This window comes from Lactuca sativa, chromosome 5 (assembly GCF_002870075.4).
Source record: "Lactuca sativa cultivar Salinas chromosome 5, Lsat_Salinas_v11, whole genome shotgun sequence".
Lineage (NCBI taxonomy): Eukaryota > Viridiplantae > Streptophyta > Magnoliopsida > Asterales > Asteraceae > Lactuca > Lactuca sativa.
In genome coordinates, this window is record NC_056627.2 from 193,582,173 (window position 1) to 193,726,351 (window position 144,179).

The window sequence follows — 144,179 nt, forward strand, 5'->3', positions numbered from 1 at the left end:
TCTCAAAGCCTTGGAAATCAACCTAGAAGCTACCATTACATGTTTAGACCACAAAACAATTAAGCATCAAAGGCTAGAAGTGAGTTCACGGCCAAGGATTTTCTTGGGACGTGAACTCCATTTTTAGGTGCCAAAACACCCTAAAAGCCTTCCTTAAGCCAAGAGACTAGTTTAGACATGTACCCTAATGAGTTTAGGACTTGCAAACACCCTTAGAACACGAAGAGTAAGGTGTTCATGGCCCAAGAAGTTCCAGGGCCGTGAACTCCAAACAGTAGTGCCAAATGGTCCTATAAACTCTTCTAAAGCCTTGTACACTAGCATAGTTTAGTTCCTTGTTGATTTAGGGACTTGAAAACACCAAGAACACCCATCCAAGGGAGATTATGGCCATAATCTCCATGGGATATGGTCCTAGGGCCATAAACTCCTAAAAGGAGTTATATAATGCCCTAAACTCGTCCATAGACCAAGCCATTAAGTAGAAATGCTTATTAGGGCCTTATAGAGCATCAAACATCAAATGGTAACATAATTATGAGCTTACGGTCGTAAAATCATGAGTTGATGACCGTAAACTCATTTGGTAGTGTCATTAGGGTCGTGAACTTCATGGTGGAGTTTTCCTTGAGCCCTACACAGAATAGCTTCCCCTACAAACACTTAGATACAATCCTAGAGGCTAATAACACTTGATAAAGGTGTTTAGCTTGTCCTAGGGTGTCTTGACTTGTTTATTAGTTGTTTATAGACTAATTTGTTACATATATGTGATATTATATGTTAACTAGGATCATAGAGTGTGTTCAAGACTTCACTTCACACCTAACAGTCCTACCTCTTTAGTGCATCCGTATCACCCACAACAGGTGAGTTCATACCCCCTTAATCAATGTTTTAACTGTTTTTAAATGTTTTATGGGGGGGGATACAAGTAGAATCATGCTAGTTATTATATAAATCATTTGATTAATAAGCAGCATTCAAATGATTGGCTACTCATTATCCGCTTTACCAAACAATTTCCTTCAAATGTTTTTCATAAACACTTTATGTGTTTAAAACTCCTTATTACACTGTACATTTTACTATGTATGTTTCATTTCAAACTTATTTACAATTGTGTTTCAAACAAATGTTTCTTTATACTAAACTTTCTTATCAAACCCATGCCTTCAAACCGTTTTATAGATTGACATCAAGTCGATCTTTTCTTAGATAATAATTATGTTCAAAGGTTTTACAAATCTTATTTTGTGCTTTTATATTATCAATTACATGCCTATATATCTGTAGATATATAAGTAAATGATACATAAACTATACCTATTTTATAGTTTATCCAAAACGTTTGTAATGTATAAGAACTCTTTTATGAAAACGCATTTGTGTTATGAATCCATAAACTATGCTCATTATAGCTTAATATACGTGTTCTAAATGAATGAATAATCTTATCATGAATGACTAAGTTTCAGTTTATGATGATAAACTAACAAGGAAACACATTCAATACTTAGATCTTATTGTTATACACTTTGCTCAACATAATACAAAGTGTTATGAAAGTTATATGCTGTTAACTAAATTTAACCTTTCTGTGCTGTTTTAGAAAAGTCATAGAGAAATATTCATACGAAGTCGAAAACTAAATCCGTAAATTCTGAGGGTTCCCAAAATGTGTCTAGTTTATTCATAATTTTTATCATTATTTTTAATGACCTCCAACTTGGGTGAAATAGTCCATAATCACAGACTGGTCCGGATTGGTGTTTGAAATGATAGGCAGTTTTATAAAAATCACCATAAATTGTAGAAAACTCGCATGGAGATGTGCAAGTAGTCATTTTAAAGCTAAGAACCGGAACTACTTACACCTAAAACAGTTTTGAAAACAAAAATATTTAAGTTGTCCAAAACAGTCCGTGAATAGAGTTGAACTTTTCTGATGAAGGCTGTTAGAAAAGTTTAGTTATGTTCTTGGTGTTTTAACTTGTATTCCCCCCCCCCCCCTAAAAACTTGAGAAAACATGAAAATGTAGGGGTATGAACTCACCTTGAGTGATTTCAGTAGATAAGTGTTGAAGAAGAGAAGTGTTCAACTGAAGAACACTTGATGAATCACTTGAAGATTCGAAGATCTAACAAGAAGGTGATGATGTTTGTGTAAGCAATCTATGATTTTGAGTAGGAGGATGTGTAATAATCATAAGAAAGATGATGATACTTACTAAATGAAGGAGAAAAAGTCTTGGAGTATGCCTTGAAGTTCTCGAATTTGAGAGAGAAAGATGAGAGAGTTTGGAGTGTGGTTCTTGGTGGAAAAATGAGAGAATGAATGAAGTGTGAGGAGAGAGTGTGGATGTTCCTGCTCTAAGAACGTGGGAATGGCTGAAAATAATGAGAAAAGACTTATGAAGTGACTAGGAATGGGCTGATGATGAATAGTGACATGGAGTGGGTATGGGAGTGGTTGCTTGTGTCATAGAATAAAGTAAAGTCAACACTCTACCTTTGTACTTCACCCAGTCTATTGGATAAGGTTTTATTCATAAAAACATGATTAATTAATAATTAAGGGTCCTTATATGTTAAAATAAAGTTTTGGTGAAAATCCTGTGTTAAAACAATTAAAAACGGGCCTAAAACGCAACTTTAGTCGAAAATCGGGAGAAAAAAGGCTTCCCAGCGAGACCTCTCGGTCCTGGCCGAGGTTCCGTCCTCCTGAGGCTGGGTTCGGTCCCTAATGCTGCTAGGCGCGAAGCGAAGGGGGCAAGGAAGCGAGAGGCGAAGGCTCGGTAGTCTCAGAAGCGAAGGTGATCAGACCCGAAATGTACCGAACGTTCGGGTTCGGGTGATGTGCGAGGTTCGGTTCCAGGAGCCTTGGGGTTCGGTTCTTTGAGTGAGGTTCGGTTCAGCAGCCTTCGGCTCAGAAGGGTTCGGGTCCTAAGAGGGGTTTCGGCTCCTTAAGTCCGTTTTTCGCGTAGACATTCGTTTTTGGGCTGTTTTCGCCAAATTCGAGGGTCGGGATGCCCCGAGTAATTATAGAAAGTTGAGAGAGATCTTGAGAGAGATTTGAGAGAGATTCCACATACTTAGAGAGATTTAGGAGACATTTGACATTCTTGGAGAGATTTCTCATACAAAGAGATATTTGGGAGAGATTTCACATACTTACAGATATTTGGGAGAGATTTGACATTCTTAGAGAGATTTCTCATATAAAGAGATATTTGGGAGAGATTTCACATTCTTAGAGAGATTTGGGAGATTTGACATTCTTGGAGAGATTTCTCATACAAAGAGATATTTGGGAGAGATTTCACATACTTAGAGAGATTTGGGAGAGATTTGACATTCTTTGAGAGATTTATCATACAAAGAGATATTTGGGAGAGATTTCACATACTTAGAGAGATTTGGGAGAGATTTGACATTCTTGGAGAGATTTCTCATACAAAGAGATATTTAGGAGAGATTTCACATTCTTAGAGAGATTTGGGAGAGATTTGACATTCTTGGAGAGATTTCTCATACAAAGAGATATTTGGGAGAGATTTCATATTCTTGGAGAGATTTGGGAGAGATTTGACATTCTTGGAGAGATTTCTCATACAAAGAGATATTTGGGAGTGATCTCACATTCTTGGAGAGATTTGGGAGAGATTCTCGATATGAAGGGATAGAGTGAAAACGATTGAGAGCGGTTTCGTGTGTGACGAATGTGAGTGTCTGGCTTCGCAATGCAAGGTCCGTAAACCCCATTAAGCCTTGTTTAAGGATCTTGCATACTCCCGATGAGTATGCAACATTGTTTTATCGGTTTGGCTCGCCACGTACCACAGTTTTAGGTTAAAGAGATCTAGATGTACGCACTTTTCGATTTATGATCTCTCATTAGAATAGCGAGTTGTTTAGAAATTACATAACGTAAACTCTAGTACCCATGGGCAAATTGAGTTGACCGGTTTGACTTGTTGACTTTAGTTGACTTTGACTTGACTGAAAATTGACGGTTGTCACAATGACCCAACAAGCTCCCCTAAAAAGTAGCTGGCTCTTCTTGTCAATCTTCAATGGGAGATTGGCTTCAACATTTATCTTCAAATTCTTCACAACTTCAAGATGAGCTTGATGAATCTTCAATGAATGACTTCATCTTGAGCACTTGGGCTTTTCTTCAAAATTTGGCATTGAACGCACATTGGGTGAGGAGGCTTGACGTACTGATTCTTAAAAGATAGCACTTTCAGCTTGAGAATCTTCAGAGAGAACATCAGAGAGAACATTAGAGAGAACAAATCTTCTGGATCACTTAAGCAGGTTCATAGATAGCAGCAGACTGATTGAGGAGGCTTCAATGCAATCTGTCACATAATCTTCAATTTCTGCTTCACCTTGCTTCTGGGGTTGAAAGATTGAATGTTGAAAGAATAATCTTCATTTCTTGCTCCTTCGAATGAGAATTCTTCGATGCTCACGGACGAAGACTTGGCTCAGAAATCTTCAACACAAACTCCATGAGTTTCATCTTCACCTAAAATTACTTTTCAAGACAAAACAAAACTAAAAGAAAACATAGCACATAAATTTAAACAAAAACAAAAATATTTTTGGATTTTTCATATTTTCTGAAAAAGAAATAAAACATAAATAATACCCTCTTTTTTTTTTAATTTTTAATTTTCTGAATTTTTTTTTTATTTCTCCCCTAATATTTAAATTAGAAGAACACTATGAACAAACTTAACAAAAACTAAAGTAATAGCAAACTTTAAGAGTGATTTGGGATCAAAGTTGTTGGACAACCTTATTCCACTTGTCAATACCCTTATCTTCACATCTTCGTCTGACCGTTCACCAGTATTGTGGTCCACTTAAACACGAAAAATTTGTGACAATTTTGGACAATTTACCAACCACATGATACATGCATATATCTAATTGTAACTTTATTATCATAACTGGCCCTAATTATTAAATAAATTTTTCTTATGACCATTTAACTGACTACAACCAAGGATATCGTTTTCCACCTAAATCGAGTAGCGAGATCTACAGACAATCTGTATGTGTTCAATTTTAAATGTACTAGAACATCTTTCCCGCTTCCTGATATGCCCCATCCATCAAGAACTTCCAGAGTACTCCTTACACCGGGTGAGCAGACAATCATTTAGAGAGAGTATAGATTCAGAATTCTATTACTTATTGTTTCAGAGGGGTTGAGAAGTAGAAGGTTACATATGTTATGTACCAGGTCGGATTAGAAGTCACGCAAAGGAGACAACATATGGCTAACAGATGAGAGGAATTTCATATATATAGCCTGTAGAGAAATAGAGTTGCATATGTTGTGTACCAGGTCGGAATGGAAGTCACGTAAAGGAGAGAACATATGACTAACAGACGAAAAGAAAGAAAATGATATTCTACAGACCTAATTTATCGGAATTTACCAGTCGCCGCATCCAACCGGAATTAAGGACAGAATCCGCACATCAAGGAAAACTGAATCCACAGTTCTTGATATGGGTTATTTAATGTGACCGGTAGATTTCCATGTATATCTCCCTGCTCAACCTATTCGAGCATCGTGAAATCAGGTTAAACGAATCTAAATAGGTCAAAGTTTGTCAAGTCCTTAAATTCATTAGTTTCAACTTTCCCTAGTCAAGTCCATTTAAAATCATTCGTGCCTACCAGCACATCGAACACAGAGCGTAGATGATTCAACTTAGGTACGTTACGCCAATTTAGATTGTCCGTTATCACTTGCTAATTTCATTTCCCAAACCATCTCCTGCAAGCACATTCCATTAACATTATATTTTTGATTTTTTGATTTTCTAATGTTTTTGGATTTTTTTTTTAAAAAATTTTTGTTTTGTTTTTATTTCTCCCCCTAAATTTGTGTATAGGAGAGAAACGAAAGTAAATGCGCAAATTTAAACTATCCTAAAACAAAATTTTGTCTTTAAAGCGAATCAGCTTAAGAAAAACTCAGGAGTATAGAGAAGAAAACACAAACCGTAATTCACCGATTGAATCTACATTCAGAAGGTCTAAGAACATCATGCGCAAACTCAAAACAGATCCGAAAATTCTTCATGTCATTAAGCACAAACCCCGTGAGTGATCACTTCTTTTCTTCCCTTCCCGTAAAGGACACATTCTGCCAAACAATGTTTTGAGTGTTGTACAGTTGAGGATGCCTCCTATCATGTGCTTGGAACAGGCACTACCAACAAACCGAAGTATGATGATATGCCTCCATAGCTACATCGACATAGGTCGAGATTAATTGGTCTTTGGAACCCAGTCCGTTTTGAAACTGGGTCGACCTTTGTCATCCTTGCACGGTACTCTCTCCCATGACATATCCTGCTTATCACAAACATAATATGTAGAAACGTTAGAAGCATTAGGAAATTTGGGAGTTTTCACCTTTGGTACCCATCTATATTCGGGTTTAACCCATTTTTTGTTCGATCCGATGGGTGCCTCGGCACTTGATTTGGAACTTGAAGTCGGCTGCCTAGATGACTTTGACCTAACCGGTCTTGGCTTCACAGGAGCATCTCTTGAACTAGACTTCTGGGCCAACATTCCCTTCATGTTCTTGGGAGTTGGATGCTTGACCTTGGGAGTTGGATGCTTGGCCTTGGGAGTTGAATTCTTGGCCTTCATGGCATTCCAGTCGGCATTGTCTGAACATGACTTTGAGGGGTTTCTTTTGAAAAATCTCCCTCTTGGCGCGTTCTGCCAACCTTGTGCATAGTAGGGAACATATGCGCCATTAGGACAATTTCTGGCAATGTGTCCAGGTGTTCCACAGTGAAAACAAATCTTTTTCTTCACTGTGAAGTTATCTCTTCCTGCCCCTGGTGGCGTATCTTTGCCTCGTTTCTTGTTGTTCCCACATGCATAATTGCAACAGGCACTTTGTTGCGTTGGAATTGGAGGCCTGTATTTCTCAACAGCAGGTTAGTTAGGAGTAACATATTTAGAGTTCAAGGGGTTGTTTGTTTGTTCAGAAGAACTTTCCTTGTTCTCATCCTCTGCTACTTTACCTGCACATCTAACAGAAACATCAATATTTTCAACATTAATAACTCCTCCTGACACAAATCCAGCTCGTTTTCCATGTCGAAGATGTGGCTCCCTGTCAGTTTCGTCCTGTGTCATAGGGATGGATGTGTAGTTATGATTATAAGGAGGAGGTACACTATCATACCCTAGACCCTTGTTTTTATTTTCTTTGAATTTTAATTGGGTTTCATATAAGGACTCGACTGTCTGACTTGACGCAGTATAATTTTTAAAACTGACATTTGTTTTTCCACACTTAATTTTTAGAGCGTCAAGTTCTTCAGTTACAACAGCAAGTTGTCTCTTAAGATAATCATAATTTTCACACTTGTTGCTATACTCTTCCTGAAGTTTCCTAAAGTCCTTGGTTTTTGCTTCTAATTCAGCCTTCAGGGGTTTCTGTCCTTTCCTGAGTTGATATCCTTCATATCTCAGGTCCTCAACTTCTCTCTTAAATAAATCAATTTGTTCCCGAATAAATTTAATAGTGGCTTCACAAGCTGGAGTACATGTAACTTCAGTGACTGGAATGTTTTCAGAACTCATTGTTTCTCTACACTTCAAAGCATCAAGTTCTTGAATTACATCTGCAAGACTAAGATGATTGAGATCTTTTGTTTTCTTGATGATAGCCACGTTCATATCCCACGATTTCGGAAGCGAATTTAGTAGCTTTTTGTTGATCTCGGACTTAGTCAAGAAGATCCCGACTATATTCATCTCAGTAGTGAGTGTAGTAAATCGCTGCAACTGAGTTTCAAGGGTTTCTCCAGGGATAAAATCGAAAAAGTTGAAATTTTGTCTTAACATATCCTGACGACTCTCTTTCATGTTTGAACTCCCTCGTAGACCGTAAAATCAATTAAAAAAGAACAACTAAAACGCAAAATCAAACTTAAAAGTCAAACCCTTTGATTATAAACCTCAAAAGTCAACCTTAAAAGTCAAATTTAAAAGGTTAGATTGAAAAAACAAACTTGAAAAGTCAAACTTAAAAGTCAAATTTAAAAAGTTAAACTTAAAAGTCAAACTTAAAAGTCAAATTTAAAAAATTAAACTCAAAAGTCAAACTTGAAAAGTCAAACTTAAAAGTCAAACCGAAAAGCTAAATTTGAAAGTTTAAAAGTTAAACGAAAAAGTCAAAGTTTAAAATCAAAGATCAAATTTGGAAGTCAAAGTGAAAATATTAAATAAAATGTCAAAAATAATTTTTTTTAATTATTTATTAATATTATTATTTATTTATTTATTTATTTTTTGTTTATATAATATATATATATATATATATATATATATATATATATATATATATATATATTAAAATTTAAAAGGAATTGAATTTTGGGATAAAAGTGTCAAAATAGGAAAACTTGTTGCGAAAAAGACGGGTTATAGCTTAATTTTCGAAGGAATGTAACAAGTGATTAGGTAGCTGAGTTGGATAAGGCGCTGAAGGAATGCGAGCTAGAGGCCACGTGTTCGATCCCGAGCACCTCCAAAGTCCCGTCTGAATTTTTTTAATGCGAAGCGATGGTGGTTCTTGCGAGGCTGCGCTTGCGAGGCCGAGGTGCTAGGCCAAGAACTCAGAAGCCGGAAACGTGCGAGACCGAGCCGCAAACTGCTGAGCCGTATACTCTGAGCCGAGGCTGCAAACTCCGAGCCGCAAACCTCGTGCCGTGAACTCCTCGGAAACCCAAGCTGCTCGCCGCCACCCCCTCGTAGGTTACGACCAAAAACAGTGATTTTTGCCCCTTTTTGCTCCAAAACTCGATCAAAAACAATTTTTTATGAAAACGCGAAGAACAAGCCCCCCTTAATTTTCAGAGATCTATCCAAAAACGTAAGAATATTTTGAAAATAAGATCAAATAATGCCCTAAATCTAACCAAATTAACTGATACAACTTGGCTCTGATACCAATTGTAAGTCCCTAATATGCCCGTGTATCAATCAGATCCGTTTGATAGTGCAGAATCCCAATCAAACGGATGATGCCAGATCACAATAAGAAGAGAAGGAGAAGAAGTAGATGATGAATCTCAATGTATTAATGAATAGAATGACGATCCAGATACAAGAGATTCACACACACACTAACACATAATAGTTCTTCTGTCTCTCTGGCCGTAAACTCTCTAGAGTTTATCAATCTGTTCCTCACACCCAAACACCTATGTGTATACAAGGGGAACATGGTCTTGGTGGACATGGGCCGTAAATGGGTTTACGGCCGTAAACTCAACCGTAAACATGACCGTAAACTCCAATAATATTACAGAAAAATACATTTGCCATGAAAAGTAAAGTATAAACCATATTTTTGACCCAACAAAGGTTAATGTGTCAATGTTAGTGTCAAAATATCTTCTCCCATGACAAATCTCATCGTTCTCAAAAGACTCGTAACTATCCTCAATCTCACAAAACTCCAAAAAATCTCAAACACCCAGGACTAGGCTTGAAAGTTGACTTGAAACCTATCCTTACAACCTCACATCATGCATCGTTTGAAACATCGGATGTAACTAAGGTCTCCAAACTCACTTGGGTGCCCAAATTAACCACTTAACGTCTGCAGGCTTTGTGTAAGAAGGATGAAGAAGAAGAATGGTTGATCGATAGTGCCTGCTCCTTGCACATGACCGAAAGGTTAGAATACCTTCGGGATTTCATGCCTGTATGCAACGGTGGAAATGTTACATTCGGCAACAATGCGAATGGAATCATCCGAGGTTACGGTGTAGTCACTACGGGGAACTTTTCAATTGAGAAGGTTGCTTATGTAGAAAGCCTTAAACACAATCTCATCAGTTTTGGCCAACTATGTAAGGCAGACCATCGAGTTGAGTTTGATGATCAATTCTGTTATGTTATGACGAGTGATAGAAGCACCTGCCTGATCAATTCACGATCCGAGGGTACCATGTATCCTCTAGATGTTTCTCTCATCATTGGAAAACCGCAGCTGTGTTTTCTCTCCAATGTTGTATCCGAAGTTAGCTAGTTATGGAACCACAAGCTCGCTCATCTCAACTTTAAGTATATCAACACCTTGGTTACTGAAGAGCTGGTTAGAGGATTACCTATTCTCAAGTTCAGCAATGAAACTTCATGTCCTGCTTGTTAATGTGGTAAGCAGTCCAAAGCAAGTCACCCCATGGTGATTGGCTCATCAATATCTGAACCACTAGAGCTTCTACATATTGATCTCTGCGGTCCATCATCCGTAACCAATCTTCATCACAAAAAGTAATGGGGTGATTGACTCATTAATATCTGAACCACTAGAGCTTCTACATTTTGATCTCTGCGGTCCATCAACCGTAGCCAATCTTCATCAAAAAAATTACATACTGGTTATAGTTGATGACTTCACTCGTTTCACTTGGGTATTCTTGCTCATAATCGAATCCGAAACACCATAGATTCTAATAAACTTCATCAAAGAAATAGAACTCCAGATCAAGCTGCCTGTAAGACGCATCCGCAGTGATAATGGCACTGAATTCACTAATCATCCTTTCAACAACTTCTTGGTGTCAAAAGGTATATCTCATAATTTTTCAGCTCCTTATACACCTCAACAAAATGGTGTAGTAGAGCGAAGGAACCGTACTTAAGTCGAAGCAGCCAGATCCATGCTCAACTTTGCACATCTTCCTCTTTACTTTTGGGCTGAAGCCGTAGCAACCGCATGCTTTGTTCAAAACCGAAGCATCGTGTGCAAACGCCTCAATAAAACACCATATGAGGGTCTCAACAACCGAAAACCAAATGTTTCTTTCTTTCACATCTTTGGATGTAGATGTTTTGTGATCAATAATAGAGATCAACTTAACAAATTTGTACCAAAGTCTGATGAAGGCATTTTTCTTGGCTACTCTACGAACAAGGTTGCTTATCGGGTCCTTATCAGACGTACGAGGCTTATCATTGAAAGTTTCGATGTGGAGTTTGATGAATCCTACATCCGCAACACCCCTCCATCTACTGAAACCACTGCCATCATGGAAAGTGATACTCCTGCTTCTTCAGGTCCTCTAAACCTGGTTGAAGTCAATTATGATGATCTTTTGGACGCTGTTGAAACTACGAAACTATCCAAAGTTCTTGTGTCACCAATTGCTCAACAACAACACACTGATGTTTCTGGTCCATCTCTATCCGAAGTAGCATCACTCAATACTTTCACCTCTCCGGTTCAGGGGGAAAGCTCTACTCGGGATCAAGCAAAAAGCATCGAGGTTGTAGTATTTGATGATGCTCAAGCTCCTCTCCTCAGAAGATCACTACCATGAAATGCATCTTCGGATTCGGATGATGAAATCTTAGAGACCATTGACACTCGATCCGATTCAAGAACCATTTCTCTCCCATCATCAGTTCAGGGGAACCTTCTCAGGTTCCAGAGGAACTCCCATCAGCAATCCAGGAGGAACCTCTCCAAGCTGCTCAAGAAAATTTCATTCTCGCTCCAACAAGCCAAGATAACTCTGTAGGATGTTATTAAATCCAGGGGGAACTACCATCCCCATCCGAAGAAACCTCTGAAATTTAAAACATTCCTTCTACCGTAGTCGCTGACCATCTGATGCCTCGTCTACACGTATGGACAAAGGACCACCCACCATGTCAAATCATTGGTAATCCATCCGCAGGTATCCATACTCGATCTGCCAAAGACTTATCTGACCATTGTCACTATGCAGCATTCATGTCCGCAGTCGAGCCCCGATCGATCAAAGAAGCATTATTGGAACATGAATGGATTTTTGTAATGCAAGAAGAACTGGAAGAAATCGAAAGAAACAAAGTGTGGCAACTTGTTCCCATACCGCAAGGCCATACTATTGTTGGACCAAGATGGGTGTTCAAAAACAAGTTAGATGAATCTAGTGCGGTTATCAGAAATAAGGCAAAACTAGTTGCAAAAGGGTATAGTCAACTGGAAGGTGTTGACTACGATGAAACAAATGCTCCGGTGGCAAGAATGGAAGCAATTCAAATCTTTTTAGCATATTCTACTCACAAAAACATCAAGGTACACCAAATGGATTTTAAGAGTGTCTTTCTCAATGGGGAATTGAAAGAAGAGGTTTATTTGCACCAACCTCCATGGTTTGAAAATATTGAATTCCCTGACCACTGCTACAAGCTTCAAAAGGCAGTCTACAGTCTGAAGCAAGATCCAAGAGCTTGGTACGAGACTCTTTCTGGATTCCTAGTCTCTTCAGGCTGCAAAACAGGAGTGATTGATCCCACGTACGTTGTTTAGAAAAGCAAACGGTGACCACCTTATTCTTGTACAAATTTACATGGATGATATCATCTTTGGATCAACTGATCAAGGAATGGTGAATGATTTTGCTATGCTCATGACAAACAAATTTCAAATTAGCATGAATAGAGAGATTAACTTCTTTCTAGGTCTTCAAGTCAAACAAATTCAACAAGGGATATTCATTCATCAAGAGAAGTACACCACTGAACTTTTGAAGAAATACTTTATGGACAGCTGCTCCTCGGCTAAGGTCCCTATGACACAACTGTTAGACTACGGATACAGAATGCTGCGGATACCAATCTATTGTGATTCTGAAAGTGCCATAGCGATTTCTCATAATCCTATTCAGCACTCCAAGATGAAACATATTGAACTACGGTATCATTTCATCAAAGACCACATCCTGAAAGGTAACATCGAACTCATCTTTGTCCCTACTTTTGAAGAGAATGCTGATGTCTTTACAAAAGCACTCGACTCTACCAAACTCAATGCGTTCTTACAAATGTTAGGGATCATGAATCCAGACCCCCAATTCTTCTTGAATTGATAGGTACCACAGACCCTCGTGGTCTCCAGTGCAGTTCTAGCTGAAAGACATTTATAACAGATGGTTTTGGTACATCTTGTGTACCGCAGTCAATGTACCGCAACCATATGTTATATCTATCTTTCACGGGTCTATCTTACTTGTTGTTACTAACTTTTTGTACAAGTGCTCTTCTCAGTTTCTCCCACTGCAGTCATCTGCAATGACAAAGAAGCCATCTTCAATGATGAAGTCATCCTCAGCATTAATTCATTTCTAGACGGTTCATTTAAAAAAAACAAAAATAGTGTGCTATTTAACGATCCTTCATTAAATAAAACATTAAATAAAAACATTCCTTTGAGAAACTGTCACATTCTTTTCTTCCAAAAACCTTGTCAGATCTATTGGTATGACGACAAAATAAAAGATTTTCCAAATCAAATCCTCTAATATGTCTTTTCCTCTTACCCTAAACCATTACATCCTCTACAACTTCTACTTTATCCAACGGATTTTTCTCACCCCCCTCCACACGTTCTCAAGACGTGATACACTTCTGACATTTCATTAAATGCACAGAGTCCTTTTTCTGGTTAATCCCAATTTTAATCTTTATCCCTTTTTTTCAATCTGTGGTTAAGATTAAAGATGCCAATTGAGAGAGAAACCCAAACGTTTTATACCCAATTTCACTTAGGTCAAAAAAAAATAATAAACGTTTCCGACTCCAATAAACCACTATAAAACCCTTTTCTTCTCCACAAAGAAATGTTTATGCTCTCAAAACCCTCAATCCTTTTATGCATCCTTCATGCTCTTTCAAACTCAACAATGGTGAAATCTGGTGCATCAAAGAAACAGTCAAAAGCCTCAGGATCAGAAAACCCAACTGGTTCAGACTCTCCCTCAATAGCCTCTAGCAATTTCAGAGCAGTTTTCGAAGATCATCCCACATACAATGCTCCCACAAAACTGATGATCAAGTTCTTGAAGAATCATCCTCTATCTGGTCCCTTTGATGCCTTCACTGATATTGTTCCAATCTCCACTCTCTATAAACGTGCTTTCTCTGCCTATCGCCCAATTGACAACCCCCAAGAAGTTCACTTAAACCTCATTAACGATTCTTTGGTCATTCTATCCAAAGAAAAGTTTCTTACAGCCATTAACCTTCTGATTCATCCCTCCGTTAAGTTCTTCACACCATCAATGGCGAACATCACCTCAGCACTATATCAGATGGGCTATCAGAAGAAGATCAAAGGAATTGGTGAATCAAAAAGAACCAATTGCCTGCGGCCTGGCACTTTGTATGTCATTTTATCATCCGCAATCTTTCTGGCAGAACCGCAGGCACAGATAACATGGGCCTAAAGCTATTGGAACTGTTTTGGAGTATCTACACAGGCCACAATGTGAACTACGGTCAGATCCTTTGGGATGACATTCTGCAATACATTCCGAAGGAGAGACCAAGGCAGAACCCAACCGAGCTTACTTTTGCTAGGTTCTGCTCTCTCTGCACTTCTGATTTGCATGCGGGTGCTGGAATTGACATGGGTGGTGACATCAACTTCTTCATCACCAAAGATCTAAATAGGTACAACCCTTCCTCTGATCAAACAATTTTTGGTCCTATCCGCAGACTCCCTTCACATATTCTTTCTTCCCTTGGTCTCGAGACTGCTAATGTCTCAGACCACATTGAGGCTACGAATGGTCTTGACCCTTACCTTCCTACCCTGCCTCTTCCATCCGCGGCCTTAAACCTAGAAGGTACCGTAGTCCCTTCTGATGGGTTTGAGCCATAAGAACTTTCCTATGTGCACGTGTAAACCCTAATGCTTGGATCTAGGTTTCTCTAATTGAACATGCAATGTATCCAAGGCTTACAATTGTAGATCTAGTGCAAACAATTGAATCATAACATATGAAATCAGATCTAGAAGAACACCTTAAGTTGATTGCTTGAAACTTCTTGTTCTTGGAGCTTAGAATCACAATTGTCACTCCTCTAATGGCTTACAAACACCAAATAGGAAGAAGAAGATCTTGAGAGAGAGAGAGCAGGTGAGGAAATCGGCTCTAGGGTTTCTTTCTTGCAAGAGTGGCCGATTTCCCTCACCCATGGGATCTATTTATACTATGAGCTACTAGGGTTACACCCTCAACCCTAATTGAATAACTTAGGCCCTAAGCAATCCAAAGATCCTTCTAGATGTGAGGCTTGGACGAATTTAAGATATCCTAACCGTAAAATTCGTCCCCCCTAATATCCATAAGGATTCATAGCCCAAAAACACAAATAACATACATTTGACAGTTTATGCCCCTTTATTCAATTAACCTCTTTAAGTCACCAAATTAATTCTTAATTAATTTATGACATATATTAATTAAATAATATTATTATTCCATTAATATATTCCTCTTATAATATATTAATAATAATATCTCTTCTTTCTTTACAAATCACCCTTTCAAGTTGCTATGGTGAAGGCAACCCAAAAAGACCATGCACAACCGGGTCAAGTACTTACCAAATATAGTTAAAGCCTTAGACACTAATCCAACAGTCTCCCACTTGGATAAGTCTAGTAACTATATATACAAACACAATCCGATTAGCAATTGTAACTCTCAAAGACGCTGTCGAACTCTGATCTTATCAGTATCCTGTGCTTTAAATAAGGGATCATACAGTCCTCTGTTTAGTTATTATGCGGACAATCTCATGGTACATAATGATACTTATTGTCCAACAGTTGGTTTCTCGATCTCAGATTCATTTGACGTAGAATTTAATTGAACACATCAATTCAGTCCAGACCGGGCCCGACACATAAGTCAAATTAAATCATCGAGGGGCCCTGATATCGCTTTTACCTTCTTAGGATAAAAGTAGCAAATAAACTTAGACTTATATGCATTTACTATTTACTAATCAACTATACACAACAATGCATTTTATGACATCAATTTACTGATGCGGTTTCGTATTGTCAATGCACAACCAATTAATAAACTATAAACCATATATCTTGGTTTTAAGACCATATGATATTATCGTCTTGCGATCACTTGCGGTACACTCCATAAAGTGATTCCAGCAAGGGTGGGTTTATTCCAATGCTCAAAACTTGTTCATAAGCACTCATGAACGTTGCAACAAACCTTTGCCATGTCTAATACCTTTTAGACAATCTACACACCACTTCATGACAATCTTCATTCATACCTACTTCCAACATATGAACGATTGTGGACCATTCGAATAATTCGATTATTCTTGATAACTCAATTATTCAGAAAGTCAAAACATGCAAAGTGAAACAATAGTTAAACAATTAACATAAGACAATAGCTTTACTTATAAATAATACTCCTTTATTTAATCATCAAATGTCAATTACATTTGTCTATTACATGTTTCTAAACTATCTAATCCAAACTAATATCGTCTTTCAGCCCAATGCTCGTAGCGTGCTGCAAGTGCTTAACCCTACTCAGTCCCTTAGTAACCAGATCTGCTGGGTTATCCTCTGACAATACCCTCTTTACTACAAGGTATCCTTCTTCTACTCGATGTCTAATAAAGTGATATTTTCTATCGATATGTCAAGATCTATCATGATCGCTCGGTTCCTTGGTCAAGGCAATCACTCCTTCATTATCACAGAAAATTTCCATAGGCTCCTTTATGGAAGGCACAACTCCAAGGTCACCAATGAAGTTCTTCAACCACATCGCCTCCTTTGACGCTTCGCTCCCAGCAATGAACTCTGATTCGCACGTTGAATCAGCTACGGTCTCTTGCTTGGAACTTTTCCAAGTCACTGCTCCTCAATTAAGGGTAAAGACCCAGCCCGACTACGAACGGTAGTTGTCCCTGTCGGTCTGGAAGCTAGCGTCACTATACCCTCTCACCTTTAAGTCATCACTCCCTCCGAGGACTAAAAACCATTCCTTGGTCCTCCGAAGGTACTTAAGGATATTCTTGACCACGATCCAATGAGCTCTGCCAGTGTTCCCTTGATATCTACTGACCATGATCAAAGCAAAGACCTCATCCGGGCAAGTACAAGTCATAGCATATATGATTGAGCCAATTGTGGACGCGTAAAGTACTCGGCTCATCTTAGCTATCTCGGCTTCTGTACTCGGACTTTGAGTCTTACTCAATTTGGCATTACTTTATATCGGTAGTTCTCCCTTCTTCGGGTTTTAGTACCTTATCCAAGTAAGTATTTTGACTAAGTCCTATTAGTCAATTTCTTCGTTCTCTCACTATCCTTATTCCCAAAATATAGGAAGCCTCTCCGAGGTCCTTCATAAGGAAGCACTTCCTGAGATAGGACTTAACCTCCTGCAGAGTCGGGATGTGGTTTCCTATGAGCAGTATGTCATCGACATACAAAACGAGGAAGCTAACTATACTCCCACTGGCCATGACATATACACATGATTCATCTTCACTTCGTACAAATCCAAGTTCTTTGACTTTCTCATCGAAGCAAAGATTCCATCTACGAGATGCTTGCTTAAGTCTTTAAATGGACTTCTCAAGCTTGCACACTCTATTGGGATGCTTCGTATCAAAAAAACCCTCTGGCTTAGCCATGTAAACATCCTCAGCCAACTTCCCATTAAGGAAAGCGGTTTTGACATCCATCTGCCATATCTCATAATCATGAAATGCAGCAATGGCAAGCATCACCATAATAGACTTTATTTTAGCAACTGGGGAGAAGGTCTCATCATAGTAAATCCAGGAGTTTGAGTAAAGCCCTTCGCAACCAATCGTGCCTTATACGTGTGCACATTCCCATCCACGTCGGTCTTCTTCTTGAAGATCCATTTGCACCCAACCGTCTTACATCCGGTCACATTGTCAACCAAATCCCAAACTTGGTTGTCATACATGGATTGAATCTTGCTGTCCATTGCCTCTTTCCATTTTGCAGACCCTGGGCCTGCCATGGCTTCCTTATAGATATTAGGTTCATCTAGATTTATTAGTGTACCATCACCAATATATGTCTCCCCTTCGGTAGTAATATGAAAGCCATAAAACTGGGGTTGAACTCTAACTCTCTCGGAACATCTAAGAGATAAGGACTCATCAATTGGTTCAACCGGAGTTTCCTCCTCGGGTTCAGTGTCAGCATTAGAGGTTCCTTCATCGCTCGACTCTTGAATCTCTTCAAGATCAATTTGCCTCCCACTATCCCCTTGGCTTATGATTTCTCGTTCTCGGAAAACTCCTCTCCTCACAACGAAGACAACATTGTCACTCGGTCTATAGAAGAGATATCCAAAGGATTTTTTGCGGGTAGCCGATGAAAATACACTACTCACTACGAGGTTCGAGCATTTCGTGAGTTTCTCATCCTACGAAAACCTTACAACCCCAAACCTTGATATGTGCCAATGAGAGATCTTTACCTGTCCATATCTCGTGAGGTGTTTTGGCAACCTTCTTTGTAGGGACTCGGTTAAAGATATGGGTGGCAGTCTCTATGGCATACCCCCAGAATGAGATAGGTAGTGAAGCACGACTCATCATAGAACAAACCATGTCTAACAAGGTTCAATTATGCCTTTCTGCCACACCATTCAACTGCGGTGTCCTAGGTGGCGTCAATTGCGAAACTATTCTGCATTCCTTGAGATAGTCGTGGAATTCAAGACTTAGGTACTCTCCTCCTCGATCGGATCGAAGCATCTTGATTTTCATGCCCAATTGATTCTCCACTTCATGTTTGAACTCTTTGAACTTTTCAAACGTTTCTGACTTGTGCTTGATTAAGTAAATATACCCATATCTACTATAATCATCGGTGAAAGTCACGTAGAAGCGGTTTCCATCCTTTATGGTGGATCTAAAGGGCCCACACACGTCGGTGTGTATGAGATCCAATAAACCCTAACCCCTCTCACAAGTGCCAGTGAATGGTGACTTGGTCATCTTTCCAAGTAAACAAGATTCGCACGTGTCATCTTCCCTAAGTTCTAATGACTCCAACACTCCATCATTTTGGAGTTGGGCTATGCACTTCTTTTTGACATGTCCAAGACGACAATGCCACAAGCATGCTTTATCCATACTATTGGAAGAATCCATACACAACACATCATTTCCTAGGTTATCTATAACCATAACAGTTTCATAAATTCCATTACAAGGCATTGCTTCAAAAAATAAAACACCATTTAGATAAACATAAATCGAACCATTCTCATTATTAAACGAATATCTAAATCCTTGTCTAAATAAACCATGAAATGAAATGATGTTTCTTGCCATATCTGGCGAGTAACAACAATTATTTAAATCTAAATTCAATCCATTACTAAGCACTAGAGAATACACTCCAATCTTGGTCACAGGCGACGATCTTCTGCTCCCCATGATTAGATTTATTCTTCCATGCTCCACATCCATATTTCTTCTTAGTCCCCGCAAATCAGAACAAATGTGATAACCACATCCTGTATCAAGAACCCAAGAAATAGCATGAGATGAATCATTATATTTAATTGTGTAAATACCTGCAAAAGATGGCTTGATCTTCCCATCCTTGATAGCTTGCTGATATTCCGCGCAGCTTCTCTTCCAATGCCCTATTTTGTGGCAATGGTGGCACTCTGCCTCATTTGGGTTTGGGTTGGGCTTAGCAGGGCCAACCTTGGTCCCACTAGAAGAGGAACCATCTTGGGACTTTCCCTTGTGGTGGCTCTTTGAAGAAGCCTTCCTCTTCTTTCCCCTTCCCTACCCAATAGCCAAAACAGGAGCAACGGATGGATTGGGAGTTAATGCAACACACTTGTCCTTGAGGTTGCTCTCAGCAGTCCTTAGGAGCCCTTGGAGTTTTCTTAGGGTGACTTCTTCCTTGTTCATTAGGTAGGTCATCCTAAATTGGTTATAGCACGAGGGCAAGGAGTGAAGAACAATGTGGATAGCCAAATCTTCCCCAAAGTTGACATTCAACTTGCGAAGATGATCAACATATCTTTGCATCTTTTTCAAGTGCACGATTAGAGAATCTCCACATCTCATCTTAGCAGTGATCATATTCCTTATGATCTCATAGCGCTCTTGCCTCGTGCTTTGGTGGTATCTCTCCATTAAGTCTTGATGCATCTCGTACGGATACATGACCTCATAGGACTTTTGGAATTTGGGGTTCATCGTGGCTAGCATAATGCAATGGACTTTCAATGCATCATGCTCATGGGTCTCAAAGACATCCATTTCTTCGGGAGTAGCGATTTCTGGATTGATCTTTTCGAGCTTCTCGTCAAGGACTTACTCTTTGTCCTCGTAGCGCGCAATCGTGAGAATGTATCTTATCCATTCGCTAAATTTCGATCCGTCAAAAGTCAGTTTTTGACAAACGCTCATTAGCGTGAATGAGCTAGCAGCAGCGTTGTTCGCGTTTGACATATACAAATAGAAAGGAACAAAGTTTGATTAGAGTTAAGTCCCTAATTAACACCCAAAATGAAAAATTAGGGCTAGGACCCAACAACATTATTTACACATTAGAAAAGGGATGCGGTAATCCAACATGCAAATAATTTAGAGGTAAGTGAATGACGATTCACTAATTCTTCACCAAGAAAAGCATAAGCTTAAGTTTTACATGTATTGAGAATTCATAGGTATCTTGGAGATTCATTGAACTTTTCAATGGCATGTTTTAATCTTGATATTCCCTTCTAGTTTGTGACTGGGATGTCGAGGATCACAAAGCGGGTGTGAATAACCATTCAAATATACGTAATGCCCTCATTGTTACAGTCATGTATTCAATGTGCCGGTAAACCACACACGCTCCATCAAACTATGACAAACAATGAGTCACCCTTTTCTACAATTGCTTATAACCAATTAGTGTGCCAGTTAACCACAGGCGCTCCACTAACTTCTCAGCAAGGGTACAAAGTGTAATTTCATGGGATTGCATCAATTCGCTTTTCCTAAAGTAACTAAGATTGGGCATTTAATGAAACACGTTTAGTTACTTTATATAGATTCATTATACATATTAATGAGGAGAGGATTGCCCTATCCTACCCGTTTAGCTAACGACCCTCCACCAGTCAAGCAAGCGGTGGGTGTGAGTGTACACCCATTAAGCGCCATTTTATAGGCAGCAACCTTATACCCACCTTATAGATTGGCTTCGTGAATGAGGCCTACTAACAGTAAGACTAGCATTTTAGATCATATATATATATATATATATATATATATATATATATATATATATATATTAAGCTTGTAATAATATAATAGTATAGTGTTGAATTTTAAACTTGTAAAATTCTAGGGTTTGAAATTTAAATTATTCAAATTAAACATTTAATCATAAAACTTAAATTTCAAAACTTGAGGACAAGTTTTAAAATTTTCAAAACATAAGGATTAAATAGAAAATAATATAAATCAACTAATTAAATTATATAAATTTGATCTAGTCAATATTACTTGCAAGACAGTTCACTAATTCAATTCAAATAATCAATTATTATCATATAAGGAAATTATTATTCAATTAAATGGTAATTATCTTTTGTTTGGTCAAGAATATACTCAAATATATGATAAAATTCGGATTTTAATGACCCAAAACAATTATGGCAAGTATCCTCAAGCAAAACTGCAAGAAATCCCGAAATCAACTCTAACTGGCGCTAGAACTCGCCGACTTGGAGCTACTCTTCGAGTTCACCAGTCAGAATCACATAAATTGAATTTTTTTTCAAGTAAAAGCAATCAACCAAAGCATCAATTCAATAGAAATCAATCAAAGCTCTGATACCACTGATGGGTTTGAGCCATAAGAACTTTCCTATGTGCACATGAAAACCCTAATGCTTGGATCTAGGTTTCTCTAATTCAACATGTAATGTATCCAAGGATTACAATTCTAGATCTAGTGTAAACAATTGAATCATAACATATGAAATCAGATCTAGAAGAATACCTTAAGTTGATTGCTTGAAACTTCTTGTTCTTGGAGCTTAGAGTCACAATTGTCACTCCTCTAATGGCTTACAAACACCAACTAGCAAGAGGATGATCTTGAGAGAGAGAGAGAGAGGAGGTGAGGAAATCGGCTCTAGCGTTTCTTTCTTGCAAGAGTGGCCGATTTCCCTCACCCATGGGGTCTATTTATACTATCAGCTACTACGGTTACACCCTTAACCCTAATTGAATAACTTAGGCCCTAAGCAATCCAAATATCCTTCTAGATATGAGGCTTGGACGAATTTAAGATATCCTAACCCTAAAATTCGTCCCCCCTAATATGCATAAGGATTCATAGCCCAAAAACACAACTATCATACATTTGACAGTTTGTGCCCCTTTATTCAATTAACCTCTTTAAGTCACCAAATTAATTCTTAATTAATTAATGACTTATATTAATTAAATAATATTATTATTCCTTTAATATATTACTCTCATAATATATTAATAATAATATCTCTTCTCTCTTTACAAATCACCCTGTCAAGTTGCTATGGTCAAGGCAACCCAAAAGGACCATGCACAACCGGGTCAAGTACTTACCAAATATAGTTACAGCCTTAGACACTAATCCAACACCTTCTTCTACAACTCTCTCAAACATTTCTCACTTCCAAAGACGAAAAACCAAGGTTCCTGCCCTTCATGGCCCCCGTCATTCAAAGAAATCTTGAACTCCTAAAAAGGATGCTCCCAAAACCTCCAAACCCTCAAAGAAAAGAAAAAATCCAGCGGCAGTCACAACTGTTGAATCAAGTCGCCATGACTCCAGCAGTGATTCTGAAGAGGATAACCAACCTATCTCTATCCTCAAGAAACGAAAACCTAATCCTACTAGCCAAATGCATGACCGGACTGATACCTCAGCCTCTCAACAGGCTTCGGTAGTCCTTGGGATGCCTGCACATCCATTCAATACCACCGTCTTTTTCCTTTCAGACTCAGAAAGTGAGTCTGAATCACAGCAAAGTGGAGACTCACCACCAGTAAATTCCCAAAGGGATGATACTGTTCCTTGCCCTAAAGTCTCCAGGGCTTCCTGACTGCATATCTTTTCACCCGAGGAGTTGAACTCCATCCTGTTGAATGTCACCCAAACACTACAAACATACTCCCATTTGCAGGGCACTTCTTCCGCCCATGCCAGAACTGAGCGGAGGCCAAACTTCACTATGGGTCAAGGAGACCGAGGAAGCTCAGGAAATCCTACTCTGCTTTCATTAGAAACAGGTGGTTTAGGCACGGTGAGCACAAATGTGCAAGGATCCGTGAACCCAAGGAACACCTTGGTGCAATTTACAGGAATTAACGGTGAAGACTCGAGTGATTCTTGGAGCAAATATCAACCCTCTCCTTATCCCGTAGCCACCATCCTCAAGGATCAAGACTGGATGTCCTCAATGGCTGAAACAGTTCAGAAAGCTAAGGAAGCTGTTGCTGCTCAACTTGTCTCTCAAGCTCCGCCTTTTCCCACTGCTGCAGGTTCACAAGATGACGAATCAGAAATCGAAGTGAGCTCTGCTCCCATTTTTAGCTTCAAAGATGACGAAATACAAGAGGTAAACAAACCCTCTCCTTCTGATGACGACCTAATGATGTTTAATGAAGATGAAGAGTCCAGTGGTTCTCATCACTCCACCTCTAAGCCAAAGGAAAAGAAGAAGAAAAAGAAGAAGAAGAAGCAGACAGTGACAAGGAAGGAATTTCTCAGTCTACAGGCTAAGGTTTATCAAATCTTAGCTGTAGTCAAGCCAAATCAACCGCAACCAGAAGACATTCTGGGACAGCAGTCCCTAATGGAAAGAATCGAAAGGCTAGAAACCAGAGAGAGAATGGTTGCAGAGCATCTCTCTCTGAAGGTTGAAATGGGGATCAGATCACTTGACAATAATCGTCAAGCTGATCATAAGGAATTTATGGCTGCTGTGGAATGCCTCATCTTCGAGGTTACCACAATCAAAACCGATCTCCAAGCAGCCATTGCGGATCAAGCATCACACTCTGAGAAGTTGATTGCTGAGACTCATACTACTTATGAGTCTCCAATCTCCGTTCTCCAAACAACAAGCAGCAGAATGCAACAATCTCTATCTGCCAACTTCCATGGGCCAGAAATTCTTCAACTCACCAAGGAGATCCATAAACTACTCTTCAACCCCACCATTCCCAATAATCAACAACTGGCAGAAGCCCTTAAAGAACAATTTCAAATGGTGTTTGACAAGGTAAATGGCCTTCGTCAATGGCTTGAGGAGGCTCCGAGTTTGAACTCCTCAAGAGGGGGAAGTGAAGAAATCCAGCATTCCAACCAATCCCTCTCACACCATCAAACTCCCCCAGTCTCTACTGAAAAAATACCCACAACACAACCCTCACCGTAACCTGAAAAACAAACTTCACCACAACCATCACATCACACTCCACCTCACAACTCCTCTCTTCGTGTTGAAAATTCTCCTGAAAAACCAGAGACTCCCCCGCACTTCAAGAATCTTGAGGAGTATATGTCTTCTCCGAGCTCAAACGACTCTCCTGCCACTGCTCAAAGAAAAAGTGATTAGAGGGCAACCAAGCTTGCTGAACAAGTTGGTGAGACAATGCATGACAGTCATGTAACACCCAAATTTTAAAAATATTTTTTCACATTTTATAAAACACATTGTCATTCATAATTGTTATACAAACACCATTGTATCACATAGTCAAAATAAAACATCACATCCCAAGATCAAAATATAAAAACTCCTCGTGTGTGTACTGATCAAGTCGGCGCCTTCCCGCGATCCTCACTGGCACCTGAAACACATTACACAACTCTGTAAGCATAAATGCTTAGTGAGTTCCCTAAAATACCATACACAACACATATTATCCACTCGAGGCTATAACTCTGTTTGACCCTCTGGTCAATGTGTCTCAGTGGGACCCTCCAGTCCCATAACTCTGTGGGCCCTCTGGCCCTAACTATGTGGACCTTCCGGTTCTAACTCTGTAAACTCGGTAACATACATAGCATAAAGAACATAGAAATCACATTATGCAAAAGCATACAAAGTACTCTCAGAAGGGTAACTCTGTAAAATCTCGAACTCTGTAAAATCGGGTCTAGCCTCCGCCTAATCATATGAAATAAACACTCTAAATCAATACATCTCTCAAGGTTAGACTATTCCTCCACTTAGTACTCTCAGAAGGGTAAAAGACCATTTTACCCCTCTCATGGCTCAAAGACCCTAAAGTTGACCAAAACCCTAGAAGTCAACAAAAGTCAACTCCCCGGGTTACGCTGCATGTACATCACATGTACGCTGGGTGTACCTGGTGCCTTCACAGAAAACGGGGTGCACGACCCTTTATACCGCACGTTTTGGGATTACGCCTAACGTAACTCCTAGTTTCAGACTCTAAGCATTTTGGGGTCTTAATACATTAAGACCCACGTCCAACTTCTAGATCTGACCATTTATAACCCTCTTAATCCATAAAGTTGGCGACTTTAAGCCTTTGCATGGCTGGACAAGTCACTAACACCCATAATACTCCACTTCCTAACACTAGAAAGCTCAATACTGATGCATAACCTAATATCCACCGCCAAGATGGAAACTTTATGTATTTATAACACAAATACCACTGAAATGGGACAGATCTAGGTCCATGGAGCACATTACACTCTTAAAGTCTCCACCTTTGGGACTTTTAACCCTAAAATGGTCCATGAAACATCAAACCAAAATGAAGCGGAAAGTTTTGAACATTATACCTCCAAATGCAGCTCCTTCCTCTGTAGATCTCAGATCCAAACTTGCACTTCAAGCTCTAGGCTCCACAAGCTCCACTCCTTCTTCTTCACTAACACACGAAGCCACTTTTAGCTCCAAAACACTCACTCTCAAGCTAAGGGCGATTGGCAGGCTCTCTTAGGGTTTTACTCACTGATATGGAGGCTGAGAAATGAGCCTTAGCATCCATTATATAGTGCACTACAAATATTAGGGTTTGCATCTAGACCCATTATGCCCAGTGTAACCCTAGGTACGCCCAACGTACCCAAGCGAGTCCGCGTCCAAGTTAAGCGCATGAGTACCCGCGACATACTCCCTAGTATGCCCAGTTTACTTATTTGCTACAAGAACTCTTTCAAGGGACCACTTTTGACAACTCGACAAAATGGAAGGGTATAATAGCTTTACCTGAAATTCGGGATGTTACAATTCTCCCCCACTAGAACCAGACTTCGCCCTCGAAGTCTCCCGCATCTCTGACTCCGGCTCCTAAGTTAGCTCGGACCCCTTCCGGTGCTGCCATTGGACCTGAACGAGTGGCACCTCCTTGTTCCTCAGAAACTTGACCTTCCTAGCCAATATCGCTATCGGTCTCTTAACATAATTCAGACCCGCGTCCACTTGGATATCCGCCAATTATACCACTGCCGACTCGTCGGCTATACACTTCCTTAGCTGAGACACGTGGAAGGTATCATGAATCTGGCTCAACTCCGTAGGTAGCTCCAATCGGTATGTTACCCTACCTACCCTTGCAGTAACCCTGAAAGGTCCAATATACTGGGGCCCCAACTTACCCCTTTTCCTGAATTGGATCACTCTTTTCCAAGGAGACACTTTCAGGAGTACAAAATCTCCAACCTGGAACTTGAGCTCGGATCGACGCCTATCCGTGTAACTCTTCTAGCGACTCTGGGCCGTCAGCAATCTCTATCTAACATGTTGTATCTGCTATGTCATCTGAGGCACTGTCTCAGTTCTGCCTATCATTCGCTGCCCTACCTCTCCCCAACAAATAGGAGTCCGAAACCTCTTCCCATACAATAACTTAAAGGGAGGCATACCAATGCTCGAATGGTGGCTGTTGTTATAAGAAACATCAACTAAACGCAGATACGTGTCCCAACACCCTCCGAAATCTAACACACATGCTCGAAGCATGTCCTCGAGGGTCTGAATCGTCTGCTCACTGTGTCCGTCCGTCTGTGGGTGGTAAGCGGTACTGGAATGCATCCTAGTACCCAACTCCTCATGGAACTTCTTCCAGAACCTGCAAGTTAAACGCACATCTCCATCCGACACAATCGAGATCGGCACACCATACCGCAATACCACTTCTCTCACATACACTTCTGCCAGCCTCTCTGCAGACGAGCTCTCACTGATAGCAAGAAAATGAGCGCTCTTCGTCAGCCGATCAACGATCACCCAAATTGCATCGACGCCTCTCGCAAACCTCGGCAATTTGGTGATAAAATCCATGGAAATTTGTTCCCACTTTCACTGGGGAACCTCAAGAGGCTGCAACATGGCATGCGGACACTGGTGCTCAGCCTTAACCCTTCGACAGGTCAAGCACCTCTCTACAAACCAAGCCACATCCCTCTTCATACAGGGCCACCAATAATCTCTTTTCAGGCCCAAATACATCTTAGTGGCCCCGGGATGGATCGAAAACCTCGACCTGTGTGCCTCCTTCATCAAAATAGGACGTGCCCCACCCTCAAATGTCACCCAAATCCGACCCCAGATGGTCATCAGCCCCTGAGTATCAGCAATGAACTCTGATATCTGCCCAATCACCCGCTCTCACTTGTGATTCTTCGGTCTCATGGCCTCCACCTAGGCCTCCCGAATGGTGTCCAACACCGGAGTCATCCATTTCAACCTCATACATACATCTCGCAAGGGGCACTCTCGGCCCTGCGACTCAAAGCATCGGCTACCATGTTTGCCTTGCCCGGGTGGTACAAGATCTCACTCTCATAATCCTTTACCACATCCAAGCATCTCCTCTGATGCATGTTCAGGTTGGGTTGATCCATTGGATACTTCAAGCTTTCGTGGTCCGTGTATATGGTACAACGAACCCCATACAAATAGTGACGCCGGATCTTGAGGGCGAACAGCATAGCCCCCCAACTCCAGATCGTGCGTAGGATACCTCGTCCCATGAAGCTTCAGCTGCCTCGATGCGTATGCTATCACATGACCCCTCTGCATCAGCACAGCACCCAGTCTCGATATCGATGCGTCATAATATACCACAAAGTCCTCCATTCCCTCCTAAAGGGCCAACACTGGGGCTTCACACAATCTCTGGCGAAGTGTCTCGAATGAGGCCTGCTGCTCTGGGCCCCAACTGAAAGCCACGCCCTTACGGGTCAGCCTGGTGAGGGTAACCACAATCCTGGAGAAATCCTAAATGAATCTTCGATAATATTCAGCCAACCCCAGGAAACTCCTGATCTCCGAAGGGGATCTCGGTACATCCCACCTCATCACCGCCTCAATCTCTCCGATCTCAGAACTCTAAGGATCTCCCTCAAACGCTCCTCAGGCTGCTCTCTGGACCTCAAATACACCAATATATCATCAATGAATACGATCGCCGAATGATCCAACATCGGCCTGCACACCCTGTTCATGAGATCCATGAATGTCGCCGATGCATTGGTGAGCCCGAAAGGCATCACCACGAACACGTAATGCCCATAACGAGTCCTGAACACTGTTTTCTGGATATCCTCATCATACACCCTCATCTGATGATATCTAGACCTGAAATCAATATTGGAAAACCAAGACGCTCCCTACAACCGATCGAACAAATCTTCGATCCTCGGTAAGGGGTAACGGTTCTTGACCGTCAGCTTGTTCAACTCCCGGTAATCAATGCACATCTGGTGTGAACCATCCTTTTTCTTCACAAAAAGACGGTGTCCCCACGGCGAGCTATCCAGCCATATAAACCCATTTCCCAGCAGCTCCTGAAGCTGCGAGAATAACTCCTGAATCTCTGGAGGTGCAAGGCGATAGGGCGCCTTGGCGATAGGCGCTGCCCCCAGAACCAAGTCAATACGGAATTCCACCTGCCTCTCGGGAGGCACACCTGGTAACTCCTCGGGGGAAACATTCGGGAGATCAGGAACTATCGGGACCTCATCGACCGACCTGGGTCTCTCTGCACCTACCCTTGTATCCATCACATAAGCCACATACCCACTACAGCCCTGCTGTAGACTCTGCCTCGCCATCGCGGCTGAACAAAACATTGACCCAGAACAGGTACCCTCTCCATACACCGTAGGAAATCCCCCACTAGGGTCTCGTATGGTCAACAGCTGCCGCTCGCAGTCGATAACCGCTCCAAATCTGCTCAACCAATCCATGCCCACGATGACGCAGACATCTCCCACAGCAATTGGGACCAAATCAATCGGAAACCGATCGCCGAATATCTCGAGTACACATCCTCGAATCACATCAGTGGCATACACTACTCTCTCGTCAGTTATGGAAACTCGCAACGGTCGACTCAACGCCTAACGATAAATACTGATGTGCTGACTAAAGGCTAATGACACAAAAGAACGACTCGAACCCGATTCAAATAACACCAAAGCAGGCATAGAACACACAAGAAATATACCTATGCATTTCACATTATAAGCATAACACCACAAACTCAGGATAAACATATGAAAGAATAGATACCAGCCACAACATCGGGTGCTGCGCGGACCTCCTCCGCTGTCAACTAGAAGGCTCTCCCGCGAGCCTTCGGCGCCTCGGGTTTCACCGGACGACTCTCTATAGCTTGAACAGCAGCAAGGACAGACCCCTGAGAAGCTCCCTAAGTTGACCCTCGTAATTGCGGACACTTCACCTTCCGGTGTGCGGTCTGGTTGCAGTGAAAACAAACTCCAAAACCCTTGGGGCAATCCTTGGCCATATGCCCCTCCTTGCCACACTTGTAGCAAGACCCTACTCTGCACACCCCCTCATGACTCTTGACTCACTTTCCACAAGTTTGGCCCTTCTGGTTCCCTGATCTCAAATCAGCGGGCCTAGCCCGCTTGGCAGCCGGTTGGGGCTGAGCCGGTCGTCGATCCCTCCCCTGAGACTCCGCCTCCTCCCTGGACTGAGTGTCTAGCTCAATCTCCCTATTCCAGGCATTTGCATGATGCTCAGAAAATGTACGGTACGTTGAGTTTGCCACGAACTCGTGGATGTCTCTCCTCAAAATGCTCAAATACCAGCTCATACGTGCCTGCTTAGAAGACACGTGCTCAGGGCAGAATATCACCCTCTCATGAAACATCCTGGTGATCACAGTAACAGACATTGTACCCTGCTTGAGGGTCAAGAACTCCTGGGCCAATCGCTCCCTTTCCACCGGGGGAACGTACTCATCACGACACATAGCGGTGAACCTCTCCCAGGTCACCGCAATAAGTTCTGCAGAAGAATAGTGCATTGTCACAAACTTCCACCAATCCTTCGCCCCCAAGCGAAGCTGGTTCAGCGCGAACCGAACCCTCAGATGCTCCGAACATGAACATGTGTAAAAGCACCCCTCAATGTCAGAGATCCACCTCGTCGCAACTATCGGATCCTGAGTCGCATCAAACTCTGGTGGCTTCAACTTGCTGAACTCCCAGTACGACAACATGTGACCCCTCCTGCGGCATGGCAGCAACAACAGCTGCACTGGCTGCAGCAACAACAGCATCAGTAAGAGCAGCATAACGCTCATCAAAAGTCTCGATCAGGGTGGTCTAGATAGACCTGAACATCTCTGGAATCTAAGCGCGGATGGCAGCAACCACCTCATCATGAATCATCTGGCGGAGCTCCTCATCGCTGACACCCCACTCATTAGTCCCTGGCATGTGGCGTGTCCCTACCATGTTGTCTCTCTGAATTACAACACAAGATATTATAGACTCGCTCAAGTGTGCACACACTCGATATCCCAATCCTACTTGATCCCTGGTACCCTAAGGATTCTTACTTGGGTTGCGCACTGATCCGGTGCCTACGGTAGTATGGGCCCAATACTACCATCCACACCGCATCAATATTCACCCCAAGTCTTCCTCCTAGGATTCCAAATCTCAAGTACTCCACTCTCTCTCTCTCTCTCTCTATGCATTGTCTACTCTCTAGGAGACCTCTCATAAGCTCCCTGCTGCTATCTATTCACTCTCAAGCATCTTCTAGAAGCAAAATCCCTAGACTAAGGCATCACAAATCAGGCCACTCTAGTCCTAATAAGAATACCTATCTTACTCTAGCATGCATATCATATCATAACATATCTCATAACTCGTAATGTAACGGTATTTTGGGAAATCACCTAGCCTAATAAGAATACCTAGCCTACTCTGCTCTTTCAAAAACTTTTTACTCTTGAGAAAATTTTGTAAGTTTTATTTTGGAGATCTCTCAAATCCTCAGTTTGAGTCCATATATGCTCGAAGGTGTACCAGAATCCCTCAAACCAAGGCTCTGATACCAACTTGTAACACCCAAATTTTCAAAAAAAAATAAATCACATTTTATAAAGCACATTTTCATTCATAACTGTTATAAAAACACCATTGTATCACATAGTCAAAACATAGCATCACATCCCAATATCAAAACATAAAAACTCCTCGTGTGTGTACTGATCAAACCGGCGCCTTCCCGCAATCCTCACTGGTACCTGAAACACATTACACAACTCTGTAAGCATAACTGCTTAGTGAGTTCCCCAAAATACCATACACAACACATATTATCCACTCGAGGCTATAACTCTATTTTCCCCCTGGTCAATGTTTCTCAGTGGGACCCTCCAGTCCCATAACTCTGTGGGCCCTCTGGCCCTAACTCTGTGGACCTTCCAGTCCTAAATATGTAAACTCTGTAGCATACATAGCATAAAGCTCATAGAAATCACATTATGCAAAAGCATACAAAATACGCTGATACATAACTCTAATTACCACTCTAGTTAAAGTATAGTGAGAAGACTCACCTCGGGTAACTCGGTAAAATCTCAAACTCTGTAAAATCCGGTCTATCCTCCGCCTAATCATATGAAATAAACCCTCTAAATCAATACATCTCTCAAGGCTAGACTATTGCTCCTCTTAGTATTGTCACAAGGGTAAAAGACCATTTTACCCCTCTCATGGCTCAAAGACCCTAAAGTTGACCAAACCCTAAAATTCAAAAAAAAATCAACTCCCCAGGTTACGCTGCGTACCACACATGTATGCTAGGCGTACCCGGTGCCTTCACAGATAACATGGTGCGTGACCGCTTATGTCGAGCGTACTGGGATGACGCCCAACGTAACTCCCAATTTCAGACTCTAAGCATTTTGGGGTCTTGATCCGTTAAGACCCATGTCTAACTTCTAGATCTAACGATTTATAACCTTCTTAATCCATAAAGTCGACGATTTTAAGCCTTTGCATGGCTGGACAAGTCACTAACACCCATAATACTCCACTTCCTAACACTAGAAAGCTCAATACTCATGCATAACCTCATATGCACGACCAAGATGGAAACTTTATGGATTTATAACACAAATACCACTGAAATGGGACATATCTAGGTCCATGGAGCACATTACACTCATAAAGTCTCCACCTTTGGGACTTTTAACCCTAAAATAGTCCATGAAACATCAAACCAAGATAAAGAGGAAAGTTGTGAACTTTATAGCTCCAAATGCAGCTCCTTCCTCTGTAGATCTCAGATCCAAACTTGCACTTCAATCTCTAGCCTCTACATGCTTCTCTCCTTCTTCTTCACTAACACACCAAGGCACTTTTAGCTCCAAAACACTCACTCTCAAGCTAAGGACGATTGGGAGGCTCTCTTAAGGTTTTACTCACTGATATGGAGGCTGAGAAATGAGCCTTAGCATCCATTATATAGTGCAGAAGTCAAATATTAGGTTTTGCATCTGGACCCATTACGCCCATCGTACCCAAGTGAGTTCGCGTCCAAATTAAGCGCATGAGTAGGTGCACTGTACTCCCCAGTACGCCCAACGTACTCATTTGCTACAAGAACTCTTTCAAGGGACCAGTTTTGACAACTCGAAAAAATGGAAGGGTATAATAGTTTTACCTGTAATTCGGGATGTTACAAGTCATCAGAATCTGCCGGAGGAAGTAAGGAAAATGAAGGCAGTCAAGGACTAGCACCTCTTCACCACCCTTCTGCCACCTCCTTATTTCACCATCAAAATACCAACACCACCTGCAGTAGCTTGAAGGAAATGCTTCTCCACCCTTTCTCAATTTGCCGTACCGTCGTCTTCGCCGGAAACGCCAAGAAAATTCGGCAGTAGGAAGCTGCCAACCATCACGCACCATCACCAAAGTTACCAGCCACAATGAACCACCACCATCATATGTCGATCCTCTTTGTGGAAACTAAATAAATCCCGATGGTTCGTTATCAAAGCGACACTTCTCGATTTCTAGCATCAAATACTCGAAACAAATCATCAACTACCGATTAAGGTGACTGTTACGGCCCAACGTTTTTGTATTTTATAGGGGGAATACATGTAGTACTTGTATATCTAATATATATCTATTTTCTAAATACTTTGTTTAAACAAACAACACCATCGTTTTTTATGCAATATAAGTCACACAAAAATATTATTTATTATGCTACTACTTACGGTACGAGGAATCTGGTTTGAACGGCCATATGCGTTGTTCGAGTTCAGAAGTGCCATAATGCAAAAATGGTACCGCCCACGGTGTTTCATGTCTGGCCCTCATCTGTATATGGTAGTACGTGTACTAAGTAATATCTATCATACAAAATACACAAAAAATATCATTGTTTTGGGTAAATACTTTACCAGTTTTAGAAATAATTGTTTAAACGCTTACATGTTAAGTAAACAAAATTGTTTTAAACCTCAATAGCTTTATATGTTACGTGGTTAAGATAATACAACTAATAAAAATAACATATACGTTCCGAAAAAAATTGTGCTATGACTGTATAGCCGGTTATCAACTTGGTAGTCTAATTATACCTCATACATACACATAAATATATAAGTTTATATATTTATACGAGTTATAGAGCTCATATGTTAGGCTCATTTATGTTCTTGTACTCAAAGTTTTACTAACTATTGAAACAAGTATCGTACTCTTTAGTGTGTACGCTTATCAAATATACTTGTGAACTATCTATTTATCTGTATATGCGGTTGTTAAGTATAACCCTGCATATACCTTTATCCGTATATCTATATGTCTATTTATCTATACCTGTGGTTGTTAAATACAACCTTGATAGATAACCTTATTCGTATGTTTGTTCATATGTTATGCTATCCATACCATTCTGTTACTATAAAGTTAAGTAGATGTTTATTACCTAGAAACCATAGTTTATATGTATATCTGTACAAATTCCTTACTATAAATTGGACTAGACTTTTGCTATCTAGTAATCATGGTTTATATTTCTATCTTTATCAAACATTCTTTCAAACACAGTTTTCTCACAAATGAAATACTTTTTAGACTTTTTAAATGTAATATACTGCGGTTAAGCAGAAAACCTATGACACTCACCAACCTTTATGTTGACCCTCAAACTTACATGTATTCTTAGGGGGTCATCAAACATGATTTTAGGCAGAAGATTTGTCGTGGATTACAGACAACCTAGCTAGCTTGTTCTGTTTCAAAACTCTGTCTACCACCAGTATGTAGTGTACATTCTGTTTGAAAACCCTGATTACCAGATCTATGAATAGTAGTTTTATTACTCAAAATAAAACCAAGAGTTGAATCCCTGGAATACCCTCCAGTAAATAGATAAGTAGCTTTACTAATTAAAAATAAAACTATGGAAGGATGAAATCCCATAAAAAAGGTTAGTTTATACTATTGTGAGTTCGTATAACCAAGCTAATATGACCGATGAACCTCCTTGATGTTTCTTTAGGCGTCGTACGATTACAAAATTTGTCACCCTAGGCGTGCCTGCGTAACTGTAGCTAACAATTCAGGTGTGGGATTGTCAGTCCCAAATAGATCTATTCACAAATTTCACGCTCTCCCTCCAGGAGACTCTGGTTATACTAACGGTGAGGATTTATTGGTACCCCTTGGGGCATAACGAAGATAGGTCTCACGATCCTGTATTAACTACTTTACATGTAGTTCGGCTGTTCTCGAGTTCGATATCGTTAGTAAATGGCATTGAGTATAAACAATTACACATAAACTAATTTTTTTGTAAGATACTCTTGTCTGTATGGATAAACTAAATATGTCATAGTTTATGTGTTTGACTTGATACGTAGTTTGAATTCGTAAAACTGGTAATGAATTTCCCAAACTATACCTATTATAGTTTGACTGGTAAGTTGTGTTCATGTACTATTCTAAAAACTATGCAATTATGCTTAGAAAACATCCCTTACGCTGCGCATATTACAAAAGGGATAACGAATCTAAATGTTTGATGTAAAACTTATTGTAATTGCATCAGTTTTTAAGTTGTCAAAACCTTTATGTTTGGCTTGTATCCCCCCTGAAAACGTTATAAAAACATATAAAAGCGTGGGGGTATGAACTCACTGTTTAACGTAGGATTTGAGTGTACGGTCGTGATGAGTGCTGAGTATCAACTGATGTTTCGTACTCAAGTGGATCCTATTAACATATGGTAACACATATATGTATTAGATTTAGGGTATTTCATACCTAAACATGACGGGAAACCACTCTAAGGACCTACAAATGCTTGAACTAAGTGTCGGAACCATAAATGATCGAACGAGGGAGGTGTATGGCCACCCTAAGGGTGTGCACGACCCGTGAGTGTATGACAATACACTCATGATGGGGAGTGTTTTTGAGGTGTTTCCAAAGTCCTACAAGCACCCAATGAGTGTTCTAGGTCCCATACTGAGTGTAATTGCAAGTTTGAGGTCAAATATGAGCATCAAAGTTGGTGTACGGTTGGGAGGATGTGTGTGCGGCCGTACAAGGGAGTGTTCGGCCGTACACTCTTCATCTACGCCCAAAATGTCGATTTTTAGGTGATTCAAGGTTAACACCAAGTCCAAGCTACTAGATGAGGGCCAAACTCTCACTTTGGAGAGTCTTTTAAGAGTGTACGGCCACCTTATGAAGGTGTGCGGCCGTACACCTTTAAAGGATGAAGAACATGAAGAACAAGAAGTGTTTAGGCTTAGATCAAGGTATCTTACCAGTGTAACAAGTTAAATGATGGAGTACTTCACGTTTTTGAGGCCTTTGGAGTGTTCTTGGATGAAGATTCCAGAGAGAGAAACTAGAGAGAGAAAGTAGAGTGTAGCCAAAGAAAAGAATGAATGAAGGGGTCTCCTTCTATTTATAAAGGGGACTGTGCGGCTGGGGGGGTGGGTGTGTGGCCACACACCGGTGTGTACGGCCGTACATACCTCCCAAGAGAGTGTATGGCCCGGTTTTATCCCTATGCCACTTGTTGACACACCCTAATCTCTTTCCTGGCTATACTCAAGCTTAGAACACTTATACGAACCCTTAAACGGCGTTAAAAGGTAACAGAATTGAGTTTAATATTGATTGAATTGACCAACCTTTACAGAATAAAAGTTTCGGGTTGTAACAACATGTTGATGTTTTAAGAATCAAAGAAACATGAAGAAACTTTAAGGAAGTATACGTTGATTCTGATCGTGAAGATGGTTTTCGATTGCATGGTTTGGTGATCAGAATTTTGAGTTGTTACTTAGGAGTTATGATATATTTCTTAGGAATAGATAACAACAAGTTTTTCATATGCTTTTGCACTGTAAGGATAAGTTTTTCCGCAATGTTTTAAAATAAAGGAAAAATTTTTGATTCTATTTATTCTAAGTATCCTTACAATGACATTAGTGAAAAATTGTTGCTTATATAATTCCATTGATAGCAATATTGGAAAATGGATTTGTTTCTTTCATTTGTGGTAATGTCTAATTTAACAAATAAGGAAAGATTCTCATCACCCATCTTTTAATTGGACCAAAACTTGGAATCAGGCAAGTTGTATAGTATGATGAATGAGAATGTTCATCTTTGTAAAATTAAGACTAATTCCTTGTTCATATTTATATGTGAATCAAGTGAAGGACTAAGGGATCGAGTATACATTCTTGTGCACTGATCAAGTCCACCACAAAAGATCGATAGGACTATTCGTCATGATTTAGTAAAGTTTAGTAAATACGGTTATACGTACCAGTTTAAGTATAATTGTGAAACATTGGAAAAGTTTCGATGTATGGCAGAACGAATGAGAAGAATTGAATTAGACCGAAAGATAAACGTTTCTCAAATCTGAAAAGATGGGAGAGTACTTTAGTATCATGTATTGTGATCATCTTAATGATTAAAGAATCATATCTCAATTGGTCTTCTAAGGACATCTTAGTACATTCTTATGGCTAAGAAGAGGAGTCATGAATTGATGAAATGGTTAAATCAAGAAAATGAGTCATACTTCGTTCCAAAAACAAATTCTTCGAGTCATACTCCAAGATAGTAACTTGAGTGACATATCTTAAAGAAAGGTTTATAACACTTGTCAAATGTAAGAGTAAAAGTGTCCTACTCTTGTGCATTTGTAATTGGTAAGTTGTGATGTTTTGGGTAAAACAAAGCCCAACTAAGGCCAATTGTGTAGAGTGTTTGTCTTGTTAAAGAATCCACACTATCACTTGAATATTTTGCAAGATAGTCTTATATGTCAAGAGGAAAGTGGGAGTCTTAAAGATCCTAAAAGAATTTCAAGATCTAATCAAGAATAAAAACCTGTAGTTTGACACTAGCACACGACATGAGGTTTAATAATCTATCGTGTTGACAAATTTCTATTTCTGTGCCCATTCCAGTTAAAGTTGGCCTTGCATATGAGTTCTGAGAGTTCTCAATTGGTTGCATAAGAACGTGGAAGCGATGGAAGGCCCTTGAGCTGCCAGGTGGCAAGAAGTTAAGACTACACAAGTTCAATCCATAAGAGTTTGGATTTTTCATTAACCTTGTCTTGTGATTATGGTTTTAACAAATTCACATGGATAGGAACATATACACCATAAAATCTAAGTGTCATAAGGTTTATCTCCGATTCATGAAAATGATGGTGAGGAAACTCTTTCACTAAGTAGATTTTAAGTAGATAACTCTTGTGATATTTGCATTCTTAAAGTCTTTAGTGGTGAGTGTGTGGTTAACCGGCACACTAACATGGACTTGTGAGAAATGGCAAAGGTCTAAACCATTGAGACTACGATTACAACATCCCTTTTCATACTTCTAAAAATTGTTTAGACACACATGTGTGATATCTAAGGAAGGGCGTATGATTTTGATTAAGTCTTTATAAATGCATCTCGTACCAGAAGTCTATACTTTGGTAAGAACGTCAATAAATTATTGATTTCTAGAAGTCCAGCTGATTTCTGAGTACATGTCAAAACTAGTGGGGGCATAAGTGTTATGCTAATAATCATCATGTTAGTGGGAGCATGATAGTTATGATAAAAGTTGTGAGTTAGAAATGTTAATTATAGAAAACAGAATGTTTCAATTGGAAAAAGTTCTTTTACTATAATTAAGGGAGAGGAAATTATACTTCATCTCAAATATATAAGCTTCGATCGTGAGATTTTAATCAAATTTAGTCAAGTATATATATATATATATATATATATATATATATATATATATATATATATATATATATATATATATATATATATATATATATATATATATGAATGTTATGTTGGAATGGCTCAACATAAGGAAATTCTATATATGGGTCCATTATTTGCGTTCTAAAATTCGATTATGATTACAACATCCCTTTTCATAATCTGAATTATGAGAACTTGAAAAATAGAAATATTGTAGCAAAAGGACTGGTCTAGTATCATGTCTTTATGTGAGACATCTTGAATCGTGTCCCATATGCTTTAGATATAGGATGGATTACATGTGCTATAATATTCATCCTTTCTAAAAATTTTCCAAATTCCTGGGGCACTAAGAAGGGAAAAGGTCTAGAATTGGATATTACTAAAATAAGTAAGCAATTGTCGAGGAAAATCTAAGGTTTACCAAAGATTGGTTGCTCATGGACAGTTTGAAATATAATGATATTTTTGTAAGGACCATATTGACATATTTTGAAAAAGAAGCAACTCTTGTTCAGGAGTGATAGTCAAAATGGGAATATGGAGCTGTTCCCATTGGTGGAAGTTATTCATTAAATCTGTGTAAGACTAGGAAACTTAATGCAAGAAGAATGTTCAAAGGAAATGAACTTTGAATATGAGACTACGGTTCCATGGAGTTGGTCTCCATTGGAATACTCTGTAATGTCTGTTGACAAGTCTTTGTGACTTTGTGCATAATCATTACAAGAGGACCAATGCATATAAGTTTAGAATCTAACAGATTTAGGTAAATGGCAAGAATTTGGAATTCTTGCATTTGCGGTAAGGATTTGGGATTGTGAAATGAGAATCATTGGAATTATGTTCAGTCGATCTATTTCACAAAGTAAAGATCATAGATAAACATAGTGTTCATACTTTATGTATGGCATGACTAGAGTTTAGAAAAACATAGTGTGGATACTTGGTGTATAGCATGACTAGTGTTTAGAAAAAACATAGTGTGCATACTTGGTGTATGACATGACTAGTGTTCAGAAAACATAGTGTACATGCTTGGAGCATGGGAAAAGTATTGTTTTTATTCATGTATAAAGTTGATAGTTTGAAATAGTATGCAATGAATGATGGGTAATCAATATGGTGATAAATAAAAGGTGTTTTATTTATATTCATAAGTTTTGAGACCATATTGGATTTGATTATTCTTGTGTTTCACATTGCATGTTTTGACTTCCAGAATAAATAGGTTGTTCTCCCTGATGTACTAAGTTATTCAAAACATCCACAGTCAGTTATATGTTGGAAGTAGATATGAATCATGACTTTCATGAAGCTGGATTGTAGATGTCTAAGGTATGGGACATAGCACGTGGTGCTACAACATTCATAAGTGCTCATAAGTTCTAAGTATTGGATTCAACCCACGCTCATTGGAATCACTTCATGGATTTTAGCACGAGTGATCATGAGACGATAATATCTTATATTCTTCAAACCTAGAGATATGAGTTGTTACTATGAGTTGGTTATACATTGATTGCATGAAAATGCATTAGTAACTCGATGTTATAAAATGTGTCTTTGTGTATGATTCAACAAGTAGTAGAACAAGCCATATGAGTTGAAGTTTATCCATTCCTTTTACCTTCAGGATAAAAGCGATATCTGTGGGCCCCTCGATGATTTAGTGATGACACCCTGAAGTGCTTTGCCAAGCCAGGACTAATGTGTTTTGTTCAATTATTCGGTCATCATAAATTGGAAATCGGGAAACAAAAGATGGACAGAGGGAATGATTATAATCCATGTCTCAGTCCATATGATATCCAAAATGGAGGAATATATGATCCCTTATCTGATGGACACGTTAATGATTTGGTCGGAGTTCGACGGCAGCAGCTTTTAAGAGCTACGTTTGCTAGTCGGGTTTTGAAGTCATATGCAATAATAGTTTTAGACTTATCTAAGTGGGAGGCTGTTGGATTAGTGTCTAAGTTCATAACTATATTTGGTATGTACTTGACCCGATTGGCATGGTCCATTTGGGTTGCATGGCATCATCCATTTGGATAGACTAAAATGAGAGAAATAACACTTCAGGTTTATTAATATATTATAAGTTCTAATATATTAATAAGATTATTTAATTAGTATTGATCAAGAATTAATTTGGAATTAATTAAGTGATCAATAGGAGTCTAATTAAATATATGGGTTGATTTTATAAATCATCCATACTTCTTTAGTGGGCTAATGCTCCATGGATTATCAAGGTGGGCTAAACCCATGGGATGCTCCATGGTGTTTTTTAGCCATGGATCATGGAAATGAAATGCCATGACAATTAGGGTTTACAAGGAGTAACCCTAATTGTGACACACTATATAAGCATCTTATTCTTCTAAAAATCGGGCACTATGAAGGAATGGTGAGGGCTAGCCGATTTCATGAAGTGTCTCGTTTCTCTCAAGTTATTCTAAGTGTGTTTGATGTTGTTTGAACCATTTGAGGTGTCACACTTGGGGAACTAGGATCCTGAGCTCCATAGAATCAAGCTACATCAAAAGGTATGTATTTTATCTAGTTTTTATTATACTAGTACTTATGATTGTATGCTAGATAGTGTAATACCTTGGAATATTCATATTTGCATGTATAATAGAGAAAACATAGATCCAATGTATTTAGGGTCGCATGTACACTTAAGAGTGTTAGAATGCTCAAAACCCAACAATTATCTATTATGACTTGATTTATGAATCTATGAATCACATGTTAGTTAGGGCTAAGGATTTGCTACACTCTTTAATGATAAAATGTTAAGAGAGATGCCTTTGTATGTATATTGTATGAGATGGTAGACTTGCATGCTAGTGTTGATTAGTTAGTGGTAGATTGGCCTGATATGTGATGCCCTCTAGCAATTGGTAGTATTGGATGCTATTCAGAGATGGGGATATCTGTTGGAATCATTAATTGGTAAGTGTATGCTTTAAAAAATTTATACAGTTAGGATCTTATAGCCCTAGAATAATTGATTTGGTCTTATTTCCTATTTTTTTTCTGGTTGTGGTTCTAGGGTAGACTGTTTTATTCGACAGTCTATTTGATGTTATTATGTATATAATTTGCATGGATAAGACAACCACCAGTAAGGGTGGGATTTCTAGCAAAAGATATGGTGTGTAGGTTGAGTGTCCAATGATCGTTCTAAGGATTGGAGTTTTACTACACGAAAGCTGCTTGCTTTGTGCCTTGTAGAACTCTTAGATGATAGGCGTCAACCATTAAGTAAATATGATGGTATTCATTAGGTAGGTGACTAGCATTATGGGGAGTTCTTTAGCAGTTGATGGTAGGGTGAGGTCGGGAACCTAAGAGAGCCTAGGAAGTGCTTCAATGGGTTTCGAGATGCGGTTTACTGAATTTTTGGTGCATCAGTTTGAGTAGGTGACATAGAGAATCTAAGAAGTATGTGGGAGGAGGATTCATTGGCATGTTGTATTTCCGTTTGTTGATGAGTACTCAAGGAGGAGGTTCAGGTTCTGGTTCCTGCTAAGGTGTAGGTACTGAGCTGATTAGTGAGGATATGTAGAAATTCATCTCGTCGGATATTAACCACGGCATTCTGGAGTAGGCTCTTGTGATATTTGGTTCAGTTCAGGACGAGATTCTGGAGATGTTGGATGAGAGCTTGTTTGTGATTTGTGCGGACGTTATGGCTATCATTAGAGCTTGCACTTTATCTTATTGTGACAGGGAGATCGATTTGGAGAACCTGGGGAAGAAGGGGCCAGATCAGGTGCAGGAGGGGGAGGGTCCCAGAAAGAGACCCAAGACATCAGATCAAAGATTATGGGACTGCTAGGGTCGGGGTCAGTGCAACACATGCGAGACACTATACAATGGAGTTTGTGGTTCCAAGGGTACGGGTTACTACACGTGTGGCAGGACTGATCATGTCAGGAGGTATTGTCCTCAGGGGGCAAGCCCATTATTTTTTTTTCTCTGCAACCAAGTGGATCACAAGAGTGTCGTATGTCCGAGGAGGAGGGGAGGAGCAGTGAGCGCCCCTACTCCAACTAGTTTGTGGATTTATGATAGTCGTGAGGGTAGGGCAGTGTCACACCCCGAAAACCAAAGGCGGAAACATTTTCGGGGTTGACTCCACGTTGAGTATCAAATCCAATGTACATAGTAATCACAGTAAACAATCATTACATTACATATATTTGAAAGTTTACATTTGTTTCAAAAGTAAATTATACAAGAGTTATACATATATCATATGAACAAAACGAGACGAGTCTTCCACGCACTCCGTCTTCATCAAAAGAGATCACCGGGTACCTGTCTAATGTGGACTTGAGAATACAAGCGGTTTGAAAATCAGCATAAAGCTAGTGAGTTCATAAGAAGTTTTGTTTTATGAAAATGTATCGGTTTCCTTTAGTTTTCCAAAAAGGTTTGTTATCCAAGAAAATCCCATATTTTCTTATGTAAAGTTAGTTTGGTTATCTTTCGTTACAGTTCAGTTACGCGTTATATGTTAACCCCAGGAAAATCCCATATTTTCCTAAATGCAAGATTGATTGAATAACACGGAGTATTGTTTAATACACAAAACTATATATTGAGAATCATGGGATTACTATCCCGAATTAGATATGAAATACTATAATAAACATGAATTGTAGATAGAAAGTAGTTTGAAAACCTTGGGACCATCATCCCGAACTAGTTACAAGATAGTTTGATATACTTGAAATTATAGGTTGAAAACCATGGGACTACTATCCCAAACTAGATATAAGATTGATTGATAAAACCATGGGATCACTATCCCGAACTAGATATAAGATAATTAGATAAGTCATGGAATTATCATCCCGTACTAGATATAGTTTCAAAACCATGGGATTACCATCCCATACAAGATATAGATTGAAATCATGGGACTATCATCCCGTACTAGATATATGACATATACATACTGAAAACCATGGGAATAGCATCCCGCACTAGATACAAGTTCGATAGACTGAAAATCATGGGACTACCATCCCGGACTAGATATAAATTCTAAAACCAAAGCTGTGAATAAACTTATACATATTGTGAGTCGGGTAACCGTGCTGATACGACAACGAGACCTCTTTGACGTTTGTCAGACGTCGGACGATATCCAGAATTTGTCACCCTAGGCGTGCCCGCCTAACTGTAGCTAGCAGTTAAGCTGTGGGATTGTCAGTCCCAAATAGATCTATTCACAAATTCCTCGCTCTCCCTCTAGGAGACGCTGGTTACACTTCCGGGGAGGATTTACTGATCATCCATAAAGGGTAGTGACTAAGTCACAAACTGGTACTAAACTATTCATAGGATTCTCATACGATATCAAACATACAAAGATTATGAAACATAATACAGTGAAAACAGATACATACAAAGAAACTATCTGGCAATACATTCAAATGATACGGAGATAAACTGAATCAGACATAGTTTAACTAATAACTTTATATAAATATCAATACATGATATAAAGAGAACTACAAAACCCCAAATTATTCCCATAATAATTTGATTAGTGTAGTTATTTTCTTAACTAAAATCCATTTTGTTGTAATTGATAAATCATTCCTTATGCTCAGCATAATACATAAGGAGTAAAAGTGTTTATAAGTTTGCCAGATATTATTTGAAACATATCAATGTTATGATTCGAAACAATTATAGTTTGCTTGTATTCCCCCCCTGAAAAACATTGAAAAACATAGAAAAGGCGTAGGGGTATGAACTCACCGGACGAGAAATGTGACGATTTCGGATGGTAAACGTTGGTCCGGGGCTTGCAAATGCACGAGGTTCCTAAGTATAATGTAAAGATACACATTTGTATCTAATTAGGACTTAGATTGGTTATTTGTTAGGGACAAACACTTGTAGTTGCGGAAACACCCCATTACAAGTGTTTCGAGGGACCCAGGTGGCATTTAAGGACGTGTAATGGCACTAGGGACTTGGAACTTGAGTTTACTCCCCATGAATAAACTCATACAAGAGTTTTTGGTCTAAAACACCCATTCCCCATGAGTTTACGGCCGTAAACTCATGGTGGGGTAGTTTATGGTGCAAAATAGCTTCAAACACTTAGGGATAAATGCTAGACATTGGTTTAAGGGCTTGGAATAAATTTTAAACACCAAATGGACCTACTTAAGGGAGTTTATGGCCTAGCATAGGACTCATGGCCGTAAACTCCTATATACCGATGAAAAATTGTGTAAATGATTCCAAACAAATCACATGTGATTGCTAAAATTGTTCCAAGGCCTTACATGAATTTTTATGCATAAAATGACATGTTTTTAGGAGTTTACGGCCATGGAACACATGCTATGGCCGTAAACTCTCAAATGATGAGTTTGGTTGTTTTTAAAGCCCCTAAACTATTTTTGGTTGGTTCTATGATTTATTCCAAGGCTTTTGGTGGTGTGGGATGGCTTTCTAACACCTTGAAAATGAATTTACACCCAAGTTGGAGGAGTTTACGGCCCAAGCACATGCCTTGGCCGTAAAATCATTTAAATCCTCCAAAATTTATGTTACTTTCGAAGGCTAAAGCAATTATTCTAGAAGTCATATCCATGTCTTGTTGAGGTTTAGGAAAGGTTTAAGGGCTTAAAAACCCTATAATTACGATTTTACGGCCTAAACACCATCCTTGGCCATAAACTCATATACAAGTCTCCAAATTCAAGTTTAAGGCATTCTAGGTCCATTCCATAAAGCCATCTAGCCATATCTAAGGTCCAATTGTGTTTTGGAAGGGTTTTATTGCTCCAAAAACCCATTTCATATGAGTTGACGGCCTAGGACTATTACAGGGCCGTAAACTCATGAACGTGGTCCTATTCCATGTTTTGAACTCGAATTTGAAGGCTAGGGAGGTTACATATCAAGTTAGGGAAGGTATCTCAAAGATTTGGAGCCTAAAATTGATGATTTGGACCCTTAAACTTGGATTTAGGAGAGAGGTTAGAGAGAGGGTAGAGAGAGGAAGAAAAAGCTTCAAATGAATGTTTAAACACATTTATATAGGTCCTAAAACTTGGACACGGAGGAATTCTACCCGATACCAGCATTAAACGGGGCTTTAGGTCGCACCCGATTAAGTTTCCGTCACCCGGCGGGGACGTTTCTACTTTTTGAAATAAATGTTTTTGGGCTAGTTTCATGAGTTCCTAAAAGGTTTGGACACTCATTGGATTATAATAAACATATAAATTTATTTAATTCAACCCAAAACGAAAATGAAACAAATTGATTAACGGCGTATTTTACGGGTAGAACGGGTTTTTCGACAATGGAAAACTTCGGGATGTTACATTATCCCCCCATTAGAGGGAATTTCGTCCCGAAATTCAAAGAATAAGATATAGATCATGAATTTGGAATGAAACACGAATAAATTTGTTGCCTCGGATCTTCACTTTCTCAAGTGGAATCAGGTCTCTATTGGGTGTTCTAGTGAATTCTCATTATCGGGACGTGTCTTTGTTTTGCACATTGACTCTCTCTCAATCTACGATATCACTCGGTTCTCTCATGGAAATTCCAACCCTGGATGACTTCGGTTTCCTCAAAGGAATCACTAGGGTTTCGTCGAGTAGGTGCTTCTAAGGATTCGAGATGTGATGTACTGGATAGATGTTATCAAGCTCTAAGGGCATTCGAAATCTGAAGATTGCAGAATCGATTTCTACGAAGATCTCGATAGGTCTGATGTGGAACTAAACTAGACGTTTGAAAGAAATTCTCGGGAATCCTTCGGGAAAGACATTTAGAGGAAAGAGCTGCTAACTTCCCGTTTCTCAATGATCACAGAAATGAGGGATGCGTGGTAATTCATATCGGGAAAAACTTTTGAGTTTTAAGGCATGGAATGATATGAAGGTTTGATGCCGAAGATCACGAGAACCGGGTCGAGGAAAAGATCTAGACGAGTGACCCTTTCGAAACCAAGGATAACAACATGAATGAGACTCGGTCATTTCATGTTAAACATAGCATCAAAGTATTTTCGTGAAAAGTTTCCCTCTTTTAGATCGAATGGAACAGAATAGTCCTTCGGACTGAGGATTTAATCTATAGGTATGAAGTGAGTGTTCTCTATCCCACTGGTTAGTCATCTCGACGGTACACATCTCGATTACATACAAAGGATTGAGTTTAGAAAATGTTCGAATAGATAGATAACAGGTTTCCCTTTTTGTACTATAATCGGAAAGAGTTGCAGGTATAAGAATTATTAAAGAGAAGTATACCTGCGGCGACAGAGGGATCAGTGGTTGTAGCTCCTTTGGGGCAATTCCTTTTGAAGTGCCCTGCTTCGCCACAATTGTAGCAGGCCGGACTGATTCCCGCTCCGGATGATTGGTTCGTTGATTTGGCTGGTTTTCTGCAGGTTCGAGCATGGAGGCCCTTATTGCCACAGTTGTCGCGGATCCTTTCGCGACATGGACCAGGAATGAGGTGGTGGTAGCTGCACTTATCACACCAAGGAAGGGTACCAGTGTATCCACTGGCGGGAGTTTGGGTTGTGGAACCGACAGCTGAAACAGCAATAGGGGCAATAGCAGCATGGATTGCTACTGTTTGCAGTTTCTTAGAAGACCCTTGCGTACTCTGGGCCTTCCGCTTGATCCAGAATTTCTTTTTGCTTTCACTTCCACTTGTGACTGGCTCGGGGGTAGTAGCCTCCTCATTAGAGTTGTTTTCGTGATCGATCAAGATCTTCGCAAGACATTTAGCGCTGTGATAGGTGTCTGGCTTTGCAGCTAAGACATTACCTTTGTTTGGCTGGGTCAACCCCCAGATGAACCTCTCAATCTTTTTACTCTCCGTGGTAACCATTCCCGGACAGAGTAACGCCATATCATCAAATCTTGAAGTATAAGCGGCTATGTTGGAACCCTTCATCTTAAGGTTCCAGAGTTCGTGTTCTAGCTTCTGAATTTCGCCTCGAGGGCAGTACTCTATGAGAAGAAGCTCCTTCATAGCTTCCCATTCCATAGCATTGGCTACAAGTAATGTTAGGGATTTGACTCGGCCATTCCAACAAGTCATAGCCTTATCGGTGAGCGTACAGGCGGCAAATTTCACTTTATCAGATTCCGAACAGGCGCAAATCTAGAATATAGATTCGATTTTCTCTAACCACCGAGTTAAAGCAATGACACCCCCTGTGCCATCGAAGAATGTCGGTTTTGAGTTCATGAAGTTTTTATCGGAACACTCCTTCTGGTGTCCTTGATTGCCTTCTGGGTTCTGGGTACCACCCCCTGAACCACTAGGGTTCAGTTGAGGTAGAAGAGCTGATATGGTGGCAGAAATGGTTGCCTGAAGTGTTTCCAAATCGATTTGAATAGGAGGTGGTGGCGGAGGAGGATTGCTGTTGTTCTTTGAGTTGGGTCTCTTTCTTGGAGGCATGTTGATCTAAAAAGATCAGGAAATAAAGGATCATAAGTCCTCTGAATTGAATCAAGAGATAAGAAACAGAGGATATCTCTTCAAGATAGATATAGCATCATACAAAGCGATAAAGCAGGAAAGAGTTATCAAGACAGAATATTTTATCGCCAGAGAATGGATCAAGGAACAACACGTATACGAGGATTTTCTACAAAGAATCGGCTCGAGAAATACTCCCATAGTATTTCATGGTTCGTTGCAGCGACGACTTGTTTTTTGGGATATTGGGTAAGTTTTAGGCGTGCTGCGTACCACAGTCACTCCCAAGCACATGTTGGCCGTGTCTCGAATGAATATAGTTGGCCAGGCTATATTGATCCTAGACACGACTACATAACTGCCCAGGTTTAACCGCAGCGTACAACACCCATTTACTTATGTTTTGTTCTACTTGTAGTTACGGATTTCGACGGTTCGGTATACATGTATACTTTTGAAAATACTTATAGTTTCAAGATACTTTTAATTCAGAGCACTGAGGCCCTTTAGTGTTTATAGTTTTATACCATGTAAGGTTTGGTATACTCTGTTCACTATAAACAAGGGCTCTGATACCAATCTGTCACACCCCAAAAACCAAAGGCGTAAACATTTTCGGGGTTGACTCCACATTGAGTATCAAATCCAATGTACATAGTAATCACAGTAAACAACCATTACATTACATATATTTGAAAGTTTACATTTGTTTCAAAAGTAAATTGTACAAGAGTTATACATATATCATATGAACAAAACGAGACGAGTCTTCCACGCACTCCGTCTTCATCAAAAGAGATCACCGGGTACCTGTCTAATGTGGACCTGAGAATACAAGCGGTTTGAAGATCAGCATAAAGTTGGTGAGTTCATAAGCGGTTTTGTTTTATGAAAATGTATCGGTTTCCTTTAGTTTTCCGAAAAGGTTTGTTATCCAAGAAAATCCCATATTTTCTTATGTAAAGTTAGTTTGGTTATCTTTCGTTACAGTTCAGTTACGCGTTATATGTTAACCCTAGGAAAATCCGATATTTTCCTAAATGCAAGATTGATTGAATAACACAGAGTATAGTTTAATACAAAAAACTATATATTGAGAACCATGGGATTACTATCCCGAATTAGATATGAAATACTATAATAAACACAAATTGTACATAGAAAGTAGTTTGAAAACCTTGGGACTATCATCCCGAACTAGTTACAAGATAGTTTGATATACTTGAATTATAGATTGAAAACCATGGGACTACTATCCTGAACTAGATATAAGATTGTTTGATAAAACCATGGGATCACTATCCCGAACTAGATATAAGATAATTGTATAAGTCATGGAATTATCATCCCGTACTAGATATAGTTTCAAAACCATGGGATTACCATCCCGTACAAGATATAGATTGAAATCATGGGACTATCATCCCGTACTAGATATAAGATAGATACATACTAAAAACCATGGGAATAACATCCGCACTAGATACAAGTTCGATAGACTGAAAATCATGGGACTACCATCCCGGACTAGATATAAATTCTAAAACCAAAGTTGTGAATAAACTTATATTAATACATATTGTGAGTCGGGTAACCATGCTGATACGACAACGAGACCTCCTTGACGTTTGTCAGACGTCGGACGATATCCAGAATTTGTCACCCCAGGCATGCCCGCCTAACTGTTGCTAGCAGTTAAGGTGTGGGATTGTCAGTCCCGAATAGATCTATTCACAAATTCCTCGCTCTCCCTCTAGGAGACTCTGGTTACACTTCCGGGGAGGATTTACTGATCATCCATAAAGGGTAGTGACTAACTCACAAACTAGTACTAAACTATTCACAGGATTCTCATATGTTATCAAACATACAAAGATTATGAAACATAATACAGTGAAAATAGATACATACAAAGAAACTATCTGGCGATACATTAAAATGATATGGAGATAAACTGAATCAGACATAGTTTATATAATAACTTTATATAAATATCAGTACATGATATAAAGAGAACTACAGAACCCCAAATTATTCCCATAATAATTTGATTAGTTTAGTTATTTTCTTAACTAAAATCCGTTTAGTTGTAATTGATAAATCATTCCTTATGCTCAGCATAATACATAAGGAGTAAAAGTGTTTATAAGTTTGCCAGATATTATTTGAAACATATCAATGTTATGATTCGAAAACAGTTATAGTTTGCTTGTATTCCCCCCTGAAAACATTGAAAAACACAGAAAACGCGTAGGGGTATGACTCACCGGACGAGAAATGTGACGATTTCGGATGCTAAACGTTGGTCCGGGGCTTGCAAATGCACGAGGTTCCTAAGTATAATGTAAAGATACACATTTGTATCTAATTAGGACTTAGATTGATTATTTGTTAGGGACAAACACTTGTAGTCGCGGAAACACCCCATTACGAGTGTTTCGAGGGACCCGGGTGGCGTTTAAGGACATGTAATGGCACTAGGGACTTGGAACTTGAGTTTACTCCCCATGAATAAACTCATACAAGAGATTTTGGTCTAAAACACCCATTCCCCATGAGTTTACGGCCGTAAACTCATGGTGGGGTAGTTTATGGTGCAAAATAGCTTCAAACACTTAGGGATAAATGCTAGACCTTGGTTTAAGGGCTTGGAATAAATTTTAAACACCAAATGGACCTACTTAATGGTGTTTACGGCCTAGCATAGGACTCTTGGCCGTAAACTCCTTTATACCCATGAAAAATTGTGAAAATCATTCCAAACAAATCACATGTGATTGCTAATATTGTTCCAAGGCCTTACATGAATTTTTAGGCATAAAATGACATGTTTTTAGGAGTTTACAGCCATGGAACACATGCTATGGCCGTAAACTCTCAACTGATGAGTTTGGTTGTTTTTAAAGCCCCTAAACTATTTTTGGTTGGTTCTATGATTTATTCCAAGGCTTTTGGTGGTGTTAGATGGCTTTCTAACACCTTGAAAATGAATTTACACCCAAGTTGGAGGAGTTTATGGCCCAAGCACATGCCTTGGCCGTAAACTCATATAAATCCTCCAAAATTTATGTTTAAAGTGTTCCAAGGCTAAATCAATTATTCTAGAAGTCATATCCATGTCTTGTTGAGGTTTAGGAAGGGTTTAAGGGCTTAAAAGCCCTATAATTATGAGTTTATGGCCTAAACATCATCCTTGGCCATAAACTCATATACAAGTCTCCAAATTATAGTTTAAGGCATTCTAGGTCCATTAGATAAAGCCATCTAGCCATATCTAAGGTCCAATTGTGTTTTGGAAGGGTTTTATTGCTCCGAAAATCCATTTCATATGAGTTCATGGCCTAGGACTATTCCAGGGCTGTAAACTCATGAATGTGGTCCTATTCCATATTTTGAACTCAAATTTGAAGGCTAGGGAGGTTACATATCAAGTTAGGGAAGGTACCTCAAAGATTTGGAGCCTAAAATTGATGATTTGGACCCTTAAACTTGGATTTAGGAGAGAGGTTAGAGAGAGAGTAGAGAGAGGAAGAAAAAGCTTCAAATGAATGTTTAAACACGTTTATATAGGTCCTAAAACTTGGACACGGAGGAATTCTACCCGATACCAGCATTAAACGGGGCTTTAGGTCGCACCGGATTAAGTTTTCGTCACCCGGCGAGGACGTTTCTACTTTTTGAAATAAATGTTTTTGGGCTAGTTTCATGAGTTCCTAAAAGTTTTGGACACTCATTGGATTATAATAAACATATAAATTTATTTAATTCAACCCAAAACGAAAACGAAACAAATTGATAAACGGCGTATTTTACGGGTAGAACGGGTTTTTCGACAATGGAAAACTTCGGGTTGTTACAGGCAGGAGTCCCAGCAGAGAGGAGTTGGTCATTGCTGTGTCAGATGGGGGGAGAACAGTGTTCCAATATGTGATATTGCGGGTATGTTGTTTTTTTTTCTTCGGTTGCTATCAGTATTCATGTTGCTTGGAATTTTATATTGGTTTGGGTAAGTGTTATCTTTGGTTTAGTTCTTTGTTATTGTTGGGATATATCTTTGAGAATTGTTATATATCTTTTGCGTGACTTGAATCATTAGTGGGTTACTGAGGGGTTGTATCAAGCATAGTAGTTTCTAATGTATTCGATTATTATTTTGGTTTTTTGTCTAGATCGGCACGGGAATATTGTAACAGCCCGGAATTTCCAGGTATCGTTATATTTATGATTTTGGGTGTTTTAAGAGGGGACTCGGCGAGTTGGAGCTCAGACTCGCCGAGTAGGATCGCGGATCTGGTCGCGGGTTCGCGACTGGACTCGGCGAGTCCGGATATGGACTCGGCGAGTCCGCGCTGTTTAGCGAAACCCTAACTTTCCAGGTTTGGGACATATATAAAGGGGCCTTATGGCCGTCATTGTTCACCCCAGTCCTTTAAGCAAAACCCTAATTCGAGTGTGAACATCTGGAGCAAGGTAGAAGACCATTATTGATCTTGGAAGTGTTATTTTGCAAGGAGGAGGAGACTTGGTTAAGGGAACAACAGGAGAAGCTATATTCTGAGAGTTGGGGACACAGAGCAACGTTATTCAGGTAATATTTTCGAGTTGTTCCCTTCTATGTTGATGTGTATATGGATTTAGGGTTTATTGAACCCTTTTGTGGCTAAATCGAGTGCCTCCTTAGTCCCCCAAGCGATTGGAACCCTATATCGGGACCCTTCGAAGTCCAGAGTGTCCCATGCCTGAGCTTTTCGGGAATCAATGGTGGTTTTGGATTGGAATCCTTATGCCTTAGGTCAAAACGTCAGTTATGAGTCATGGGGTGTATTATGAGCACCGAAATAAGGACCTTACGTGATGAACCGGTCTAGGAAGGCCATACCTATGAATTGTCGGAGCAGATCTGACCTTAGAAAACAGTTTGAGCGGTTGCATGGCATGGACTCACCGAGTCCGATGAACAGACTCGGCGAGTAGCTTGAAGATTTCCTTAGAATGGTCCTGTCCGGGTTATGGGTTGGATCGGTGGGTCAGGGCGAGTTAGAGAGGGTTAACAGGTGGTCTGAGTCGAACTGGGACTCGCCGAGTTCTTCCTTAGACTCGGCGAGTTGAGTCGGGGTGGTCCCGCGATTCTTCCAGGAGGAACTCGTCGAGTCAGGGGGGATACTCGACGTGTAGAAAAGGGAATCTTAGAGAGTTGGTGAGAACGTCTAGACTCGCCGAGTCGCCCTAGCGCTCGCCGAGTCTGGTCAAAGTTGACCGTTGACCGTTGACCAGAGTGGACCTGTGTTGACTTCTTAGGGATAGTCAACATTAGAGATATAAAGTGTTAACTAGGGACATATGATGTTATTGGAGGATTAGAGCTCGGAGAATCGGGCACGAGGGATTCCCAAGGTTGTGAGATATCGAGACACACGAGGTGAGTCTTCTCACTATACTTTACCTTGAGTATGTAACCAGAGTTATGTGACAAAGTATTTGTATGCTATGTATGATATGTGTTGTACTGCATTATTTCTATGTGATTTATGCTGTGCCTGTTTGCAGAGTTGGAATCGAAGGGTTCCTAGAGTTAGAACCTGAGGGTTCACAGAGTTGAGTGCACGGACCCATAGAGTTATAGCCTCGAGTGGCTTATATGTGTTACATGTGTGGTATTTTGGGGAACTCACTAAGCTTCGTGCTTACAGTGTTTGTGTTATGTTGTTTCAGGTTTCTTTCAGTATCACGGGACGGCACCGTCTTGATTGTACACACCCGAGAAGGAGTCATGATTTGGAGGATCCTGGTTTTCTATATAAGTGAAAATGGAATTCCGTTTTGTAATTCGATTATGAATGAGATTTTTAAACAAGTATATTTAAGAATAAAATGATTATCTTAAACGAAAATTTGTTTTGAAATTTACGGTGTTACAAGTTGGTATCGGAGCCTTGGTTTAAGGGATTCAGATGCGCCTTCGGGTAAATCTGGACTCAAACTGAGGAAGTAAGAAAAGTTTTCAAATAAATAGTTTTCTAAAAGTGAATAAGAGTTCAAAGAGAAAGCAAGAAAGAGCAGTGTGTACAATCAGCCAGAGCCCGAACGGTGATTTCCCAGAATACCCTTACTTTTGTGTTATGAGATATTTATGATGCACTTTATGAGATATTATTGCATGCTATAGACAGGCTAGGTATTTCATATCTTAGGACTAGAGTGGCCTGATTTGTGATGCCTTAGCCTAGGACTTGTTGTTATATGTGTTATGCTTTTGAGTATGTGATGAGTGAGAGTATCCAGTTAGAACCCATGAGGGGTAGAGTTACAGAGTTCAGTGGTACTTCCAAGGATGAGCCGAGAAGGTGGAGTTATCACAGAGAGGGAGTCCTATGTATTCTTCGATGCTCGAATGCTGCTTGCTTTGTGCTTTGTGGAACTCTCGATGATGGGAGTCAGCTACCAAGTGAATATGACGATATTCAGGAGGTAGATGGCTGGCATCATTAGGAGCTCTTCAGCAGCTGATAGCAAAGAAGTGGGAGGACAACGGAAGAGCCTAGGGAGTAAACCTAGCCAGATGAGTGCGCTGGTAGAGTAGAGAATTTCGCTGGGGAGCGAGCACGCGCGATGGGATTGGTGAAAGAGCAGGTCGAGCAGCTACTTAGGAGCTCTGGGATGGTCCGTGTGGAAAGTATGGGTAGATGTGGCAGGTAGTATGGGCCCGTACTACTGAAAGCAGAGGACCCATACTTGATACAGGGAGTATTCTGAAGGTCGTAAGGAGCGGATTGAGGAGTGATGTTATGGTTTGAGTACCATACATCGGAGCGGACTGAGGAGTGATGTTATGGTTCGAGTACCATACATCGGAGTGGGTTGAGGAGTGATTCTATGGTTCGAGTACCATACATCGGAGCGGATTGAGGAGTGACGTTATGGTTCGAGTACCATACATCGGAGCGGATTGAGGAGTGATGTTGTGGTTCGAGTACCATACATCGGAGCAGATTGAGGAGTGATGTTATGGTTCGAGTACCATACATCAGAGCGGATTGAGGAGTGATGTTGTCGTTGGAGTACCATACATCGGAGCGGATTGAGGAGTGATGTTATGGTTCGAGTACCATACATCGGAGCGGATTGAGGAGTGATGTTATGGTCCGGGTACCATACATCGGAGCGGATTGGGGAGTGATGTTATGGTTAGGGTACCATACACCGGAGCATATTGAGAAGAGAGGTCATGGAATGAGTACCATGGTTTGTAGTGAATGAGGCTTGTGGTTCTCCGGTTATCCGGTCATGATTAAGTTCGAAGAGGCGTCCCTTGAGAGGGAGATCGAGAGGCCCTCAGAGTATTTTAGTAAGGAGTCAGCGGGAAGGGAGAATTTCAATCTGGGTTGAGCGATCAGTCGATAAAGGAGATGTCACCTTCTATGATCTGGGAGGTACTGATTATGTTCGTGTGTAAAATATGAGAAGCATGATGTTTTAGTTTTGGGTTTAGGGGTAAACCCTGCAGGTCGTCATTGACGATGATTTCCCACCAGAGTATCAGGTAGCATGTGTGCCGCGAAGCAGTGGTTTATCATGAGCAGATAGTCAGTTGGGACTGAGATAGTCGAGGACCACACTACACCTATTCGAGTATAGTAGGATGGATTGTAGTGGTATCAGTGGGGAGTTCAGTTGAGTCTAGCAGTGCAGAAAGTTTTTTTTCTATCTATGTTGGGTGTTGAATATGGGAGTGGGTCCCTGTTCTTGGGATGATCCCGGTGTTGGAGCATTGGTTGATGAGTTGAGGCGAGGGGTACGATGATTTTGTGGTTCGGTCTATGAGCCAGGGATGTTATTGAGGAGTTGAGTTGTTTGGTACTAGATTGGTACGAGATTTGGAACGACTAGAGGCAGTCGTGACGAGAAGTTCTTGAGGAGTTCATCAGAGGTTCAGAGTATATGAGGTTGATTGATTTCCTTAAGGGGGGATTATCGGGCGTTGTGTAGCACTTTCCGGGGGCAGGTGCGATTTTGTTGGTGAAAATAGTTATGGGTTGGTTGTGTGTTTTTTGGTGATGGTTCGAACCCTAAGTGGGAGAGAACCGGGTGCCGTATGTAAGAAAGCAGATATTTGTCAAGAGCAGTTATAAGTGGAGTATAGAGATCTGCGGTAAGAAATCATGAGACCAGAGATGTCGGTGATCGAGGAAAGGGGTCAGAATGAGTTAATGCGGGAAGTACTTGTTTGAGAAGGGTGAATGTGTCCACGGCAGATGTTTATTGGTCGGGAACCTGGTATTGGTCAATGTTGGGGCAAGTAGATAGAGAATGATTGGGCAGCCAACTCCCGGGGTCGGTATGCGTATCCTTGTTTGGATTTTGAGCGGCGGGAAAAAGGGTTTCGGAGAATTATCAGCATATTTCGTAGCGTCAGCGTTTTCTCGTATTCCAATCGAGAAATTAGATGCACCGAAGTTGCAATGTGGGAAAAATGTAGATCTAATTATGTGGTTCAGAGGAAATGTATTATTGTGTCTATATGATGCTTGGGGCAGGAGATCAGTGGTTGTGGTAGGATCTTGTGATGTTCTGTTGGGGTATTCCGAGGTATCCAGGTACGATATCTTTATTTCGGAGTTACTCATGAATCTTGAATTGAGACGACTTGTGGTATATCACGTATCTATGGATCTAGTGGGAGCCCTTCGAGTATTGACATCCATGGAGATTATTTGAGATAGTGGATCTTTGCACGGGTGGGCATTGTTATGTCGATTGCCTCCAGAGTCTGTGATGAATATTCGAGTCAAGTATGGGTAGCCGCCTATGATAGTCTGCGGAGCACGAGCTAGTGGAGTCAGAGGGTGTTGTGATACTGCGGGGAGCCGTAAGTACTCACTAGTCAGAGGGTGTTGCAATACTGCGGGGAGCCGTAGTACTCACTAGTCAGAGGGTGTTGTGATACTGCAGGGAGCCGTAGTACTCACTAGTCAGAGGTAGTTGTGATACTGCGGGGAGCCGTGGTACTCACTAGTCAGAGGGTGTTGTGATACTGCGAGGAGCCGTAGTACTCACTAGATGGCAAGAGCATGTGATGATGGAATGTTTTCCGAACAGTGTATTATGTGGAAGAGTTTTGGGCTTGAGTAGCCCTAGTATTGAGTTTTTGGAGCATGAATGTTGAACCGGGGGCGTGACTGGGGTCTCCGTCTCTATCGGGAAATGTGGTGAGATACGCAAGGAATATGCGCAGCAGAAACCAAAGATTAGAGTTGAGACGATCCTCGGTTGGATTGTATTTTTCTCGCATGAGGAAAAGAGGATTTCGTGACTTGCGTGTCACTGGGCCGGGATAGTGGTCACGGGGAGGAAGTTAGTGGGATATTTGGATCATGATATGGGTGACCTTTGGGGGCTCAACTGTGGAGCCAAAAGCTGACCTGGTGCTCAGTCTCGAAGAAGGATATGAGAAATGAGCTAGAGCTTATCAGGATGATGTCTGAGGACACTTTAGAGAGAGTGAACGATTCAGACGCTCGAAGACATGCTTCGGGCATGTGTATTAGATTTCGGAGGAAGCTGCGGCACGTATTTATCCTTGGTTGAGTTATCCTATATCAACAGCCATCATTAGTGCATTGGTATGCCACCAGTTTAACTGTTGTATGGGAGGAGGTGTCGGACCCTCATTTGTTGGGGAAAGTGTTGGTTCACGGAAGTGAAAGTAGTGGTGAGAATGGATGATTTGGAGTACGGTGATTGAACACTGTATTTGTGACAGTGGTATGGAATGACATCATGTTGGGATGTCTGCTGAGGACGCGGTAGGGATTCCGTGGGTGTAGAGCCAAGAGTCTCAGGAGGGATGCAGGAAGGGAGTCTGGGACTCCCAGCTTGATTCAGACGATAGAGCAGATTCAGCAGGTCAGACAGAGGTTATTGACCGCCCAGAGCCGACAGAAAAGTTATGCAGATAGATGCCGGTCCGAGCTTGAGTTTCAGGTCGGCGACTTCGTATTCCTAAAGGTCTCTCCTTGAAAAGGAGTGATTCGATTCAGGAAGAGGGGCAAGATGGGGCCCCGGTATATTGGGCCTTTTCATTAGATTGCAAGGGTAGGCCAGGTGGCCTACCGTTTGGAGTTGCCAATGGAATTGAGACAGATCCACGACACTTTTCATGTGTCGCAATTGAGAAAGTGTATAGCCGATGAGTCGGCAGTGGTCCCATTAGAAGACATTCAGGTGGATGTGAGCCTGAATTATGTCGAGAGACCAATGGCCATCAGAGATCGGAAGATCGAGGTTCTGAGGAATAAGGAGATACCTCTGGTGTTAGTTCAGTGGCAGCACCGGAGGGGATCGGAAATGACCTGGGAGCCGGAGCGTGAGATGCGAGAGCAGCATCCAGAGCTATTTTCAGAGTGAGACTTCGAGGGCGAAGTCTAGTCGTAGTGGGGGAGAGTTGTAACAGCCCGGAATTTCCAGGTATCGTTATATTTATGATTTTGGGTGTTTTAAGAGGGGACTCGGCGAGTTGGAGCTCAGACTCGCCGAGTAGGATCGCGGATCTGGTCGCTGGTTCGCGACTGGACTCGGCGAGTCCGGATATGGACTCGGCGAGTCCGCGCTGTTTAGCGAAACCCTAACTTTCCAGGTTTGGGACATATATAAAGGGGCCTTATGGCCGTCATTGTTCACCCCAGTCCTTTAAGCAAAACCCTAATTCGAGTGTGAGCATCTGGAGCAAGGTAGAAGACCATTATTGATCTTGGAAGTGTTATTTTGCTAGGAGGAGGAGACTTGGTTAAGGGAACAACATGAGAAGCTATATTCTGAGAGTTAGGGACACAGAGCAACGTTATTCAGGTAATATTTTCGAGTTGTTCCCTTCTATGTTGATGTGTATATGGATTTAGGGTTTATTGAACCCTTTTGTGGCTAAATCGAGTGCCTCCTTAGTCCCCCAAACGATTGGAACCCTATATCGGGACCCTTCGAAGTCCAAAGTGTCCCATGCCTGAGCTTTTCGGGAATCAATGGAGGTTTTGGATTGGAATCCTTATGCCTTAGGTCAAAACGTCAGTTATGAGTCATGGGGTGTATTATGAGCACCGAAATAAGGACCTTACGTGATGAACCGGTCTAGGAAGGCCAGACCTATGAATTGTCGGAGCAGATCTGACCTTAGAAAACAGTTTGAGCGGTTGCATGGCATGGACTCGCCGAGTCCGATGAACAGACTCGGCGAGTAGCTTGAAGATTTCCTTAGAATAGTCCTGTCCGGGTTATGGGTTGGATCGGTGGGTCAGGGCGAGTTAGAGATGGTTAACAGGTGGTCTGAGTCGAACTGGGACTCGCCGAGTTGTTCCTTAGACTCGGCGAGTTGAGTCGGGGTGGCCCCGCGATTCTTCCAGGAGGAACTCGTCGAGTCAGGGGGGATACTCGACATGTAGAAAGGAAATCTTAGAGAGTTGGTGAGAACGTCTAGACTCGCAGAGTCGCCCTAGCACTCGCCGAGTCCGGTCAAAGTTGACCGTTGACCGTTGACCAGAGTGGACCTGTGTTGACTTCTTCGGGATAGTCAACATTAGAGATATAAAGTGTTAACTAGGGACATATGATGTTATAGGAGGATTAGAGCTCGGAGAATCGGGCACGAGTGATTCCCAGGGTTGTGAGATATCGAGACACGCGAGGTGAGTCTTCTCACTATACTTTACCTTGAGTATGTAACCAAAGTTATGTGACAAAGTATTTGTATGCTATGTATGATATGTGTTGTACTGCATTATTTCTATGTGATTTATGCTGTGCCTGTTTGCAGAGTTGGAATCGAAGGGTTCCTAGAGTTAGAACCTGAGGGTTCACAGAGTTGGGTGCACGGACCCATAGAGTTATAGCCTCGAGTGGCTTATATGTGTTACATGTGTGGTATTTTGGGGAACTCACTAAGCTTCGTGCTTACAGTGTTTGTGTTATGTTGTTTCAGGTTTCTTTCAGTATCACGGGACGGCACCGTCTTGATTGTACACACCCGAGAGGAGTCATGATTTGGAGGATCCTGGTTTTCTATATAAGTGAAAATGGAATTCCGTTTTGTAATTCGATTATGAATGAGATTTTTAAACAAGTATATTTAAGAATAAAATGATTATCTTAAACGAAAATTTGTTTTGAAATTTACGGTGTTACTAATATCGTGTGGAATGTGTATGGTCATGATTCAGCAGCTTAGTTCTCCAATATCTTCATAGTTCAGTGGTTTTAGCATTGGTTATGGTAGGAGCGACAGTTTCCTATGGAAGAACTGTTGAGTTCAAACACTGCCATGGCTAGGAAAGGAGCAGTACCAGGAAGATGGTGGGCCAGTTATTTGAGCTGTTTGGTCTTTGGAGATGTCAAGGGAGTTTCATATTTGTTCAGGTTGTAGCGATTAGGATTCAATGATTAATTGAGAATGGAACTGGGGTGGAAATTTGTCAGTTCAGGAAAGGGTTATTGTTTTTTAGTAACCAACATAAGAACTTAGAGAGTTGGTATGGTATCCGGGGTGGTGATTTGGTTTATCCGATTGCTTAAGATTTCAGGAGAATTCTTCAGGATTTCGGGAGTTGGGTGATCCTTGAGTTTGGGTAGTAATGGAACGCTGGTATTGATTAGCAAATGTTATAGGAGGTTCATGCTATTTGAGTTAGGTGGGTTGGAGATCCATCATAATTAAGAGGTGATATTCGTCAACTCCAACTAAGGGAGGATCGATCCGGATCTCTGGAAGTTAGGAAGGGTGTGGAGCTAGGATAAGTTTCACATCCTATTCAGAGGGAGAGGGATAACGTAAGTGACTGTTCAGATTAAAGTTGTGTAGGTGGTAGTTCAGGAAACTCTCAACTGCTGGTTGGCGTCTCTTTTATTATGCATAACAGGCTTATATTTGAGTCCAGGTTAAGTGCTTCAGAATTGGAAGTATGTCAACAACATCTTATGGGGTGCAGTTAGGATGCAAGTTTCAGCTCAGCATTTGTGGGGTTGTGATGGTTAGGGTGTGGTAAGGCCATGGATGGTAACAATGGTTGGTTGATGTGTTGTAAGACTGTGATGGTATCGTAGCATTCAGCAGTGCAAAGTACACTATCGTTGGAGGTGGTCACAAGTGCAAGGGGAAATCAATTCATGCCTTGTTCACACCGGTCAAGATTGTCGAGGAGCATTGCTCTGTTCTAGATTAAGGATCATCGGGGTCCGAGGTGGATTCGGGCCCATGTAGCTCTTGTTGGGTGGAACTCGTAGGCAAGGCCCATGTGATTATGGCAATACAAGTTGGATTTGGGTGAAACCATTGTGACTAGGTTTTGGATCTTGAGTTTTGGGGTTTAGTGGGTGTTTAGTGTGTGGCACAAAGGGGTTTATAGGTTGGGTAGCCTTGTTATTTGGTCTCTTGGGTACCTAGTGTTTGGACTAGGAGCGAGAGTGGGAGCCTCAGTGATGGTATAGGAACCGTTATATCTCGTTCTCGTGAGGGGTTATCATGAATCAGAAGGTTTTTTTTTTTGGTGAAATACAAGTGCAGAATCATGGACCTCAGGTTACGAATTAAGTATGGAGTTGGTTTTCAGGTGAGATCTCGAGTTGGGTATCACGAGTGTTTTTATGTAGAATTTTTGTTCAGTAGAATAAGAATTAGGGTATCTTTATGCTGATGTCATCGATGGCAAGGTTCAAGGGTAAGGGAACAGATTTAGTTGTGATGTTAAACCAATCCATTGTGTTTGTGTCTTGGGATGTATTTATTTGTGGGAGGGCCACAACATGTTTTGAATCAGGAAATGGTAGGTCGTTGGAGACTGGGTATGATATGATACTATAGTTGGGCATGTAGAACTCTTTTAGTAGTCGACTTGGTGGCGATATGGTTTGAGCAATTTGATGGGTTTTAGTCATAAGACATCCTATGTGCTCATACAAACCCTAATGCTTGGATCTAGGTTTCTCTATTGTACATGCTTTGAATCCAAGACTATAAACCCTAATTCTAGCATATGGAAATCAATATTAACATATAATTAGGTTTATGATATTACCTTGATTGTTATGTAGTAATAACAATCCCAATTCCTCCTTGAATTGACTTAGGAAGGCTTGGAGTCACAAGTGTCACTCCTCTAATGGTTCACAAACACCATAAGCAAGAGGATGAAGAGGAGAGAGGATGGAGGCTGCCAAAACCGTGTGAAAACCCTAGAAGGTTGCTTGTTCACGTTTTTGAGCCTTAAGGATTCTATATATAGTGAGACTATTAGGGTTATCTAACAAGGAAACCTTAATTTGGTTGCATAAGCCCTAAGCAACCCATAGACTCCTTTAATCAAGCCCCTTGGACGATTTCTTTATGGGCTTCCCATAAGAATTCGTCCACCTTTTGATTCAAGGCAATCCATGGCCCAAATTGCAATTATCTTATAATTACAATTCCAGTCCCTTAAGTTTAATTAATCTCTTTTAGTCACAAAACTAATTACCAATTAATTATTGACTAATATTAATTAAACAATATGATTTCTCCTTTAATATATTATTCTCATAATATATTAATAAATCATATTTAATCCTTTCTCTCCATAATTCATCCTATCAAGTTGCTTTGGTGAAGGCAACCCAAAAGGACCATGCACCATCGGGTCAAGTACATACCAAAATAGTTATGGACTTAGACACTAATCCAACAGTCTCCCACTTAGATAAGTCTAATAACTATTATACGTATGACTTAAGATCCGGATCTGCAATCGTAGCTTTCCAAAGCCGCTGTCAACTCCGATCCTACCAGATACGCGTGTCCTTAGATAAGGGATCATATATTCCTCCATTCTAGATATCGTATGAGACATGATTTCTAATCATTCTCTTTGTACTATATCTCGATTTCCGATTTATGACGACTGACTAATTGAACAAATCAAATTAGCCCTAGCCCGGCCGAGCATTTACGTTTGTCATCACTAAATCATCGAGGGGCCCAAAGATATCGCTTTTATGATACTTTGGATAAAAGGAACGGATAAACTTTGATACAATGCTTGCTTGCACTCACTCACCGAGTTACAGAAAACAATATGTTTTATAACACCAAGTTACTGGTGCGTTTTCATATTATCAATGTGCAACCGATTCGCAAGATACAACTCACACATCTCGGTTTCAAGAATATAAGATGTTATCGTCTCAAAAATCACTTGTGATACAATTTCATGGAGTGATCCAAGTGAGCGTGGGTTTAATCCAATGCTCAAATCATATTCATAAGCACTCATGAACGTTGCAGAAAACATTTGCTTATGTCTAATACTCTTTTAGACATTCGACACACCAATTCACGACAGTCTTCATTCATACCTACTTCCAACATATGAATGATTATGGCCCGTTCGAATAATTTAACTGTTCTTAACCAATTAAATTGTTCAGGAAGACAAAACATGCAAAGTGAAACACAAGAATAATACTAATCCCACATGGCCTCAAACCCTTGAGCATAAATAAAAAACCTTTTATTTATCACCATATTGATTACTCATTATTTGTCGTTTCGGGTAATCAACTTCTTACTTGAATTATTAAACTTGTCCCATGCTCTTAGCATGCACACAATGTTTACCTATGGTTCTTACTTTGTGAAATAGATCAAATAGAACACATTTCCAACCATTCTCATTTCACAACTCCAAATCCTTTTCATAAGTCTAAGAATATCAAATTCTTGCCACTTATAGAATATGCTAGATTCTAACATTTTATGCAACGACCCATTTGTAATATCACTGCACCAAAGTTACAAAGATTATTGCCAATGAAATTACAAAGTCCTCTATAGGAGATTGTTACAAGACAATTCCTTAGATATGATGTCTCTCACTCAAAGTACATTCCTTTGAACATCCCTTTTGCATAAAAGTTTCTAATCTAGACATAGATTTTCAATATTCAATTCCCAATATGGACACGCTTTTATATTTTCCACATGACAACTCATTCTTAATAGAATCTTATCTATTTGTAATAATGTCGACATGGTCCATCCAATATGGAAACATTTCCATATTTTCCAATATTATACTTCCAACTACTCACAAGCAACCAATCCTCGTCGAACTTTGGATTGTCCTTTGATAGTTGTTTAATTATTTTAGTCAAAACCGATTCTAGTCCTTTTTTTTCTAAATGCGCTAGACATTTGGAAAATTTTAGAATGGTCAAACATTAAAGCATTTGCAATCGATCCTATTCCCGAAGCGTATGAAACACGACGCATAATGTTTTGTTTGCTATGTTCTCAAAATTCGAATTGTGAAGAGGAATGCCATAATCATAATTCAAATTTTAAGAACACTCTATGTACCTTTGACTATGTTTATTAACATTTCTCAACCTAATCCTTTAGATTTGAAATGAAGCATAATATTCTCTCCCTTAATTATAGCAAAACAACCTTTCAACTCTTACAACTTTGCAAAGTATGACTCTTGTTTTCTATAATCAATATTGCTAACCTTGTAATACTTTCCTTAACAATCATCCAATCATAACTTTTATGCTCCCACTATCATGATGATTATTATAAAACATAACACTTATGCTACCACTAGCTTCGACATGTATTCATGAACATCTTATCTTTCAGAAAAGCAATACCTATTGAATTTCTTAAGTCCATGTTTCTAATACTTAATGCTTTGATAATCTTTTATCAAGGCCTCTTTACCCTATACACCTTTGCCTTAGATAGTTCATATGTTTGTCTAAACAATTAAGACTAATTGCTAAACTTCACAATTCAATTATGGAAAGGGATACCGTAACCATAATTGAATTCGAGAATGCAATTTTACAATCACTATATTCTTAAAATCTTTCTTAGTGAAAGCATTTCCTCACAATCATTTTCATGAAGGAGGAAATCTTATGACACTTAGATTTTAAACGGTGTATGTGTTCCTATCCATGTGAATTTGTTAAAACCAAGGTTTACGACAAATTCAAACTCATATGGACCGAACTTTCTTAATCTTGATTTCTTGCCTTATGGTAGCACGGCTGCCCACCATATCTTCCAAGTAGTCAAACAGCTCACCTTTTCCTATCAATGTACCTTTCATCGATTAAGGTGGTTTTCCATTTATGCGTTCAAAATGAGAACTCATAGAACTCACATGCATAATCAACTCAATTGGAATAGCACAGAAACAAAATAATGTCAACACGATAGGGTGTAAACCTCAACTCGTGTGCTAGTGATGATTGATAAGGTTTATTTGATTTGTTCTCGAAACCTTTCAAGACCATTAAGACTCCCACTGACTCTTTGACATATAAGATTCTCTTGTCAAAACATTTCTTGACAAACAAATATTCAAGAGTTAGTGTAGCTCTTATCAAGACAAAACACTTCATAACTTTGGTCCTAGTTGATCTTTGTCTTATCCAAGACATCACAACTTTCCACAATTGATGAATGTTATAAACCTTCTTAATTCTTGTCACTCATTGTCACAATCTTAACTCTAAGACTTGTTTTGGAACGAAGTATGATTGACTTTTTGATTTAACCATTTCTTCAATTCTTGATTCCTCTTCTTAAGCATACAATTGTACTAAGACTCACTTAGAGGATCAATTGAGATATGGTTCTTAATCATTAAGACTCATCATAAAACATAATAAAGGTACTCTGCCTTCTTCTTAGAATGGAGAAACTTTTATCTCTCTGCCTACTTGATTCTTCTTATTCGTTCTGCTATTGATTTAAACCTTTTCAATCAATTCAGAATTACACTTAATCTTATAAGTATAATCATATTTACTAAACCTTTAGCAAATCATGACGAATATCTTTGTTACTCTTATGGTGGACTTTGATCAACACACAACTTTGTGTACTCGATCTCCTAGTCCTTCACTTGACACCTTGTCAACGAATTAGTCTAATTTCCAAATATGAAATTTCTCATTCATCGTGCATCCAAGGTGCATGATTCCAAATTTCTGTCCAATTGAAACTTGGGCGATGAGAAACTCTCCTTATTTGGTAAATTGTCGACTTTCCATAAATAACATAATAAGAACCAAATCCATTATTGCTAATAATAGAAACATTTTAACATCAATTTTTTTTATACACGCCATTGCAAGGATAAATAAATAATATAAAATCAAAATTCATTTTATTGCAGAAAAATTTGTCCTTACAACGCAAGTCATTGAAAAACTATGCTAATACATATTTCATAGCAATCTAATTCTAACTCTAAGTAGTAGCTCAAGAATCTAATCTTCAAGTAATGCGTTAGAAATCCATTTCTTCACGGTTAGATTCTGCTCACTTCTTCCCTTAAGCTTCCTTTCTTTTCTTCGATCCTATAAAACATCAATTGTAATCTTATCACATTATGTATTAAGAATCTAGAATAGAAGCTTAAAAGAGTTAGTTAATGGATTTTACCTATATTAGAGCCATACGTTTCGACTCTCCCATCTCTTAGATCTCTTAGGTAAATGGGGCAGCTTCATCTCCAATGCCCTTTCTCTTGGCAATAAAAGCAAATTGACTCTTTTGGAAGAAACATGGAACTACTTCAGACATCGCCTTTCTCTTATGATCAAACTTTTTGATCATAGCATGTCTTTCGTTTCCACTGTCTATATCCATAGAGGTCTCGAAGGCAGATTCACCAAACAACTTTACTTTCCTATTGCGCCAAATCATTGCTGATTCAACAGCAATAAGCATATAGGTGAGATCTTTAAGGGTCACGTTGTAGTTCATCATATAGTACTCTCTTACGAACTCACTATATGAGTTGGGAAGTGACTGAAGAACCCAATCAACAGCCATTTCCTCACAGACAACGGATCCCAACATTCTTAACCTATCAATGTGTGACTTCATCCCTAGGACGTGTGCACACACAGACTTTCCTTCTATATGTTTACTTGCCAAAAGGGCTTGAGTGATCTTGAACTTTTCAAGCCTTTGAACTTGTGGGTTAGGGAGAATAATTGGAGGAGGTAGAGGAAGTGAAGCATGATTTCTTGTTCGTCGATCGAATCGTGGAATATCATCTTCATGTGGAATGCTTGTTCCACGGGATTTGAGAAGACCATAGTTGTCGAACTTTGACATGTACAAAACGGGAGAAAAATGAATTCAAGTTAGTTGATAGATTGAGTCCTTAGTAAATCACCCAAATGAAATACTAAGGCTAGGACCCAACACAATATTCTACAACTCGGGAGAGGGATGTCGTAACCCTAATTGCAGAATATTTGAAGGTAAGTGAATGACGATTCACTAATTTCCACCATGAAAAACGAAAAAGAAATTTAAGTTTTAAATCTATGAAAACTCCTAGATCCTTTGAGATTCATTGAACTTTCAATGGCATGTTTAAATCTCGATATGCCCCTCTAGTTTGTAACTGGGATGTCGAGGATCACAAAGCGGGTGTGAATAACCATGCAAATTTACATGGGCCCTCACATGTTACAGTCACCTATTCGATGTGCCGGTAAACCACACACGCTCCACCGAACTATGACAAACATTGAGTCACCCTTTGCTACCTTTTCTTAGAACCATTTAGTGTGCCGGTAAACCACACACGCTCCACTAACGTCTTCGCAAGGGCACAAAGTGTAATTTCATGGAATTGCATCAATTCACTTTTGCCTAAGTAACTAAGATTGAGAATTTTATGAAAACATTTAGATACTTTTATACTTCATTATACTTATAATGAAAGGTTTTTTCCTATCCTACCCGTTCGGCTAACGACCCTCCACTAGTCAAGAGTGCGGTGGGTAAGAGTGGATACACATTCAATCGCCATTTTATAGGCAATTTCCTTAGACACCCCTTATAGACCAGCTTCGTGAATGAGGCCTAATAACGGTAAGACTGAATTTTACTCATACATATATATATATATATATATATATATATATATATATATATAATGTTATACCTTTAATGTTATATATATAGTATAGGGTGTATTTTATACTTTTAAAATACTAGGTGGTCTAATTTAACAATTATACCTTTAATTTAATTAAATTGAAAACCTAAACTTTTATGGATTTATTCAACTTCTTTTAATTATACACCTTAATTAATTAATAAAACCATAAGGGTGTGATTTAAACTTTTTCAAAACAATACTAGACTTTTAGAATTTAACATTCCTAATTAAACTTTTAATCAACTTTTAAATTCCAAAACTTGAGGGCAAGTTTTGAAACATTTCAACACATTAGGGTTTAGAATTTAAATATACATCAAAATTAAACTATTTAATCAAAATTTAAATTCCAAAACTTGAGGGCAAGTTTTGAAACCTTTTTCAAAACATTAGGGATTTAACTATTTAAATTTCAAAACAACAAAACTTTTGGGGTTCAAATTTAAACTATAAAACCTAAAGGGCAAAATATGAAACTTTTCATAACAACAAGGATCAAATAACAAATAATCTAAATTAACAATTAATCACATAATTATCCATATTTGATTTATTTAATGATTTCTTGCAAAACAATTTATCAATTTACTCAAAAGAATTAATCAATTATCACATAAGGAAACAATTATCTTATTAATTGATAAATATCTTCAATTAGATCAAAATTATAGTCAAATATATCATATAATCGGATTAATATTGATCTAACATGATAAGGTAACTATCCATAAGCAAAAACAGCAAGAAATCCTGTAGTACCCTCCATCTGACGAGTTGACTCGGCGAGTCAGGCTTGGACTCGGCGAGTCTGCATGGACTCGGCGAGTTCAGCCATGGACTCGGCGAGTCTAGCCTCCAGAATCCAAAAAATCGAATTTTCCAGTTATACAATGCATCAATAGAATTGAAACCAAGCTAGTCTCTGATACCACTGATGGGTTTTAGTCATAAGACATCCTATGTGCTCATACAAACCCTAATGCTTGGATCTAGGTTTCTCTATTGTACATGCTTTGAATCCAAGACTATAAACCCTAATTCTAGCATATAGAAATCAATATTAACATATAATTAGGTTTATGATATTACCTTGATTGTTATGTAGTAATAACAATCCCAATTCCTCCTTGAATTGACTTTGGAAGGCTTAGAGTCACAAGTGTCACTCCTCTAATGGTTCATAAACACCATAAGCAAGAGGATGAAGAGGAGAGAGGATGGAGGCTGCCAAAACCGTGTGAAAACCCTAGAAGGTTGCTTGTTCACGTTTTTGAGCCTTAAGGATTCTATATACAGTGAGACTATTAGGGGTATCTAACAAGGAAACCCTAATTTGGTTGCATAAGCCCTAAGCAACCCATAGACTCCTTTAATCAAGCCCCTTGGACGATTTCCTTATGGGCTTCCCACAAGAATTCGTCCACCTTTTGATTCAAGGCAATCCATTGCCCAAATTGCAATTATCTTATAATTACAATTCTAGTCCCTTAAGTTTAATTAATCTCTTTTAGTCACAAAACTAATTACCAATTAATTATTAACTAATATTAATTAAACAATATGATTTCTCGTTTAAGATATTATTCTCATAATATATTAATAAATCATATTTAATCCTTTCTCTCCATAATTCATCCTATCAAGTTGCTTTGTTGAAGGCAACCCAAAAGGACCATGCACCATCGGGTCAAGTAAATACCGAAATAGTTATGGACTTAGACACTAATCCAACACAATTATCTCCAGATAATCTTTCTCTTGATAGTTGCTTGGGGCGATGGTGTATGTGTGTCCTTCGACTCATCAACCGGGAAGGAGTCCAGTGTCTCAGATAGTTGGCATACATGTTGGGGCTAGGAAGGTCTCGACTACTTTTGAAAAGCAGCTAGGAGCAACAGGAGGATTCAAAGTGGTTTCAATCATTTGGGATACATGTGTGGAGTTGTTGGTTATTCGGGTCATATGCTAAGTCACTTGCGGTTGGATTAAATAATCTCAGGGTGGTTGATTGGGCTCTGTTGCACAAATCTCGTTTAAGTCTAAATGTTACAAGGAGGAAACTTCTACTCGAAGTATTATCTTAGCCTTCCCTCAAGTATAGGTGTTTCGAAGAAATATATGGGCAGTGATTTTGTGTTCCCCATGGAAGCCTCAAAGGTTGGAAGTGTTTTGTTTTTTATGGAATTCAATATGGACATGGTAGGGCAATGGTTCTATGTGGATAGTCCGTCGAGGAAGTCAAACCAATTTGAGATTTCGGGATTCAGTAAAGGTAGAAGTGGTGTTATGCGAGGGTTTAAGGTTCGTTCATCTTTGGGTTTGGTGAGTGCTGCTAGGGTTGGTTTTAGTTGCCTTGGGAAGGTTGTGGCGTCCTTAGGATTCTGGTGAAGTTGCTGAAGACTTTGGAGTGATAGGAAAGGTAAGGGCTGATTTCGAGGGAGAAATCTAATTTAAGTCGGGAGGAGAGTTATAATGCTTTGTTTAAAATTGTGTCCCATTTTGGGGGATGGTGTTCAGGGATTGGGTATTAGTAGGCTTCAGACCCTTAAGGAATTGAGATGCAGACTCAGTTGGGGCTGGATAATGCATTTTGGATTGTTCCAGAATTCGGTTTGTGTTTTGGAATCAAAGGACATTTTAGTAAATTGTTAGCTCAGGCTTTATGTAAAGTGGATGTTCGTTCGAGATGTCTTATAGCAAGTATGTGTTGATAATATTATATAGCGTCTCGATACCTTTTCATCGATATAAGGATGGTCGAAATCGGAGTGGTATCGAGAAAGTTATGGCTTTCGTAATGATTTAGGGTTTGGAGAAAACCCTATTACGCGGGGCATACCAAGGTAATACGCAGGGCATACTGATGTGAGGGAGGTAACACGAGGTGTACGAGGAGGTATGTTGGGTGTACGAGGTCAAGATGAAAACCCTAATTTTTAGGTTTATACCTTATATAAGCATAATTTTAGCCTATTTCCTCCATTTCTAAGTTGGCCTCCATAATCTAAAAACCCTAAATTGACCTTAGAGCTTCCTAGAGAAGTTGGAAGTTGTTTTGCTTGGTGGGAAAGCTTTGGATCCATCATCAAAACCTTGAGGGAAATCTTTTTGAGGTAACAAGTTTGAATCTTTTCTGATGTATGATTAGATTTCTTCATGGCTAGTTTGTTATGATTTTGCTCTTCTTTTTGTGATTATGGATGAGTTAGGTTGTTAAAGGGTTCATCCTTTCAGATATGAGTTTGTTTTGGTATCATTGAGCATAAAGGTGCAAGCTTTATGTGTATTGTGGATCCATGCATGCATTAAGTTAACCAATAAGCCCCATTTATGCTTAAGAAATTCTTATAGTCATGTATGAATGTAAAGTTTGCAACTTTACATGGTATTCTAGCGCTGGGAGGTCAGATATGTGGTTTTGAAAGCTTTGTCTTAATGGAATAAGTGAAAATCATGTTATCGTTGAATAAGGTCAGTACGTTGGGCGTACAAGCAGCTATACCCAATGTACAAACCTCCAAGCGAGTACATTGCATGTACGTGCCTATACACCTGCCGAGCATGGTCTGAGTGGGTATTGTGCATTTGGGCTTTGGTTTGGGCTACCATTTGGGATTGGTTGCTTGGGCTTTGTTGGGCCATATGAGAATGTGTGTTTTGAACTAGGGATATGTCACACCCCCAAACCAGAACGGCGGAAACGTTCGGGGGCGGAGGACTTCATGTAAGTACCACAACACATGCAATATAGTATACCAAGTACAAACAACCATTGCATTAATAAGTATAAGTTTTACATAAGTGTTTAAACATTACATATTCAAACACCAAAGTAGGTATAGTAGAAGACAAGAGTCGCGATACGGTACTAGGTAGTCTTCTTAAGAGCTTCAAGAGTGTACATGTCTACTGGATTCGTGAGAATACAAGTTATTTGAAAAGAGTAGATCAACATTTAAGCTGGTGAGTTCATAAGTATTTTAGTTCTGTTAAGTATACTCTAGGTTCTTTGGAAAAGTTCACTGGTTCCTCCAGAAAATCATATATTTCCTGAGGTGATAAACTGATAACCTCAATAGTTTCCCTCTGTAATTACTTAGTTTATACTAATTATGTATAACCTAATATCGAACTGACAGTAAAATGGGTGTATCTGCTCTAAGCCCACAACCAAACAAGGAATAGGAAGTAAGGCGAAAGTCACACATTTCACTGTCAATCAGATATTACTTATATATAACTCTGATGTAATAACTAAGGACTTATAGAATTAACCACTAAAGGTCTTTTATGTTATACTAGTTTACAGAGATTGAATGACTAAGCTCCATTTGATGAGTGGTTTAATTCCATAACCCATTTCATATGTAAAAGTGGTTTAATCCCATAACCGTTCCAATTGTAAAAGTGGTTTAGTCCCATAAACCGTTTCCTTTGTATAAGTGGTTAAATCCCATAACCTGTTTCTTTTGAAAAAGTGGTTTAATTCCATAAACCGTTTCATTTGTAAAAGTATTCTTAGTTATATGTGCTCTATGGTAAAAACCTTAGTATTAATCCTGGAAAATATTATATTATCCATAATACTGCCTTGTGGTTTTAAATGTTCAAAAACATAAGTACAAGTATATTTACCATACTTGATTTCATGATATGTAGCTTATACTGTATGTAAAACTACAGAATGTATATTTGGTCGGGATGTAATTATCATTTCTTACTGTTTTAAGAGAAGTATATTATTTAGTAATTCACTCATTGTTTTATCCATGTGAGTTCTATTAACCATACTAATACGACAGATATGCCTGCGGCGACGTTCTTCAGGCGTCGGAATGGAATGATACTTGACACCCTAGGCCTGCCGGCCAAACTATAGCAAACAGTAGAGGTGCGGGATTGTCAGTCCCATACAGATCTATACACAAATTCACACTCTCCCTACAAGAGATTCTAGTTAATAGGTCAGGACTTAAATTCGTACTTAGATAAGTACACCATGAAGGGTCTCACAAATTTATTGTTTCAATGAGATTTACGATGTATTATTACCCAGTGATTGCTAACCCTGGTACTCTGTATCGTACCTTTGTTAATGCAAACCCGGTATGATGTATTATTACCTCGTGATTGCTAACCCTGGTACTCTGTATCGTACCTTAGTTAATGCAAACCCGGTATGATGTATTATTACCCCGTGATTGCTAACCCTGGTACTCTGTATCGTACCTTTGTTAATGCAAACCCGGTATGATGTATCTTCACTTCTTTAATATGTTATTCGTATATTAAAGGCATTATACATATCCTGGTATAGTTAAATAAGTTTTGGTACTTTCCTTGGAATGTGAATCATAGTCGTATATTTAGTTTTAAATCATAAATTATACCTATTATAATTTATATGCTCTATCTAGTTAACATGGTTTCTCATGGATGAACACCTTTGCTCAACCTGATACATAGGTAATGATACCAAAACGAGTGACCTTTTATCCTAATATATTTATAATATATATAATTAAGAAGGAAACGACCTTCGGACAAATAACACAACCTTAACTCCACATCCAAACAAGGAAAAGGAAATAAGATAATTCATTAGTGCTAAGTCCTTCAAATCTTATTTATATATTTATACATATATAAACATGATTTTTGGCATTTATAATTTGAAATAGTTTATAAAACATTTTTCAAAGAATTTAACGGAGTTTACATGACTTTAAAGATTTAACATGGCTTTAAGTAATTTTGGATGTATTTGGTAATTCTTGAAAGCATACGGAAACTATTTGCGTGATTATTATCACATACAGTTATTAACACAATTTAATATTGTGTTAAACTTGTATTCCCCCCCCCCCCCCCCTAAAAAGCATTTAGAAACCATTAAACATGTAATTTATAGGGGTATGAACTCACCTTGATAAGCGGTGATTCGGGCAGCGTTTCGTTTCCCGGAAAATAGTTTGTTTGACGAAAAACCGGCTTAAATCGGGCAGAGTTTCGACAGGAGAGAGGATCAATTATCGATAATTCTAGGGCTCCGGTGTGACAACCCGATATTTCAACTCTTTGTAATGACCTAAAAAGTCAAGTATTGTAACCACTTTTGAGTTAATAAAATTAACTTCGATAATAAAAAGTCCAAAAAGTTCCTATTTAAATTTCTTCTATGTTTAAATGTCATCAAACCATGATCGTACGTAAAAAGAACGCCCAAATCCGACTTCGTATATTGAAGTTATGATTTTTCCAAATTCGGCTTAGCAACAGACAACTAAAAACTCGAATCGGAGATTGAGCGACTTTTGGCCGGAATGACCTAAACGAGAATCGAAGGTCTCGACATCGGTATTTCAGTGGTAAAAAGTCTGGCAAAAACCGACGTCAGATAAAGAAGTTATGAATTTTTACAGAAATTCATTAATCACGTCATTTTAATAAATAAATAATAAAAATTATTTCATAATTTGCCAACAGAATTCAAACAAAAGTTGTAGATCTTAGTCTCACCTACGCGTGGATATAAAGAACGTCGAAAACGGAGTTCGTATGAAGGAGATATGAGTTTTAGAAGTTTATTTGAAATAAATAAAAATTTAAATAAAAACTCTTGGTAATATCCGAAGAGGAGTCAACGGATAGGACCGGAGTACGCCCTGCGTACCCTCGTACGCCCCGCGTACTCAAATCAAGGGCCTCGGTTCGTCCACGTCGTCCATACTCCTCTACGCCCTCCCATCCGAAGTACGTAAGCGATGACGCCCCAGTACGCGCTGCGTACCCTCGTACGCCCAGCGTACCGAGGCGGTTCAGCACCCCTATAAAAGGGATGCGAGGCTTTTCGAAAATTTTGCTCATTCTCTCTCTATTTTCTTACGTTTTGCCTTGTTTTCCGTGCCCATTCAGACCCAAAGCCCTGGTCATTTTGCTCAAGTTCCGAGGGTCGATTTTACTCCCGAGATTCCCGAGAATCCCGAGAAAAATCCGTTTCCCGAGACGAAACTATGCCCGGTTTTCCATCTCGCTATCTTCAAACTTCCAAGTGATTTCATACCCCTAATCAATGTTTTAAATGATTTTAAATGCTTTAATGGGGGGGGGAATACAAGTAGAAACAAACATGTTATTAAATCATTGATATGTATTTTATAACTGTGTTTGTCATTTAACAGATTTCACATGCTACAAAATGTGATGCATGAAATGGTTTTACATCTTAAAAGCGCATTGTTACCAAATGTTTTATCTTTGAAATGTTTATTAAAATGACATCAATTCATTGTTAATTATTGTTCAAAACCCATAAAATGTCTTACAAAAACCATTTTTCATTCTTGAACTAAACTATGCATATACACTTATATTCTTATATATGTATTGATGTTATAGTGTCACAACTAGAAATTTTGTGTCTTGTAATCACTACATTCAGGTAAAAGTGTAGAATCAAAAACCTAAGATCATGTATGATACTTACTCTATGACAACAAAATTTCAATCCAATACACCATACAAATACTACTAATAGTCAATAAGCAATTGGGAACCCTAGAAGTTCTTGTTAGGTCCATTTTAGACTAGGACTTCCTTATTGGACTCATTGGGCCAATAAGCCTCCAATTTGACTATCATGGGTTTAGAACCTTTTAATGGGCTCTAATTGGACCTACTTTCATTTATTCCAACAATTTAGGCCACATTAGGCCTAGAATGGAATAAATCAACTTCATGAAACATTATGGGCCATAGTTAACTTAAACTAGCCCAACAAAGTATAAAAATCACACTTATATCTTACAATCATCAAAACTAACTCTAATATTGGGCTTAGGGGCATTAAAGCCCAATACTCTCTTTTTCTTTCCAAAATTCGGCCCAAGACAAGCCCAAGAAGAAAGGAGTTGACTTCTTCATGCCACCTCATTTATGTCCACCATACTTCCATGCATGGACCAACATACATCTATGTATGTCAACTCAACCCTCTCTTCTTCTTCCCCTCTCTCATTCTTGGCTGAACACCCTCCGACACCCACCAAAAAATTTATTCCAAACCTCTCTAAGTCTTGAAGAGCATTCCTCCCTCCCTCTCCTAAAATTTTCGAGATTTAAAGGCATTCCAAGGAGATTTTTCACCAAAAATCACCATCCAAGGTAAGGTTATACTAAATTCTATGATCTAGGTTCCTTGATCTATCAAAAATCTCTTCTAAACTTAATGGGCTAAAAATGAACTTTTCGGCCCAATAGGGCCCAATATGCGAAATTTTCCAATTTGAGGGGCTGAAACTGTGTTTTTCCGTAAAACAGCGGACTACTAGTGTTCCAAGTCCTTTTCAAGGTTAAAAATGCTTTTCATAATTAAAAAGGACCAAAGTTGCAAAAAAATTTCCAATTTCGGCCAAAAGTGTAAAAATTGAGAAAAAGAGAGGTTACTGCCAAGAAAACTGTATTTTGAGGGACTAAAACTGTTTTCAACTAAAAATGTGCTGAAAAATATCAATTTCAATAAGTTTTCGTGTTAGAATGCCAAGAAAAATGGTTTAAGGACTAAACCGGAAATTAATTTATTCAAAGGGTTGAAAAAGTAAATTTACAAAATAAAGAGGGGCTGTAAATAGAAAAATTTCAATGTTAATTCAATACATCCGTTGTGATCAAATATTGACACTGCGACTACCGACGAATTACAACACACAACAACACCAAAAATCGTTATCAAACGAATTTATTCAGTCTCGAATCAATAACAAATCCGAAACTACTAACACGACGACAACTCGATTCACACACGGAAAATTTGGGAATTCAATACACACGTGAGAGTGCACAGACGTCGATACACAATCTTTGGGCCCAAAAGTGTAAAATCTTGTTTGTTGGGCCTAGCTAGCCCAATGACCTAATCTTTAGGCCCGAAGACATCAACCTTACGAGTTGTTGGGTCTTACATGATCCAACACAGCGTAAAAGGACTTTCAATGGCAACGTGCTGCTGGTCCCCAAGGGTCCTTCGGTACTGCTAGCAAAGTCAAGAATTCACCAATGCGAGTTGGGCTAAGGGCCCTTCGCATTCACTATAGTCTTGAACGACGTAGGGAATTACCTGGGGCTTCGCACTCACTTTTTCCCCTCGGTCGTGGGGCTACATGAGTCCGGGTGGTTGGGTTAAGTGAATAGTGCGAGCGACGCCTAAGGGAATCGTTTGTATGATTGTCAACTTGTCATTTTCATTAATGTACGTTTACAACAATTCACAATCCACAATTAATCCAACGTCCCCGGAGCTCAACGAATACACCTGTCGTAACGAAATAACGAAACATAAAATTATTTAATGCAAAGTAATGGGAAAACGTCAGGTTTTCCTAAGATTTTCAATTATTACACCTATGAATTACATACCGAGTTTTACAAATCGTACTCTTACATTTATAGAAACAAACAAGCATACTTTCGGATCTTCACACCTTTTATACTATACAATTTTCAGAAAATATCGGATTTTCTGGTGGTTTTCAAAACGATACAAAACATTGGATTTCAAACATTACTTATGAACTCACCAACATTTCATATGTTGACGTTTTTCAAAATACTTGTATTCTCAGGTAACAGATAAAGTGAAGGAAGAATTGTACTCTATGACGTTTTGCTGTTGTTTAATTAATATCGAACAATTTACTTTTGGGAATGTAATATTTTGAAACTATGTACTGAATGTAAACGCTACCAGTTGTAATATTCCAATGCTTGGTATTGTATGATGTTATGTTTCATGTCTATTCATTATGATGGTATTCAATTGAGTCACGACAGCCCCCGGACGTTTCCGCCGTCTAGTTCGGGGGTGTGACAGGTTGGTATCAGAGCTCTGTTAGTGAACTAGAATATCTAACCATCCATTGATATGCAACTATAAACCAAAAGAGGGACTAACTTAACTCTGAACAAAACAAGTAAAAATAGAACAATAAAACATCTTTGCTTGCATTAGGAACAAGGAACATAACGCCGAACCAAACAAAATAATGCTAGTATCTCGGTTAATTCAGGACTGTTCTATGTGGTACCAAGGAGTGGATGTAGCCTGATCAACTACATTCTCTCCAAAGTATAACTAACACACGTTCTGATGAGATCGGGATAGCTAGGGAACCTAAAACTATACCCTTTTATCACCAAAAAGAGAACGTCTGTTTAGTCTACAATAGTGGAAGAGGCATAGGATAATATTAGTGAACTTTTACATGTTTTTCCATGTGTTGCGAATCTATGATTGTATGCTAAATGATAGAAGTACTTAAGTTCGTGCCATACACCTAGTCAGTAGGACCACAACCTCACCGAAACCACGTAAACTCAATATCTTTCCGTTTCGTGACAAGAAGATGCCTCACCGACCTACTCGCAGAAACCCTGGACCAACCCCACCCGAAGTTGACTCCAATGCATTCCAGGCAGCCGTGTCTGCTGCGGTCACCGCAGCTATGGCACAACTCCACCAAGGGAATAACGAAGGTGGCAACGGGCAAGGGGCAGGGAGTTCGAACAACGGGATGAATCAAGGACCTACTAAAACGTGTACCTACAAGGACTTTACAAATGCCAAACCACGAACTTTTAACGGAACTGGAGGAGTGATCACCCTGAAGCGATGGATCGAGAAGGTGGAGTCGGTATTCGAGATATGCGATTGTCCTGAACAGATGAAAGTGAAGTTCGCGGCCTGCACTTTTGTCGATCAAGCGCTCACCTGGTGGAACGGACATGTGGAAGCCATGACACTCCCTGTAGCCAACTCTATGCCGTGGGCGGAGATGAAAGAAATGTTAATGGCTGAATACTGCCCATGAGGTGAGATATAGAAGATGGAGCAAGAGCTATGGAACCTCACTGTGCAGAATGCGAATATCGATACCTACATAGCGAGGTTTAGTGAACTATCTCTTTTGTGCCCGGGTATGATCACCTTGGAACGAAAGAAGATTGAGCGATTCATCTGGGGAATAACATCACCAATTCAAGGAAATGTGATAGCTGCAAACCCCGAAACATATGACAGTGCAAAAAGATTGGCAAAGACGTTGTATGACCATAACAACAAAAAGGGTGAGAAGCCAGCGGAGGGTGAAGGAAAGAAGGAAGGTGATGGCAAGAAGGGGAAGAACAAAAAGAGGAAGGGGCGCCAGGGCCCCGAGACCTCTAAAAAGCAGCAGAGAGTGGCGGTTAACGCTGTCACCGCACCGGTTCCAGCCGCACCACATGCTCCAGCCTCAGCAGCTTCAAATGCTTCAAGACTTTATTCTGGTAATCTTCCCAAGTGCAACAAGTGCGGTTTCCATCACCATGGAGAATGCAAGGAGTTACACTGCACTAGTTGCAACCGAAGGGGACACACGGCAAAGTACTACAGGGCTTACCCTCCCCAGATTCAACAACAGGGAAACAGCAACCACAACAACAATCGCAACAACAACAACGTCACCACCGGCGGCAACAATGCAGGGCCTAGCCACACCTGCTATGGGTGTGGAAGGACTGGGCATTTCCGCTGAGACTGCCCTAACAACAACAATCCAGGAAATGGAGGAACAGGAAGGATGCTGACCATGGGTTAGGGAGAGGCGATTCAGGACTCCGCTGTTGTTACCGGTACGTTTTCCCTTAATCACACTTATCCATGCATCCAATTTGACACCGGAGCTGGGCGAAGTTTCGTAAGCAATAAGTTTAAGCATTTATTAAAACAACAGCCCCAGAAGCTAAATGAAACCTTTACGGTGGAAATGGCCAATGGGAAAACCGAATCTACCAGGGAAATCTACATCGGATGTACCCTAACCCTCAATCAACACGTCTTTCGAATAGACTTGATGCCTATATCAATTAGGAGTTTCGATGTGATTTTTGGCATGGACTGGTTAAGCCCCCACCATGCTGAAATTTTGTGTCACGAGATGGCCGTTCGCCTTCGCCTTCCCAATCACGAAACCCTAGTAATTTACGGAGACAAACCTAGCATGAACCTTCGCCTCATCTCATGCATCAAGGCACAAAAACATCTACGAAAGAACAACCTGGCGTTCCTGGCTCACATAGTTGATAAGACCAAGGAAGAGGTTAACGTTCAAGACATTCCCGTAGCATGTGAGTTCCCAGACGTTTTTCCTGAAGATCTTCCAGGAGTACCCCCGGAGAGACAAGTGGAATTTCGAATCGACCTCGTTCCAGGAGCAACTCCTCTCGCTAAATCACCCTATTGGTTAGCTCCTGCTGAGATGCAGGAATTATCCAGCCAACTCAGTGAACTCTTGGACAAAGGATTCATCCACCCTAGTTACTCGCAATGGGGAGCTCCAGTCCTCTTTGTCAAAAAGAAGGACGGATCTTTTAGAATGTGCATCGATTACAGAGAGTTAAATAAACTCACTGTTAAAAATCGCTACCCACTCCCACGAATCGATGATCTATTTGACCAGCTCCAAGGAGCTAGTTATTTTTCTATGATAGATCTACGGTCCAGATACCATCAGCTCAAAGTCCGGGAAGAGGATATTCCAAAAACCGCTTTCCGAACTCGCTACGGACATTATGAATTTGTCGTAATGCCCTTCGGTTTGACAAATGACCCTGCAGCATTTATGGACCTAATGAACCGAATCTGTCGACCATTCCTCGACAACTTTGTCATTGTTTTCATCAACGACATCCTCGTCTATTCTCGAAGTAAAGAAGAGCATGGCCAACATCTCCGACAAGTCCTAGAAACTCTGCGATCGGAAAAGCTATACGCCAAACTCTCCAAGTGTGAGTTATGGTTCTGGAGTGTGAACTTCCTAGGTCATGTAGTTAGCCAAGATGGAATTCATGTGGATCCCTCTAAAGTCAAAGCGGTTGAAGGATGGGCAATCCCGACAACACCTACGAAAATCCGTCAGTTCTTGGGTCTAGCAGGCTACTATAGGAGATTCATTCAAAACTTCTCTAAGATCGCCAAGCCACTTACCTCGCTTACACAAAAGGGCGTACCATTCAAATGGACAGACAAATAAGAAGCCGCATTCCGAACCCTGAAACAAGCTCTCTGTAGCGCCCCGGTACTATCGCTACCGGAGGGAACGGAAGATTTTGTGGTCTACTGTGACGCGTCAAATCAGGGCTTAGGTTGCGTCCTCATGCAGCGTGGAAGGGTGATAGCTTACACATCTCGCCAACTAAAAACGCACGAAGTAAATTATACGACCCATGACTTGAAATTGGGAGCTGTGGTCTTCGCTCTGAAAATTTGAAGGTACTACTTGTACGGTACGAAGTGCACCATCTTCACGGACCACAAGAGTCTCCAGCACATCTTGAACCAGAAATAGTTGAACATGACGCAACGAATATGGGTTGAATTATTAAACGATTACGAGTGTGAGATCAAGTACCACCCAGGCAAGGCCAACGTGGTAGCCGACGCATTAAGTCGGAAGGAGTACTCAAATCATCGTACGAAAACTCTCTCTATAACCATTCAATCTCACCTAGTCACTCAAATTGCGGTAGCCCAGTCGGAGGCCATGAAAGCGGAAAACAGGGCAAGCGAAGCATTGCGCGGGATGGAGAAGAACCTAGAGGCAAAGGAGAATGGAGTATACTACTTCATGAACCGTATTTGGGTCCCTAAAATCGGAGGATTTAGGGAGGTAGTTATGAAGGAAGCCCATAAGACGCGATACTCCGTTCATCCTGGTTCAGACAAGATGTATTTGGATATTAAACAACACTACCGGTGGCCTAACATGAAGGCAGAAATTGCTACCTATGTTAGTAAGTGCCTTACGTGTGCCAAGGTAAAGGTGGAATACCAGAAGCCCTCAGGGTTATTACAGCAACCGGTAATTCCTGAGTGGAAATGGGAGGGGATTTCTATGGATTTCGTGACCAAGCTACCCAAAACGTCGGATGGACTAGACACCATATGGGTAATAATCGACCAACTGACGAAGTCTGCCCATTTCCTGCCAATCAAAGAATCCTACAAGATGGAGAGATTGACGCGTTTATACATTCGAGAAATCGTGAGACTCCACGGAGTACCAGTGTCCATTATCTCAGATAGGGACAGTAGGTTCACTTTACGTTTTTGGCAACCACTCCATAAGGCAATGGGAACTCATCTCGACATGAGCACCGCTTATCATCCGCAAACGGATGGTCAAAGCGAACGAACCATCCAAACACTCGAAGACATGCTCCGCGCATGCATGATAGACTTTGGGAAGTCTTGGGATACCCAATTACCTTTAATTGAATTCTCGTATAACAATAGTTATCATTTGAGCATCAAGGTCGCTCCTTTCAAAGCACTATACGGGCGTAAGTGTAGATCACCGTTATGTTGGGCTGAGGTAGGTGATACCCAACTAGCAAAAACGAATACATCACACAAGGCACTAACAGGACCGGAGATCATTCGTGAAACCACGGAAAAGATCATCCAAATCAGAGCTCGATTAAAAGCATCACGCGACCGACAAAAGAACTACGCCGATAAACGACAAAAGCCCTTAGACTTTCAGGTCGGGGATCGAGTACTGTTGAAAGTCTCACCCTGGAAAGGGGTTATTCGTTTCGGAAAACGGGGAAAACTGAACCCACGATACATTGGACCTTTTGAGATCGTCACCCGAATAGGTCCAGTGGCGTATAAGCTGCAGCTACCCGCAGAGCCAAACAGTGTTCACCCCGTGTTCCATGTCTCTAATCTAAAGAAGTGCCTATCGGATGAAACACTCTTCATTCCCCTTGACGAGATCGAAATCAATGAGAATCTCTTGTTCGTTGAAGAGTCGGTTGAAATCATGGACAGGGAGGTGAAGCGTACTAAGCAAAGTCGCATCCCGATCGTGAAAGTACGGTGGAACGCGAAGCGTGGGCCAGAATTCACGTGGGAACGCGAGGATCAAATGAAGCAAAAGTACCCTCACCTATTTTAGCATTCTCAAATCTAGCTTTCAAACAGAATTTCGGGATGAAATTCCCTCTAACGGGGGGATGATGTCACAACTAGAAATTTTGTGTCTTGTAATCACTACATTCAGGTAAAAGTGTAGAATCAAAAACCTAAGAGCATGTATGATACTTACTCTATGACAACAAAATTTCAATCCAATACACCATATAAATACTACTAATAGTCAATAAGCAATTGGAAACCCTAGAAGTTCTTGTTAGGTCCATTTTGGACTAGGACTTCCTTATTGGACTCATTGGGCCAATAAGCCTCCAATTTGACTATCATGGGTTTAGAACCTTTTAATGGGCTCTAATTGGACCTACTTTCATTTATTCGAACAATTTGGGCCACATTAGCCTAGAATGGAATAAATCAACTTCATGAAACATTATGGGCCATAGTTAACTTAAACTAGCCCAACAAAGTATAAAAGTCACACTTATATCTTACAATCATCAAACCTAACTCTAATATTGGGCTTAGGGGCATTAAAGCCCAATACTCTCTTTTTCTTTCCAAAATTCGGCCCAAGACAAGCCCAAGAAGAAAGGAGTTGACTTCTTCATGCCACCTCATTTATGTCCACCATACTTCCATGCATGGACCAACATACATCTATGTATGTCAACTCAACCCTCTCTTTTTCTTCCCCACTCTCATTCTCGGCCGAACACCCTCCTACACCCACCAAAAAATTCATTCCAGACCTCTCTAAGTCTTGAAGAGCATTCCTCCCGCCCTCTCCTAAAATTTTCGAGATTTAAAGGCATTCCAAGGAGATTTTTCACCAAAAATCACCCTCCAAGGTAAGGTTATACTAAATTCTATGATCTAGGTTCCTTGATCTATCAAAAATCTCTTCTTAACTCATGAGAAATCATGATCTTGTATCTTAGAAACACCTCAAGGCCGAGATCTTCATCAAGGGGTGCTAGGGCCGAAAATCACCAAACTTTCTTCCATTTCTCCTCCAAAACCGAAACCACACCTGTTGGGCTGAAGATTATTTTGATGTTGCGTCTTTTGGGCTCGTTAGTTTAGCCATGTACACTCCGGTTTGAGCCTGTCCAACTGAGAGCCTTTATGTATTGTATATAATTTAATGCTTGCATGCATATTAGCTAACGATTTAGAGATTATCGAAATAGCGATTCATCTAGAGCATAATAGGTTTTCTTTAATCGTTCTTGTAACCTACCAATCCTCTACAGTTGATGTTCTTAATCGAGCTCTTCTGAGGATTTTGTTTTAATCATTCGACTCGTTTGATTCAATCTTGTCTTGTTTTTATTATTGCGTTCATACTATTTTATATTCATATACTTGTTCAAGATCTAATCGATCTTCATAGATTAAAGGTTTTTAATCTCATCAATTGGTATCAGAGCAGGAGGTTGTGTAATCGATACACATCTTTTCTGTGAAAAAGATTTCCATTAGGGTTTTTCCGTAATTAATAATATTTATTGAGCCGTCATCTCATTATTGACGCATCTTGATATTTATTGTTTTGCCCTAATCTGCTTTATTACAAGTCTGATCTTTGAACAGGTTTTACGATCATAATGGACGCGACGCAATCAAACCCTATTAATATTTCCAATAGCAGCGATTCGACGACAAAAATTCCAATCTTATACACCCATGACTATGAAGTATGGGCGCATCACTTTGAAGACTACGTGATTGGATCGGAGGATAATGGGTCCCTCATATGGGAAGCCATCATCAATGGACCGTTTTCTCATTCTGCAACGTCCAAAATCGTTAAGACTCAAAAGGAGTACAATGATCTGCTAAAGGACATGAAGGATATTGCACAAGATGAAAAGGACAAATTCCAGTGCAATATTAAGGCGTTAAGGTTGATTAGATTCGCCCTTCAGTCCGACACATTCAGACTGGTCAGCTCATGCACAATGGCGAAGGAAGTTTGGGATAGACTTCGTGAACTGTATTCTACAGACGAGGATCTTGAACACTCTATCCAAACCTTGCTTCTATCTGAGTTTGGAGAATTCAGGCAAGGGGACGAAGAAACGGTGACCCAGACGTTTGATCGCTTCAATCATCTTCTCAGCAAGATGATCAAACACGACATTGAAAGGAAGCTTATCGAACAGAAGGTTACTTTCTTGAATAGACTAAGGTCTGAATGGAGAGCAGTGGTTTCCACAGTCAAAGCCCATGAGCAGTTTAAATCATACTCTTTGGCGAAACTAGTGGGTATTCTAAAGTCCCAAGAGAAGATTGTGGTGCAAGAGAAGAATGTCGTTTCTAGTCTTGGTTCGTTGGCCCTCCTATCTAAAAGTAAAGCTGTGATGGAGGATGAAGACCTCAACTTGGAGGAATATGACCTCACGTCTGAGGATTACGCCATGATGGTATCCAATCCCAAAAGGTTCATAAAGAAGAGATTCCCCAGCAATAAAAACCGAAACTGGCAAGGGAGTTACAGCTCTGAAAAGGTGAACAATGAACCGAAGGCTGAGGAGCCCAAGAAGGAACCGAAGGTGGAAGGTGATTCCGGAGTAAGCTGTTTCTACTGTGGTGGCAAAAACCACTATGCTAAGGACTGTGTTCTTAAGAAGATGGCTGAAAAGGATGATGGAAATAATGAGGAAGCTGTGTTGCAGAAGAGACTGGATGAGTTGAGAAAAAAGAAATCTACCGCTAACCCTTCTATTAATGCTCTTATTGTGCAGGGTTCGGTTAATGATGATGAGTTCGGTAGCACGGAAGTTTGGTCTACCGACTCAGAAGACGAAGAAGTGAGGAAGCCTACCCATGGAAAGGCTTATGTGGCTAAGGAGGAAAGTAGTGGAGGAAGATGCTTCATGGTGACTGACGTATCACAAATGAGGGGATATAACACCGATGGAGGAAGCGATGGACCGAAGGTACAGGAAGACATGTGCTTTACGGCCAAACCCCTCAGCCAGCAATTCAATGAGCTCGATGAACTGATATAGAAGGTGCAATCTGTTTTTATTTCATCTAAAGTACCACCATCCTCATATGAGAAAGAACTAAAAAATGTTAATTCAAGAATTTCTCATTTAGATAGTAGCTTAACTCAAACTCGAGTCACCAACTCTAACCTAACTGATCAATTAAGCAGGGTGGCGTCGAAGAGTGAGGAGCGGAGAATGTGGATCGAGTTAAAGGAGTCGGAATTAGTTAAAGTTAAAGACAAAAACATCTATTTGCAAAGAGACAATTTAAAATTGTTAAAACAGCGAAATGTTTATTGTTTAATTGCTAAACGTTTATATTCCAATATTACTCAGCTTCACTTAGATTGTGAAATAGGCCAAAAGATCCATCGCATGATTTTGCCCTTCCTAGAGTTTAAGGAGGATGAAATCGATGCCGAAGCCTACAATTGTGAGAGTGTGATATCGTCTGATGATGTCAATCCGACCTACATGTATGGACTGGACAAAATTGAGTCCTTCATTAAATCCAAGGACCACAAGGACATGCTCAAAAATCTTTTGGATGAAAATGATAGACTTAAACTGAGAACCGAAACCATGCAAAAATTTGACTCTTTGAACGCCAACGTTAGCTCAGAACACAAAATTGATGTTGAAAATGCATCTGAGCTTAACGAGGATGAGAACATGAGTGAAATTTCTGTAGAGGACACGGTTGACTGCTCAGAATTTGTTAAAAGCGAACCTGAAAACCACAAAAATCTAATTTCTGAAAATTCAGTAGAGTTCGCTCGATTGTCCCAACAGAAGTCCCCGAAATTGGTAGAGAAAGCAGTTGTGTATCAAAAGGTCAGGACCACTCCGAATCAAGTATACAAGGTGAATGGAGTAACCGAACATCAAACTGCTGAACTCACAGCTATTTTAAACGAAGACAATGCTGATGGCTGTGATGAGTTCTTCTGGGAAGCTCCAATAGATAATGCAAACGAAACCGTTGGCTTATTTGAAAGAACCTCCTGGATGAGAAAAGGAAGATACATACCTGAACCCTTGAATAAGCCGGATAATTTCAGTGAGCCAAGCACCAGTGGTACGAAAGATATTCCTCAGGAGGATGCTCATTCGGCAAAAGAAAACATTCCCTCTACTCCCTCAGCTCAAAGTGAAACTTCTTCAGATATTCCCTCTAATCCCTCAGCTCAAAGCAAAACTCCTACAGTTCAAAAGGAACCAACCAAGTAGAAACAAAAAACGAAAGCGAATGTTCATCATCAACCAAATCAGATGAGGAATAAGAAGATAGAAAGGAACCAACGATATAGGAAGAACCTTTCGGAAAGGAAACAATTCTGGCAATCCCATAATGCATACTTCTCACACCAAGACAAGAATCTGAAGTACGAAAACAATTCTGTAGGAAAGCCTGGATCTCACAACAACCGAAAGCCAAGGTTCGGTTCACAAGAAAATACCAACCGAAGGCAAAGGTTCGGTTTTGAAAAGGACTTCAACCGAAACCAAAGGTTCGGTTCCAAGACAGACTTCAACCGAAAGCAAAGGTTCGGTTCTGAAGTCAAATGAGAACAAGACTCCAAGGTCAGTCCCTCCAAAGATCAAAAGCTAAAAGGTCACCTAGAGTCTCCAGTCAGGAAGTCCTCTCAATCCAAACCCTCTCATTCAAATTCTTCTCGTTCTTCTGATTCTTCTTCTTCCACCGATTCATCTCCATCTTGCTCTAAAGCAAATTCTGTCTGTTCTCATCCGTCAGTTGAACAAAAGGGAAAGCAAAAGGTTAATGAATCCAAACCAGAGTCCAAACCGAACACACCCAATCCTAATAAGATAAAAGTGTTTACCATTAAAAAGAAAGATGAAACAACTCTAATAAAACGAACATATCTAGTTGATATCTCTCGTACTGTTCCCGTTCCCATGAAAAGCTCACGTGGACCCAAGAAACTTTGGGTTCCTAAATCTACTTAATTTTTGCAGGTTATAAGTGACGAGCAGTTCGACGAAGAATGGTACATCGATAGTGGCTGCTCGCGTCACATGACAGGGAGGAAAGAGGAGCTTAGGGAATACAGATCTCTTGCAAATGGTGGCAACGTCAAGTTTGGAAATAACTCTTTCGGCACCATAAAGGGATACGAAATGATAACAAATGGAGACTTCACTATAAGGAAGGTGGCTTATGTGGAAGGACTCCAACACAACCTCATCAGTGTATCTCAGCTTGTTGGAGGTACAGGTCTCAAAGTTTCATTCGATGATGAATGTTCTGAAATCATAGAGAAAAAGACAAAGAAAATGATACTCAAGTCCGAGCGAAAGGGTGAAATGTTTCCTCTAAACATGAAACCCATCAAAGGAAACCCAGCCATATGCCTGTTATCAAAAGCTCAATCCGACGAAAGCTAGTTGTGGCACCGAAGACTCTCTCATCTCAATTTCAAAGATATCAATCGACTTGTCACTGGAGGTCATGTTAGGGGTCTTCCATTGCTCAAGTTCGACAGAGAGCATTTGTGTGCTGCATGCGAAATGGGGAAGCAAAGTCGTCAAAGTCACCCATCTGTAATCAACACAAAAGTTGTTGAACCACTCGAATTGCTTCATATCGATTCGTGTGGTCCTTCATCTATCGAAAGCATCGGTGGTAGCAAGTATATTCTTGTTATCGTTGATGACTTTTCACGATTTACATGGGTGTTCTTTCTGAAGCTCAAATCTGAAGCGACTCAAAAGCTGAAAGTGTTTATCAAGCAAATTGAAGTTCAGCTCAAGAAGGTTGTTCGCAACATCAGGAGCGACAATGGTCTTGAATTCAAGAAGAGGGAGTTTGAAGAGTTTCTTGTAGAAAAGGGAATTAGTCACAATTTCTCAGCTCCCTACACACCACAACAGAACGGAATAGTCGAAAGACGAAACCGATCTTTGTGTGAAGCTGCCCGAACTATGCTAAGTTTCGCTTCCTTACCTCTTTATTTTTGGGCTGACGCTATTTCTGCTGCTTGTTTTACACAGAACAGGTCCTATCTCAACAAGCGATTCACGCTCACACCATATGAGATACTAAACAACAGAAAGCCCAATGTGAAATTTTTCCATGTGTTCGGCTCAAGGTGTTTCATCTTCAACTCTAAAGAACATCGCAACAAGTTTGATGTCAAAGCCGACGAGGGAATTTTTCTGGGTTACTCGCTCACATCCAAGGCGTACAGGGTCCTAAACAAGTGTTCGAGAAAGATTGAAGAGACATACTACGTGACCTTTGACGATAACTATGTCAAGAAGCTATAGGCCAAAGAAGACACTGCCGGGGAAATCTTTCCTCAAACTGGCCAAGTCACAGTCTCGATCGCCAATTTATATGATAAATTTCTGGAACTCTTTGACAAACCGGAGAAAGCTTCACTCTCAGAAGCAGGTGCAGCAGACAATAAAGTTTATCACATGAAGCGGATTGTCGAAGAAGCTGCAAGAAGAATGCATGAAGGAGAATCGCCCACTGATGACTCTCCATCCAACAATGCTTTAGTCGAGGGAGAGCCAAGTTCTCAAGTTGAGGGAGAGCCAAGTTCTCAAGTCGAGGGAGAGCCAAGCTCACAAGTCCAGGGGGAGCCAAGCTCTACAACTTCAACCGAAGGTCCTTCACCAACCGAAGGTTCTTCTCCAACCGAAGATGCTTCTCCAACCGAAGATGCCTCTCCAACCGAAGGTGCTTCAACGCCTGGATGCTCAGCACCACAAGAAACCCCTGAACCTCACGTTTCTCAAAGCTCATCAATTGAGGGGGAGCATGATGATATGACTCTTGATTACGATAGCCAATCTGAGCCAGAAGAAATGATCAATGCTGAACTAGACCCAACCTTTGATCCGAATTACCCGCCTCTTATCAAATGGACCAGAGATCATCCTATCTCTCAAGTAGTTGGTGATGTATCTGAAAAGGTTCTGACCCAATCACAACTGAAGGCAAAACAGACATCCTTATTTTCAAAGGTTGAGTTTTGTATGTTTAACTCATTGGTGTCAAAAGTTGAACCGAAGACAGTTAACACTGCCCTCGATCACTCTGATTGGATTCAAGCAATGCAAGACGAACTGAACGAGTTTGAAAGGAACAAAGTCTGGCGCCTCATTCCAACTCCACCAGATGCTTCGGTTGTTGGTCTCAAGTGGGTCTTCAGGAACAAAATGGACAAGGAAGGTAATGTAATAAGGAACAAGGATCGTCTGGTTGTAAAGGGATACTGTCAGGAGGAAGGTATAGACTATGAAGAGACTTTCGCTCCAGTAGCTAGGCTAGAATCGGTTAGAATATATCTGGCTTATGCTGCTCACAAAAACTTTGAAGTTTTCCAAATGGACGTCAAATGTGCATTCCTCAATGGAGAACTCGAAGAAACTATGTATGTGGAGCAACCTCCTGGGTTTGTGAACGAAAAATATCCAAATCATTGCTATATTCTGGATAAAGCTGTGTACGGCCTCAAACAAGCTCCGAGGGCCTGGTATGAAACGCTTACAAAATTTTTAAAGATGTTAAAATTTAAACAAGGTTTGGTTGACCCAACCTTCTTTCGCAAAAAGGAAGGTAACCACCTTATGATAGTTCAAATTTATGTCGATGACATCATCTTTGGCTCCACGAATCCCAGCTTAACAGCTGATTTCAAAAAGCTGATGGAGACTAAGTTTGAAATGAGCTCAATGGGTCCAATTAACTTTTTTCTTGGTTTAAACATAAGACAGGGACCCGATGGCATCTTTATTAATCAGGAAGCTTACACGAAGACTCTCCTAGCAAAGTTTGGAATGATGGGAGACTCAAAAGTCAAAGTCCTGATGGCATTCGGCACCAAGCTTACCCCTTCTCTAGACAAACCGGTTGTCGATATCACGCTCTATCGTCAAATGATAGGCTCACTGATGTATCTAACTACTAGCAGGCCTGATATCATGTTTTCTATGTGTTATTGTGCTCGATTTCAGGCAAACCCACGCGAACCTCACATGCTTGCAGTGAAGAACATCTTACGCTACCTCAAGCGAACCACCTCCTTAGGTCTATGGTATCCATCCAACTCAGGCTTCTTCGTTCAAGCCTATTCTGATGCTGACCTTGGAGGATGTGGACTCGACCGTAAAAGCACAACTGGTGGCTGTCAATTCCTTGATGGGAAGTTGGTTAGCTGGCAATCCAAGAAACAAACGTGTGTGTCGTTGTCTACCGCCGAAGTGGAATACATTGCCGCTGCATCCTGCACATCGCAAGTGATTTGGATCCAGAGTCAACTTCGAGACTATGGACTCAATATGAAGAAGATCCCACTATATTGTGACTCTGAAAGTGCAATTAGGATCTGTCATAACCCAGTGCAACACTCTAAAACCAAACACATAGCACTGAGGTATCACTTCATTAAAGATCACGTGGAAGATGGAAACGTCGAAGTTCACTTCGTAAGAACCACTGATCAACTGGCTGACGTCTTTACCAAAGCTCTTCCTGAAGCATCATTCAATAAAATATTGCAAGGGCTAGGTATGATGGAATCAGAGTCAGTACCTAACACTACCTCACAACCTCAAACGTAAGAAGCGAAACCAACCGAACATTCGGGTTCGGTTCAACCATCTAACTCGCTCATTGCTTCAAAGGTAGTTTTTCTCTGTTGTATATTTCTCATACAATTTTGTTTTTCTTTGTGTTAAATTTTTTTTATTGCATATCTAAATTCCTTGGTCTCTCAAAATTTTTCAAAACCAATACCTATCGAAGGTTCGGGTTCGGTTTTTCAAAATTTTGTTGAACCGAAACCAACCGAAGGCTCGGGTTCGGTTTTTCAAAATTTTCTAGAACCGAAACCAACCGAACGCTCGAGTTCGGTTTTTCAACTTTCTCCCAACCGAACGTTCGGTTTTTCATATTTTTTCCAAAGTTTTTTTTTTGTCTTATTTTTTTTTCTTACTTATTTTTTTATCACTTCCTTTTTTATTTTCCTTTTAATTTTTTTATAAATTTCAAAAACTCCAAAAATATTTTTTTAGTTTTTTTTGTATGTTCGTTTACTTATGGGGATATATTTGCTGAATTACTTAAGTGTCCCTAGAAGCATGCTGCTGTATGTGTCCCAAGCCTCTTAAGATTTTGAATAATAGCCTTCATGACCTGACATACACAAACCTTGTCTTCCAAATAAGGCTAACCCATTTATTCTAATCGTGAGCTACCTCACTCTTTTCTCACATGAGTTAAGAGTTTCCTGCTTGGTCCTTATTTTCGCAGCAGAGGTACTATGTTTTCTTACACCATCCCCATTACACTTCTCCATTACATTCGGTTCATTATCGTAACCCTTGAGACTCTCAGAAACTACCACTGAGGTTTATGGTTACACAACCTCTGTGTTTATGATCTTAGTTTCGTGCCACTACGAGCTGAGTGAGACCCAAAATTCAACACCTAATGAATTGACGGTGAACAATTATTTTGCTCAAGTTTTCACCAATGAATTGACGAATGTACCTTAATGAAATCTCATATTTTTATTCCTATGAAATTGTTACACACCATAACATTTCTTCCCAAGAGATTCAATTTTAAATTTTTTCTGAGATTTTATATTTTTCCAAGCCAAACCAAAATAACTTCCTACCTACTTGTTCAACAGACTACACTGGTCTCACAAGTACTTTGTTCACTTTCTTTCTTATATCAAGAACAGAACTAATGAATCAAAGCGAAACCACCCTTAATTAGCCTAATCAAAAGAAGCCTTTCAACATTTATTAATAAGTGTTTGATCGTAATTCAACGGGATTCCACACTAACACTTTGAGGTCTCTCTTGACCTTGAAGGAAGAGATTCGTGCCCGGGATCATCAGTTTTGTGTCATTATTGACATCACAGAATATCCTTAAAAGAGTTGCTTTATTTCTTTTTCTTTTACACTCTTTGCATGAAAATCCTTGATTTTCCAAAATTCCGTTACTAATTATTTACAGGCTGGGTTATTACTCGATGGTTAATTATGAAGTTGTGGTCAAAAACTATCCACGTGGGTCATTAATTCAAAACTGTCGTTTAAAAGGGATAAGACGAAAAGTTGCTGACTCGGCGGGAGTTAAAGGGATAGAAATTCAAACGACGGTAAAAAGGGGCGCGTGTGAATTTGAAACGGCCGCGCTTTTACTGACACTTATGGACGCGTGTGCGAAATCCAAGCGTCATCACTCTGGCACAAAAGGCGCGTGTGGAAATGGAAACGATTTTCTCTCTAAATCGGCGCTTATTGGGCGGCGTAATCCTAGGAAACTGACACTCTCTCTCCTATGTGATCATCGCACGCCCCAACTGTCACCAATCAGTCACTCAAAAACCCGTTCCGTATTTCCATAAGAGATTTGAAACGATTTTTCTCTCTCCTATCACCCACTATAAAAAGCCGTCTACACCACCTTTTACCTCTTTACTGCCTCTAAAATTTCCAAAGAGCAAAAACTCCCAAAACAGTTCACTGTTCATCATCTTCTCCAAATCTTCAACAATGGCTGAATCTTCTTCTGTCCATGCTACTTCACAGATACTCCCCATCCGCCCACAGCAATGTCTGGTGATTGATCTCAACCCATTGGTGTACGACTCCTACATATCGCCGGTCATCGAGTGTTTGAAGTACTCTCAAATTGCCACCGCTCTCTCAAGAATTGAAACTGTGCCAATGGTGGCCCTATCGCAGGTTTACGCGACTGCTTACTACGACCAGGCCGTCGACCGGGTGTTTTTCGAGCTTGCAGAACACAAGACCTCCGTTTCACGCCAACGGTTCTGCACCATGCTAGGGTTGGCGGTTGACCCTTCACGAGTTTATCCGGAGACGATTCCGGTTGGGATGCTGTTTAGCATGTTCTACAACATGGGATACACAGAGGTTCTCACCTCTGTCGCCAAGTTCAAGAAGTCTTGCCTGCCGCCTCAATGGAATGGCTTATTTACAGTCCTTTTCAAGGGCTTGTCGGAGAGGAGTTCAGGGTCCGATGGTGCTAGTCGCCTCTTTCTATCGATAATGTATGCCATCTACAACGGAGTTAATCTGGACTTTGGAATGGTCCTATGGCAACAGCTCATCCAGAGCCTCTCTACGTCATCATGACACTCTGAGGTGTCGTTAGCCCGGTTCTGGATCTTGATTACAAGATGGGCCATGGACAAGTTTGAGGTTCCCACTGCTGTCGGTGCATCGATGTCTTCTGTTGGTACATTCCATACCAAGAAGATCATCGTCTCAGATGCATCAAAATTCTCTTTCATTGGCTCCATCCCAGAGACGATGTATGGCAGCGTGCCATCTGACAGCAGGTTGATTCGGACGATCAAGGAGTTTACGCCAACTGGTCCCAGGGAACTGACACCGGATATGCTCAGATCGATCCATGACGCTGACAAACCAACCAACAGGGGAAAAAAGGGTGAAAAAGGGAAGCAAGCGGCCAAAGCACCAAAGGGCCCTTCTCCCAAAAAGAGGAAACAACCGAAGGCTGCACAGTCCCCACAGCCGAAGAGGAGGAAGACTCAACAAAAGCGAAAGCTTGTAATTCCCTCTTCTTCAAGCGAATCTGAGGGAGGAAGTTCGGACTCTGAAGGATCTCAAGGAGACGAATCTCCTCAACGAGGCAACACACCTCCTCGGTCCCCAACCCCAGAGATGAACCTTCATCAATCCCCAGTTCCTTCACCTCCACCAACTATTCCTATTCCTATTTCCATTCCCACCATAAACCCCACCATTCCCCCAACCTCTTTCCCTATCCCACCACCCATTTTCACCACATCAACCGAAACACCACCAGTTACCGAAACCCCTCCCGTAACCGAACCACCACAAACCGAAACCCAAACTCAACCACCACCCGACACTACCCCACCCCACACTCAACCTCCAAATACACCAACCACAACACCCCCAGCTTCACCACCACCTCCATCTCCAGAAAATGCCTCCGATGGCGAAAACCCTTACCTTGGTGGTAATCACATGAACTTTGATTCGGTCTACTATAGTTCGTTTCAAGTTCAGAGTGATGAGGAGGAAGATGCTCCAATGACAAAGAAGAATCTTAAAGAGCTTCACGAGAAGGTTGATCAACTTCTCGCCTCCTCTTCCAACCAGCAGTCCTCTCTCTCTGAAGCTGCCCTTCAGAAAATCGTTGATGCCTTCTCTAGGGCTCAACACGATTCGGTGGCCTCAGCAACTGTTGCGATTGATGCCTCCACCAGAGCCTGTGAGGCTGCGACCGAAAAAGTCGATAAACTATTCTCCGACGCTACCGTCCTACTGAAGTCCTTGCAGGAAAGCGCCGACGCCACTAAGACAACTCTGGAACCGATTGTTCAACAATTGGCCAAGTTCGTCTCCACGGAGTTGACTTCGTTCGCTGCCCTACGCCAACATCTAAGCGACGACAACTCGGTACTTCGTGCCTCCATCGATGCCCGCCTGGCTAAGCTACAAGAGGATCTTGCAGCTGAGAATTCTCTGATGGACGTCTTGGCGAGTAAAACAACCGCCCTTAAGATCAAGAGCTCGCAACTTTCCAACTCCCAACAACAATTGGAAGCTCTTCGATCCGAAAGGGAGGTGATTCGAACGTGTGTTTCGGATGTCCACGCAGCATTATCAAACATCCTGGAAGCACACGACCCCATCCTGAACCATTCGGTGAGGCGTACCCTCGCTGAAAAGCTCTCTCCGGCCATGGACCTTCTAAGCAAAATTGAAGGCCTACCGAGTTTCATGTCCATTCCGAAACAAGGGGAGATGCTGGATTGAAACCACCTCCTTCCTCCAAAGCTACTCACACAACCGAACCACCTCCAACTGGTCATGCTTCGGGTTCGAGTGTGAAGAACAAGGGAAAAAACATAGCTGAGGAAGATGAAGATGAAGATGAAGACAAGGAGACCATTGCTGACATGTTAAAACGAAAGAACAATCACAATGCTGATGATAATGTCAGTCGTGTGGCGCGAGAGGTTGAAGAAGCCGAACGCAAGCAAAAGGAAGCCCACGATCTCCTTGAGAGCCGAAAGACACTCTTCCCTGCCTGGACCAGGGAACGTATGATTAAAGAGGCCATAGAAACTCCAAGCATATTATGGCTCGAGCCGGTTATATCCTTCGACTGCAACAACACTGTCGATTCGCAATTTGATATGTCGCTGACTCGAAAGGCGTTCATCTTCCACGCCTTCTCTAACATATTTGAAGTCCCGCATCCGAACGATGAGCTTGACAGGGAGCTCATTGACTTCTATCTGGAGGCCGCTCGCCCTCAATACCTTACCTGGAGCGCTCAGAAGATTGTAAACGTTCGGGTGCTGAAGCCTTATGCCGTGGGGAGATTCACAAACGTTAAGTTCAAGCTCATTCGAGGATCAGCAAGAACTGCTCATCTTATCTCTCTGGCGGATCTGCCGAATCTAAATCCTCATGATTGGATTGTCCTGTACAATATCCTTTTGACTGATGAAGCCGAATATGGTCCTATCATAGACCATGTCAAAAGGATGTTAGCCTGCTACATCATGGAGGTTGCCCTAATGGATCAAGAGGTCACCACAGTCTTCAAGAAGAAACCGAAGGACAGAAAATGGGCAAGATTGATTCGAGGCGTAACTCGGTTATGTTCACTAGAGCCGAAGGACACAAATGTCTCTTCGCTTTAGCTGACAAACACCTTTACACCACAGCTTGCTTGGAGCATGTTTTATCGATTATCAAGCGGTGTAAAGAGAATTCGGCTGATGACATCAAGTACTTCAATGATATGATCAATTGGTACATCCGGTTTAGACAGACCATCCTCTCCATAACCAAGTGTCTGTTTAGCACCGTGAAGAAGAAGGTACCAGCTTCAGCTGCCGGCCCAAGTAAAAAGTGAAGGTCTCGCTCCAAATTGACGCAAAGGGGGAGATTGTTGGGCTGAAGATTATTTTGATGTTGCGTCTTTTGGGCTCGTTAGTTTAGCCATGTACACTCCGGTTTGGGCCTGTCCAACCGAGAGCCTTTATGTATTGTATATAAGTTAATGCTTGCATGCATATTAGCTAACGATTTAGAGATTATCGAAATAGCGATTCATCTAGAGCATAACAGGTTTTCTTTAATCGTTCTTGTAACCTACCAATCCTCTACAGTTGATGTTCTTAATCGAGCTCTTCTGAGGATTTTGTTTTAATCATTCGACTCGTTTGATTCAATCTTGTCTTGTTTTTATTATTGCGTTCATACTATTTTATATTCATATACTTGTTCAAGATCTAATCGATCTTCATAGATTAAAGGTTTTTAATCTCATCAACACCCTAAGGTGAGCTTCATACCCCCTTATTTTCGGTTTTTATAAGTTTTGTGGGGGGGGGGAATACAAGCAAATGTGTAGATCTATCATTATGTGTATGCCTTCTATGATTTCTATGTTTATTTACATACTTTTGTGTGTTTATGGTGTTGAAACTAGTCAAAAGGACCTAAAAATCAAGATTTGTGTTATGATGCATAAAACAAGTGCTAAAACATATCATTATACATAAGCCATTACTAGAAAAATAACCAAGTTGGTTTAGAAAAACATCTTGGGCTAAAAATCACATTTTTGGACTTAAAATGCTAAGAATATGAAGTTTAAGGGCCCAAAATGTCAAAATACAAATTTTGGAGGTTAAGAAGTATCAAAACAGTTTCATAAAGGAATTTTTCCAGAAATATACACTTTAGAATGTTTAAAATGTAAATTTCTAAACTTAATGGGCTAAAAATGAACTTTTCGGCCCAATAGGGCCCAATATGCGAAATTTTCCAATTTGAGGAGCTAAAACTGTGTTTTTCCATAAAACAGTAGACTACTAGTGTTCCAAGTCCTTTTCAAAGGTTGAAAATGCTTTTCATAATTAAAAAGGACCAAAGTTGCAAAAATTTTCCAATTTGGGCCAAAAGTGTAAAAATTGCAAAAAAGAGAGGTTACAACCGAGAAAACTGTATTTTGAGGGACTAAAACTGTTTTCAACTAAAAATGTGCTGAAAAATATCAATTTCAATAAGTTTTGGTGTTAGAATGCCAAGAAAAATGGTTTAAGGACTAAACCGGAAATTAATTTATTCAAAGGGTTGAAAAAGTAAATTTACAAAATAAAGAGGGGCTGTAAACAGAAAAATTTCAATGTTAATTCAATACATCCGTTGTGATCAAATATTGACACTGCGACTACCGACGAATTACAACACACAACAACACCAAAAATCGTTATCAAACGAATTGATTCGGTCTCGAATCAATAACAAATCCGAAACTACTAACACGACGACAACTCGATTCATACACGGAAAATGTAACAGCCCGGAATTCCAGGTATTTATTTAAATTATTTTTGGGTATATTTAAAGGGGGACTCGGCGAGTAGGTGCATGACTCGCCGAGTAGGGCCATAGTCTTGGTCGCAGTCGCAGATACGCGACTGGACTCGACGAGTCCAAATAAGGACTCGGCGAGTCGACGCTGTTTCAGCTGAACCCTAGCCGTTTCATTTCTGATCGTATATAACGATCTTATGGCCGTCATGTCACGTCTTTTGGCCGGTTGAAGACATCTTGGGAGCGTGTGAGCGTTTGAGGCAAGAGAGAAGACTTGAGGAGGCTTGAAGAAGTGCTAGACAAGGAGAAGCAAGTTAGTGATCAAAGGAATTGAGTGTTGGAGGCTTGGGGACACAGGGAACACGTTCCAGGTATTATTCGGATCGAAAATCTGTAGTTTTTACGTTGAATGCGTGATTAGGGTTAGGAAACCCATTTAAGGGTTTGGATATATTATGTTGTTGTGTAAGTGTTTAAAAACCCTGTAATAGTATATATGAAAGCCCAGGAAGTCCCATATCTATATGCCGCGTAATCATGTGGAGTACAGGAGGCAGTGGATTGACTGCATGGCGAGGACTCGCCGAGTCCAATGGTCAGACTCGGCGAGTAGCTTGAAGACGTACTAGAACTCGCCGAGTTGTTCTTCAGACTCGGCGAGTATCTTGAAGGTTCACTAGGACTCGCCGAGTTGTTCTTCAGACTCGGCGAGTAGCTTGAAGATCTACTAGAACTCGTCGAGTCGTTCCTCAGACTCGGCGAGTGGTGTCAGGGTATCTATACTCGTCGAGTCACCCTTTGCACTCGACGAGTCCGGTCAAGATTGACCGTTGGCCTGTATATAGCTTAGTAGGGTCAGTTGTCTTGTTTGATGAAGTCATTAATGAAGGATGTGGTATTATAGGGAACCTGCGGATTAGCGGATCGTGTGCGGGTAGCTCGAAGAGTTTATAGCTTGCATATTAAGAGGTGAGTCTTCTCACTATACTACACCCGGAAGGGTTTGACTGTTGGACCGGAAGGTCGTATGTGTTATATTCATGCTATGTTTAGAGAGGCAAATGCTTTATATGCGATGTGTGTTCATATGTGATGTATGCGTATACGGGCCGGAAGGCAGGACTTTATGTGATAGAGAGGTTGGTGTGATGTATGAATTGTGTGTTATGTGTATTATGTTACATGTATTATGTATATATTATCTTGGGCCGGAAGGCAAAATACTATGGGCCGGAAGGCAATCTATTACGGGCCGGAAGGCGATATATACTATAGGCCGGAAGGCGATTATGTTATGGGCCGGAAGGCAATGTTATGTGGACCGAAAGGTTCGGGCCGGAAGGCGTATGTGGGTAAGTCGTATACTGGGGAACTCACTAAGCATTTATGCTTACTAGTTGTGTTTTATGTTTTTACAGGTACTAGTGATGACCGTGGAAAGGCGCCGGCGTGACACGTACACACTACCACAGTTGAAGATCCTGGAGTTTTAATTATTTATATTTTGAAATAACTTGGATTAAACCCTATTGTCGAATAATGAAGTTTTATTTTTAATGAAAAATTTATTTGAAAATTTGAGCCGTTACAATTGGTATCAGAGCCTTGGTTTGAGGGATTCGGGTGTACTTTTGGGTGCAACTGAACTCAGACTGAGGATTTGAAGAAAAACTTTTTCTTAAAATAATAAGGACAAGGCGGTAAAAACAAGGGTGGAACAGTGTGTACGAGCAGCCAGCGTCCGAACGGTAAAGATCCCCAGAATACCTTACAATGTTTATGTTATGCACTGAATTATGAATTGTTATGCATGCTAGGGGACTAGGTATACATGATAGGACTAGAATTGCCTGTTTTGTGATGCCTTAGTCTAGGGGATTGCTTATATGAGATACTTGGTAGCATGTAAGTAGATAGTGCATAATAGAGTTAGAGTACTCATTATTCGGGATTTGGGGAGGAAGATTTGGGACGAATGCTGATACGGTGTGGTCGGTAGTATTGGGCCCGTACTATCGAAGGCACCGGATCAGTGGAAGGCTCAAATAAGAATCCCTGGAAACCGGAGACTGGGTAGGGCGCGTATCGAGTACGATTGTACTTGGTGGAGTCTCTGATGATTTATTGTTGTATTTCAGAGACATCATGGTTATCACACGCAATGGGGCGAGTTCGAGCGGTGGGAGTGACGAGGAGGTTCGTCAGATTATTCAGGAGGAGGTAGCTGCAGCGGTCCGGGCCGAAATCCCGGAGATGTTTGGGTCTATTAAGACCACACTGATGGAGGAGTTTGAGGCGCGGTACGCCGCACTCACTGAGGCTGCGGTTGCTGCCGCTACCGCAGCTGTGGCCGCTGCTAGGCCACAAGGGGGTGATTCATTACTATTCAGGGAGTTCAGCAACACGAAACCCCCTGAATTTGACGGGACGCAGGATCCGATTGCGGCTATGAGGTGGATCGCCGACATCGAGGGGTGTTTCTATACTTGCTCATGCCCGGAGCACTTGAGGGTACGGTTCGCTTTGAACCAGCTCCGTCTGGGAGCGAAGGATTGGTGGAAGTTCGTGACGGCGAACTTCACTCAGGCAGAGATTACGGCGGTGACATGGGACAGGTTCACGGAGATGTTCAGGGACGAGTACGTTCCCCCGGTGGAGAGGGAGCGACTGATTCAGGAGTTCTTGACCCTTAAGCAGGGTACTGATTCCGTGGCAGTGATCACACGGAAGTTTCATGAGAGGGCAATGTTCTGCCCCGAGCTGGTATCCACGGAGCAGTCGCGTATGAGCCGCTATCTGGGTGTTTTGAAGAGGGAGATCCGGGAGTTTGTGTCAAACTCCACCTATCGTACGTTCACTGAGCTTCAGGCGAATGCCAGGAAGCGCGAGATTGAGTTGGAGACTCAAGCGAGGGAGGAGACTGAGTCTCGGCAGGTGGATCGACGGCCGGCCCAGTCTCAGCCGGCAGCCAAGCGGACTAAGTTCGCTGATTCGAGGATGGGAGGTTCGAAGGGTCGCACTTGCGCGAAGTGCGGCAAGAGTCACGAGGGGGCATGTCGAGCTGGTGGTTGCTACAAGTGTGGCAAGGAGGGACACATTGCCAGGGATTGCCCTAAGGGGTTTATGGTTTGCTTTCACTGCAACCAGACGGGCCATCGGAAGGCCGAGTGCCCGCAACTTCGTCAGGGAGCTACACCTACTACCCGGACTACTGAGACCCGACCGGCGAAGGTCGAGGCCCCGAGGGCTCGCGGGAGAGCCTTTCAGCTGACTGCGGAGGAGGTCCGCGCTGCGCCCGATGTTGTGGCAGGTATGTTATCATTCACGTATTTAATTAAAGGTCGAAATGTTATGCTCATGTTAATGTATGTGTAGGTACTTTTCTTGTGAACTCTATGCCTGCTCTAGTGTTATTTGATTCGGGTGCGAGTAGATCGTTTGTATCGTTAGCTTTTAGTCAGCACATCGGCATTAGTCGTGAGCCGTTAAGTCGACCTTTGAGCGTTTCTATTGCGGCTGAGAGGGTGATTTGTGCTACGGAGGTTCTTCGGGGATGTGTGCTAGAGATCTTCGGGGTCGCATTTCCGATTGACTTAGTTCCTATTGCGATGGGTGATGTCTGTGTCATCGTAGGCATGGACTGGTTGAGCCGATTCAGCGCTGTCATCGACTGCGAGCGTCAGCTGGTGACTATGCGAGACCCTGGTGGGGGAGTTCTTACGGTATACGGCGAGGGTACTCGTTCGAAATCAGCTTTTTGTTCGGCCGCTAGGGCGAGGCAATGCCTACAGCAGGGATGTAATGGTTTTGTGGCGTATGTGATGGATACGCGGGAGAGTTCCGAGAGACCGAGGACATTGGAGGAGGTTCCAGTGGTGCGCGAGTTTCCAGATGTTTTCCCCGAGGATTTGCCGGGAATACCTCCTGCGAGGCAAGTGGAGTTTGGTATCGATCTGGTACCAGGGGCAGCGCCTATTGCGAAGGTGCCTTATCGTCTTGCACCTCCAGAGATGCAAGAATTATCCTCGCAACTTCAAGAGTTGTTGGGGAAGGGATTTATTCGGCCGAGTAGCTCGCCATGGGGAGCACCGATTCTATTCGTCAAGAAGAAGGATGGTTCACACCGGATGTGTATCGATTACCGGGAGCTGAACAAAGTGACAGTTAAGAACCGTTACCCGTTACCGAGGATAGATGATCTATTTGATCAGTTGCAAGGGGCATCTTGGTTTTCCAAGATTGATTTGAGATCAGGGTACCATCAGGTAAGAGTGCGGGATGAGGACGTCCAGAAGACAGCCTTTAGGACGCGGTATGGGCATTACGAGTTCGTGGTGATGCCTTTTGGACTCACCAATGCCCCAGCAGTGTTCATGGATCTCATGAACAGGGTATGCAGGCCGATGCTGGATCGGTCTGTAATTGTATTCATCGACGACATTCTGGTGTATTCGCGGTCTAGGGAACAGCATGAGGGGCATTTGAGGGAGGTCCTGGAGGTACTGAGGTCGGAGAAGCTATATGCAAAATTCTCCAAATGTGACTTCTGGTTGCGGGAGGTCCAATTTCTGGGGCACGTTGTAAATCAGGCAGGGATATTGGTTGATCCGGCCAAGGTGGAAGCGGTGATGAGTTGGGAGGCACCGAAGTCACCTTCGGAGATCAGGAGTTTTCTTGGGTTGGCGGGGTATTATCGAAGGTTCATTAGAGACTTCTCCAAGATCGCGGTGCCACTTACCAAATTGACCCGAAAGGGTGTTTCATTCTCGTGGGGACCCGAGCAGCAGACTTCCTTCGAGACACTTCGTCAGAGACTGTGCGAAGCACCAGTATTAGCTCTCCCGGAGGGGATGGAGGACTTTGTCGTGTATTGCGACGCATCGATTTCAGGACTGGGTGCAGTGTTGATGCAGAGGGGCCATGTGATAGCCTATGCATCGAGGCAGCTGAAGCCTCACGAAGCGAGATATCCCACGCATGACTTAGAGTTGGGGGCAGTAGTGTTCGCCCTCAAAATTTGGCGTCACTACCTGTACGGGGTTCGTTGTACCATATACACGGACCATAAGAGTTTGAAGTATTTGATGGATCAACCCAACCTAAACATGCGCCAGAGGAGATGGTTAGACGTGGTTAAGGATTATGACTGTGAGATCCTATACCATCCAGGTAAGGCTAATGTGGTAGCTGATGCATTGAGTCGTAGGGCGGAGAGTACCCCATTGCGGGATGTGTGTTTGAGATTGACGGTGATGACTCCGGTATTAGATGCTATTCGTGGGGCACAGGCCGAGGTTGTGAAGTCTGGAATGCAGAAACAGGAGCGGGTCGTCGGGTTGATTTCGGGGTTCGTTACGGATGGGCGGGGGCTACTGACATTTCAGGGTCGGATCTGGGTGCCAATCGTGGGCGGTACGCGTGTTATTTTGATGGAGGAGGCACATAGATCGAAATTCTCGATCCATCCCGGTGCCACGAAAATGTATCTGGATTTGAAAAAGGAGTATTGGTGGCCTTGCATGAAGAGAGACGTTGCCTGGTTCGTGGAGAGGTGTTTGACCTGCCGTAAAGTTAAGGCCGAGCACCAGAGACCGCACGGTAAGTTGCAACCTTTGGAGATCCCTGAGTGGAAGTGGGATCAGATCACGATGGATTTCATCACCAAATTGCCAAAAACTGCCAGGGGAGTCGATGCGATTTGGGTGATTGTGGATAGACTAACAAAGAGTGCACATTTCCTTGCCATTAGTGAAGGTTCGTCAGCAGAGAAGTTGGCGGAGTTGTACGTGAGAGAGATAGTATCTCGGCATGGAGTGCCGACCTCGATTGTTTCGGATCGCGATGTACGCTTCACTTCCAGGTTCTGGAAGAAATTTCATGAGGAGTTGGGTACTAAGCTGCATTTTAGTACCGCATACCATCCCCAGACCGACGGTCAGAGCGAGCGGACGATTCAGACATTGGAAGACATGCTTAGAGCGTGTGTGTTAGACTTCGGGGGTAGCTGGGACGCGCATCTGCCGTTGGCTGAGTTTTCCTACAACAACAGCCATCATTCGAGCATTGGTATGCCACCTTTTGAGTTGTTGTATGGTAGGAGGTGTCGGACTCCCATTTGCTGGGGAGAAGTGGGCCAGAGAGTGATGGGCAGTACAGAGGTTGTACTTCAGACAACCGAGCAGATTCAGCAAGTGAGGCAGAGGTTATTGACCGCCCAGAGTCGACAGAAGAGTTATGCGGATAGGCGCCGATCCGAGCTCGAATTCCAGGTCGGCGATTTCGTTCTCCTAAAGGTTTCTCCTTGGAAAGGGGTAATCCGGTTCAGGAAGAGGGGCAAATTGGGGCCCCGGTTCATAGGCCCATTCCGAGTAATTGCAAGGGTAGGTCGGGTAGCTTATCGGTTGGAGTTGCCAGTGGAGCTGAGTCAGATTCACAATACCTTCCACGTGTCGCAGTTGAGGAAGTGTATAGCCGATGAGGCAGCAGTGGTTCCGTTAGAAGATATTCAGGTAGACGCGAGCCTGAATTACGCCGAGAGACCAGTAGCTATCAGGGATCGGAAAATCAAGGTTCTACGGAACAAGGAGATACCTCTGGTGTTGGTTCAGTGGCAACATCGGAAAGGATCGGAGATGACTTGGGAGCCGGAAAGAGAAATGCGGGAGCAACATCCGGAGTTATTCGCAGAATGAGAGACTTCGAGGGCGAAGTCTAGTTCTAGTGGGGGAGAGTTGTAACAGCCCGGAATTCCAGGTATTTATTTAAATTATTTTTGGGTATATTTAAAGGGGGACTCGGCGAGTAGGTGCATGACTCGCCGAGTAGGGCCATAGTCTTGGTCGCAGTCGCAGATACGCGACTGGACTCGACGAGTCCAAATAAGGACTCGGCGAGTCGACGCTGTTTCAGCTGAACCCTAGCCGTTTCATTTCTGATCGTATATAACGATCTTATGGCCGTCATGTCACGTCTTTTGGCCGGTTGAAGACATCTTGGGAGCGTGTGAGCGTTTGAGGCAAGAGAGAAGACTTGAGGAGGCTTGAAGAAGTGCTAGACAAGGAGAAGCAAGTTAGTGATCAAAGGAATTGAGTGTTGGAGGCTTGGGGACACAGGGAACACGTTCCAGGTATTATTCGGATCGAAAATCTGTAGTTTTTACGTTGAATGCGTGATTAGGGTTAGGAAACCCATTTAAGGGTTTGGATATATTATGTTGTTGTGTAAGTGTTTAAAAACCCTGTAATAGTATATATGAAAGCCCAGGAAGTCCCATATCTATATGCCGCGTAATCATGTGGAGTACAGGAGGCAGTGGATTGACTGCATGGCGAGGACTCGCCGAGTCCAATGGTCAGACTCGGCGAGTAGCTTGAAGACGTACTAGAACTCGCCGAGTTGTTCTTCAGACTCGGCGAGTATCTTGAAGGTTCACTAGGACTCGCCGAGTTGTTCTTCAGACTCGGCGAGTAGCTTGATGATCTACTAGAACTCGTCGAGTCGTTCCTCAGACTCGGCGAGTGGTGTCAGGGTATCTATACTCGTCGAGTCACCCTTTGCACTCGACGAGTCCGGTCAAGATTGACCGTTGGCCTGTATATAGCTTAGTAGGGTCAGTTGTCTTGTTTGATGAAGTCATTAATGAAGGATGTGGTATTATAGGGAACCTGCGGATTAGCGGATCGTGTGCGGGTAGCTCGAAGAGTTTATAGCTTGCATATTAAGAGGTGAGTCTTCTCACTATACTACACCCGGAAGGGTTTGACTGTTGGACCGGAAGGTCGTATGTGTTATATTCATGCTATGTTTAGAGAGGCAAATGCTTTATATGCGATGTGTGTTCATATGTGATGTATGCGTATACGGGCCGGAAGGCAGGACTTTATGTGATAGAGAGGTTGGTGTGATGTATGAATTGTGTGTTATGTGTATTATGTTACATGTATTATGTATATATTATCTTGGGCCGGAAGGCAATCTATTACGGGCCGGAAGGCGATATATACTATAGGCCGGAAGGCGATTATGTTATGGGCCGGAAGGCAATGTTATGTGGACCGAAAGGTTCGGGCCGGAAGGCGTATGTGGGTAAGTCGTATACTGGGGAACTCACTAAGCATTTATGCTTACTAGTTGTGTTTTATGTTTTTACAGGTACTAGTGATGACCGTGGAAAGGCGCCGGCGTGACACGTACACACTACCACAGTTGAAGATCCTGGAGTTTTAATTATTTATATTTTGAAATAACTTGGATTAAACCCTATTGTTGAATAATGAAGTTTTATTTTTAATGAAAAATTTATTTGAAAATTTGAGCCGTTACAATTGGTATCAGAGCCTTGGTTTGAGGGATTCGGGTGTACTTTTGGGTGCAACTGAACTCAGACTGAGGATTTGAAGAAAAACTTTTTCTTAAAATAATAAGGACAAGGCGGTAAAAACAAGGGTGGAACAGTGTGTACGAGCAGCCAGCGTCCGAACGGTAAAGATTCCCAGAATACCTTACAATGTTTATGTTATGCACTGAATTATGAATTGTTATGCATGCTAGGGGACTAGGTATACATGATAGGACTAGAATTGCCTGTTTTGTGATGCCTTAGTCTAGGGGATTGCTTATATGAGATACTTGGTAGCATGTAAGTAGATAGTGCATAATAGAGTTAGAGTACTCATTATTCGGGATTTGGGGAGGAAGATTTGGGACGAATGCTGATACGGTGTGGTCGGTAGTATTGGGCCCGTACTATCGAAGGCACCGGATCAGTGGAAGGCTCAAATAAGAATCCCTGGAAACCGGAGACTGGGTAGGGCGCGTATCGAGTACGATTGTACTTGGTGGAGTCTCTGATGATTTATTGTTGTATTTCAGAGACATCATGGTTATCACACGCAATGGGGCGAGTTCGAGCGGTGGGAGTGACGAGGAGGTTCGTCAGATTATTCAGGAGGAGGTAGCTGCAGCGGTCCGGGCCGAAATCCCGGAGATGTTTGGGTCTATTAAGACCACACTGATGGAGGAGTTTGAGGCGCGGTACGCCGCACTCACTGAGGCTGCGGTTGCTGCCGCTACCGCAGCTGTGGCCGCTGCTAGGCCACAAGGGGGTGATTCATTACTATTCAGGGAGTTCAGCAACACGAAACCCCCTGAATTTGACGGGACGCAGGATCCGATTGCGGCTATGAGGTGGATCGCCGACATCGAGGGGTGTTTCTATACTTGCTCATGCCCGGAGCACTTGAGGGTACGGTTCGCTTTGAACCAGCTCCGTCTGGGAGCGAAGGATTGGTGGAAGTTCGTGACGGCGAACTTCACTCAGGCAGAGATTACGGCGGTGACATGGGACAGGTTCACGGAGATGTTCAGGGACGAGTACGTTCCCCCGGTGGAGAGGGAGCGACTGATTCAGGAGTTCTTGACCCTTAAGCAGGGTACTGATTCCGTGGCAGTGATCACACGGAAGTTTCATGAGAGGGCAATGTTCTGCCCCGAGCTGGTATCCACGGAGCAGTCGCGTATGAGCCGCTATCTGGGTGTTTTGAAGAGGGAGATCCGGGAGTTTGTGTCAAACTCCACCTATCGTACGTTCACTGAGCTTCAGGCGAATGCCAGGAAGCGCGAGATTGAGTTGGAGACTCAAGCGAGGGAGGAGACTGAGTCTCGGCAGGTGGATCGACGGCCGGCCCAGTCTCAGCCGGCAGCCAAGCGGACTAAGTTCGCTGATTCGAGGATGGGAGGTTCGAAGGGTCGCACTTGCGCGAAGTGCGGCAAGAGTCACGAGGGGGCATGTCGAGCTGGTGGTTGCTACAAGTGTGGCAAGGAGGGACACATTGCCAGGGATTGCCCTAAGGGGTTTATGGTTTGCTTTCACTGCAACCAGACGGGCCATCGGAAGGCCGAGTGCCCGCAACTTCGTCAGGGAGCTACACCTACTACCCGGACTACTGAGACCCGACCGGCGAAGGTCGAGGCCCCGAGGGCTCGCGGGAGAGCCTTTCAGCTGACTGCGGAGGAGGTCCGCGCTGCGCCCGATGTTGTGGCAGGTATGTTATCATTCACGTATTTAATTAAAGGTCGAAATGTTATGCTCATGTTAATGTATGTGTAGGTACTTTTCTTGTGAACTCTATGCCTGCTCTAGTGTTATTTGATTCGGGTGCGAGTAGATCGTTTGTATCGTTAGCTTTTAGTCAGCACATCGGCATTAGTCGTGAGCCGTTAAGTCGACCTTTGAGCGTTTCTATTGCGGCTGAGAGGGTGATTTGTGCTACGGAGGTTCTTCGGGGATGTGTGCTAGAGATCTTCGGGGTCGCATTTCCGATTGACTTAGTTCCTATTGCGATGGGTGATGTCTGTGTCATCGTAGGCATGGACTGGTTGAGCCGATTCAGCGCTGTCATCGACTGCGAGCGTCAGCTGGTGACTATGCGAGACCCTGGTGGGGGAGTTCTTACGGTATACGGCGAGGGTACTCGTTCGAAATCAGCTTTTTGTTCGGCCGCTAGGGCGAGGCAATGCCTACAGCAGGGATGTAATGGTTTTGTGGCGTATGTGATGGATACGCGGGAGAGTTCCGAGAGACCGAGGACATTGGAGGAGGTTCCAGTGGTGCGCGAGTTTCCAGATGTTTTCCCCGAGGATTTGCCGGGAATACCTCCTGCGAGGCAAGTGGAGTTTGGTATCGATCTGGTACCAGGGGCAGCGCCTATTGCGAAGGTGCCTTATCGTCTTGCACCTCCAGAGATGCAAGAATTATCCTCGCAACTTCAAGAGTTGTTGGGGAAGGGATTTATTCGGCCGAGTAGCTCGCCATGGGGAGCACCGATTCTATTCGTCAAGAAGAAGGATGGTTCACACCGGATGTGTATCGATTACCGGGAGCTGAACAAAGTGACAGTTAAGAACCGTTACCCGTTACCGAGGATAGATGATCTATTTGATCAGTTGCAAGGGGCATCTTGGTTTTCCAAGATTGATTTGAGATCAGGGTACCATCAGGTAAGAGTGCGGGATGAGGACGTCCAGAAGACAGCCTTTAGGACGCGGTATGGGCATTACGAGTTCGTGGTGATGCCTTTTGGACTCACCAATGCCCCAGCAGTGTTCATGGATCTCATGAACAGGGTATGCAGGCCGATGCTGGATCGGTCTGTAATTGTATTCATCGACGACATTCTGGTGTATTCGCGGTCTAGGGAACAGCATGAGGGGCATTTGAGGGAGGTCCTGGAGGTACTGAGGTCGGAGAAGCTATATGCAAAATTCTCCAAATGTGACTTCTGGTTGCGGGAGGTCCAATTTCTGGGGCACGTTGTAAATCAGGCAGGGATATTGGTTGATCCGGCCAAGGTGGAAGCGGTGATGAGTTGGGAGGCACCGAAGTCACCTTCGGAGATCAGGAGTTTTCTTGGGTTGGCGGGGTATTATCGAAGGTTCATTAGAGACTTCTCCAAGATCGCGGTGCCACTTACCAAATTGACCCGAAAGGGTGTTTCATTCTCGTGGGGACCCGAGCAGCAGACTTCCTTCGAGACACTTCGTCAGAGACTGTGCGAAGCACCAGTATTAGCTCTCCCGGAGGGGATGGAGGACTTTGTCGTGTATTGCGACGCATCGATTTCAGGACTGGGTGCAGTGTTGATGCAGAGGGGCCATGTGATAGCCTATGCATCGAGGCAGCTGAAGCCTCACGAAGCGAGATATCCCACGCATGACTTAGAGTTGGGGGCAGTAGTGTTCGCCCTCAAAATTTGGCGTCACTACCTGTACGGGGTTCGTTGTACCATATACACGGACCATAAGAGTTTGAAGTATTTGATGGATCAACCCAACCTAAACATGCGCCAGAGGAGATGGTTAGACGTGGTTAAGGATTATGACTGTGAGATCCTATACCATCCAGGTAAGGCTAATGTGGTAGCTGATGCATTGAGTCGTAGGGCGGAGAGTACCCCATTGCGGGATGTGTGTTTGAGATTGACGGTGATGACTCCGGTATTAGATGCTATTCGTGGGGCACAGGCCGAGGTTGTGAAGTCTGGAATGCAGAAACAGGAGCGGGTCGTCGGGTTGATTTCGGGGTTCGTTACGGATGGGCGGGGGCTACTGACATTTCAGGGTCGGATCTGGGTGCCAATCGTGGGCGGTACGCGTGTTATTTTGATGGAGGAGGCACATAGATCGAAATTCTCGATCCATCCCGGTGCCACGAAAATGTATCTGGATTTGAAAAAGGAGTATTGGTGGCCTTGCATGAAGAGAGACGTTGCCTGGTTCGTGGAGAGGTGTTTGACCTGCCGTAAAGTTAAGGCCGAGCACCAGAGACCGCACGGTAAGTTGCAACCTTTGGAGATCCCTGAGTGGAAGTGGGATCAGATCACGATGGATTTCATCACCAAATTGCCAAAAACTGCCAGGGGAGTCGATGCGATTTGGGTGATTGTGGATAGACTAACAAAGAGTGCACATTTCCTTGCCATTAGTGAAGGTTCGTCAGCAGAGAAGTTGGCGGAGTTGTACGTGAGAGAGATAGTATCTCGGCATGGAGTGCCGACCTCGATTGTTTCGGATCGCGATGTACGCTTCACTTCCAGGTTCTGGAAGAAATTTCATGAGGAGTTGGGTACTAAGCTGCATTTTAGTACCGCATACCATCCCCAGACCGACGGTCAGAGCGAGCGGACGATTCAGACATTGGAAGACATGCTTAGAGCGTGTGTGTTAGACTTCGGGGGTAGCTGGGACGCGCATCTGCCGTTGGCTGAGTTTTCCTACAACAACAGCCATCATTCGAGCATTGGTATGCCACCTTTTGAGTTGTTGTATGGTAGGAGGTGTCGGACTCCCATTTGCTGGGGAGAAGTGGGCCAGAGAGTGATGGGCAGTACAGAGGTTGTACTTCAGACAACCGAGCAGATTCAGCAAGTGAGGCAGAGGTTATTGACCGCCCAGAGTCGACAGAAGAGTTATGCGGACAGGCGCCGATCCGAGCTCGAATTCCAGGTCGGCGATTTCGTTCTCCTAAAGGTTTCTCCTTGGAAAGGGGTAATCCGGTTCAGGAAGAGGGGCAAATTGGGGCCCCGGTTCATAGGCCCATTCCGAGTAATTGCAAGGGTAGGTCGGGTAGCTTATCGGTTGGAGTTGCCAGTGGAGCTGAGTCAGATTCACAATACCTTCCACGTGTCGCAGTTGAGGAAGTGTATAGCCGATGAGGCAGCAGTGGTTCCGTTAGAAGATATTCAGGTAGACGCGAGCCTGAATTACGCCGAGAGACCAGTAGCTATCAGGGATCGGAAAATCAAGGTTCTACGGAACAAGGAGATACCTCTGGTGTTGGTTCAGTGGCAACATCGGAAAGGATCGGAGATGACTTGGGAGCCGGAAAGAGAAATGCGGGAGCAACATCCGGAGTTATTCGCAGAATGAGAGACTTCGAGGGCGAAGTCTAGTTCTAGTGGGGGAGAGTTGTAACAGCCCGGAATTCCAGGTATTTATTTAAATTATTTTTGGGTATATTTAAAGGGGGACTCGGCGAGTAGGTGCATGACTCGCCGAGTAGGGCCATAGTCTTGGTCGCAGTCGCAGATACGCGACTGGACTCGACGAGTCCAAATAAGGACTCGGCGAGTCGACGCTGTTTCAGCTGAACCCTAGCCGTTTCATTTCTGATCGTATATAACGATCTTATGGCCGTCATGTCACGTCTTTTGGCCGGTTGAAGACATCTTGGGAGCGTGTGAGCGTTTGAGGCAAGAGAGAAGACTTGAGGAGGCTTGAAGAAGTGCTAGACAAGGAGAAGCAAGTTAGTGATCAAAGGAATTGAGTGTTGGAGGCTTGGGGACACAGGGAACACGTTCCAGGTATTATTCGGATCGAAAATCTGTAGTTTTTACGTTGAATGCGTGATTAGGGTTAGGAAACCCATTTAAGGGTTTGGATATATTATGTTGTTGTGTAAGTGTTTAAAAACCCTGTAATAGTATATATGAAAGCCCAGGAAGTCCCATATCTATATGCCGCGTAATCATGTGGAGTACAGGAGGCAGTGGATTGACTGCATGGCGAGGACTCGCCGAGTCCAATGGTCAGACTCGGCGAGTAGCTTGAAGACGTACTAGAACTCGCCGAGTTGTTCTTCAGACTCGGCGAGTATCTTGAAGGTTCACTAGGACTCGCCGAGTTGTTCTTCAGACTCGGCGAGTAGCTTGAAGATCTACTAGAACTCGTCGAGTCGTTCCTCAGACTCGGCGAGTGGTGTCAGGGTATCTATACTCGTCGAGTCACCCTTTGCACTCGACGAGTCCGGTCAAGATTGACCGTTGGCCTGTATATAGCTTAGTAGGGTCAGTTGTCTTGTTTGATGAAGTCATTAATGAAGGATGTGGTATTATAGGGAACCTGCGGATTAGCGGATCGTGTGCGGGTAGCTCGAAGAGTTTATAGCTTGCATATTAAGAGGTGAGTCTTCTCACTATACTACACCCAGAAGGGTTTGACTGTTGGACCGGAAGGTCGTATGTGTTATATTCATGCTATGTTTAGAGAGGCAAATGCTTTATATGCGATGTGTGTTCATATGTGATGTATGCGTATACGGGCCGGAAGGCAGGACTTTATGTGATAGAGAGGTTGGTGTGATGTATGAATTGTGTGTTATGTGTATTATGTTACATGTATTATGTATATATTATCTTGGGCCGGAAGGCAATCTATTACGGGCCGGAAGGCGATATATACTATAGGCCGGAAGGCGATTATGTTATGGGCCGGAAGGCAATGTTATGTGGACCGAAAGGTTCGGGCCGGAAGGCGTATGTGGGTAAGTCGTATACTGGGGAACTCACTAAGCATTTATGCTTACTAGTTGTGTTTTATGTTTTTACAGGTACTAGTGATGACCGTGGAAAGGCGCCGGCGTGACACGTACACACTACCACAGTTGAAGATCCTGGAGTTTTAATTATTTATATTTTGAAATAACTTGGATTAAACCCTATTGTCGAATAATGAAGTTTTATTTTTAATGAAAAATTTATTTGAAAATTTGAGCCGTTACAGAAAATATGGGAATTCAATACACACGTGAGAGTGCACAGACGTCGATACACCATCTTTGGGCCCAAAAGTGTAAAATCTTGTTTGTTAGGCCCAGCTAGCCCAACGACCTGATCTTTAGGCCCGAAGACATCAACCTTACGAGTTGTTGGGTCTTACATGATCCAACACAGCGTAAAAGGACTTTCAATGGCAACGTGCTGCTGGTCCCCAAGGGTCCTTCGGTACTGCTAGCAAAGTCGAGAATTCACCAATCCGAGTTGGGCTAAGGGCCCTTCGCATTCACTATAGCCTTGAACGACGTAGGGAATTACCTGGGGCTTCACACTCACTTTTTCCCCTCGGTCGTGGGGCTACATGAGTCCGGGTGGTTGGGTTAAGTGAATAGTGCGAGCGACGCCTAAGGGAATCGTTTGTATGGTTGTCAACTGGTCATTTTCATTAATGTACGTTTACAACAATTCACATTCCACAATTAATCCAACGTCCCCAGAGTTCAACGAATACACCTGGCGTAACGAAATAACGAAACATAAAATTATTTAATGCAAAGTAATGGGAAAACGTCGGGTTTTCCTAAGATTTTCAATTATTACACCTACGAATTACATACCGAGTTTTACAAATCGTACTCTTACATTTATAGAAACAAACAAGCATACTTTCGGATCTTCACGCCTTTTATACTATACAATTTTCAGAAAATATCAGATTGTCTGGTGGTTTTCAAAACGATACAAAACATTGGATTTCAAACATTACTTATGAACTCACCAACATTTCAAATGTTGACGTTTTTCAAAATACTTGTATTCTCAGGTAACAGATAAAGTGAAGGAAGAATTGTACTCTATGACGTTTTGCTGTTGTTTAATTAATATCGAATAATTTACTTTTGGGAATGTAATATTTTGAAACTATGTACAGAATGTAAACGCTACCAGTTGTAATATTCCAATGCTTGGTATTGTATGATGTTATGTTTCATGTATATTCATTGTGATGGTATTCAATTAAGTCACGGCAGCCCCCGGACGTTTCCGCCGTCTGGTTCGGGGGTGTGACATATAGTTTGCATCTTTCATTTAGTTTCGCACACCCTTGAGTAGTAAGAGTGTGTAAACTTACATGATCAACTAGTTAGATTACAGTAAATTATCATAGGGATAATTTGAAGATAACAAAACATTATTCCTATTACAAGGAATCACACAAGAGTCAGTTCGTTCATGAGTCTTTACTAGTACCTTACCTGATACATGAGTACCTTTACATATGTTTACCTGATACATGAACACATTACATTAGTACCTTTACGTTGATACCTTTACCTGTGTATACTTATTTGAATATTTGTATCACAAATTGCGAGGATAATTTATTAGTATCTTTTGTGTAAATTATCCTGCATATCCCCAGTACCTCGGGATATCTAGAATAGGGCTCTATCCCTAGTACCTCGGGATATATGGACGGGACTAACCATTCCGGAACCCATCTGTTAGCAACAGTGGGTAATGAACATCTAAAGATGCCTACGGTTATTACTTATACTAGGAGTACCTTTACAGGGACTAACCCTTCCTCCCACCTGCTGCTGCTACAGAGGACAATTGGACAATCTTCGGATGTTCATTAGGTTATATAGGTAGTGTTAACCATAGTACCTCGGGATAACAGTTACCTAGGCTGTGTTGGTCCTAGTACCCAGTGACAACACTTACAGTAGTACATTTTCCTGTTTACTTTATTTTGTGATACTTTCACATAAACGATGAGTTAGACTAAGTACTTTAGTACTAAACAATTAAAGGAAAACTATCATTTTACAAACAAAACATTCGGGTCTTGGTAGAAGACTACACTTCATACGTGCAGAACATTCGGGTCTTGGTAGAAGACTACATTTCATACTTATAGAAAATAAGGGTTTTTCTAGGGATTTCATACTTACCTTAACATTCTCATTTAAAGGTTTACATGGCCTTCATAACAGATTTTCACAAACAAGGCAACAACACTTATATACTTATGAATTCACCAGCTTTAAAGTTGATACTCACTTTCAAAATAACTTGTATTCTCAGGTCATCAGTAGACAGGTACGAAGGCCAGGTTTTGAGAAGACGGAGCAGACAAGTCTCGCCTTTTATTTTGATTGTATATTTTTGGTGTCTTACTACAATGAAAGAACACACATGTATTAAAACTTTACTTATAATGCAATGGATGATGTTGTTGCTTGTTTATTATATTACACTGTTGTGATACTGTACATGACGTCCTCCACCCCTGAATGTTTCCGCCGTTCGTGGTTTTGGGGTGTGACAGATTGGTATCAGAGCATTGTTTATAGTGAATTAAGTATATCAACCCATAAAAGATATACTAACTATAAATACATGGGATCAAAACACTCTGTCTAAGAGTTATACTTTTAAATAATAAAATATTTAACAAAGTATACGTGCCTGCATTCATACTAAAATCAGTGTCACAACGACAAAACAAAAGTATTACGCTTGTTGAATATCACAAGTAAGCCTGGGGATATATGGTCAGTCTTAGGAATGGCATAGCCTGATCAACTATGCTGGTCCGAGGAGTGATTAGAATATGCCCAAGAATAGTTGCGATATGGCAACAAGTCTAAAAACTTACCAACACAACCATAAAGAAACATTATATGGGTAACTGGCCTTACTATAAGTACCTTAGTCAGTCGTCTATTTTAATTATTCCTTCTTTTGTTGGACTATGGGGATTAGTCCATGAGACACATTCATTAATCATTTATTCTTATCCATGTCGTCATCTTTTAAACTTCCAATTAAAGATGCCGCCACGCAGAAGTACAAGGCGTAATCCAATCAACGAAACACCGATACCACCACCTCCACCACCGCCTGTACCTGTTCAAGCACCTAATCCTTTTGATGCCAGCATGTTCCAAGCAGCTTTAACAGCAGCAGTTGCAGCTGCTGTGTCAGCAATCAACGCTCCTGTCCCTAGTGGATTGGGAACAGGTGCACCTCCCTCGAACCACGGTGAAAGCCATGGACACCCTCGGGAGTGCACCTACAAGGACTTCACTAACGCCAAACCCCGCAGCTTCAATGGAACTGGGGGTGTTATGGTGTTGAGACAATGGATTGAGAAGATGGAATCTGTCTTCAAGATCTGCGGATGCCAAGAAGGCAACAAGGTCAAGTTCACAGCTTGTACTTTCTTTGACCGAGCACTAACATGGTGGAACAACCATGTTAACTATCTAACTTTGGTGGCGGCGTATTCCATCGGCTGGGAAAAGTTGAAAGACATGCTGATGAAAGAATACTGTCCTCGAGGTGAAATACAAAAACTCGAGCAAGAATTCTGGGGTCTACAAATGGTTGGATCCGACATCACTACCTACACAAATAGGTTCTGTGATTTGGCAAACTTATGCCCGGATATGGTTGCTCTTCAGAGCAAAAAGATCGAGAGATATATCTGGGGACTGTCGCCCCAGATCCAGTCAAGTGTGATCGCTTCCAGGCCTATTACCTTTGATAGTGCCAAGGAACTGGCACAATCTCTTATCGATCATCGGAAACCTCAGAACACAACAATCCCTACACCCGTACCCCAAGAGTCCAGCCCTGGCAACAACCAGAAAGTGTGGTCTAAGAGGAAAAAGGGGGCTTCGCAAGGATCCTCCAAGAGATAACAACTTGTGGCAATCAATGCTGCCACAATGACACCCGTTGTCCCTGCGGACCCCTTACCAGCAAAAACTTATGCTGGGTCGCTCTAGAAGTCCACCAAGTGAAAATTCCACCACCACGGACCTTGCAAGGAGATGCAGTGCTCTAACTACAATAGGAAGGGGCACACCGCTCATTACTGCAAGGCTCCAACAGCTCAAGCCGCCCAGGTCCCAAATGCCGGTATGGGCCAAACTTGCTACGGTTGTGGCGAGGTGGGTCACTACAAGAGGAACTGCCCTAAAGCATGAATGGCTGTAGGGGTAGGAAGAGTTATGGCCCTAGGCCACGAGGAAGCAGTAGCTGATCCTACGATAGTTACTGGTACGTTCCTCCTCGATAACTCATATGCTTGCATACTTTTCGATAGTGGAGTCGAGAAAAGTTTTGTGAGTCACAAATTTGCACACCTGATTAAACAAAAACCATGTGCATTAGATAATCCATTCACGGTAGAAATGGCTAACGGGAAAACAGAGAGTACAAACTGCATATACCTAGGTTGTGCTTTAACTTTAGATGGTCATACTTTCAAGATAGATCTCATGCCAGTCACAATTAAATGTTTTGACGTTATCATCGGTATGGATTGGTTGAGTCTTCTTTCTGCCGACATTATGTGCTTCGAAAAAGCGGTTCGTCTTAACCTTCCTAACAACGAAACTTTAATTATCTACGGCGACAAACCTAGTACACGCCTTCGCATCATTTCATGCATTCAAGCCCAAAAGTGCTTGCGGAAGGAGTACCATGCATTTCTCAAACACGTCGTCGATACCAGTCAAGAACTGAAAGACATCCAGAAAATCCCAGAAGTACGCGACTTTCCAGACATATTCCCAGAAGAACTTCCCGGTTTGCCACCACAACGCCAAGTCGAGTTCAGAATCGACTTAGTGCCAGGGGCTACCCCCGTAGCCAAATCCCCGTATCGTCTGGCACCGGCTAAAATGCAGGAACTATCCAGTCAACTTAACGAACTTCTCAAGAAGGGATTCATTCGACCAAGCTTCTCACCATGGGGAGCACCAGTCTTGTTCGTCAAGAAGAAAGATGGATCGTTTCGCATGTGCATCGATTATAGAGAACTCAACAAACTTACCATTAAAAATCGATATCCTTTGCCCCGCATTGACGATTTGTTTGATCAACTTCAAGGAGCCAACTAATTCTCGAAGATAGATCTGCGATCCGGATATCACCAACTACGAGTATTAGAGGAGGATGTTCCCAAGACAGCCTTCCGAACTCGTTATGGGCACTACAAGTTCGTAGTGATGCCATTCGGATTAACTAACGCGCCCGCAGTATTCATGGATCTGATGAATAGGGTGTGTCGTCCTTACTTGGATCAATTCGTCATCGTCTTCATTGATGACATACTCATCTACTCTCGAAGTAAGGAGGAACATAGTCTACATATCCGTAAAATCTTAGAGACATTGCGATCGGAGAAGCTCTACGCGAAGTTCTCAAAGTGCGAATTTTGGATTCGGCGAGTCGAATTTTTGGGCCATGTGGTTAGTGAAGAAGGTATACACGTGGACCCCTCCAAGATCAAAGCCATTGAGAACTGGTCAGCACCAAAGACACCTACTGAAATTCGTAAATTTCTAGGTCTAGCTGGCTACTATCGCAGGTTCATTTAGAACTTCTCCAGCATAGCGAAACCCCTTACAACCCTGACCCAGAAAGGTGTGGCCTTCGACTGGGAAGAGAAACAGGAAAGAGCATTCCAAACGCTCAAACGAGCCTTGTGCACCGCCCCGATACTATCCCTTCCCAAAGGAATAGAAGACTTCATTGTCTATTGCGATGCATCCAATCAAGGACTCAGATGTGTTCTGATGCAGCGAGGTAAAATCATCGCCTATGCCTCGAGACAGCTAAAGACACATGAGGTTAACTACACAACCCATGATCTTGAACTAGGAGCGGTTGTGTTCGCTCTGAAGATCTGGCGACATTACCTATACGGTACAAAAAGCACGATCTTTACAGACCATAAGAGTCTGCAACACATTTTCAACCAGAAGGAGCTCAACATGAGACAACGACGGTGGCTCGAACTACTTAGTGATTACGAGTGCGAAATTCGTTATCATCCGGGTAAAGCCAATGTAGTAGCCGACGCCCTAAGTCGGAAAGAATATACCGGTCCTAGAGTCAAATCTTTGACTCTAACTATCCATTCACACTTGTCCACGCAAATAAAGGAGGCTCAGCTCGACGCTTTGAAACCTGAAAACGTGGCTGGTGAATCCCTTAGAGGGATGGATAAGAACCTAGAAGCCAAGGGTGGCAGAGCCTTATACCTCATGGATCGGATCTGGACACCGAAACACGGTGGCTTCAGAGACTTGGTCATGACAGAAGCTCACAACACTCGTTATTCCGTCCACCCGGGTTCAGATAAGATGTATCTGGATCTTAAAAGGTTATACTGGTGGCCTAACATGAAGGCAGATATTGCTACCTTCGTGAGTAAATGCCATACTTGCGCAAAGGTCAAGGTTGAATACCAGAAACCCTCCGGTCTTCTACAACAACCGGAGATACCAGAATGGAAGTGGGAGCGGATCACTATGGACTTCATAACCAAGTTGCCCAAGACAACGGGTGGACTTGATTTCATATGGGTCATCGTCGATAGACTGACCAAGTCTGCACACTTCCTACCAATCAAAGAAACAGACAAGATGGAGAAACTTACCAGAACGTACATTAGGGAGATTGTAAGGTTGCACGGTGTTCCTTTATCTATCATCTCAGACCGAGATAGTAGATTCACTTCGAGGTTCTGGCATTCATTACAAAATTCCCTAGGAAGTAGGCTGGACATGAGTACAGCCTACCATCCCCAGACCGACAGGCAAAGTGAGAGAACTATACAAACCTGAGAAGATATGTTGCGTGCATGTGTGATTGACTTTGGAAAAGCTTGGGATACCCACTTACCTCTTGTTGAGTTTTCCTACAACAACAGTTATCACACGAGCATAAAGGCAGCTCCATTCGAGGCCCTCTATGGCCGAAAGTGCGGATCCCCTCTGTGCTGGGCTGAGGTGGGTGATACCTAGTTAGCTAAGGGACGAGCTCCCGAAAGCACTCTCACAGGTCCGAAGATCATTCGGGAAACGACAGAGAAGATCGTTCAAATTCGTGAACGATTGAAAGCCTATAGAGACCGACAGAAAAGCTACACTGACAAGCGTAGGAAACCATTGGAGTTCCAGGTAGGCGACCGAGTCCTACTGAAGGTCTCACCCTGGAAGGGCTTGATACGCTTTGGAAAGCGTGGGAAGCTAAATCCAAGATACATAGGGCCTTTCGAGATTCTTGCTAGAATCAGTCCTGTAGCTTACAAACTCAATCTACCGCAAGAACTCAGTAACGTACATTCTACCTTCCACGTGTCAAACTTGAAAAAGTGTCTATCCGACGAGACTCTTGTTATTCCACTCGACGAGATCGAGATCAACGAGAGCCTGAACTTCGTGGAGGAACCAGTAGAAATCATGGACCGAGAGGTCAAGCAAACCAAGCAAAGTCGCATCCCTATCGTGAAGGTCCGCTGGAATGCAAACCGAGGACCTGAATTCACCTGGGAACGCGAAGATCAGATGAAACGCAAGTACCCACATATGTTTCCCTAATCCGCAAGTGTTTTCTTACTTTAAATTTCGGGACGAAATTCCCTCTAACGGGGGGATGATGTGACAACCCGATATTTCAACTCTTTGTAATGACCTAAAAAGTCAAGTATTGTAACCACTTTTGAGTTAATAAAATTAACTTCGATAATAAAAAGTCCAAAAAGTTCCTATTTAAATTTCTTCTATGTTTAAATGTCATCAAACCATGATCGTACGTAAAAAGAATGCCGAAATCCGACTTCGTATATTGAAGTTATGATTTTTCCAAATTCGGCTTAGCAACAGACAACTAAAAACTCGAATCGGAGATCGAGCGACTTTTGGCCGGAATGACCTAAACGAGAATCGAAGGTCTCGACATCGGTATTTCAGTGGTAAAAAGTCTGGCAAAAACCGACGTCATATAAAGAAGTTATGAATTTTTAAAGAAATTCATTAATCACGTCATTTTAATAAATAAATAATAAAAATTATTTCATAATTTGCCAACGGAATTTAAACGAAAGTTGTAGATCTTAGTCTCACCTACGCGTGGATATAAAGAACGTCGAAAACGGAGTTCGTATGAAGGAGATATGAATTTTAGAAGTTTATTTGAAATAAATATAAATTTAAATAAAAACTCTTGGTGATATCCGAAGAGGAGTCAACGGATAGGACCGGAGTATGCCCTGCGTACCCTCGTACGCCCCGCGTACTCAAATCAAGGGCCTCGGTTCGTCCAGATCGTCCCTACTCCTCTACGCCCTCCCATCCGAAGTACGTAAGCGATGACGCCCCAGTACGCGTTGCGTACCCTCGTACGCCCAACGTACCTAGGCGGTTCAGCACCCCTATAAAAGGGATGCGAGGCTTTACGGAAATTTTGCTCATTCTCTCTCTATTTTCTTGCGTTTTGCCTCGTTTTCCGTGCCAGTTCAGACCCGAAGCCCTGGTCATTTTGCTCAAGTTCCGAGGGTCGATTTTACTCCCGAGATTCCCAAGAATCCCGAGAAAAATCCGTTCCCCGAGACGAAACTCTACCCGGTTTTCCATCTCGCTATCTTCAAACTTCCAAGTGATTTCATACCCCTAATCAATGTTTTAAATGATTTTAAATGCTTTAATGGGGGGGGGGAATACAAGTGGAAACAAACATGTTATTAAATCATTGATATATATTTTATAACTGTGTTTGTCATTTAACAGATTTCACATGCTACAAAATGTGATGAATGAAATGGTTTTACATCTTAAAAGCGCATTGTTACTAAATGTTTTATCTTTGAAATGTTTATTAAAATAACATCAAGTCATTGTTAATTATTGTTCAAAACCCATAAAATGTCTTACAAAAACCATTTTTCATTCTTGAACTAAACTATGCATATACACTTATATTCTTATATATGTATTGATGTTATAGTTTGCATCTTTCATTTAGTTTCCCACACCCTTGAGTAGTAAGAGTGTGTAAACTTACATGATCAACTAGTTAGATTACAGTAAATTATCATAGGGATAATTTGAAGATAACAAAACATTATTCCTATTACAAGGAATCACACAAGAGTCAGTTCATTCATGAGTCTTTACTAGTACCTTACCTGATACATGAGTACCTTTACATATGTTTACCTGATACATGAACACATTACACGAGTACCTTTACGTTGATACCTTTACCTGTGTATACTTATTTGAATATTTGTATCACAAATTGCGAGGATAATTTATTAGTACCTTCTGTGTAAATTATCCTGCATATCCCCAGTACCTCGAGATATCTAGAATATGGCTCTATCCCTAGTACCTCGGGATATATGGACGGGACTAACCATTCCAGAACCCATCTGTTAGCAACAGTGGGTAATGAACATCTAAAGATGCCTATGGTTATTACTTATACTAGGAGTACCTTTACAGGGACTAACCCTTCCTCCCACCTGCTGCTGCTACAGAGGACAATTGGACAATCTTCGGATGTTCATTAGGTTATATAGGTAGTGTTAACCCTAGTACCTCGGGATAACAGTTACCTAGGCTGTGTTGGTCCTAGTACCCAGTGACAATACTTACAGTAGTACATTTTCCTGTTTACTTTATTTTGTGATACTTTCACATAAACGATGAGTTAGACTAAGTACTTTAGTACTAAACAATTAAAGGAAAACTATCATTTTACAAACAAAACATTCGGGTCTTGGTAGAAGACTACACTTCATACGTGCAGAACATTCGGGTCTTGGTAGAAGACTACATTTCATACTTATAGAAAATAATGGTATTTCTAGGGATTTCATACTTACCTCAACATTCTCATTTAAAGGTTTACATGGCCTTCATAACAGATTTTCACAAACAAGGCAACAACACTTATATACTTATGAATTCACCAACATTAAAGCTGATACTCGCTTTCAAAATAACTTGTATTCTCAGGTCATCAGTAGACAGGTACGAAGGCCAGGTTTTGAGAAGACGGAGCAGACAAGTCTCGTCTTTTATTTTGATTGTATATTTTTGGTGTCTTACTAAAATGAAAGAACACACATGTATTAAAACTTTACTTATAATGTAATGGATGATGTTGTTGCTTGTTTATTATATTACACTGTGTTGATACTGTACATGACGTCCTCCACCCCTGAACGTTTCTGCCGTTCGTGGTTTTGGGGTGTGACATCCGGGGCTTGCTTCGGGCCTTAGACGTGATATCGGGGCCTTAGGGGGTCGTGAGAAAGTCGAGGGGGTGAAAAGGTGAAAAATGGTGAAATATGGGGTGAAAAACCTCTCAAATCCGATGGTGACGTCCAGAGAAGACAGGTGGCGAGGGCGAGGAGTTAGCAGCACACGCGTCGGAAGGAGGGTGGTACACGAGGCGAGGCTTTGGACCTGGCAGCTTCTGGGTGGACCGGACTTCGGTCCAATAGGAGAAGGCCACGCATGTGAAGGGGGTGTCCGATGCGAAGGTGTAGGCTTCTTACTGGACCGCAGATGCGGTCCAATCCGATGGTGACACGACGATTTGCGGTCCAACACGAAGATGACACGTGGCAGCCTTGCATGCGACGGTGACGTGTTAGAATGGTGACTATGCGATTTTTCTCGGTTTTTGAGCCAAAAACTTCTAAAATTCATAACTTTTGCATACGAACTCCGTTTTTGACGTTCTTTATATGCACGTGTAGGTAAAATTATACTCTACAACTTTCGTTTAGACTTCGTCGGCTAATTTTGAATTTATTTTTAATATTTTTATTTTTAACAAACCGGGACAGGAAAATCCGTTAAAAATTGATAACTTCTTCATCCGATGTCCGTTTTTGTCTGTCCTTTTACTGTTGTGCTACTTTTGACGAGACCTTCGATTCTCGTTTAATTTGTGTCGGCTAAATATCGATCAATTTATATTTTGAATTTTTAGTTGTCTACTGCTAAACCGAAACTTCGAAAAATCATAACATCCTCATACGAAGTCAGATTTTGACGTTCTTTTTATGAACGTTCTCGGTTTAACATATTCTACAACTTTTATTTAGATTGTTAAGGCTAAAAAGCCTTTTATCGAAAATTCGCTTTTTACACTGAACAGTGTTTTGTCGGTTTTATCGCAAATTTTCGATTGGTCATAACTTCTTCGTTATAACTCGGATTTCAGTGTTCTTTATATTTTTGGAAACCTTGTTACAATTTGTACCACTTGGTTCATCCCAATTACGATTATTGATCAATTTATTTTTGACCAAAATTTGACTGGTGTCACATTATCCCCCCGTTAGTGGGAATTTCGTCTCGAAATTAAGTCTAAAGTGATACTCATGCACTAGGTCTAATCTTTCCATTCCCAAGTGAATTCAGGTTCCTGGTTTGTAATCTAGCGAACCTTCACTATCGGGATAAGACTTTGCGTGGTTCTTTAGATTTTCTTATCCAAGGTTTTTATTGGTTCTTCTACAGAGTGTAGACTTTTATATAACTTGATTTCACCAAGTGAAATAACAAGTGTTTTATCGGATAGATACCTCTTAAGATTAGATATGTGAAAGATGGAATGAATGTTATTAAGAATTTGTGGTAGTCTAAGTTTAAAGGTACACGACCGATTCTGGTAATAACCTCAAATGGTCTTATTTACTTTGACTTTTGTATTTCACGCTTTATAAAGCGCATCTTGTCTTTCCTAAGTGAGACCTTCATATGACAAGGTCATCAATCCTGGAATTCCAAGGGTGTTCATTTATCGAAGTCGTAGCTTCTCTGGTTAACTCTGGAAGCTTTATGGCGCTTCCGGATTCGTATTTTGTTTTCGGTAGTTTCTCGGATGAATTCCAGATCAGCGAGGGTGATGTGTTGAAATTGGATCTCTAGCTAGTTGTGTATTACCTAATTTTGTCCAGCACAGATGGGATCTGTACTTGTGACCACATAAGGTTTTGAATGGAGCAACTTGAATTCTAGTGTGATAATGGTCTCGACTAACTGGTAAATGGGTATCCTATTTTTTACCATAGCCGATCCCATCGAATCATGACTACTCTAGTTCCTAGATAACTTTGAGTGACGGCCTGAACTAGGAGATGATTCTATTATCATAATGGATATAACAGATATTCGCATACCATGCACTCACACGTTCCAGTTATCTTCTCTACTAGCCACATTTTCAGGTGTCACGGCTTCCTGTTGAGCCTCCTTACTTTGTGTGGAGAGATTTGAATGGGTTATCATAGTCAATGATTAGAACTATGAACTAGGTACTCTTTTCGACTTAGGGTGTTAATTACTATATTGGCTTTGTCAAGATGATAACGAATTTCAAATTCATAGTCATTTAGTAGCTCGACCCACTGTCGTGGTCTCATGTTGAATTCTACCTGGTAGAATACATGTTGCTGCCTTTTGCTCTGAGGTTCATGATCAGACTCATACTTGGCTCATCCATCATCACCTCGTGTATGCAAGACGTATATAATTTAGATTTCACAAAACGTTTAGATGGGTGAATCTGCCCCAGGTCCACAACCAAACAAGGAACAGGAGATAGGGCGGAAGCACACATCCTTAATCTTGTTAAGTCTAACTTATATACCACCCTCGTGTATACACTTAGCAATGATAGATTAAGTTAATGAGTTCTTAGTCTCTATTCTTGAACTTGACCTGTGGTATAATGATTTTCTTATGAGATCTATTGAGGTATTTCAGTAGTTACTGACTTCTAAGACTACTTCTGTGCTTTTCGTTTGAAGTTTCCTTTCTACTAAGTAGGCTAGAATGGCATGGTACTCTTCTCATGGGTACTTCTGAAGTTTTAAAACGACAGGAAACCTAAGGGTTTTGTGTTATGGATTGAAAGAATTTCATCTTATGGCTGATTAAGAAAAAGTTCTCTAATATAGCATAAGAATTTTCACATGGTATGGGCTAGGCCAAACCATGTCGAATGAGGATGTCAGAATTTTCTCAATGAAATAGATATTAAGTCGTTCTCGGATGAATGATTACTAGAATGATATCCTATGTACCTAAGTTTTCCGTGCTTCTGGTTTTATTCTGTTATTATCACTACGAACCTCTTTTTGATTCGAAGTTGGCGGATACTACCAATACGAGGGTTCTGGTAATTTGAAATTATGAACTTTCATGAAACGATCCTTACTAGGTCTCTCTATAATTGCTTGGTGCATACAAGTCATGTATAATTAAGATTGGTAAGACCTTAGACTGCGCAACCCTGCCCTAAATCCACAACCAAACAAGGAACAGGAAATGAGGCGGGATTAGTCACTCTAACTCTACAAATCTTAATTATAAATGACCCTTATGTATACACTAAGTTATCATAGCTTACCTGTTAGGGTTTCAAATTTTAATATAAGTGTTATGATTTAGTTTGAACGAAAGAGTAATCATAATTATAAATAGTTATCGGGGTTTGGAAGCTTAAAATATAGCAGGGTTCTTTGATGCTTTCCCATGTATTGGGATCAAAATCCTCCTGCTCCCCCGTCGTTCTTCTATGTTGGACAGTCCCTCTTGTAATGTCCTATTTCACCACAAAGGTGACATATGGGAATGATTCCAACATTGGTAGTTGAAGTGATGAACTCGACCGGAATTCTACAGATGCGGGTGGTATGCCCCTTTATGCTGCATCTATTGCAATGCAGGTCTCGGCAAACTCCATGATGATGGTAGTTGCACTTGCTGCAGTGTGGGAGGTTTCCTAAATACGGCTTGGTTGGTGCTAGAATAACAACGCTGATGGGGGTAATGACTGCCCAGTTCGTTGCCCTCTGTTAGGTTCTTGAGTTGAAGAACTCCCTTTCATGTTCTCGAACTTTCGTTTAAGGATATTAGGCTTAAGGTTCGAGGTGTCCTTACAAGTAGGTGCTCGTTGCTGTACTTGGCCGTCACCATGACCAGGGTTGCCGATAGCATTACTACTAACATTTGCATTGTTAGCATTAAGGTGTGCCATGACATCTGTTACAGCTGCTATGACCGCAGCTTGAAATGTAGCCGCATCTATATGAAGGATTCGTGTTTCGTTGGTGGGTTGGTTACACTTCTTTGGAGGTATGATTCTGTTACACGATAAGAAAATGAGCTCGTAAGCGACTATCGTGTCTCTAGATGTATTCTAACCATTTGTATCTATGTATTAATCTTTTGTTTTGTTATATTGTTCTCAATTATTTGACTTGCATCCCTATGATATAGTCCTGGTAAGGAACATAATTAATTTTCTAGAATGGTTAGGAACCGAGTATCTTCCAAACTATGTTACCTTCGCTTGGTGGATATCGTTTCCCAATTTTCAAAAATATTCGAAAACAATTCATAATAGTGTCTATATAAAATAGACTTATGAATTTGAGAAGTAATCACTATCAATTAAGATTCCATGATCTGATTTATGGTCATTAGCTATGACAGGAAAAGTGGATAAGCTCCAAACCTAATGTGAGTAATGAAATCACTAACTCACTCGGTTGAACTGATTTACTAGTTATTACTTAGATGAAATGGTGCTCAAACTCTTCACATGAATCATGCGTGGTTTTCCCTTTGTTCTCCATTTTATTCTCTCCTGCTATTGATTTGTTCTCTCTTGGTATCTATACAGTGTTTTTCTCCTCTATAGGTATATTGGATTCCCGAGCTATCTTACTTCCGATTCTGACCCTGGTCCCCATTGCTTCGTAATGAAGATTTTGAATCTCGGAAGTTCATGCGAATCTCTCATTAGTGTCCTTTATAGGGTAAGGGCACTAAATGATTTCTATAGTTTATGTACTTCTCATATGTTTCTTTCTTGGGATTCCCCTAATGAAATTCTGTTGGATCCTCCTTGACTCTTTTATTGATTTCCAGAGTATTTATCTAAGGGGTTTATACGAGAATGGGAATGTCTAAAGAATCTATGAGAAAATTTAAATTTTTACAAAGGTGATCCTTCCTGGTCCTCCTATAATCACATGGGGTGTACCGATTATATATAATCTAGATCAAATAGACCTTCGAATAAGTAATCCTACTCTAAAACCACATCCAAACAAGGAAAAGGAAGTAGAGTGAAAATTACCTATTCTAAGTCTATAGAATCTCGGCTATATATAACCTTAACATATCTAATTAGTACTTGTAGACTTGTTAGAGAAGATCTTTTTAACATTTACCAAAAGTTTATTTAAAATACTTCCATGGTATTTGATTCTTGGACTTCCAGTTATTAGAAGTTGATAAGTTTTTAGTTTTCTTGTTATAGCATCCTAAAATACTCCTATAGTATTTTAACCTTTGTGTTTGGTTCTACAATTCATCTGGTACCTAGGTAAGTTTTAGACTTGTTGCAACAATAAAATTACTCCCAAACACATGTTGGTCATATCTCAAATGAATATAGTTGATCAGGCTATATTGATCCCAGATATGATTACATAACTGTCTAGGTTTAACTGTAATGTTCAACATCCAAATACTTTTGTTTTGTTCCTCCTGTGATACTCATTCTAGTATATATATTCTGCATGTACTTATACTTTTATAAAATATTGTTATATTTTTAAAGTATAACTCTTGGTCAGAGTGTTTTTATCCCAATGGGTTTATAGTTGAATATCTATTATGACTGATATACTGAGTTCACTATAAACAATGCTTTGATACCAATCTGTCACACCCCCAAACCAGAACGGCAGAAACGTTCGGGGGCGGAGGACTTCATGTAAGTATCACAACACATGCAATATAGTAATCCAAGTACAAACAACCATTGCATTAATAAGTATAAGTTTTACATAAGTGTTTAAACAGTACATATTCAAACACCAAAGTAGGTACAGTAGAAGACAAGAGTCGCGATACGGTACTAGGTAGTCTTCTCAAGAGCTTCGGGAGTGTACCTGTTTACTGGATTTCTGAGAATACAAGTTATTTGAAAATAGTAGATCAGCATTTAAGCTGGTGAGTTCTTAAGTATTTTATTTATCTTAAGTATACTCTAGGTTCTTTGGAAAAGTTCACTGGTTCCTCCAGAAAATCCTATATTTCCTGAGGTGATAAACTGATAACCTCAATAGTTTCCCTCTGTAATTACTTAGTTTATACTAATTATGTATAACCTAATATCGAACTGACAGTCAAATGGGTGTATCTTCCCTAAGCCCACAACCAAACAAGGAACAGGAAGTAAGGCGGAAGTCACACATTTCACTGTCAATCGGATATTGCTTATATATAACTCTGATGTAATAACTAAGGACTTATAGAATTAACCACTAAAGGTCTTTTATGTTATACTAATTTACAGAGATTGAATGATTAAGTTCCATTTGATGAGTGGTTTAATTCCATAACCCGTTTCATTTGTAAAACTGGTTTAATCCCATAACCGTTCCATTTGTAAAAGTGGTTTAGTCCCATAAACCGTTTCCTTTGTATAAATGGTTAAATCCCATAACCCGTTTCTTTTGAAAAAAGTAGTTTAATTCCATAAACCGTTTCATTTGTAAAAGTATTCTTAGTTATATGTGCTCTATGGTAAAACCTTAGTATTAATCCTGGAAAATATTATATTATCCCTAATACTGCCTTGTGGTTTTAAATGTTGAAAAACAGAAGTACAAGTATATTTACCATACTTGATTTCATGATACGTAGCTTTTACTGTAAGTAAAACTACAGAAGGTATATTTGGTCGAGATGTAATTATCTTTGCTTACTGTTTTAAGAGAAGTATATTACTTAGTATTTCACTCATTGTTTTATCCATATGAGTTATATTAACCATACTAATATGACTGATATGCCTGCGGCGACGTTCTTCAGGCGTCAGAATGGAATGATATTTGACACCCTAGGCCTGCTGGCCAAACTGTAGCGAACAGTAGAGGTGCGGGATTGTCAGTCCCATATAGATCTATACACAAATTCACGCTCTCCCTACAAGAGATTCTGGTTAATAGGTCAGGACTTAAAGTCGTACTTAGATAAGTACACCATGAAGGGTCTCACAAATTTATTGTTTCAATGAGATTTACGATGTATTATTACCAGTGATTGCTAACCCTAGTACTCTGTATCGTACCTTTGTTAATGCAAACCCGGTATGATGTATTATTACCCCGTGATTGCTAACCCTGGTACTCTGTATCGTACCTTTGTTAATGCAAACCCGGTATGATGTATTATTACCCCGTGATTGCTAACCCTAGTACTCTGTATCGTACCTTTGTTAATGCAAACCCGGTATGATGTATCTTTACTTCTTTAATATGTTATTCGTATATTAAAGGCATTATACATATCCTGGTATAGTTAAATAAGTTTTGGTACTTTCCTTGGAATGTGAATCATACTCGTATATTTAGTTTTGAATCATAAATTATACCTATTATAATTTATATGCTCTATCTGGTTAACATGATTTCTCATGGATGAACACCTTTGCTCAGCTGATACATAGGTAATGATACCAAAACAACTGACCTTTTTATACTAATATACGTATAATATATATAATTAAGAAGGAAACGACATTCGGACAAATAACACAACCTTAGCTCCACATCCAAACAAGGAAAAGGAAATAAGATAATTCATTAGTCCTAAGTCCTTCAAATCTTATTTATATATTTATACATATATAAACATGATTTTTGGCATTTATAATTTGAAATAGTTTATAAAACATTTTTCAAATAATTTAACGGGGTTTACATGACTTTAAAGATTTAACATGGCTTTAAGTCATTTTGGATGTATTTGATAATTCTTGAAAGCATACGGAAACTATTTGCATGATTATTATCACATACAGTTATTAACATAATTTAATATTGTGTTAAACTTGTATCCCCCCCCCCTAAAAAGCATTTAGAAACCATTGAAAATGTAATTTATAGGGGTATGAACTCACCTTGATAAGCGGTGATTCGGGCAGCGTTTCGTTTCCCGGAAAATAGTTTGTTTGACGAAAAACCGGCTTAAATCGGGCAGAATTTCGACAGGAGAGAGGATCAATTATCAAGAACTCCAGGGCTCCGGGGCTTGCTTCGGGCTTTAGACGTGATACCGGGGCCTTCGGGGGTCGTGAGAAAGTTGAGGGGGTGAAAAGGTGAAAAATGGTGAAATTTGGGGTGAAAAACCTCTCAAATCCGAGAAGTCTCGCACCCTTTATATAGGGGTGTGAGGGTGTGGTCTGAACAAGACAGGTGGCGAGGGCGAGGAGTCAGCAGCACACGCATCGGAAGGAGGGTGGTACACGAGGCGAGGCTTCGGACTGGCAGCTTCTGAGTGGACCGGACCTCGGTCCAATAGGAGAAGGCCACGCATGCGAAGGGGGTGTCCGATGCGAAGGTGTAGGCTTCTTACTGGACCGCAGATGCGGTCCAATCCGATGGTGACACAGCAATTTGCGGTCCAACCCGAAGATGACACGTGGCAGCCTCGCATGCGAGGGTGACGTGGCAGAATGGTGATTATGCGATTTTTCTCGGTTTTTGAGCCAAAAACTTCTAAAATTCATAACTTTTGCATACGAACTCCGTTTTTCACGTTCTTTATATGCACGCGTAGGTAAAATTATACTCTACGACTTTTGTTTAGACTTCGTCGGCTAATTTTGAATTTATTTTTAATATTATTATTTTTAACAGATCGGGACAGGAAAATCCGTTAAAAATTCATAACTTCTTCATCCGATGTCCATTTTCGTCTGTCTTTTACCGTTGTGCTAGTTTTGAAGAGACCTTCGATTCTCGTTTAATTTGCATCGGCTAAATATCGATCGATTTATATTTCGAATTTTTAGCTGTCTACTGATAAACCGAAACTTCGAAAAATCATAACTTCCTCATATGAAATCAGATTTTGACGTTCTTTTTATGAACGTTCTCGGTTTAACATATTCTACGACTTTTATTTAGATTGTTAAGGCTAAAAAGCCTTTTATCAAAAATTCGCTTTTTACACTGAATAGTGTTTTGCCGGTTTTATTGCGGATTTTCGATTGGTCATAACTTGTTCGTTATAACTCAGATTTCAGTGTTCTTTATATTTTTGGAAACCTTGTTACAATCTCTACCACTTGGTTCATCCCAATTACGATTATTGATCAATTTATTTTTGACCAAAATTTGACTGGTGTCACAAGATAAGTAGTATCCTTTAGGGTAAGGCCCAAGAATGGATTGGGGCCCAATTTGGAAATTGGGCCATAAGTGCGCTTTAGATGATTATTGGTATATGGGCCTTTATGATTCAAAGTTTAGGCCTTAGTCTTAGACCAATCAAGGTGAGGGATAAAATGGTCTTTTTAACCCATATATGGATTATTGTTTTAGGTTTGGATCGCAATTGCTAAATGGGTGTTATTTGTTGATATCACGGGATTTTTTTAACGGATCTACAGTAAGAGAGTATATGTGGGTTTCAGCTGTCCGAGGTGAGTCTTCTCACTATATCCATGGGTCGAAGGAACCAACGTCGGCCCATTATTTATTATGTGACATGCTAGTCGTCTCTGTCATACTTGCATGGAAGGCCCTAGCGTTAGCCCCTGGCACATGGATATTAGACCATGGGGGAAGCCCATGGCATTCCAAGTAAAGACCATAGGGGAGCCTATGGCATTCCAGCTAAAGACAGTGAGGGAGCCAATGGCAACTATATGTATGATGCATGATAATTGATGGTTGTATGTTGTATGGTATTTTAGGAAACTCACTAAGCTTTGTGCTTACGGTTTTCGTTTTATGTTTTAGGTACTCCGGTTTCAAATGGAAGAGTTCGGGATGACTGCAGAGCACACACCACATGTTTCCGCATTCTACGAGTTACTCTGATTTGATGATGTTTTGTTAAATCTTGGTTAACTTGGTTTTATGGAAAATATATGTATTAACGATTTATTAATATAAAAAAAATTATGTCATTATTTTCGAGACGTTGCATGAAACATGTTAAAAAGGGTCAAACATTGACAACATATTAACTTATTTAATTTACATATGCATTATGGAGATACACAACTATTTAATGATCTCTATAATTTAATGACCTCTATAATTTTAATATATGTAAAATAATGTAATTTGGTATCAATTATTATAGTGATCTCATATGATTATTACAGACTCGATTCAAAATAAAATTATAGTAATCTGATAAGATTATTACAGACTCGATTCAAAATAAGATTATAGTAATCTGAAAAGAAAAGGAACTCACATGTTAGCAATGAAAATGATATTGAACATTAATTACTCAAATACAAATATAATTATATAAATAGTGATAACTTGTGTGCATGAAAGATAAAGAAACTCTTGAGAAAAATGAGGTTTGCTACAATACATAAGTTATTCATTTTTTACATCTCAACGTTCTCAATTGCTTCGATAGCTCATGCATGTTTTGCTCCACATTGGGATGTTTATGTTACTAATACTATATCTGATAATATTGTTGCTCATATCAAATCCAGAGACGATGATCTTGGGAATCATACCATTCCATTCAATGGAAACTACCATTGGTCTTTTTGTGAAGCACTTTTTGGGAGGACTGTTTTTTATGCCTACTTCTGGTGGGGTTCAAGGTTTCAAACCTTAGCTTTGTTTAATGAAAAACTTGAAGTAGACTATTGTTTTATAGACGACTTGCGTGATCAACATTGTTATTGGTTTGTAAAACTTGATGGGTTTTATATATCTGAATCTCCAGATCCAAATGGTGATAAAGTGTACCTTATAAAATCTTGGAATTAAAAAAAATACATGGCATGGTTTTCCTATTGTAACTTGATATAATATACAACAAAACTTGAATGAAGACATTATATGCTTTGTACTTGTTTATTTCTCTTGCCAACAAATGTTTTGTACATTTTTTTTCCAGTAGTAACAATTATATGAGTATTTAAAATTTTCTCAAATAAATTTCTCTATTGCACATCCATTACTCTACATCTGTGTAAATATTATAAAAATCAAAGAGATGAACTAAACAACCTTTCGACACTATAATACCTAAAGAAAAGTGAAGGTACACCCTCGCGAGGAGGTAAAAAAGGAATTTTTAAGTTTCAGAACTGAACAAGAAAACTAACCAAAATTACAACTATCATCAAAAGAATTTCCATGAAAAGTTTATTCTATTCTTTTATTTGTTACATATAAGTAAAAGTATATTTTATATAATTTTTTACCTACGATTTATTTATATTTCTATTTCTATTAGATATATGGTATAGTTAGAATATTGAAGTTCATCCTATCTACCCTAATAAATGAAAATGACTTTGCCACATGTCATTCTCTCATAAAATTAGCCACATGTCATTTTGTCATAATTTGAGATATATTTATTTTCCACTTGTCATTACTTTAATTTTCATTTTCAATATATCATTAATTTAGTTTCCATAAATTAAATCTACATAATGACTATTAATTTCAAATTTTAAATTTCAAATAAATTTACAGTTTAAACCTTTATGTTTAACATTTTGTTATAATTAACCCGTTTAGTACACACTAAACACATAATTTTAATTAATTTATTTTTTGCATGTTTTTTTTTCTGATAATTTTCACTTATTTCAATTTCAAATTCAAATAAATTTTTTATTTAATCGTTCGTACTTAACATTTTGTTTTAATCAACCCGTATAATATATGAGTCTCACAACTAGTTACTTTTTAAAAAAAAAATCAAAGGAAATTACTTATTATATTTAATTTATGTTATGTTTTCGCAAGTGGTAGGTAGTTTAATCTTTCCCAAATCAAAAAATATTTATAAGTCATTTTTTTAATGTATTCTGAATTACTTAACTTATTAAATATCTTTCAATTTTGCCTTTCAAAATAAGAAGCTATTCATACTCGACTGAAAAAAATCTTACACTATGATCTTCACATATTCAAGAGAGTTCTTATATTTTTCTGTAAACGAAAAATGATTCAGTGGAAGCCTATACACAATATTTTAACGTGCATCCTAAGTTCAAGCTCCTCATAAACAGGCAAATCCAGCCCGATAGAGATTTATAGGGAAAAATTTCCCACATACGACACTGAAAAAGGTATCCTTCAAGGTTCGAAACCAAGACCTCGACCTTAGATGGGAATAAAACGCCATGCACGAATCCAGCTAGGATTAACGTCATTTATTAGAGAGTTATTATATATAAATCGAGAGTGCCATAATACTCTCACAAGTCTTCATACGAACACAATTTATTGCATATAAAGTTTATAATTATTTTAATATTTGGAAAATCTAAAGTATTTATAACCGAGATTTAAAAAGAAATATTAAGAATAACTTTTCCCACTTATTAAACATAGTTAAATTCTTCCAATTTCGCCCTTCAAAATAGCAATCTATCAATACTCGACCAAAAAATCAACATCGTGATCTTCCCAAATCCAAGAGAGTTATCGTATCTAAATCGAAACTACCATAGTTAATGGTTCACTCTCATAAGTCTTCACACGGAGGATATGTTCAACAAAACTAGATGGGAGTTGGTAGTTAGCTGAAAGATAGTAGTAGAAAGTTGGAAGTTGGTAGCTGGTAGCTGTTAGCCGGTAGTTAGAATTTGGAGAGTGTAACTTTTATTTTTATAAGAATGTTCGTCACAAGCACTTTGAAGCTTTTAAAATATGTAAAATTACATAAATGAACATATGAATATAAACTATAACTGGAATATAATAATGATAAATTAATTTTTCTAAATTATATTTATCAAAAATTAAAAACCATCCAAAATTTAATACCAAGAACACTGGTTAAGCTTCTAAAATTGATAATAATTTTTATGCTTATTAGACTATATTTAGGTTACTAACTAACAAACTAGTAGTTATATGAAAAGTTGGGTGATAGTTATTTTGTTGTCAGCCAAAAAGCTAGTTGCTATATTAAAAGTTAACTGATAATTTTATTTTTGGTAAAAACTAGTTAATAAGCTAGCTGGAAGTTATATAAAATCACATAAATTACATTTAGAAAAATATGATTTTTATAATTATTTAAAGGTGTATATGGAAAATTTTAAAATAACTTATGAAAAGCTAGTTTTTAAGCTATTTTTTAGGTTTCCAAACATGACAAGTTACCACGTCATTTTTTATTGGCTATCATCAAACTTTTCATATAACAACTAGTTTTTCAGCTATCAACTACCTTTCGATATTCTTCAAATATACTAAACATAGTAGAAATAATGATTTTTTACCAATCAAGTAAATATGTTTTTTCAATTTCATAAGAAACTGGACCAAATATTTTTCACATATTACAAGTGTTTCGGCGTATTATTGTATGATATTAATTTTGATTTATAAATTAATGTTATAAATATTTATTATTTTGTTAGGTGAACATTAATAAATTCTATAATTCATTTATATGGTTTTTTCAAATAAAAACATCATAATTGTTAAAATATAAATGGATAAGGACAAAAAGATTTTATTACGTGTTATCCCTTCTTATGTTTTAAAAATAAAATAAAATTATGTAAAAGAAATGGATAAGGGAAAATATGTCTCTTTATGTGTGTTAGGAATGAGATACATAAAAAACATTAATGTTCGAGACCATTCGAGTTACAAAGGAATTAGGGACAAAACGCATTGATTACACCAAACCATGGATGTGGATTTTTCGCACCTATAGCCTTCAGACGGCAAGCTTCTGCCTTTTTCTCAAAAGCACTTCTCACACATGCATAATCCCTAAGATTCAATACATAAATAACTTTTTTTTTTTATCTATAATTACTTTATGATGAGTAACTTCGATATTTTATAGTAATTTTTATTAGTATAAAACTGAATAAATCAAAAAAAATTCTTTTTAGTCTCAAAATTTGTTTTTCTTTATACTGGTATAACATACATTCTACATACTTCATACTACTGAAATATGAGGTTTCACGAAAGTTTGAGTTTTCTTGAATTTAACAATTTCCATGTCATTTCCTTTAAACTTGATATGTCTAATATCGTAGGATATCGAAACTATCTTCGTCATTATAGTTTATATTGTTAATAAATATCCATACCCAACAAAACTATTATTAATTCTGCAAATGGTTATTAAGATAAAATTCCTGAAGTTTTTTAGGATTTGTCAGTTTTTTCATTGTTACGATGTTTGGTGAGTTAATGCCTTATCTTTGAGAATATTTGTTCACCTTTCCCCTTCAACTATTTTTGAAATTCTACAACATGTCACCACCCCCTTTCCCGATTACCATGTCTCTCTTTCTCTTTCTATCTTTCTCTCTCACTCTCTCTCTCTCTCTATATATGTATATATATATATATATATATATATATATATATGTATATATATATATATATATATATATATATATATATATATATATATATATATATATATATATATATATATATATATATATCTTTATGTGAAGAAATCGAGGCTACCATCATCCTCCGCCTTCAAAATTGAAAACCACCACTATTTTTCGGATCTGCATACACCGATGGAAATGTTGTTGGGATTTATTATACCACAACATCCTATGGTCCACATACAACCCTAAAAGCTTAGGATCTATGTTTTCTCTTATTATACATGCAATAATGTTTCCAAAGCTTTAAGCCTATAACTAGCATACAACTAACGTAAATAATATGAAATACTAGTCAGGATGACTTACCTCTTACGTAGCTTGAAACCTTGTTGTATTTAACCTTTAAAAGCTTTGCCCGAATAATGTGGAAGCCTCAAATGGAATCACAACACATCATGGACAAAGGTGGAACTTGAGAGAGAATTCCATGCACCCAAAAACACCCATGAACTCTAAGAACATGCACGCATGCGTTTTTTAGGTTAAGAACATGTATTTATATGTTGGATTTCAAGGGTCATGGGTATAACCCAAAACCACACCCATGGGTTTATGACCTATGGTTCATGTGGCCCAAATCTTTATGTATCCATACATAAACTTGGTCCAACATGGATCGTAAGCCCAGCATATAAATATCACTAATTTACACAATTAGTCCCCATTGATTTAATTAGTCTTTTTTCATCACCAAATTAATTCTAAACTAATTCTTGATCAATACTAATTAAATCATATGATTTCAAATTAATATATTGTAACTTGTAATATATTAATAATTCATATATAACCTTCTCTCAAGAGTCCTTCCTAACAAATTCTCCTGATGATATGCAACCCAAATGGACCATGCTACTCTTGGGTCGAGTACATACCAATAATATTTATGGGCTTAGACATCTGATCCAACAGTCTCCCACTTGGATAACTATAAAACTATTATTGCAAGTACGACTCCAAATCCCGACTAGCAATCGTAGCTCTTCAAAGCCGCTGTCGAGCTCTGACCTAGTTAATGACATGTCCATTAGATAAGGGATCATATATTCCTGCATTCTAGATATCATATGGACTGAGACATGGATTATAATCATTCTCTCTGTCCATCTGTTGTTTCCTGATTTCCGGTTTACGACGAATGACTAATTGAACAAATCAAATCAGTCCAGGCCCGTCGAGCACTTGCGTTTGTCATCACTAAATCATTGAGGGGACCATAGATATCGCTTTTATCCACATGGGGTAAAAGGATCGGATAAAATTTGACTCATATCCTTATACTAAATACTTGTTGAATCATACACAAAGGCATGTTTTATAACATCTAGTTACTAATGTGTTTTTGTACAATCAATGTACAACCAACTCATATTCAACAACTCATATCTCTAGGTTTAAAGACTTATATGATATTACCGTCTCAGGATCACTCGAGATAAATTCTATGAAGTGATACAAATGAGCGTGGGTTTAATCCAATACTCAGAAATTATGATCACACATGAATATTGCAGCAACTTTTGCTATGTCTAAGCACCTTAGACATCTACAAGCCCAATTCATGGTAGTCTTGATTCATACGTACTTCAAAAGTATGATTAATTGTAGAGAGTTTGAATAACGTAGTTATTTGGGAAGTCAAAACATGCAAAGTGAAACACAAGAATAATACTAATCCTATATGGCCCCAAACACTTTTGAGAGTAAATAAAACACTTTTAATTTAATCACCATATTGATTACTCATTATTCATTGTATAATGTTTCAAATAGTCAACTTTATACTTGAAACGAAACAATAGTTGTGCCTTGCTCCAAGCATGCACACTATGTTTACCTATGGTCCTTTGTTTGTGGAACAACATCTCAAATGATACTGATTTCACAATTCCATATCCTTATCAAAAATGTAAGAATACAAGATTCTTTTCCATTTACAGAAATATGTTAGATTCTAAAATCATATGCATTGATCCTTTTGTAATGACTATGCACAAAACTCACAAAGAATTGGCAACAGACATTACAAAGTATTGCAATGGGGAGCAATTCCATGGAACAAATTCTCACATTGAAAGTACATTCCTTTGAACATCCTTCTTGCATTAAGTTTTCTAGTCTTACACAGATTTGAAGAACAAATTCCACCTATGGAAACATTTCCATCTTCCCTTTTTTGACTATCACTTCTAAACAAGAGTTGCCTCTTTTCAGAATATCTCATTATGGTCTTTCCAAAAAATTAACACTCTACTTCCAACTGTTCATGAGCAACCAATCTTTGGGAAGCCTCATATTGTCCTTGATAATTGCTTAATCATTATAGTCATATACAGTTTTGGTCCTTTTTCCCACTTCATGCCCTAAGCATTTGGAAAATTCAGAACACATGCAAATATTATAGCATATGTAATCGATCCTATACCCGAAGCATATGGGAGACGATTCATGATGTCTCGCATAAAGACATGATCCTAGACCAGTCTTTTGCTATCAAAATTTTTGTTAGCCATGTTCTCAAAATTTGGACTATGAAGAGGGATGACATAATCATAATCGAATTTTGAGAATGCAATTAACATTTCCATATATAGAATTTCCTTATGTTGAACCATTCCAACATAACATTCATATATATACTTGACTAAATTTGATTAAAATATCAATCTAAGCTTTTAGAATTGGGATGAAGTATAATTTCCTATCGCTTAATTATAGCAAAAATGTAACAACCCGGATTTCCAGGTATCTTTTATGGTTTCAATTTTGATATTTTGTGAGGGGACTGGGCGAGTTGGAGCTCAGACTCGCCGAATAGGATCGCGATTCTGAACGCGGGTTCGCACCTGGACTCGGCGAGTCCAAGGTATGGACTCGGCGAGTCCGTGCTGTTTAATGAAACCCTAATTTCTCGGGTTTGGGACCTATTTAAAGGGCCTAATGGCCGTCATTTGTGCTCACCAGTCCCTTGAGTGAAACCCTAGCGAGTGTGAGCATTTGGAGCAAAGTAGGAAGCCATTATTGATCTTGGAGGTGTCATCTTGCAAGGGAAAGGGAGGATCAGCTAAGGGAAAGTAAGAGGAGCCACTTCCTGAGGGTTTGGGGTCCAGAACATCACATTTGAGGTACTATCTTCGAGCTATTCTCTGCTATGTTGATGCATATATTGATTTAGGGTTTATTGAGCCCTTTTGTGGCTAGATCTAGTGCTCCCTTGGTCCCTTAAGCGATTTAGATTATAGATCTGGACCCTTGGAGGTCCAGAGTGTCCCTTTACCCAAGCTTTTTTTGAATCAATGGGGGTTTTGGATTGGAATCCTTATGCCTAAGGTCAAAACACCATTTATGAGCCATGGGGTGTGTTATGAGCACCAAGATAAGGACTTTACGTGATGAATCAGTTTAGGAAGGCCATATCTATGAATTAATGGAGCGAATCTAACCTTAGAAGCAAGTTTGAGTTGTTGCATGGCATGGACTCGCCGAGTCCGACGAATAGACTCGGCGAGTAGCTTGAAGATTGCCCTTAAATCGCTCAGTGAGTGATCCTGCCGAGTTATAGGTTGACTTAGTGAGTCAGGGCGAGTTAGAGAGGGTTGACAGGTGGACTGAGTCGAACTGGGACTCGCCGAGTTGTTCTTGAGACTCGACGAGTTGAGTCGGGGTGGCTCCGCGATTCTTACCAGCTGGAACTCGTCGAGTCAGGGGAATACTCGACGTGTCAAAAAGGGAATCCTAGAGAGTTGGTGAAAACGTCTAGACTCGCCGAGTCGCCCTAGTGCACTCGTCGAGTCCGGTCAAAGTTGACCGTTGACCAGAGTTGACTAGTGTTGACTTGAAAAGGGTAGTCAACCTTAGTGGTAAAAGTGTTAATAAGAGACATATGATGTTATAGGGGATTGTAGCTCGGAGGATCGAGCACGAGTGATTCCGGGATTTGCTAGCTATCGATATTCACAAGGTGAGTCTTCTCACTATACTGTACCCGGAAGGGTTTGACTGTGTGACCGGAAGGTCGGATATGATATGAGATATGTGTGTTGTGTGTGATAAGTTAATCGTTATATGTGCCATGTATGATACGCTTGATATGGGCCGGAAGGCGAATATGTTATGGGCCGGAAGGCGTTGTGATGTGGACCGTAAGGTTGTTGTGGGTAGGACCCGAAGGCTTACCCAGTCGGGAAGGAAGTCCCCTGAGACACATGGACCGGAAGGTCAGGGCCTGGAAAGGCGTACGTGCATAGGTTGTATTTTTGGGGAACTCACTAAGCATTTATGCTTACAGTTGTTATGTATGTGTTTCAGTTACTAGCGAGGACCGTGGGAAGGTGCCGGCGTGATCTGTACACACTGATGGATGATTTATGATCTTGGGATTTATATGATTTGTATTATGACATGATACATTGGATCTTTATGCCTTATTTTGGATGGAAATACATTTTTAATAAATGAAAAAATTTGTTTTAAAATTTCCGTTGTTACAAGTTGGTATCAGAGCCTTGGTTTGAGGGATTCGGGTACACCTTCGGGCGTAACTGAACTCAAACCGAGGATTTGAGGAAAACTTTTAAAAACAAAGGCATAAAATTTTTATAAAGGATTTTGTGGTAAACAAGAATGAAGCAGTGTGTACGATCAGCCAGCGCCCGAACGGTAAAGATCCCCAAAATACCCTTACAATGTTGTGTTATGAGATATGATATGATATGATATGATATGATATGATATGCATGCTAGAAGACTAGGTATTCATAATAGGACTAGAGTGGCCTGATTTGTGATGCCTTAGTCTAGGGAAATTTGTTGTTATGAGATGCTTTGAGAGCGAGCGGGTAGTTAGTGCATGGCAAGAGTAGAGTAGTCAGGATCCGGGGTTTGGGGAGGAGGACTTGGGATGAATGCTGATGCGGTGTAGTCGGTAGTATTGGGCCCGTACTACCGAAGACACCGGGTCAGTGGGCGACCCAAGTAAGAATCCCTGGGTATCGGAGACTGAGTAGGGTTGCGTTATCGAGTGTGATTATGCTCGAAAGAGTCTCTGATAGTTCTATGTTGTATTTCAGAGGCATCATGGTTGGACCACGCCACAGACCTAGTACGAGCAGTGTGAGTGACGAGGAGATTCGTCAGATGATTCATGAGGAGGTGGCTGCAGCGATCCGGGCTGAGATTCCGGAGATGTTTGGGTCTATTAAGACCACTTTGATGGAGACCTTTGATGAGCGGTACGCCGTGTTGACTGAGGCTACAGCCGCTGCAGCTACCGCAGTTGTGGCCGCTGCTAGACCACAGGGAGGTGACTCGTTGCTATTTTGGGAGTTCAGCAACACGAAGCCACCTTAGTTTGACGGGACGCAGGATCCGATCGCTGCGATGATATGGATTGCTGATATCGAGGGATGCTTCTACACTTGTTCATGTCCGGAGCATCTGAGGGTACGGTTTGCCTTGAACCAGCTCCGTCTGGGAGCAAAGGATTGGTGGAAGTTCGTGACGGCAAACTTCACTTTGGCAGAGGTTTCCGCTGTGACATGGGAGAGGTTTACCTCTATGTTCAGAGATGAGTACGTTCCCCAGGTGGAGAGGGAACGGTTGGTTCAGGAGTTCTTGACCCTCAAGCAACGTAATGATTCTGTCACGGTGATCACGCGGAAGTTTCATGAGAGGGCGATGTTCTGCCCCAAGCAGGTGTCCACGGAGCAGGCTCGGATGAGCCGGTATTTGGGTGTGTTGAGGAGGTATATCCGGGAGTTCGTATCGAACTCGACATATCATACCTTTGCTGAGCTTCAGGTGAATGCCAGGAAGCGCGAGATCGAGTTGGAGACCCAGGCCAGGGAGGAGGCCGAGTCTCAACGGGTGGATCGGTGGCCGGCTCAGTCTCAGCCGGCAGCCAAGCGGACTAAGTCCGCCGATTCGAGGATGGGATGTCCGAAGGGCCGCACTTGCGGAAAGTGCGGCAAGGGTCACGAGGGGACATGTCGATCAGGTGCATGCTACATGTGTGGCAAGGAGGGGCACATTGCTAGGGATTGCCCCAAGGGGTTTATGGTTTGCTTTCATTGCAACCAGACCGGCCATCGGAAGGCTGAGTGCCCTCAGCTTCACTAGGGATCTGCACCTGCTGCCAGGGCTGCTGAGACTCGACCAGTGAAGGCCGAGGCTCCGAGGGCTCGTGGGAGAGCTTTCCAGTTGACCGCGGAGGAGGTCCGCGCGGCGCCTGATGTTGTGGCTGCTATGTATTCTTCCATGTAATTATTATTCTTTTATAGGATGTTATGCTTATTTTATGTATATGCGTAGGTACTTTTCTTGTGAATTTTGTACCTGCTTTAGTATTATTTGACTCGGGTGCGAGTTGGTCTTTCGTATCTCTGGCCTTTAGTCAACATATCAGTGTTAGTCGTGAGGCGTTGAGTCGGCCTCTGAGAGTTTCTATAGCTGACGAGAGAGTGATTTGTGCCACGGAGGTTCTCTGGGGATGTGTGTT